This window comes from Cetorhinus maximus, chromosome 24, assembly GCF_964194155.1.
Source record: "Cetorhinus maximus chromosome 24, sCetMax3.hap1.1, whole genome shotgun sequence".
Taxonomy (NCBI): Eukaryota; Metazoa; Chordata; class Chondrichthyes; order Lamniformes; family Cetorhinidae; genus Cetorhinus; species Cetorhinus maximus.
In genome coordinates, this window is record NC_135902.1 from 1,313,947 (window position 1) to 1,458,125 (window position 144,179).

A 144,179-nucleotide genomic window follows, 5' to 3' on the forward strand; every position below is an offset into this window, starting at 1 on the left:
GTTTTCACATGTACACCGAGGACACCCAGCTCTACCTCGCCACTACCTCCCTCGACTCCTCCATTGTTGCTAAATTATCAGACTGCTTATCCGATATCCAGTACTGGATGGGCAGAAATTTCCTCCAGTTAAATGGTGGGAAGACAGACGTCATTGTTTTCTGTTCCCGCACCAAACTTCTGTCCCTAGCTACTGACTCCATCACTCTCTCTTAACAGTCTGAGATTAAGCCAGTCTGTTCACATTTGATCCTGAGATGAGCTTCTGACCTCATATTCATGTCATCACAAAGACTGCCTATTTTCACCTCCATAACATCGCCCGGCTTCACCCATGTCTCAGTTAATTGAGCTGTTTCGATACTGTGTTGGGGCGGAACCTGATTGGAGGGATTGAAACATGGTGCTCTGGCAGAGATGGGAATGGATTTGGGAGGTGACAACATATTCAAGGAGTTTGGAGAGGAAAGGAAAGTTGGAGATGGGATGGTAATTTGCAATACAGTGGGATGAAAGATTGGTTTTCTGAGAGGGATGATGACAGCAGATTTAAAGGAGAGAAGGACAATACCTGAAGATAAAAATAACATTTACAATACTAGCTAACATGTGGCCCAAAAGGGGAAGGTGGGTGATCAGCAGTTTAGTGGGAATGAAACCACCATTCGTGCCTTCATTGCCTCCAGACTCGACTATTCTAATGCGCTCTCGGATGGTCTCCCACATTTTACCCTCCGTAAACTTGAGGACATCCAAAACTCTGTTGCATGTGTCTTAACTCGCAGCAAGTCCTGTTCCCCGATCGCCCCTGTGCTCGCTGACCTATATGGCTCCTGGTCAAGCAACATCTTGATTTTAAAATTCTCATCCTTATTTTCAAATCACTCCATGGCCTCGCCCCTCCCTATCTCTGTAATCTCTTCCAGCCCAATAATTCTCAGACACATCTTTGCTCCTCTAATTCTAGCCTCTGCCGCATCCCCAATTATAATTGCTCCATCATTGGAGTCCATGCCTTCAGCTGCCTGGGCCCTAAGCTCTTGAATACCTTCCCTACACCCCTTCACTTTCTAACTCGCTTCCCTACTTTAAGATGCTCCTTAAAACCCACCTCTTTGACTGAGCTTCTGGTCATCTGGTCTAATATCTCCTTATGTGGCTCGGTGTCATACTTTGTTTTATAATGCTCCTGTGAAGCACTTTGGGGCATTTTATTACATTAAAGGTTCTTTAGAAATAGAACTTGTTGTAATGGGAACAGCTTTTCTTTGTCTACCTTATTTTAACCTGTCATAATACCTCTATCAAATCTCCCCTCAATCTCCTTTGCTCCAAGGAGAACAACCCCAGCTTTTCCAAACTAGCCTTGCTAATAAAACCCCCCCCATTACTGGAACCATTCTGGTAAATCTCCTCCACACCCTCTCTAGGATCCTCACATCCATCCTAAAGTGTGGTGACCAGAACTGGATGGAGTGCTCTTATTCTGGCCTAACCAGAGCTTTAACTCTTAGAGGTGGTCATTGCCTGGCACTTGTTTGGCGTGAGTGTTACTTGCCCCTTATTAGCCCAAGCCTGAGTGTTGCTCAGCTCCTACTATATGTGAGCAGAGACTGCATCACTATCTAGTAGCAATGAATGGGATGGAACACTGTGTGGTCATCAATGAACTTCCCCACTTCTGACCTTATGATGGTGGAAGGTCACTGATGAAGCAGCTGAAGATGGTTGGGCCTAGGACACTACCCTGAGGAGCTCCTGCAGTGATGTCCTGGAATTGAGATAATTGGCCTCCAACAACCACAACCATCTTCCTTTGCGCTAGGTATGACTCCAACCAGTGGAGAGTTTTCTCCCTGATTCCCATTGACTCCAGTTTTGCTAGGGCTCCTTGATGCCACACTCGGTCAAATGCTGCCTTGATGTCAAAGGCAGTCATTCTCACCTCCCCTCTTGAGTTCAGCTCTCTTATCCATGTTTGGGTCAAGGCTATAATGAAATCAGGAGCTGAGTGACTCTCGTGGAACCCAACCTGAGGTGTAAGTGAGCAGGTTATTGCTGTTTAAGTGCTCCTCGATAGCACTGTTGACGATCCCTTCCATCCATTTGCTGATGAGTAGACTGATGGGGTGGTAATATTGGTCGGGTTGGATTTGTCCTGCCTTTTGAGGATAGGACATACCTGGGCAATTCTCCACATTGTTGGGTAGATACCTGAGTTGTAGCAGTGCTGAAACAGCTTGGCTAAGGAAGCAGGCAGTTCTGGAGCACAAGGCTTCAATACTATTGCTGCAATATTGTCAAAGCCAATATCCTACACAGTATCCAGTGCCTTAGCTATTTCTTCATATCGCTTGAAGTGAATCGAATCACTATCAAAGCTGGATGTCATGCTGGATTGGGTAAGGTCATGGACCCTCTTCCCTGCACCGTCCAATACCTCGTCAACACTCACTCACCAGACCAATGGTGAATAATGGGTTGTTGGGAGAAGCACCAGAGAGTGCCCAGAGTCAAGAAGCCAAAGCCCAGTGAGAGTCAGCAGACAAGAATCTCCAATGAGCTGTTCCCAAAACTCTCCCAAGGAGCAGCAGAAATTCCTGGCCAAGGTTTTCAGGAGAGGAGAGGAGAGAACCGGGGATGGAAAGAAATAGAAATAGTTAAATCTTCCATCAGATTAAAAGCAAACCTTCATACAGAATTATGACTAGACTCTGATCCAAATAACACTCATGATAAATTTATAGCCACGTCAAAATGTTATTAATAAATAATGTTCTGCAGAAAGGGATCCTGTGGCGACTAAAGAAATTATATAAATGATCAAATAGTGAGCAAAGAATAGTCCACAGATTTACCAGTCTATTCGGAGAATATAGGGAGCAGCTGCGGAGAGAGGGGGACAAGGGGATAGCCCCTGCTGATGGGAATCCATTCTGTCATGTCATCATCTGGGAGCTGAGCTGATGTTGACTGGAGCCAGAGATACTGATGAGGAGAATAACCCTCACTGCAACCATGACTAGGCACTGAGATTAAAACATGAAAGTGACAGTTATAAATACTCCAGTTTGGATTGGCACTGGAATTTATACACTACATAACTGGAGAGAAAACAGAAAGAATCATGAAAGAAAATGTACCTGTCCTGGGAGTGTTTGACGGAGACAGTGTAGAGGGAGCTTTACGCTGTATCTAACCCCGTGCTGTACCTGTCCTGGGAGTGTTTGATGGGGACAGTGTAGAGGGAGATTTACTCTGTATCTAACCCTGTGCTGTACCTGTCCTGGGAGAGTTTGATGGGGACGGTGTAGAGGGAGCTTTACTCTGTATCTAACCCCGTGCTGTACCTGCCCTGGGAGTGTTTGATGGGGACAGTGTAGAGGGAGCTTTACTCTGTATCTAACCCCGTGCTGTACCTGCCCTGGGAGTGTTTGATGGGGACAGTGTAGAGGGAGCTTTACTCTGTATCTAACCCCGTGCTGTACCTGTCCTGGGAGTGTTTGATGGGGACAGTGTAGAGGGAGCTTTACTCTGTATCTAACCCCGTGCTGTACCTGTCCTGGGAGTGTTTGATGGGGACAGTGTAGAGGGAGCTTTACTCTGTATCTAACCCCATGCTGTACCTGTCCTGGGAGTGTTTGATGGGACAGTGTCGAGAGAGTTTTACTCTGTATCTAACTCCGTGCTGTACCTGCCCTGGGAGTGTTTGATGGGACAGTGTCGAGAGAGTTTTACTCTGTATCTAACTCCGTGCTGTACCTGCCCTGGGAGTGTTACTTATGTGAGCAAACTGAATTCAACTGTTGACCAACAAATGCATACAGGGCAGCTATAAGTGTACATATAAAGAAAAGCCATGTTTAAACATTGCCTGGTATTCTGTAACTAGAAGCATAAGCTTTGAACGGAGAACTTGACCCAGGGTCTATAAGCTTATCCCTTGGAAACAGCAGGTTGTCCCTATTCCATTAGATCCAGCCTGTGACAGACAAGGCCTGTCCTGAGTGATGTGTGGGGTGCAGTTTAATAAGACTGCAGCAAACGCAGTTCACACAGCCTCAGTCTCGTGGGACTGCATTTTACAGGGCGCTGCAGTCCCACCACCCCCTACCCCCTGCTAAAAAGCCAGGGGGAGTCCAACCACGATTCTAATGGCTGCCCCACAGCAAGTTAACGGTGGGAGCAGCAGCAAGACTCCTGCCCCTATCCAGGGAGGAAGTCTGCCTTAGAGAGCTGCTGGTCAATCCAATTGGCCGGCAGTTCTGCAGTCCCACTAGCACTAGGCGGAGCAGTAACCACTGCTGGGGCTATAGATAGTCCCACCACACAGAGGAGCCAAGGTAACTTTGAGGTCAGGGTGTCAGCGAGGTGGATTGGGCGGGGGGTGGCGGGGTGATGGGTGTGAGGGCAGAGGTCAGGGGGAGGATTAATGGGGGGGGGCTGACCTTTTGTTGCCTTCAATGACCCCAACTGACTCATAAAGGAGGTTCCCCCCACTCCCTCCCAACTTACCTTCCTTCAATAGCACCTTCCAAACCTGTGGCCTCTACCATCTAGAAGGACAAGGGCAGCAAAGAGATGGGAACACCCCACCTGGAAGTTCCCCTCCAAGTCACTCATCATCCTGACTTGGAAATATATCACCGTTCCTTCACTGTCACTGGGTCAAAATCCTGGAACTCCCTCCCTAACAGCACTGTGGGTGTACCTACACCACAGGGACTGCAGCGGTTCAAGAAGGCAGCTCACCACCACCTTCTCAAGGGCAACTAGGGACGGGCAATAAATGCTGGCCCAGCCAGCGACACTCATGTCCTGCAAACAAATATAAAAAAAATCCATCTACTCCTTATCTGCCCATTCTGCTAGCCTATGTCCTGTTGCAGTTGATTGGTATCATCCTGTGTTTGCCACACCTCCAAATTTGGTATGATCAGCAAATTTTGAAATTTTACTCTGTATTCCAATATCCAAGTCAAAAGCAGCTGTCCTAGCACTGACCCTTGGGGAACAGCAGTGTCTATCACCCTCTGTCTAACAAACAACCATTCGCCATGACTTGCTCTTTACTGTCCTTAGGTCAACTTTTTTTAACCAAGCAACACTGACCCTCCGATTGCATAAGCCTCAATTTTGTTAACCGGCCTTTTATGTGGTGCTTTGTCAAAACATTTCTTAAAATGCACATAGAGAGGGTGGGATTTTCTGCCCCCCTCCTGCTGCCAGGATCGTCTGGTCTTGCTGAAAGTCAATGAACCATCGGCTAGGCCACTGAATCTCCTGCAGTGGGTCCCACCACAACAGGCCTGGAAAATCCCAGCCAATATCTATTGCATTCCCATCATCAACCTACGCTGTCACTTAATCTAAAAATTCAATGAGATTAGTCAAACACGATTTACCTTTTACAAACTGTGCTGACTATCCCTAATTAACTCAAAACATTCCAAGTGTCTGTTAATTCTTTCCCCCGATTATTGTTTCTAAAACCTTACCCACCACTGATGTTAAACTGACCAGCCTGTAGTTGCTCGGACTGTCATTACACCTGTCAGGGAAAGCCGATTACTGCCACAAATTACTTATGGGCATATTGAACTTTTTAAGGAAAACATACTCTGAGGCCAGATATTCAAATCCCACAATGATAGCTGGTGGAATTTAAATACAATTAATTAATAAAAATCTGCAATTGAAAATTAGTGTCAGTAATGATGACCATGAAACTATCACTTGAATGTTGTAAAAGCTCATCATGTTCACTAATGCCATCCTTACCTCGTCTGGCCTACAAGTTGACTCCAGACCCACAGCAATGTGGTTGACTCTTAACTGCCCTCTGAAATAGCCAAGCAAGGTGGTATCAAATATCGCTGCAGTGGTATAAGAAAGCGGCTCACCGCCATCTTCTCAAGGGCAATTGGGGATAAGCAACAAATGCTGGTCCAGTCAGCATTGCCCACGCCCCATGAAAGAATTTTAAAAATCCATTTTTTTTTACACTACCTGTATTTGGTTCCACCCAATCCAGATTCAGCTGGGTGGAAACTTCTGGTTAGTGTAAGAAATAGTTTCAACTTGATTGTAGGCAGTTATTGGACATTGAACTTTGTTTTGGAAATTAAATATTGTTCGTGCACTGAGACTTCAGAGTTCCTCTCTGTGGATGCTCATAACTTCCAGATTTGCATCTGTCAAGAAGCAACACTTTAAACTATCACCAGGTGGCAGCAAAACTCAAGTTGTGCGTTCTGTGCTCTTGGGCTGGCAAGAGAATCCCTGCTCCTGGTCACAATCGTTTTGAAAATGCCTGCATGTTAGTTGAGGCCAAGATCTTACTTAGGCATCAACATTCCTGGTTAAATTTCTTCTGATAATTCAGACTTGATTTCCTTTCCCACCTCTATTGTAGCTGGACATCCAATCTGACAAAGGCCCAGTAACCTAGATAGTTGGCCTTTATCTATGACCAATCTCCATCCCCTACCGGGATGGTCTGAGGGCTCTCCGCCTCTTCCTCGAACAGAGGCCCGAGCAATCCCCATCCACCACCACTCTCCTCCGTCTGGCTGAACTTGTTCTCACACTGAACAATTTCTCCTTAAACTCCTCTCACTTCCTCCAAATAAAAGGTGTGGCTATGGGTACCCGCATGGGCCCCAGCTATGCCTGTCTCTTTATGGGGTATGTGGAACATTCCTTGTTCCAGTCCTACTCCGGCCCCCTCCCACAACTCTTTCTCCGGTACATCGATGATTACTTCGGTGCTGCTTCATGCTCTCGTCGGGACCTGGAAAAATTTATTAATTTTGCTTCCAATTTCCACCCCTCCATCATTTTCACATGGTCCATCTCTGACACTTCCCTTCCCTTCCTTGACCTCTCTGTCTCAATTTCTGATGATAGACTGTCCATCAATATTCATTACAAGCCTACCGACTCCCACAGCTACCTCGACTATAGCTCCTCACACCCCACTTGTCGCTTGCCATTTCAACACTCCACCCTCTCTTGCCCACATGTCTGTCCTTGGCTTGCTGCATTGTTCCAGTGAAGCTCAACGCAAACTGGAGGAACAGCACCTCATCTTCCGACTAGGCACTTTACAGCCTTCCGGGCTGAATATTGAGTTCAACAATTTCAGATCATGAACTCTCTCCTCCATCCCCACCCCCTTTCCGATCCCTCTCCTTTTTTTCCCCAATAATTTAAATAGATTTTTCTTTTCCCACCTATTTCCATTATTTTTAAATGTATTTCCATCCATTGTTTTATCTCTACCTTTTAGCCTATTTCGATCCCTTCCCCCCACCCCACCCGCACTAGGGCTATCTGTACCTTGCTTGTCCTGCTTTCTACCCTTAATTAGCACATTCCTTAGATATTATCACCACTGTCAACACCTCTTTGCCCTTTTGTCTATGACATCTTTTGGTTATCTCCACCTATCACTGGCCCCCTATCCAGCTCTACCTGTCCCACCCCCCCACCCCTTAAACCAGCTTATATTTCACCTCTTTTCTATTTTCACTTAGTTCTGTTGAAGAGTCATACGGACTCGAAACGTTAACTGTGTTCCTCTCCACAGATGCTGCCAGACCTGCTGAGTTTTTCCAGGTATTTTTATTTTGGAATTCCAGCATCCGCAGTTTTTTGCTTTTACCTATGGCTGATGGGTTTCTAACACCTTTGTTTATTTGTTATCAAAATGCTTGAGTTGGAAAAGAAGAGAATGTTTGGCTGACAGTCAACTGGGTAATGAAGAGACTGTTTTTAATTGGTGTAGTAAGATATTGCCTTGTGATAATAGCCATGTTGGTGACTAATGGGGGAAGCATTGGAGGACAGAGACCATCCACCTGGCCTTGGTGAGTAGGGAGCTCAGTGGTGACCCAGGGGATAATCCAGAGTATTCCAGAAGCACTGGAGCATTGGAGGAGGATGGGAGGCCAGGCTTTAGTGGTAGAAAGGCCCTAACGATTGTAGCTCATCTTCAATCGATGGGCTCAGCCAAAGATTTGGGGCCTTCCTGCTGGTCCATGAGTGGCAATAAGAGTGGAGCACAGGAAGGAAATGGACTGGGGACTTGGGTCCCCTGTCTCTTCACTGTAATTGCTATGTGTCTGCCACTGAAGTGGTGCCCAGCAGTGGTCCCAGCGGAAACAGAAGCAGGGTATGGTCAGTGGGTGCTGGTAGGTGATGTTACCTGAGGTCTCTTGCCATTCCTCCCAATTTGTAGTGGTCCCTTTAGAACATTTTTATATTAGGGTTGGAATTTTCCAGCCCTCCCACCATAATGGGCTCCCTTGTTGCGGGGCTGGTGAGCCATTGAAATCTCCGTTCACATCGGTGGGACTGGAAGATCCCACTGGTGTGAGGGGCTGGAAAATTCCGGCCTCGGATTGAGGATAGCCACCTTAGTTCATCTATCCAGAATGGCCTTACTATGGAAAGATTAAGTGATGCTAGTTGAGGGATAAATATTAGTCTAGACATTGGAATGATTGGAGGGCAGCAGAAAGAGGGTGCAGCCTGGGTGTAGTTGGATGGCGGGTGTCACAGAGCGGTTCCAGTCGAGCTACAGTGGATGTGTGAAGATGGCACAAGGCAGGCGATTGTGGCATACCATGAAGCAGATCTCCTGGTAGCAGGAGCCATAAGACATGGCAAAGCATTGGAATGAACTAAGCTTTTCCTCTTTGTAATAGTGCCATGGTATCTTTTACATTCACCTGAGGGCAAACAGGATTCAGTTTAATTCTCATCTGAATGACAGATTCATAAAAACATATTAAAACAGTGCTAAATCTACTTATTACTCGTTTGAATCTGAAGCTCTTTGTGCTGCTCTGCCATTCTGTGGACAGTCTTGTATAGCTCGACTGGATCACCAGTGCTAGCACCTGAAGGGATGGGTTCACCTGCTGCATAATGTCAGCGTTCCCATGTGACCTCAATGCTAATCCATTCAATTTTCCAAAGAAGAGCTTCAGTAAGTATGCAGGGCAGAGTGGCAGTGGTAAAATCATTGGGAGGGAAGGCGATTGACCTCTGCAGAGGCGTTTAAAGTAGTGCATGGAACAGCCAAAAAGAGCAACAATAACTGAGGAAGGAGCTGCATGGACAATGAGAGAAGGTCTCCCAGGTTTTCTGTTATATCTTTGGATTTGTTAGCATGGAAAGTAGAGCCAGGCTGCATGTTGTTGAGTTAGCTGTTATATTTAAATAAAAGTATCTGTTGTATTTGAGCCTAAGTTTTGCTCTAATTGAGTATATGTTCAGTCTGACTTTTGAAGATTTGCGTGGTGGTATGATAGAACCCTTATTCTGCTACTGGATTGTATGTTAAAGTCTCTATGCCTTGATATTGTTTACTGAGATAGATGACAAAGGGGCACACTCTAGATTGTAAGGGACAGGAGGCCCACAAATAGGAGGAGCAGGTAACTAATGAACCCAATAAAATATCTAATGCACAAACACAAAATATTGCAAAATAAGGAATGATCATTTGAATGAGGTGCTTGGGATGTGGTGGTTAGCAGTGTCTTTGGGTATTAGCAAGTGTCAGTGGCCTCACAAGAGAGAAAATTGGGGTCAAAAGTGCCTTTTAAAAAAATTTAATATAATTTCCACAAAAAAATGAAATCTAACATAATAACAAGGGCAACTCCATGCTACAGCTACATTCACACTCAAACACATTTATCCAGAGGCTCAGTGTCCTGTCCCTTCAGCTCCTCAAAGAGATAAGAAACGTCATTCATCATGGATTCTATCAGTCCATAGACCTGTCGGGGGAGAAGCAGAGGTTGCATGAACATTGAGCGACATTCATCTCAGTGAGAAGCTGAGTTATCAGCCAGCAGTGAGTGGTGGGTCAACTTGGGCAGTGAGTTGTAGCAGCTAGGTCCCACAGACAGGAGAACATCAATGCCTAGTTAATCCATTTTGTCAAATATGATTTCCCTTTTATAAATTTGTGTTGACTCTGTCCAATCATATCATTTTCTAAGTGCCCTTTTATTGTGTCTCTAACAACAGATCCAAGCATTCTCCCTACCACTAATGCCTTGCTGAGATCACACCAGAGTATTGTGAACAGTTTTGGTCTCCTTACCTGAAGGAGGACATACTTGCCTTATAGAGGGAATACAATTAAAGTTCATTAGACATTTCCTGGGATGGGGAGATTGTCCTAGGAGGGGAAATTGAGTAGACGAGGCCTGTATTACCTGAAGTTTTGACAAATGAGAGGTGATCTCATTGAAACATAGAATTATTAAGGGATTTGATAGGGTAGATGCTAGGAGGCTCTTTCCCCTGGCTGGGGAGTTACAGTCTTAGAATAGGAGGTCAGCCATTTAGGACTGAGATGAGGAGAAACTTCCATATTCAAAAGGTTATGAACCTATGGAATTCTATACTGCTACCTGAGGTGGTGTAGAGGATATCACAGCACTTTTAGAAGAACTATATTTAAAACATCACTAAAAACAGGTTAGCTGGCTATTTTTGTCTTCCTATCTTTTGGGCCTTGTTGTTCCAACAACAACTTTTATTTATAAAGCAACTTAATCTATTAAATATTTCACGGAGCTCCACAGGACCATTATCAAACAAAGTTTGGTACTGAGCCAGATAATCAGCCGTTAAGACAGATGAATAAAAGCTTGGTCAAAGAAGTGGGTTTTAAGAAGTACCTGAAGAAGGAAAGAGATGTAGAGAGGTGGAGATGTTTAGGGCAGAAATTCCAGAGCTTAGGGCCCTTGAGCATAGTCACCAATGGTGGAATGACTTAAATTGGGGATGCTAAGGAGGCCAGAATTAGAGAAGCACTGATATCTCAGAGAGTTGTGGGGTTCGAGAAGATTACAGAGATGGGGAGAAGTGAGACCATGGAGGGATTTAAAAACAAGGATGAGAATTTTTAAATTGAGGCATTGCTTAACCAGGAACCAATGTAAGTCAATGAGCACAGGGGTGATGGGTGAACAAGTCTTGGTGTGAATGAGGACATGAGCAGTAGAGTTTTGGATGACCTCAAATTTATGGAGTGTACAAAATAGGAGACTAGCTGGGAGGCATTGGAATAGTCAAGTTTAGAGGTTACAGAAGTATGGATGAGGGTTGTGCTGTCAAGGATGCTAACTACAGTGTACTCAGTACAAGCAGAGCCAACACCTGTGCAGGTAGGAATAAATAACTCAACTTTCACACGTTAGGTAATCTAGCTTTCCCATTGGCAGAAGGTCTGATGTCTGAAGCATGGAATTATTTACTGGATTAATATCATTAGAAAGCACCCAACATGAAAAAACACATTAGGAGTTCAGAAGGAGATACTTCCTTATCTCAGCTGCTGAATTTCCAACCTCTGATACCTGTGCTCCTGATAAAATGAGGCTTTAGAAACCATTCCAGGCTTTAAATCCCCCTTTTCCCTAATCCACAGCTCTCATCCTACCACAGCCATTGGACCTCATTCCATTCAGCTCTCATATCCTTCCCCATCTCTGAACGTACTCCCTCTGGCTCCCTTCATACTCCCTACTCCTCACTTTCCTCAGTCCTTCCACTCTTATTCGCAATCTCAACAGACCCTGAACATCAGACCACTCCCCCCATCAGACAGCTCCACAATCCCTCAGATGGCATCACCACCCCTCAGACAGTTTCCCCAACCCTCAGACAGTTTCTCTGTCCCTCAGACAGTTTCTTCCTCCCTCAGACACTTTCTCCGTCCCTCAGACAGTTTCTCTGTCCCTCAGACAGTTTCTCCGTCCTTCAGACAGTTTCTCTGTCCCTCAGACAGTTTCCCCGTCCCTCAGACAGTTTCTCTGTCCCTCAGACTGTTCCCCGTCCCTCAGACAGTTTCCCCGTCCCTCAGACAGTTTCCCCGTCCCTCAGACAGTTTCTCTGTCCCTCAGACAGTTTCCCCGTCCCTCAGACAGTTTCCCCGTCCCTTAGACAGTTTCTCCGTCCCTCAGACAGTTTCTCTGTCCCTCAGACAGTTTCTCCGTCCCTCAGACAGTTTCTCTGTCCCTTACACAGTTTCTCTGACCCTCAGACAGTTTCTTTGTCCCTCAGACAGTTTCTCTGTCCCTTAGACAGTTTCCCCGTCCCTTAGACAGTTTCTCTGTCCCTCAGACAATTTCTCCGTCCCTCAGACAGTTTCTCTGTCTCTCAGACAGTTTCTCCGTCCCTCAGACAGTTTCTTTGTCCCTCAGACAGTTTCTCTGTCCCTTAGACAGTTTCCCCATCCCTTAGACAGTTTCTCTGTCCCTCAGACAATTTCTCCGTCCCTCAGACAGTTTCTCTGTCCCTCAGACAGTTTCTCCGTCCCTCAGACAGTTTCTCTGTCCCTCAGTCAGTTTCTCTGTCCCTCAGACAGTTTCTCCGTCCCTCAGACAGTTTCTCCGTCCCTCAGACAGTTTCTCCGTCCCTCAGACAGTTTCTCTGTCCCTTAGACAGTTTCTCTAACCTTTAGACAGTTTCTCCGTCCCTCAGACAGTTTCTCCGTCCCTCAGACAGTTTCTCCGTCCCTCAGACAGTTTCTCCATCCCTCAGACAGTTTCTCCGTCCCTCAGATAGCTCCACCGTCCCTCAGACAGATCCACCGTCCCTCAGACAGATCCATCGTCCCTCAGACAGTTTCTCCGTCCCTCAGATAGCTCCATCGTCCCTCAGACAGTTTCCTCAACCCTCAGACAATTTCTCCATCCCTCAGGCAGTTTCCCAGTTCCTCAGACAGATCCATCGTCTCTCAGACAGTTTCTCCGTCCCTCAGACAGTTTCTCCGTCCCTCAGACAGTTTCTCCGTCCCTCAGACAGTTTATCTGTCCCTTAGACAGTTTCTCTAACCTTTAGACAATTTCTCCGTCCCTTAGACAGTTTCTCCGTCCCTCAGACAGTTTCTCTGTCCCTTAGACAGTTTCTCTAACCTTTAGACAATTTCTCTGTCCCTTAGACAGTTTCTCCGTCCCTCAGACAATTTCTCCGTCCCTTAGACAGTTTCTCCGTCCCTCAGACAGTTTCCCCGTCCCTAAGACAGTTTCATCGTCCCTCAGATAGCTGCACTGTCCCTCAGACAGATCCAGCATCCCTAAGACAGTTTCCTCAACCCTCAGACAGCTTTCCCGTCCCTCAGATAGCTCCACTGTCCCTCAGACAGATACATTGTCCCTCAGACAGTTTCCCCATCCCTCAGACCGTTTCTCTTTCCCTCAGACAGATCCATCGTCCCTCAGACAGTTTCCCCGTCCCTCAGACCGTTTCTCCTTCCCTCAGGCAGATCCATCGTTACTCAGACAGTTTCCTCAACCCTCAGGCAGTTTCCGGGTCCCTCAGACAGGTCCATCGTCCCTCAGACAGCTCCACCGTCCCTCAGACAGATCCATCGTCCCTCAGACAGTTTCTCCGTCCCTCAGATAGCTCCATCGTCCCTCAGACAGTTTCCTCAACCCTCAGACAATTTCTCCATCCCTCAGGCAGTTTCCCAGTTCCTCAGACAGATCCATTGTCCCTCAGACAGTTTCCCCGTTCCTCAGACAGTTTCCTTAACCCTCAGACGGTTTCTCCGTCCCTCAGACGGTTTCCCCGTCCCTCAGACGGTTTCCCCGTCCCTCAGACGGTTTCCCCGTCCCTCAGACGGTTTCTCCGTCCCTCAGGCAGTTTCTTTGTCCCTCAGACAGTTTCTCGGCCTCTCAGACATTTTCCCCATCCCTCAGGCAGTATCTCTGTCCCTCAGATACCTCCACTGTCCCTCAGACAGATCCATCGTCCATCAGTTTCCTCAACCCTCAGACAGTTTCCCCGTCCCTCAGGCCGTTTCCCTGTTCCTCAGACAGATCCATCATCCCTCAGACAGTTTCCCCGTCCCTCAGACAGATTCATCATCCCTCAGACAGTTTCCCTGTCCCTCAGACAGATCCACTGTCCCTCAGACAAATCCATTGTCCCTCAGACAAATCCATTGTCCCTCAGGCAGTTTCCTCAACCCTCAGAAAGTTTCGCCATCCCTCAGACAGATCCATCATCCCTCTGACAGATCCATCGTCCCTCAGACAGATCCATCGTCCCTCAGACAGATCCATCGTCCCTCAGACAGATCCATCGTCCCTCAGACAGATCCATCGTCCCTCAGACAGTTTCCCCGTTCCTCAGAAAGTTTCTTGATCACTCAGATAGATCCATCCTTACTCAGACAGTTTCTCCGTCCCTCACACAGTTTCCCCGTCCCTCAGACAGATCCATCGTCCCTCAGAGAGCTTCCCCGTCCCTCAGATAGCTTCTCCGTCCCTCAGATAGCTTCCTCCCTCAGATAGCTGTACTGTCCCATTCCTTGGTAAGTTTCTTGGTCCCATGGTTAGCTCTCCCCTTCCTCAGACAGTTCTGCCATCCCTTGTAAAATGCCCTAATTCTTTGAGAAAATTCCCCTCCCTTTGTCAGTACCACCCTCCCTCCCTCGGTCATCCCTCCCTCCCTCAGTAGTCATTCACTCCTCTATCACTATCTATCGAACAACTGGCTTCCTATTAATGTTGAGCACTGAGTAACAGAATATATTTTATTTTCTGATGCTGGAACTATAAAGGGATTGAGAGTCTGCACACACCAAGATGCTGGAACTATAAAGGAATTGAGAGTCTGCACACACCAAGCAGCCATTAGGCAGTTGCAATTCAGACCAGGTGAGCAAGAGCAAACCCAAACCTAGCTCGCTTCACAGTCGCTTCTGCAATCAGCCTGTGCTGCCTGTATTTAAATGACCTGTGTCCCCATGGTTTTACGCTGGGTAAGTAATGCTACTCCTACCCAGAATATATTACTAACAAACTGTAAAGAGCTGCAGCTTCAATAAGGTGAAGATACACAACCAGACAGCCCCAAAAGTGGAAGCTGTTTTCTAATTTTGTGTCCTCTTTATTTCTTGGAAGGTGTTGATGACATGTATTAGTAGTGCCTTGGTACTTTGTCCATGTATGAGCCCAGTTGAGTGAGTATTCTGGGTAGGTGGTCAGTGCTCTTGGAATTGCAGCAGCAGCTGGCACTAATGTTGCCTCTAAACTGTGCGGCTATGCAGCAACCCAGAATTCCCACACAGACCCAGCACAATTTGGCCTTTTACATTATTGTGCATGTGCGGCTGCACAAAAGAATTTAAAGGACCCACACACTTAAATGAATAGGTCTTGTACAACAACAACAAAAAAGAGGGAACATTGGTCAACACCTGAAGGAGAAGGGGAAACTCAAAACCAGAAGCACCGATCTTCACAGTCAGAGTGCACCATCAACATATCTGTATGGTTCTGAAACAATTTATGGTTCTAAGTGAACACAAACCATTTTCTGCCCTCTAGATCTGTAGATGCTGCCTTCTGTTCAAGTACAGCTCTGCAGGCACCTGAAGCCTGTTTGAAACCAACCTCTGGTCCCTTGGTCCAGTTTGAGCCCAGACAGTGAGTGTCCGCAGACTTTTTGACTGACCATGACGTGGCCATCACAGCTGCGCCTGAGCCTGTCCTTACACAAAGTTCGTACGCCCAAACCTCCTGACAGAATTTCAATGGACATCGACCAAGAGTGGGACTCCTTGCCTGATTGTTTTCCCTTTTTTGCCTTGGAAGCACGAAAACCATTCAATCACTCTTAGTACACTAGAATCACTGAACTAGCTCAGCACTGACTGGAAGTCCAATCTGTAAGGTCCTGGCCAGCCTCACACCAGACCAAAGGATCAAATAAAAGTGTAATTCTGCTCCCAACAGCAAGAAAGATGGATTGTTGCTTAAATTTCTGCTTTAAAACACAAAACTTCCTTTTCTTACCTTTCCTCTGCTACCACCACACAAGTAACAGTGTTTTAAAGAAATGTTTCCTCTCCTTTGCTGTGTTAGTTATCATATAACAGTGAAATTGATAACTCCATGAGACTCTTACCTCTGTGTATAATTTCTCTCTGTACATCTGCTGTACGCTGGGGTCTTCCTGATTCTGATCTGGTTCAGGGCTTTCCCTGGATGTCGGTGCCTGCTTGCTGGCCCTGGATGATGAGGGACTGACAATTTTTTTATCATCCTTACCCTTTACCTTTTTGGCAGACAGGCGTTTCTACAAGAAAAACAGCAACAATAATAGTAATGCTTCTGTACAGAGAATTAAGGCTCTCCATTCATCACCCAACAACAAGCACACTCTTGTCACAGACGATACTAAAATAAGAGGCACAGTAAATAACACTGAGGACCAAAGGAAGCTGCAGACGGATAAGATGGTAGAACAGGGAAAAAGGTAGAAGGTAGAATTCAAGTGAATGTGAGATGGGGCATCTCATTTTTTAATGGTGGAAACTGGAGTGATATAGCAAAGTAGAAAGATTTGGGGCTTTAGGTTCACCAGACATTGAAAGGAGCAATGTGGATCAAGTGGATAAAGCCATAAAAAAACTAACAGAATCCTAGGTTTTACAGCAATAGCTATAGCATACAAAAATCAAGATATAATGGTGAACTTATATAAAAATTGGAGTACCGTGTATGGTTTGGACTTTAAACTATAGGAAGAATATTGCAGCATAGAGAGGGTACAGATTCACTAAGATGTTGTCTGGTATAAGGAAATATAAATAAAAATGAACAAACACTTGTAAAAATTGGGTCTGTTAATGCTTACAAATTACTGAACAATTTGCTAGAAGTGTTTAAAATGATTAAGGATAGGACAGAGTAGATAGAAACAGATTGGCTGGAATTTTACACTGTACCAAGGCCCCCACCCCCCTGGCGTAAATGTCAGGGGAGGGGTAGGGGGTGAGTCTGGCCCTGTTCTGCTGACCTGCAGTCGTTGAGCAGCTGGAGGAAATTCCATCTCTGAAAGCTGCTGATCAATCAGATGGGGGCAAGTAGGTAGGTGCTGGGAATGGCGCCATGGCACTGCGGCCAATTTTATATCTCTCTCCGCAACCCCCCCCTCTCCGGGTGTAAAATTCAGCCCATTGTGGTTTGGGGATCTTGAACAAAGGGGATATAGATACAAGACTGAATGTGAAGATTTAAAATAGACATCAGGAGAAGCTTCTTTCCGCAGAGAATTTTCAGACTGTGAAACTCATGGTCAGAGTTAGTGTCAACATTTAAGAATTAGCTAGGTAAGTGTTGAAGGGATAAAGAAAGAGGTCAGATATATGGAATGATGATGCTGCTCCAGGGAAGGATAAAACCCACACGGACTGGTCAGATCGAATGCTCTGATTCCTTGTTGCATTTTCTATGTAGTGCTTTGTAACCATGAATCAAATGTCTATTTATGGTTGGTTTAAGTGGCACACTGTAATTGACTTTGTTCTGTCATCTTGAAACCTAATTTATACCTATGGGATAAATGTCTCATCTGCTGGTTACAATGGTCCCATGTGGCAAGGGTTTGGACAATTACAATTCAGTTCTTAGAAGGCATGGACATATAAAAATACCCTTGCTTTGGCAAAGTGTCTCAGAGTTGGGACAATGGATAACCAGGAAAGCTATTCTGAGGATGGGAATGAGGCACAGTACTGGGATGGAACAGACTGAGTTTTGCTCTACATCTATTACAAGTGTCCTGGGATTGCCTGATATTAAAGGTAAAGTGCAACGTTTTATTGGTCAGACGTCTTTAATGATAGGATGACTTGCATTTTTATGGTGCCTTTCATAACCTCAGGATGTTGCAGAGCACCTTATAGCCAATGAAGGCTCTTGAAGGGAGTTTAGTTCCTGTTCTAATGTAGGAAGCGTGACAACCAATTTGCACAGGGCAAGACCCCACAAACGACAATGACCAGATAATCTGGGATTTTTTTTTAGGTGTTGGATGAGAGAGAAATACTGACCCGGACATTGGTGGCAATTCCCCTGGTGGCAATTCCCCTGCTCTTCTTCAAAATTGTGTCATGGGATCTTTTACATCCACCTTAGAAAGCAGGCAGTGTCTAGGTTTAATGATTCATTTGGAAGACAACACTTCCAACAATGTAGCATTTCTTCAGTACTGCATTGATATGTCAGCCTACATTTTGATTCAGAAGTGTGAGTGGTACCAACTGAGCCATGCCTGAGGCCTTGGACTGAGTATATGACATTTCTCATGGCTTCCCACTAATCTGAATGCATAATTTGGTCAAGGCCAAGAATGTGGGATACCATCAAGGATGAAAAGAGTGAAGGGGAAGATGAGTCAAATCAGAAATGGCATCAAGCTTAGGATTCAGGAACTTGTTGACTGTAGAAAGCAGAGAAAACTGCAGAAAGTGAGAAATTCCATAGTTTTGAGGGTTTATATGAAAAAAGTTGAATTAGGAGATGTATGATATGCCTTGATTCCAACACAATATAAAGGAGGAAGCGTGTATCAAGCAGGTTACCTGGATCTTAAAACAGATTAGATTGGGTACAGACTACTCGTAACACTGTCTACCACATTTATGGTCCTAAAATCAATGTCAAATTAACAGGATACCAAAGAAAAAAGCAAAGCTAACAACTTAACAGGGTAGGAAGAGAGAATTCTAACAAGCATCAATTATACCTCCTTCTCATCCTCTTTTGCAGCGGATTTGACTCCTTTCTTTCCTCTTCTGTCCTTTTTACCTTGTTTTTTTGATTCTGATTGGCGAAGGTGCCGGGGCAGCCGAAATTTATAGGAAGGAATTTTAATGGGCAGGAAAGAAACAGAGAAACATTTTAAGTGAGTGGCATTGAGTGACCGTATGTCCAGAGGCTTTGACCTGGACATTCCAGGTTTCAGGAATGTCTGCTTGGTAAATCCATGTTTTTAAACAAGACTGTGTGTCAATGCAGGACACAGCCATTTTTAATGCTGCACCCTTGGCATGACAGGCACATGTAACCCCAAAAATAGCAGCATCACTTTAAATATATATTGGAGATTGCACTTAATATAAACTTTGAATTTTAGAACTCTTTAACTTCACTAAGTCCCACTGAACATCATTGCCATATTCCTTTTCCTACTCTGTTTGGTTCCTCATCTATTAAATGTAAATTCCCCCATTGCTTCATCCTACCATGTCTCTGCAACCTCCTCTGGCAATGTATCCCCTCCGCACCATTCTGTCCTGACTGATTCAGTCCATCTCCTTCACCCTGCCATTGGTAGTAAAGCCTTCAGTCACTTCAGCCCCACTCTTTTAAACTCATCACCTTTAAAAATCTTCTCCAAACCCATCCTTTTGATCAAGTTCAGTAGTTCCTCCAAACACTCCTCCCTTGGCTCAGTATCTGTTCCTTTATTCCTTTCATCTTTTCGTTTTTTTCACATACCCTCCACCCACCCCAAGCCACTGAAAAACACTGTGGGATATTTTCTATGTTAAAGGTGCTAGCGAGCAGTGCTCAGTGACTCCAGTGGCTAAATGGGTACTGGGCTATGCAGACCAGGGATGATTCAGGTTTGATTTACACTCTGTGCAGAGTAATTGGTCACAGGAGGGAAGGCACTGAGGGTGCTACAGCTGGTCTCTATGGTCCTGGCCTGGAAGAGAAAAACTATGCCAAGATTCCTATTCCTGATTGGAATCCAGTAACTTTTGTTGGGAATTTGTACAAAGAGTGAAGACAGGATTTGGCTCAGTTGTAATTACCTTCCATCCACAATCAAATATTATGCTGATTCATAGAATCTGGAGTCTCAGTTCATGAGTGACCATGTGATTGAGATACTGGAGAGTGTCTAATGCCCAAAAACACAAACTTCAAACACTTTAAGGAAGAGGGGAGCACGCAAGCTTGGATATGTACATTTTAGATCTTTACCAAACATTATACTTGATGTAGTGGCTTTCCACAGATAAGGACTCACCCTAATGTTGCCACCTTTAGCTCTTCATTTCCTTAAGGCATTGATTTGTATTAAACGCAGTTTGATATGTGGCAGCAACTGGATAGCTGCCAAAGAGTCAGTGGGTGGGTGCTAGTAACTGGATGGGTGGCAGCTGTTGGATTGGTGCCAGCAAGTTTTGGATTGTGGAAGTCCTCACTTAACCCACGTGGACATGGGATTTCCATTAGGAGTCAACGTGTGATGATTAGAGGCAGAAACCCTGACTGATTTTTCCCGACCATAACTTTAATGCTGCCTCAGCTGAGATCAGCTAATTCAGTGCAGGATGGGGATGGAACCCAAGATCTTGTGGCTTTTGTTGCTGGAATGGCCAGTGTCTGTACACATGTGCCTATGGGAAGTGCACAGAAAGGGCACTTACACCACACTCAGCTGTCAGTTTACAATCCCCTTGCAGTTCTGATGGCTTAAATAAGTGTCTCCGGCTATTAAATGCCATTGTAATACTTTATGAAGACTGATATTAAAACAAATTGTAAAACCCCACAGATAATTTTACTCACTCCCGCTTGAGTAACCAATTTTCAACTGGATATTTTAGTTTAGTGGCTGCTTTATGGGGAGGCGATGGTGTAGCGGTAATGTCACTGCACTAGTAATCCAAAAACCCAGGTAATGCTCTGGGGACCTGGGTTCAAATCCCACCATAGCAGATGGTGGAATTTGAATTCAATAAAAATCTGGAATTAAAAGTCTAATGATGACCATGAAACCATTGTTGATTGCTTTAAAAACCAATCTGGTTCACTAATGCCCTTTAGGGAAGGAAATCTGCCGTCCTTACCTAGTCTGGCCTACACGTGACTCCAGACTCACACCGATGTGGTTGACTCTTAAATGCCCCCTGAAAATGGGCAATAAATGCTGGCCCAGCCACTGATGCCCACATCCAATTTTTTAAAAGTGCTGTATTTACAGAAGGTTTTGGTCTGGACAAGAGGTAACTAAGCAAAAACACCAAACTGTTAGGCAGCACTCCCTCAGTGCTGCACTGAGGTGTCAGCTTAGAGTGAACCCTGGGTTAAGGTAGCATAGTAGTTTAGTTACTGTACTAATAATCTTAGAGACCTGGATTAATGATCTGTAGAGTTCAACCATGAGTTCAAATCTTATTGCAGCAGGTGGGCAATTTAAATTCAATTAATTAAATAAACCTGGAATTAAAAAAGCGAGCATCTGTAATGGTGATCATGCAGGGATCATGTTGGGATTGTTGTAAGAACTTACCTAGTTTGCTAATGTCCTTTAGGGAAGGAAAGCTGTTGTTCACACCCAGTCTAGTTTATACATGATTCCAGGTGCACAGCAATGTTGCTGACCCTTAACTGCCCTCTGAAATGAACTAGCCATTCAGTTGTTTCTCAAGGGGAAGTAGGAATGCGCAATAAACCCTGGCCCTGCCAGTGATGCCCTCATTTGTGAGTGAATTTTTAAAAATCCTACAACCTTCGGACTCAGAGATAAGGGCCATGATGATATTTGTCAAGAAAAAGGAAAGAAATATCATTCTTTGGTGTTGTCGACCCTAATTCCAGAATAACCAAAGAGTCCAGTTTTGCTGATTTTATAGAAGTTTGTTTTTTTGTGGTTGCGTTAAAAAAGATGTCTAAAGCAGGCAACTGTTAATCATGGATCCGAAACATTCAACAAGCTTATGGTGATCTCTTGAAAATGCTTCTTTGTGGGTTAAAGACATTGAAGCAACGTGATAAAATGAAATTCTCTAATCCAATCTGTTCATCAAGTTGATGGTTATACTGTTCATTTTGGAGGTAAAGCTGCGACTCGATGGCTCATTTCTGCATTTATATAGAATTACACAACACTCTTAACTCTCAGGGAAAAAAATTCTTTGGTGAGCGCTCCCTCCTGGAGCTACCATTTATTTGCCACTGTTTGCCACAACAGTGCGGTTGGCACAGTTTCCATATTGTTATGGACAGGAGGGGGATTAATTTAAACAACATTAATTTCTCCTCTTACCACCCGTCTGTAAACAGAAAGGTGTTTGATCTGTTTCCCTCTTTATAAGCAGTGGCATATTTCCCAAACCTTTGGTTTTGTGTGATCCAATTTTCTATTAATAGCCCCACAGCAAACTCGAGTTAGGATGAACTAAAAAAAAACCGCGAAAGGAAGGTCGCAACGTTGCCTCCACACTCAGACAGTAAAGAGAGGGATAAAGAAAAGAGTGTTTTACAGTGCACAGACCACAGAGAAACTAGATATAGGTTCATGTGAGTTCCAGAGTCCAGAATCAAAGCCCAATGAGGTACTCCTTCACAGAGTTTGGTGGGCTGAAAACCAACGTCGTAGAAATAATTTTTTCAGTGGTGTTGAATTCACACGATGAGGTTGGCATGCAGGGATGAATCAATCTTGTAGGCAATGGTACAGAATTCCCAGCAGGAACAGTGTAGATGGGCCTAGGTTTTCAACCTGCGCAGAGCTCGGTCTTTCTGTGAAGCTGCTAGTCAGATGGTGAACAGCAAACTGAGCTATGCAGTTCAGCAAGGCAATATTACTTGTTCCACAAGCTAGAGACCCATCTCACATCACTCCCACCTCCCCACCATTTCTGAAAAAGGATGTGTTTCCATCGTCTGGATGCCAAAGACTGGTAAATGTCCCAGCCATTAGGAATTGAAAGGAAGGTTGTGGGGTCTTTGTCTTAGCAGACAATCCAGCTCCTTCCAGCCAGCCTGGGTTATTAACTGCAGATGGCATTTGTACAGCTCTCTTTGAAGTTGGGCTGTACAGTCCAGAGAGGGTCAGTAGAGGTAATGAGGTGTGGGTTTTCCTAAAATTGCCAAGTGGTTTCTTTTGTTCTGGGGTATGTAAAGGTGGTCACAGACAGGCACAACTTCAGCCATTTTAAAGATCTTTGTTCTGTGTTAAAAATTTTAGAAATAGCGATGAGCATATCTAGAGATATTTTATAAAAATATACAGTGTGATGTCTTAGTCCCTCACAATATCTTCACATTTGGAGATCAGTGGGAGGATTCACAGGCCAACTATTTTCCTTTCCTTATGCTCTTCCCTTAGAGAACAATGTGAAGCAGTGGGAGAATTTTGGTTGATTAACCATCTGACAGGCTGATATAGGAACACTCCATAACCATGTTTATACCAGCAGATAGAGTAGTTAGTCCCATAGGGAAGGAGGGTTTTTATGGACTCTCAAAGCCCATATGATGAGGCTGGGGCCATCCACACCCGCCAGGTGAGAGTATCCTGCTGGATGTTAACTCAGACAGAAAGTCAGAGAGCAGATCTCCATTCTCCAACATTGTCTGAAGCAGCATTCAAACCCTGAACATTCTGAGGCAGGAATTCTACCACTGAGTCAAAGGTTGGCACCATTCGCACTGGATGAAGCAGGAATACTGCAAGCGACTGATGAGTGGTAAAGTAAGAAAGAATGAACAACGTAGTATGCATTAAACAGGAGTTGTTGAGGAAACCATGAGAAATCAAACCACTCTAAAACCTTTAGCCAGAGTGCTACAGCACATGCAGCAGTGTGAGATGGGGCAGTCTACCACTGCACAGACAAGCCCAACATATAATGATTATACTGCTTGTTGAATGATGAGTTCTATTTTGTTGGTGACAATTTCATGCTAGTTCCTTGCAAAAAGATTGGGTCAGTTGATCAAAGAAAGTTGTGAGGAATACTGGTTTTTCACATGGCTCCCCACAATTAAATACACCTTTACATACCACACTAAGGCCTCCTCTCTCTGATGGCTGTAACACTTCCTGAAGAAAACATGTCCATAGCACTATTTACTTAAAACTTAGTGATAAATGTACATTTTTTAAAAAGCATTATTAGGGAATTCATTGTGGCACAGATTGTGCAAAATGGAAACAGTTCAAGTGATAGAATTTTGTTTGATAACACTCTGCAAAGTACCTTGGATTATTTTACTACATTAAAGGTGCTATATGAATACAAATAATTGTTGTTGTTGAACATGCATTTCATTTACCCTGTGCTCTGTCCAGCCTATTGTTAGCTGATCTTACTGTAAAGTATAAACAAGTTGATTTTGTTTCACATTAACATGTTTCCTTCGCATGCAAGGACATAATCTTCAAGTCTATTCGTTTTTTTTGCCATAAAACTTTCTAAACATAAGGGGTGCATATTATATGTGACACTAAAATGAATACAAAATAGTAATATTTTTCTTTGAATGTGTGTCCCAATTGGGGGGATGTATACTACACACAGAGGGCACATTAGACTTAAAGATTTCCAGTATTCTACATTAATATTGTTGATAGTAGAAATGCAACGTTCACATCTAGAGAAAGAATGAAAAACTTCCATCTTTTAGCGCCATTAATTTTTTGTTATTCTTTCATGGGATAAGAGTTTTGCTGGCAAGGCCAGCATTGCTGAGAGCCCTGATCAACTTGAGAGAGTGATGGTGAGCTGCCTTCTTGAACTGCTGCAGTCCATGATGCATAGATATACCCACAATGTTGGTAGGAAGGGAGTTCCCAGTTTGTTACCTAGCGAAGGAATGACGATATATTTCCAAACCAGGATAACGTGTGGCTTGGAGGGGAACTTGGAGGTCATGGTGTTCCCATGCATCTGTTGCCTTTGTCCTTCTGGGTAGTAGAGGTCACAGGTTTGGAAGGTGCTGTTGAAGAAGCTTTGGTGAGATGCTGCAATACATCTTGTAGCTGGTACACACACTGCTGCCATTGTGTGCTGCTGGTGGAGGGAGTGAATGTTTAAGCTGATAGATGGGGTGCCAATCAAGCAGTTATTTTGTTCTGGATGATGTCAAGCTTCTTGAGTGTTGCTGCATCCATCCAAGCAAGTGGAAAGTATTTCATCAGATACCTGACTTGTGCCTTGTAGATGGTGGACAGGCTTTGAGGAGTCAGGAAGTGAGTTACTCACCACAGAATTCCTAGCCTGTGAACTGCTCTTATAGCCACAGTATTTATATGGCTGGTGAAGTTCAGTTTCTGGTCAATGGTAACCCCAGGATGTTGATGGTGGGACTTTTGGAAATAGTAATACTGTTAAACGTTGTCCAGCACTTGATGCAAGTGGCACGAACTGCTTCAGTATCTAAGGAGTTGCGAATGGTACTGAACACTGTGCATTCATCAGTAAACATCCCCACTTCTGACTCTATGTTGGAGAGAAGGGTATTGATGAAGCAGCTGAACATGGATGGGCCTAGGACACTACCCTGAGGAACTCCAGCAATGATGTCTTGGACCTTAAACAACCACAACCATCTTCCGTTGAACTAGGTATGAGTCCCAATTTCCACTGACTTCAATTTTTCTAGGGCCCCTTGATGCCACATTTACAGTCAATGATCTCAGGGCATCCCAAAATGCTTTGCATCTTATGTATAAGTAGTTATGATTGTGTCAATAATTATACTTGTGACAATACTCTTGATAGTAAAGTGATAATACAATACCAGAACAGATTGGTTATACCTATCAGGAAAGATTGAAAAGTGTAGGGCTCTCTCCTCTTGGAAAGAGAAGACTGAGGAACGACCTGATAGAAAGCTTTATGATGTTGAAAGGGTTTGATAAAGTAAATGTAGAGAAGACATTTCTATTTGTGTGTGAAACAAGAATTATAGGGTCATAAATAAAATAAATTCAACAGAGAATTCAGGAGAAATTTCTTTGTCCAGAGATGATCAGAAGTGGAACTCATTACCACAATGAGCAGTTGAGGTGAATAGCATAGATGCATTTAAAGGAAAGTTAGATGAACACGAAGGAAAAAGCTGATGGGGTTAGATGAAGAAGGGTGGGAAGAGGCTCATATGTAGCATTAACATTGGTATGGACTTGCTGCGCTGACTGGCCTGTTTCTGTGCTGTAAATACTATGTAAAGCTGTGTGATACGGTCCTTGAAAAGTCACTGTTGTAACTTCTTCTGCTGATGTGATTCTGGTTCTTTGATACTGTTGTTGAATTCATTTTGTAATTGAAGCTAATTGAGATCCAATTCCATCCATCTATCCCAGTGGATTCCTACTTTAATCTTAACACTAGCCTATACTAACTTAAGATATTCTGACATTTCTACAACTTCCTACCTTTGTTTCTGTTTCTACTTACCAACTGTTTTAGAAGTACCATCTTCTGTCTCAATACTAGTTGGAACTGCGTTATTACAAGAACATTAGTAAAAGGATAATGGAAAAGCAGATGACATAGTTTGGTCAAGTATGCATTAATTGGGAAAATACTAAGAAAATCCTAAAAAAAACTAAATGCAGCATATTGTGGAAAGGAAAATAAGTCATCTGGGCCACGTAACACACAACATGTGCAATCTGCCCTACTAGGAATGCATTCCACTCATTCACATTTTTGCTCTGGGCTACTGAATGTTTCCCTAACCTCCCCAATATTATCTATGCATACCTATGCCTTTATCATTCAAACCCAGCAGCTTTCTTTCAAAAATGGCACTAGCATAGGAAGTACATACTTTGGACCCTCACTGCACACTGGGGAAAAAGATTTTCTCTAGCCTTGTTTAAACCTTGATAATCTTGTGCTCCTGTATTCTGTATCAAATTGAGATTAAATAATCTACATCACAGAATTTTAAATAACAGCATAATGACCCCAATTTTGTTTTTTTCTACTTGAAACAAAGTCAGCTCTGTCAGTCAGTCCAGAGCCTGAGGTTTTGTAATCACCTTGGATGCTGTTCTCTGAACTCAATGGCAAAGCATTTCTCTTTGAAGGTAAGGGCTAAAACTGCACAAACAACAAATCAGCTTCACCACTGATCTATTTCATGAATGAAAGAATTTGTTTTTGATGTAAATTGGAGGCCCATTAAGAGTTTGCAAAGCAACTTTATTTTTATGAGACCTTTGCAGTGAGTTCAGTCAAATAGAAAATGGGGAACCGTAGCAGAGAAGAATTTCTTCCAATGCTGGGTCTAAGGCACATTACTAGAATGGTGTAGCTGGGGTTTTACCTCAGTGACTGATGCTAACACCAGTGTTCTAAAGTGAGAAGTGTACCGTTGTCAGCCCCAACATCCCTCACCCTGATTAGTGCACAATTCACAGAGAAACAAAATGTTTACACCCAAATCTCTTTCTTTCTCTAATTTAGCTAATGGACACTCGTCCCTATGTGCCCACCAGTCCCTGAGTCCCTTCCATGATCCATGAGCATCTTGTGGAATTTTTGCCCTGGTTTCCTCTCCCCTCACCCCAAGTTTCCCATTTTGATATTTTGGTCAATTTTATTTCAGTGTTGAGTTGGCTGATCCTATCTGGAATGTTTGTGGTGTTGCCCCTTTAAGGGTTAATACTTGAGTGTGTCCCTGTGGGGTTAGACTTGCCCGGTACTGATTTCACACAGCCTCTTGAATGTGTGAATAATCTAACATTTATCTAGGCTAGTTTCAATCTCTACAAATGCTACTTTACACTTGTCCTAAACCACATAGCGTGGTGTCAGCAGGAAAGTTTGTCATCTTGCAAAATGCATGGTGCAATGAGACTGCAGTTTTAGGCATCCTACCTTCAAAAGGATGGTGATGCACAGGAGTGAGTTCAGAGATATGTGACAGAATAATCCCAGGACTCAGTGCTCTAAATTATGAAGGAAAAATATGCTCCATATTTTTAGGAAGCTGAGAGGAGCATATATTGTTATTCCCCTTGTCCCTGGCACAGGGTTTGAGGAAGGTGGATCAGACAGCCAGCAAAAAGTCAATACCCTTAAAAAGAGTTAATAACCGTGAGGATCAGGACTGAGGTGGAAAAAAGTGGAAACCCATAAATACCACGAGAACAGAAAACTCACTAACTGAGGCCATGAAAAGGTTGCATCAAGATGTAACGGTGTGTGCAAATTTTAAAACTTTGTTTGAAGGAACATTTCTTACAATCAAATGAATTGGTGCATATGCATCATAAAGTAGATTTTGTATGGGCTACATTGGCTAAATGGGTGGATAGAGTCCATGATAGGCTGGCTGTGAAGCAGTATGACTGACAGACTTCATGGCTTTTTCTTCCTTCACATTTTATGTTCTTAACATCGAGTTCACTTTACCCAACCTGCCCAAAGATTTCCTGAGAGAAATAATCCTTATTTAATAACCTTAGTTAATAACCATCATTAACTGACCCAGAAAGACAGGGGTAACAGTTTCTAAACCACACTGAATTTATGTGAAGAAACTCATTATGAGAAACATATAAAGGGCTGTTCTAAATGTTGGTACCCAATCAATTACATTATCAGAAGGTATGAGGCCATCATAGTTTCCTTGTTAACACAGTTCATGTCCTTAAACTTAGGGAAACCAGGACCAGTTGTGTCTTCCTCCTAATCCAGGTGTACACATTGACCGCCACTCACACGTTGACCGCCACTCACACGTTGACCGCCACTCACACGTTGACCGCCACTCACACGTTGACCGCCACTCAAGCGATTTAGGGACCAACTCGTAAACCTGCAGCTGTGAGTTAGCTGTGCAGAGGTATGTTGCCAAGTCTTGAAGATGCCACTTCTTCCAATTTGTCTCCTTCTGTAATGAAGTACACCATTCAGGACTTTCTCCAACAGCAAGCATGGCATCACCTTCCCTGAATTTATTTATTTATCACACCTTTTCGCCCACTATATGATAGGTAGCAAATCCTGAGCTATGGTCTTGGACTTTCACCTAAATTTCTAAATAATAAAGAAAAGCTAATGGCCTTGAATGAACTGATGCCTCAACATTGCAGGATGCTCTGCACAAGGACTCCTCCAGGCATGGACCCACATCTTTGTATATACAGTGTTCAACAAGCCAACATAGGCCTAGAATAACATTGGACAAAGAGTTTATAAGCTATCACTGAGTTCCACAACAAAATTTCCTACTTTCTCAGACATGATGATGAAATATTCTGAGGAGGACAGATGCTGAGCACACACATCTAATGCTGTCTGGAAGTTGCTGATAGGCAGTGCTCCAAATGGCCCTCCCCTCTCATATTGTATCACTCGACAGGTTTGCTTACCTGTTTCCAGCTAAAGCTAAAATGACTCTTGCTACCCCGTGGGGATGGGTCAGTAGGATTAATGTCTGGGGAGAATACATTTTATTTGAAAATGAAGAGTACGTTATAACAACTTGCATTTGTATAGTGCCTTTCACCACTATTTCAATGCTCTCTTAGCTAGCCTTTCATCTTTCACACTCCACAAACATGAGCTTATCCAAAATCCTGCTGTTGATATCTGACTTAAACAAAGTCCTGTTCCCCATTCAAAAATGTACTCGCTGAACTGCATTGGCTCCCGGTCTAATAACACCTCAATTTCAAAATTCTCATCCATGTGTTCAAATTGCTTCAGGGTCCCATGACTCCCCATCTCTGTAAAGTCCTCCAGCCCTACAACTCTCGCTATCTTTCCCCCACAACCCTCCAAGGTCTCGGCAATCCTTCAGTTCTTTCTTCCTGAACATCCCTGATTTCCTTTGCCCTACCATTGGTGCCATGCCTGAGGCAGCCAAGTTATAAGCTCTAGAATTCCCTACATAAAGTCTTCGAGGTGCCATTGCTGGGTGTGTTTCCAGTGAGGGTTGGCGGGGGAGGAGGGAGGGGGTTGTGGTGCTGGTGGTGGTAGGGAGGGAGGGGGAGAGGGTAGGGCACATAAAATAGGGCAGGTGCTCACCCCACCACCACCCACCCCCAAGCTCACCCCCATAACGTGGGGTTGGACTCCAAAATCAGCAGCCCATCCACAAAATTCAAATAGATAATCAAGGGTCAACTAGATTTGTTCCCAAACCAATTGACTCTGATAATCTGCTGCCCAATGTCATAAAACGTTTGTTGTGGGCAGCCAGGTGGGAGCGAGCAACTTAATTTTTCAACTACCTTCTTCAAAGGGCGGGAAGGAAGAGGGGTGGGGATTGGATCTTTGGGGGCTGCCCTTTGCAGATCAGGGGATGGTGCTCCCTAAGATTGAACCCACACTTCTTCCTAGTCTGCCAGTCTTAAACCCAACCCCCCACCACCCTCCCACCCTCTCCCTGGCAACAGCTTTAAATTAAGCCAGTCAGTTTGAAACCTTGGTGTCACATTTGATCCCGAGATGAGCTTCCGACCTCTCGTTCGTGCCATAACTAATACTACCTTCTGCCACTGCCATAACATCACCCGATTTTGCCCTTGTTTTAGCTCATCTGCTGCTGAAACCCTCATTCGAGCCTTTGTTACCTCTAGACTCGACTATTCCAGTACACTCCTGGCTGGTCTCCCACATTCTACCTTCCGTAACCTTGGTCATCTAAAACTCTGCTGCCCATGTCTTAACTCACAGAAAGTCCTGTTCTCATATCACCCCTGTGCACGCTAACTACTTTGGCTCCTTGTCTTGATTATCATCCTTGTTTTCAAATCCCTCCATGGTCTCACTCCTCCCTATATCTGCAATCTCCTCCAGCTCTACAACCCTCTGAGGTATCTACACTCCTCTAATCCTGGGGTTTTGTGCATTCCCAGTCATAATTGCTCCACCATTGGTGGCTGCGCCATCAGCTGCTTGGGCCGCAATATCTGGAAGACCCTCTCTACCCTGCTCCACCTCGGTATCTCGTTTATCCCCTTTAAGGCCTACCTCTTTGACCAAGCTTTTGGTCATCTGACCTAATATCTTCTTATCTGGTTGGTGTCATACTTTGTTTTATAATGACTCTGTAAACACTTTGGGATGTTTCATTACATTAAAGGTCTATATAAATGTAAGTTGTTGTTGTTAAATGCAAGACTTTGTTTCTCAGGAACTTACTATTCAGACTACTTCCTCACAAAGAGTGCTTCTGCAGCTATCTGAAAGGGGCAGGCCAGATTAAACAAGTCCACTGTAGCAGCTAAAAACCATACACCCAGACAACCTATGAGAAACACCATTGAACATCAGCTGATATTACCTAACTAACTTTTCTTTAATGAGCTTGTGCTGAAAGGACAAGCTGTCATGACATTTTCTGGAGGTTTCTTGACTGTAGCCAACACTTGAATAAGAACGAGAACTATTTGACTCTTCAAACTTGCTCCACCATTCAATAGGACCACGGCTAATCTTCTACCTCAAATGCACCTTCCTGCACTTTACCCTTTATTCCCTCAGTCTCGAAAAATCTATCGATCACTGCCTTGAATATACTCAATGACTGAGCATCCACAGATCTTTGCGATGGAGAATTCCAAAGACTCACAAACTTTTAATCTCCTGGGAAACTTGCAAAACCGGGTGTGCAGGATAAATTAATAGAATGCTTGATGCTCTGAGGTTTGGCACATCAAACTTACTCCTGTTGACAGCTGAGAGACATTGCCCAAACTTTGGACAATAAAAGACACAAACCATAAAGAATGTTTAGCTTCATGTCACACAGCAATGGGAGGAGTATATGGTTTGGACTACCAATAGGCAACATCAGGCCAATGTTCAGCGGGAACTGCCCAGAAACTATTGCGTTTGGTCAGTGGTTCTCGAACATTTTTGATTGCAGGAATTCTTTTCTGATGGATTAGTGATCATGGACCACCCCTCTAAATGAGGAAAAATGAGACCCTGGGCAAACTTGTGTATTGTCAGCTCCTGAGTTTAAGTATATGGTTCTTAAATATTAAAAGAAAACTCTCCTCTCTTGTACAAGGCTAAACTCACCTGTAGCCCACCACCAGCTTTGGTAACCGTGGGTCTATTTGTTGATCTGTGTGTTGTTTTCAGCACTCTTCCATTTGCGCTCCCCTCCTAGGTGAGACAGCCAGCCGACTGTGTTGGTTGCACTGCATGCCAATCTCCTCTCTTGTACCAATCCTACCTCTGGCCACTGTTCATTCACTAACTCTTCACCAAGGTGCCCCCTTGACCATTGCACCCTGGGGAGTCACCTAAGGCAGGTTCTGCTCGGTAAGCACTTTCAGATCATTTGATGGACCCCCTGGAAAGTCTCCACAGACCCCCTAGGGGACCACAGATCCTAGTTTGAGAAACAGTGCACTAGGCAACACTCCTGCAGCTTGCAGAAGATGCAGACTGACAATGGATGTTATTGCGTGTTACATCAGAAAACACCTAAAATGACTTTACCTGCTGTATGTGAGTTAACAAATCACAGAGTCCACAGTAAAGCAGCTTTTCCCTGTAACTTACGGGTTTCTTCCACAGTGACACTGCCTTCAGTTTCCTTTTCAGGCAGGCCCATTATTTCCCTGAGCTGCATCGAACAACTAACAAGCTCATCCATTGCTTCTTGCCAAAGCTGATAGCTGTAGCAAAAGAAATATGGAGAAGCAGTTCATTTGTATAAGGGTGCTGTCAGACAATACACCTGCTATATCCATGAGCGATTCAATATTACTGTCTCCAGTGAGCACTTTATGCTTCAGTTACATGGAACACTGGTCAGACATAGTGAAGAGAACTATATTCAGCTCTGGACACTGAACTTTTGGAAGGGTCTTGGAGGGGGTGCAGTGCACACTGGCCAGGATGACATTGGGTTTAAAGGATTAAATTGCATTATCTTGGTTTATATTCCATTGGGATTAGAAAGTTGAGGGGAGCTCAAATGTTTAAAATGATAAAAGGAACTGATCATGTGAACACAGAGAAACTCTACTACTTGGTAGGGGCGATACAGAACTAGGGGGCATATCCTCAAACTGAAAGCTAGGTCGTTCAGGGGTGAAATCAGGAAGCACTTTTTCTACACAATGGGTAGTGGAAGTCTGGAACTCTATCCACCTAAAGGTTGTGGATGCTGACTCAATAATAGTCAGAAGGGAATTGGGTAAATTTTTGAAGAGGAAAAATCTGCAGGGCTATGGTGAAAGGGAAGGGAAGTGGGACTTAATGGATAGCTCTTTCAAAGAGCCAGCATAGGGGTGATGGACCAAATGGTCTCCATCTGTGCTGTATCATTCTATGATTCTATTCTGATGGCAAAGCTCCTACATGTAATAAGTTGGGTGATCTCAACCTAATCGAAAGTGGCATGTACCTAAAACACAAAACTACATTTTGCCAACTTAACTTTGAACTTCCATGTTACAACTAACCAGGTACCAGATGATAAAAGTATCTGATCATGTGAATACTGTTCCATTCACTGTTTTGATTAACACATATTTTATCAGAAGTTTACCATTTAAAAAAAGAGGATAACAGAATAAATCATGAGGTTAAAGAGTCCCACTTACAGCACTTTGTAGAAAATGTCCTCTTGCATATTGATTTGTACTGTGGAGAGTTCGAGCATCTTCAGGTTGAGCTGTTCCAAGGCCATCGCCTTCTGTTCCTCATTCTCCAGCAACATTAGCACATCCTGATGCAGGAACATGTTTTAGACAAACACAGGGTCTCATCATAAACTCGAAAACAAAATAATCTCTACCTCTCTTTCATTAACACACAACTTCCAGTTCAAGTGCTTCCATAATTATGCCAGTTCCATTTTTTGCCAAATCTACCCAATTTAAAGATCAGGGAACTGGCAGCCACAAGGTCTGCACATAAACCATTAATTGGAGAGACATGAACACAACTTTAAGGCAACTGCGTGTAAGTATTTTTTTTATATTCATTCATGGGACGTGGGCATCACTGGCTAGGCCAGCATTTATCACCCATCCCCAACTGCCCTGAGGTGGTGGTGGTGAGCTGCCTTCTTGAGCTGCTGCAGTCCATGTGGTGTAGGTACACCCACAGCGCTGTTAGGGAGTTCCAGGATTTTGACCCAGCAACAATGAAGGAACAGTGATATATTTCCAAGTCAGGATGGTCAGTGGCTTGGAGGGGAACTTCCAGGTGGTGGTGTTCCCATGTATCTGCTGCCGTTGTCCTTCTAGATGCTAGTAGTCGTGGGTTTGGAAGGTGCTGTCTAAGGATGCTTGGTGAGTTCCTCCAGTGCATCTTGTAGATGGTACACACTGCTGCCTGCAGAGGAGGGAGTGAATGTTTGTAGATGGAGTGCCAATCAAGTCGGCTGCTTTGTCCTGGATGGTGTCGAGCTTCTTGGGTGTTATTGAAGCTGCACACATCCAGGCAAGTGGAAAATGTTCTACCACACTCCTGACTTGTGCTTTGTAGATGGTGGACAGGCTTTTGGGAGTCAGGGGGTGAGTTACTCATGGCAGGATTCCTAGCTTCCGACCTGCTCTTGTAGCCACAGTATTTACACGGCTAGTCCAGTTCAGTTTCTGGTCAATGGTAACCCCCAGGATGTTGATAATGGGGGTTCAGTAATGGTTATACCATTGAATGTGAAGGGGTGATGGTTGGATTCTCTCCTGTTGGAGAATCTTGAATAGAATAAGTTTGGTTTACTCAAAGTTGCATAGTTCACTTTGTGATCTGCTTGGGATTTTTCTTGATGCTGTTTGATTAATGTGTGCAAACAGCAATGGAAAAAGCACCAGGTTAACTCGGACAGGTGGACTGAGGGCTCTATAAAACATGCTTGGTCAAGGGAAACAGCCAAAAGCGGGAAGTTTCAGTGACCCCGATGGAAAAGATGTGGTGCCCTTTGTACCATGGAGAACTTGGAACAACACTACTTTTGCTGTCTGAATCATACAACACAGAGGAGACTCTTTGGCCCATTGTGCCTATGCTGGCTCTTTGAAAGAGCTAAACAATTAGTCATATTGCTCTGCACTCTCCCCATAGAACTGGAAATATTTCCTCTTGATACCAAATCTGCCTTTTAGGTGCAGTTTCCCTGGTCTTTAAATCGGGAAGATCTTACATCAGGTTTGAGGCTGTTCTGGGAGCAAAGAGGGATTAATGTGCCACTTTCAGGAAGTATAAAGTCTGAAAGCTCAACATCAACAACAACAGGATCACGTCAGTTCCCCTGCCGCACAAGAGCACAGCACAAGGGAACATCACCTAACAATAAAAAATGATCCAAGCACAGCCGCTGAGTGTAATCTTGTCTTCATCCACTGCTTGTCTGTCCCTGGTGAAAGATATTTATTTGAACTAAGCAGTTAGGAGAGGAAGAGTTGGGTTTGACTCTCAAATAGAGTCAACGTAATTTGAGCAAGGCCTGCAGCAAGACCTGGACAGTAACCAGGCTTGAGCTGACACATGGCGAATAACATTCGTGCCAAGCAAGTGCCAGGCAATGATCTTCTCCAACAAGAGAGAATCTAACCATCGCCCCTTAACATTCAATGACATTACCCTCACTGAATCCCCCACTATCAACATCCTGGGGGTTACCATTGACCAGAAACTGAACTGGACTAGCCATATAAATACTGTGGCTACAAGAGCAGGTCAGAAGTTGGGAATTCTGCAGAGAGTAACTCACCTCCTGACTCCTCGTCTGTCCATCATCTACAAGGCACAAGTAAGGAGTGTGATGGAATACTCTCTACTTGCTTGGATGAGTGCAGCTCCAACAACACTCAAGAAGCTCGACACCATCCATTCAAAATTCATTTAAAGTAAATAGATTTACAAGAATATTGCCAGGGCTTGAAAATTGCACCAATGAGGAAAGATTGGATAGGCTAAGGTTGTTTACCTTAAAACAGAGGAGGCTAAGGGGTGACCTAGTTGAGGTGTATGAAATTATGAGGGGCCTATATAGACAGGAAAAACTTGTTTCCTCTAGCTGAGGGGTCAATTACCAGGGGGCATAGATTTAAGGTGATTGGTAGAAGGATTAGAGGGGACATGAGGAAAATCTTTTTCACCCAGAGGGTGGTGGGCATCTGGAATTCACTGCCTAAGTTGGTGGTTGAGGATGAAATGCTCAACACAGTTAAAAGGTACCTGGGTATGCATCTGAAGTGCTGTAAATTGGGATTAAAATGAGCGGCTAGTTTCTTATTTCTCTTTTTGGTCGGCGCAAACACAATGGGCTGAATGGCCTCTTTCTGTACCATAACTTTTCTATGGTTCTATCCAGGACAAAGCAGCCCACTTGATTGGAACCCCATCCACCACCTTCAACATTCACTCCCTCCACCACCAACGCAGCAGTGTGTATCATCTACAGGGTGCACTGCAGCAACTCACTCAGGCTCCTTTGACAGCACCTTCCAAACCCACGGCCTCTACCATCTAGTAGGACAAGGGTAGCAGATGCATGGGAACACCATCATTTGCAAGTTCCCCGCCATATCACACGCCACCCTGAATTGGAACCAAATTGCCGTTCCTTCACTGCTGCTGGGTCAAAATCTTCTAACTCCATTCCTAACAACAGTGTGGGAGTTCCTACACATGGCTTGAAGCAGTTCAAGAAGACAGCTCACCAACACCTTCTCAAGGGCAATTAGAAATGGGCAGCAAATGCTGGCCTAGCCAGTGATGCCCACATCCCATGAGCGAATAGAAAAAACATTCAGGGTCTGACAAAGATCCTGCACAGCACTAGGCCTTTCTGTTAATAAGAGGGCAAAATCCTGGGACTCCCTTCCTAACAGCACTGAGGGTGTACTTACACCACATGGACTGCAGCGGATCAAGAAGGCAGCTCACTGCCACCTTCTCAAGGGCAATTAGGGATGGGCAGCAAATGCTGGCCTAGCCAGCAATGCCCACATTCCGTGAGTTAATTTTAAAAAATCATTTAAAGTTTCTTGCTGTTCCACATGCACTGTTCTTAATCCGCAAAAAGTACAAAGGCTGTGTATTTTAGCCAGGATCTGCCAGAAATAGGCCACATTCAGCATTAGGAGGAGTTAAGAGACAATGGGCATTGGGCAAGTCATATAGAGTAGAGTGAGAAAGTACTTTTTAAAATTGCGGTTCATTCCAAAAAGGCGGTGCGTGACTGAAACATTGATCCTAGTTTTAATTCTTTGCCACGGGCCTAATAAGCCTTGCATGCAGGCCTATCAGACTAGTATTTGGGCACAGTGGGTACATTCTCTGGGGCACAGGGGCCCTGATACTCTGAAGTATCATTGATCCCTCAGTGCTTGGGCTCACATGGAAGAATGGTTCCAGTAACAATCACACCTTGAAGACAGGTGGTCTGAAAACTAGGGCAAAACCATTATAAAACTACAGAAAATGTGAGAGAGAAATACATCCAGAGTTTGGGAACCTGGTAGTTATTGCATTGCATTAGCAACTTGTGGGCAGCATCAAAAAAGTGACCATGAATGGTGCTGGATTGTCATAAAATCCCAGCAAGTGGACCAGTGTCCTTCAGGAAAAGGAAGCTGCCTCACCCGCCCTTTCTGGTCTGACCTGCACTACGTGTTGACTAATGTCTTCAGAGCAAGCAAACTCGGGCAACAGGTAACTCCCACATCCACAGGGAAAATTAAAAAGAACACATGGATTTCATCAAAGTTCTTGAACTCAGTAAAGGAAATATATATTGTATTTACAAGAAATAGCAGCAAAGAAAACTGCACCTGTCTGAAAGAATCGATGGACAGGTCCCATTCAGGTTCTGATTCATCAAGTGGTTGAGCTTTGTTGGTTGGTATTGCTTCCTTGGGGGGTTTCACAATCTTACTTTGTTCCACATGGAGGACAGACCTCTTGCTGTGGGAACGGGTCTTCTCCTTGCTTTGCTTTTGCTCAGATTGATGAGAAGTCGCCTTGCCATGGGTATGAGTCCTTTGTTTGGAATGCTCCTCTGCTTCATCAGCTGCTGGAGATTTGTTGGTTGATGCACCCTTATCAGGGTACTTCGTGTTCTCTGAAAGTTCCACACGGTGAGAAATCGCCTTGTTATAAGAACGAGTCCTTTGCTTGGTTTGCTCCTCTGCTTCGTCAACTGATTGGCCTTTAGTCGGCATGCCCTTAAGCTTTGTGTTGTCCAGTTGCTCCAGATGCTTGGTGGAGGATTGGTTCTTGTCCGTGGGCTTGTTCACACCTCCAGGTTGTTTTTCACCTCCTGCTTCTTCTGCATCTTTACTGTGCACAAAGCACTGTTTCCATAATTCCTTAAGGCTTTGCACTATATTATACTTGTAGTGCAACTGCAGAGGAGAAGGACAGAAATTCCGGTTAGCTGAATTCCCCAGCAACTGCTCCAGTGCGATACTATCAGAATGAGTTCTACAATGGGAGGGTCTTTTTCATATCTTATTTTCTTTACCATCATCTCCTCCTTACTGACTTGGACACTTATCCCCAAGGGAACTGAGGCTGTCAGTGTTGGCAATAAACTACTTGACAGTAGACAAAATCAAAATACTTTGAATGCTGGAAATATGAATAAAGACAGAATGCTTGTCTGGCAGCATCAATGGAGAGAGAGAGAGTGAGACAGCGTTAATGTCTAAAGGTCAATGATCCTTCCTGTCTCTCCCTCCATCTTTTGATATCAATTTCTCTATTTTGATTTAAAAAGCACGCTAGACTACGGTTTTAAGTGAATGTATTATATAAAAGGTGCTATGTCAGTCCCCAACATCATAGTCATTACTGTAGAATAAAAACAAAAGATGCTGGAAATATTCAGCAGATCAGACAACATCTGTGCAGAGAGAAGCTGAGTTAACCATCCAGGTCGATGGCCTTTGAGTAGAACTTGCCTTTATCATAGGTTCATTGTCTCATTGATGACACATTATATGTATTAATTTAGTTGTCAGCTATGCATCAGAATATACTGTACTTATGGCTGGGCAGCTTCTGTTTTTTAAAGCTTTGCAAAGAACCTTCAACCCTTCCATCCTGAAAATACAGCCTGTGATTCCCACCATCTTGAGTTACCAAATGTTTACCTTGGGGTTCTTCATCTCAAAGACCTCTTCCTCAATGAATGGAACTTCGATAGGAGATGGGGTTTGCTGTGGGGTGCGCACTCCACCTATCACCTCATTCAGGATCTGTTCAATTATGGCCATCTTTTCCTTCTCTTCAAGTTCTTCCTGAAATGGAGAAAACACACCAGATAGCAAATGGATAGACAACAATTCCGAAAGACGGGGAGATTCACCATCCTGAGTTCTCTAACAGGCCTGACGTCAAGATTCAGGAGTTGCTGAAACATAATTGGAAATGCCAGCGAATGTGACAATGTATTTATTCTTCAAAAAGGAACACACCAACATTTTTGAAAATGTAAGTCAGACAGCAAGTACTTCCCAACTCTGAGACAATCGGGAGATCGAAAACAGCACAAGTAGTGAGGTAGTCAGGAAATTGAAAACAGTGTAAGTGCAGAGGCAGTCATGAGATTGAAAACAGCGTGGGAGGAGAGACAGTCGGGAGTGGGAAAACAGCGCGAACCCTAAAACACATACCTGGGTAATGAAGAAACAGATAAGTTTAGTTGTATTTGTGGGTGGTACTAGCATTTAATAAGAACAGTAAATTGTAGTATACTTAGGAATTATTCTAAATTAATTAAGAAAATGTTTAAAATAAATTAGTAAATAAACACTGTGGTAAACGTTTTATATAAAGTTAAGGTATGTATGTCAGTGTAGTTCGGACATGTGGAATGTGCATTCCGCAGGGTATGGGAAGCTGTGCAAGCACAAAGTGCCCTTGATGACTACACCTGCAGGAAGTGTCACCAGCTGCAGAAACTTGAGCTTCGAGTTGCGGAGCTCGAGCGGCAGCTGGAGTTACTGTGTTTCATTTGCAAGACTGAGGATTACATGGATAGCACATTTAGGGAGGCGGCTCACCACAGCTAAGAAATACACAGGCAGGGAAGGAATGGGTGACTGCCAGAGTATCTAAGAGAAACAGGCAGGTAGTGTAGGAATCCCCTGAGGCTATTTTGCTCTCTAACGGCTTTTCCATTTTGGATATGGGTGAGTGAGATGGTTCCTCAGAGGACTGTAGTAAGAGCCAAGCCCATGGCACCATAGGTGGCTCAGCTGCACAGGAGGGAAGGAGGAAGAGTGGAAGTGCTATAGTAGCAGGCGATTCTTAAGTTAGGGGAGCAGACAGGTGTTTCTGTAGCCACAGGTGTGACTCCAGGATGGTATGTTGCCTCCCTGGTGCCAGGGTCAAGAATATCACAGAGCGGCTGCGGGACATTCATCTGGGGCAGGGTGAGCAGCCAGAGGTCATGGTTCACATTGGGACCAATGACATAGATAGGAAATGGGATGAGGTCCTGAAAGCAGAATTCAGGGAGTTAGGAAGGGAATTAAAAAGCAGAGCCTCAAGAGCAGTAATCTCAGGATTATTCCCAGTGCCACGTGCTAGTGAGCATAAGAATAGGAAAATTGAACAGTTGAACACGTGGCTGGAGAAATAGAGTAGGAGGGAGGGCTTTAGATTTCTGATGCATTGGGACCGGTTCTAGGGCAGTTGGGACCTGTACAAGAAGGACGAGTTACACCTTAACAGGACTGGGACTAGTGTCCTCATGGTGGGGGGGGGGTGGCAGTTTGCTAGTGCTGTTGGGGAGGGTTTAAACAAGAGTGGCAGTGGGATGGGAACCTGATGGGATATTCAGAGTGGAAAGGAGAAAAACTGGCAGTGAGAAGTAGAGAAGTATCAACTGATAACGAGGGCATATCAGAGAACAGTATCAAGGTAGATGGAATACTTGGAGAGTTTGATAGAATTAGGGTAGGCAATATTAAGTCATTAGATGGGGTCAGAATAAGGGGAAAGTAAAAAAGCCTAAATTAGGGCTAATGTGCATGTGTGTGAATGCATGAGTGTGGTTAATATGATTGGTGAACTATAGGCATAATGATATTATTGCTATTACAGAGACCTGGCTCAAAAAAGGGCAGGACTGGGTATTAAATATTCCTGGGTACAAGGCGTTTTGGAGAGACGGGGAAGGAAGAAATGGCGGGTAGGGGTGACAATATAGATTAAAGATTACAGTACTGGAGAGAGAGGATGTTCCAGAGGGGTCAAGGACAGAATCTCTCTGGCTAGAGGTAAGGAATGAAAAAGGTGCAATAACATTGGTTGGTGTGGTATATAGACCACCATCTAGTGGAAGGGATGTGGAGAAATAAATTTGCAAAGAAATTAGTGACAGGTGAAAGAATTGTACAGTAATCATAATGGGCGACTTCAATTATCCAAATATAGACTGGGATAGGAATAGTGCAAAGGGACAAGAGGGGCGAGAATTCCTGGAGTATGTTCAAGATAATTTTCTACAGCAGTATGTTTCCAGTACAAAATGAGGACCTGGTTCCTGGGAATGAGTTGGCCCAAGTGGATCAAATATCAGTGGGAAAGCCTCTAGGGGACAGTGATCATTGTATCATAAGGTTTAGGTTGGTCATGGAAAAGTTCAGGGCACAATCCAGAGCAAGGATAATTAATTGGGGGAAAGCCAACTTCGATGGGATGGGAATGCATCTGAGTCAAGTGAGTTGGAATCAAATGTTGGCAGAAAAGACGGTGGCTGAACAACAGGCCACCTTCAAAGAAAAGGTATTTTCTAAGTGACTGTTGATTTTATCCCAAACTATAGTTTTCAGAAGTTTCCCTACCACTGAAGTTAAACTGACTGGCCTGTAGTTGCCGGCTTTGTCCTTGCATCCCTTTTTGAACAAAGGTGTAACATTCACAGTTCTCAAGTCCACTGGCACCTTCCCTGTGTCTAAGGAAGACTGGAAAATTATCACTAGTGTCTCTGCAATTTCCACTCTCACTTCCCTCAGTACCCTTGGATGCATCTCATCTGGTCCTGGTAGCTTATCTATTTTAACTAAAAATAGCAACGTCAAGGTATATTTCCTTGAAGGAGAAAGTTGAACAAATAAATCCAGAGCGCCCTGGATGACAAGAGAGATAGAGGTGAATATGAAAAGGAAAAAGTGTGCGTACAACAGATGGAAGGTAGGAAATATAAGGGAGAATCAGACTGAATATGGAAGTGAAGGGTAAGTGAAAAAACTAATAAGAAAAGCAAGGAGAGAGCATGAAAAGAGGCTGGCAGTGAACATAAAAGGGAATCCCAAGGTCTTCTATAAGCATGTAAATAACAAAAGTGTGGTAAAAGAAAGAGGAAGGCCAGTTAGGGACAAAAAAGGAGGCTTGCATGTGGAGGTTGGAGGAATAGCGGAGGAATTGAACGAGTACTTTACATCTGTCTTACAAAAGAAGATGCTACCCAGGCCAAAGTGAGAGAGGAGGTAGGTAACTGGTACACTAGAAGAATTTATAGTTGAGAAGGAGGACGTGTTAGAAAGGCTACTTTTAGTTAAAATAGATAGGTTACCAGGAACAGATGAGATGCATCCAAGGGTACTGAGGGAAGTGAGTGTGGAAATTGCAGAGACACTAGTGATAATTTTCCAGTCTTCCTTAGACACAGGGAAGGTGCCAGGGGGCTGGAGAACTGCAAATGTTACACCCTTGTTCAAAAAGGGATGCAAGGATAAAGCTGGCAACTACAGACCAGTCAGTTTGACTTCAATGGCAGGGAAACTTCTGGAAACTCTAGTATGGGATAAAATCAACAGTCACTTAGACAAGTGCAGGATAATTAAGGAAAGCCAGCATGGATTCATTAAGGGAAAATCATGTATAACTAACTTGCTGGAGGTAACAGAGAAAGTTGATAAAGGAAACGCTGTTGATGTGGTGTATATGGATTTTCAAAAGGTATTTGATACAGTGCCACACAAAAGACTTGTGAGCAAAATTCTAGATCATGGAATAAAAGGGAAAGTAGGCACTTGGATAAGAAATTGGCTGAGTTACAGGAAACAGAGAATAGTGATAAATGGTTGTTTTCCAGATTGGAGGAAGGTTTGTAGTAGAGTTCCCCAGGGGTCAGTGTTGGGACCCTTGCTCTTCCTGATATATATTAATGACCTAGACTATGGTATTCAGGGCATGATTTCAAAATTTGTAGATGATACTGAAGTTTGGAAATGTTGTCAACTGTGATTGGGAAAGTCTCAGAAGTGGACCTCATCTGCACTGAATGTGACAACTGCATATTTCATCTAACACATTTTTTGGTTCACTAGCTGATTCTTAGATTCAACTGCTATCACCCCTAAATTATGTGCAAATTTGATCATTTTCCTCGAATACAAGTTATGAATGTAAATTAGTCCATGACTATTCCCTGCCACACACCACCCAAACCCACTCCACTTCACCCCATTCAGTGTTTCCTTCGCCAAGGCAATTGCTTATCCACGCTTTCAGTTTCGGAAGTATTTTTTCATGAGGAACTTTCTCAATGGCCTTCAGCAAATGAAAGCACATCACTTAGGTTCCACAGCCCTTGCGACAGCTATTCACCAGGTTAACTTCATACAGGCAATGCTCAAATGTAAGCATAGAGTTACACAATCATACGGCACAGAGGAGACTGAGGGTCATCGACTCCATGCTAGCTCTCCCTAGAGCAATCAGTCAGTCCCATTCTCCCACTCTTTTCCCATAGCCCTGAAAATTCCCTCAAGTGTCCATCCAATTTCCTTTGAAATATTTGATCGTCTCTCGTTTCTTCTACCCTCCCAGGCTGCAAGTTCCAGGTCATTCATACTACATAAAAAAAGTTCTGCCTCACATTCCCCCTCCATCCCTTGCTCAAAACCTTAAATCCTAGCCCTTGTACATGGACAAGGAAATCTTCTGCTGATTACCACCTACTGCTCTTCCTCAACTGATGAATAATATGCTGTAAACCACTTGGCAGATCAAAGTTATAGAATGTGTTACAGAACGTACTCTCGGTGAGGAACTTCAATGTCCATCAGCAGTGTAGAAAAGCGTGCTAGGTGCAGCACCAGCCGTATGTGAAAATTGAGGTACCAACCTGGTGAAGCTTAAACACATGTCTACATGCATTCTAAAGAGCGGAAGCAGCATGCTAGAGTCAGAGCTAATGGATCCCGTAATCAATGGATCGGATCACAATTATAAAGTCAAGCAACCTACAGTTGTGACTGATCATCGTTATTAGCTGTCCCCCGATTTGAGGATGACATCTACTCAGGAGTGCGAGTTTCTGTCATGGGTCATCATGTAACTGAACAGGCTGATTGTCAACCACAGATCTTTGGGCACATTGGGCAGGACTTCTCATGAGGTAGTGGGATCCAGGGTGAAGAATTTGCTTCCTTTTCTTCCCTTCTTTTCCATCATTCCACCTCATTCGTTAAGAAGTTGGTACTCAAAAGCGTGATGCAGCTTGATGGGCAAGTTGTTGCCATTTTGAATATTGGTAGCAAGCTCCTCCCAGTCATTAAGGTCAATGCTGCGGTGCTTCAAGGAGAGTTTCAGAGTATCTTTGAAACATTTTCTTTGTTCTCCCCTAGAATGTTGGCCATTTGAGAGTTGATAGAACAGGGCCTGGCGGAGGAGACAGTTTTTGGTAGTGTCCAGTTTATCAGTTAATTTTGCAGGAGTTTGGCCTGAATGCTGTGGAGCTGGTTTCAAGGTCACTAGCATTTGTTTGATGGTCCTCTAATTGGATCTGGAGGATGCAGCGGAGACATTGCTAATGGAATTTCTCTAGTGCTCTTATATGTTGTTGATACACAGTTAAGGTCTCAATGTAGTACAAGAGTGTGAAGAGTGTGGCGATGATGACTGGTCCGTAATATTAGAGTCATTTATTGCAAGACTGAATTTTTCTTTTACAAATGGAAGGACATGGCATAATCCGGACATTTGGGCGTTCGCCTGGGATTTTTTTCAAAAGGTCATAAGTTCACCTTGAACTGTCAGCAAACAGACGTCTTCTAAGAAATTACCTGAGTTTTATAGTATTTGAGGGAGATCTGGTTGTTTGTTTTGAACTGCAATCACTTTAATTGATGGAGAAAAAACTGAAAAGGAAGGTTGGTAACTTGCTGAAAATCACATGGGTGAGAGAGAAAAAACTGAAGTTGTGAACCTGCTGGTTTCTGAAGGCAGTCTTGTTGGGGAACAAGCTGAGGAAGGAAGGCTACCTTAATTGGCTCTCTCTCTCTCTACCTTGCCTATCCTACCTAAAATTGTGTGTGGCTATATTCCTGCAGTCAGAGAATCCTCATCTGAGTGTAACTAGTCTGCATTTGGACCTGCAAAGCTGACACCAGTTGGTGAGAACTTCCAGACATCCACCTGGGCCACATGAGGGAACTCCAGGTCGACAGTGTCGAGACCCTGTGGACTATATCCTTTACTTTATAACGCCCATCCTCCAAAGCTCATCTCTGCAGAGAGACTTTATCTGTCTGTAACAAAAACAGAATTACCTGGAAAAACTTAGCAGGTCTGGCAGCATCGGTGGAGAAGAAAAGAGTCGACGTTTCGGGTCCACACAACCCTTCAACAGAACTGAAGTATAGTTAGGAGAGGGGTAAAATATAAGCTGGTTTAAGGTGGGGGGCAGGGGGAGAGAAGTTGAGGGTGGGGTGGTTGTAGGGACAAGCAAGCAGTGATAGGAGCAGTGGGCGACCGCTTTGCAGAACACCTGCGGTCTGTCCGCAAGAAAGACCCAAACGTCCCTGTCGCTTGCCATTTTAACACTCCACCCTGCTCTCTTGCCCACATGTCTGTCCTTGGCTTGCTGCATTGTTCCAGTGAAGCCCAACGCAAACTGGAGGAACAGCACCTCATCTTCCGACTAGGCACTTTACAGCCTTCCGGGCTGAATATTGAATTCAACAACTTTAGATCTTAAACTCCCCCTCCCCCCATCCCCACCCCGTTTCCTCCCCCTCCCTTTTGTTTTTTTTTGTTTTCAATAATTTATATAGATTTTTCTTTTCCCACCTATTTCCATTACTTTAAAATCTACAACTAATACCTTGTCAATATTTCCACCCCATCCCCACTAGAGCTGTACCTTGAGTGTCCTGCCATCCATTCTTAATTAGCACATTTTCTTAGATAATATCACCACCTTCAACACCTCTTTGATCCTTTGTCTGTGACATCTTTTGATTATCTGCTCCTATCACTGCTTGCTTGTCCCCACAACCACCCCACCCTCAACTTCTCTCCCCCCGCCCCCCACCTTAAACCAGCTTATATTTCACCCCTCTCCTAACTATACTTCAGTTCTGTTGAAGGGTCGTGTGGACCCGAAACGTCGACTCTTTTCTTCTCCACCGATGCTGCCAGACCTGCTGAGTTTTTCCAGGTAATTCTGTTTTTGTTTTGGATTTCCAGCATCCGCAGTAGTTTTTTGTTTTTATCTCTATCTGTCTGTCCTTTGTTTGTCTGTGTGTGTGTGTGTGTGCGCACGTGCTGGGGGAATTCTTTAGGAAGAGATAGATAGTTACAATTGTGTGTTAACCACACTTTAAACTTCTTAAAAGAAGATTTGTTTTAAAATAAATTAATCATTGAGTTTTTGAAAGAAGCCTGGTCAGAGTCTCTTTTCTTCTGGGTACTAGAGGTATAGGTACACAATTGGCCATTCTGGTGAGAAAACTAAACATTGAAATTAATGGTATGGCCTGTGGAGTAGTGGGGCTCGATAATTCACACACTCCTCACATCCTGGTCATAACAGTACACTAGAACTTTTGTTGACTTGTGAAAATCTTAATTGTCAAAGACTCACTGCTGTAATTTTCAGAAGGCTGAACTGGCACAGTTGTTCTGGTTTTGGATCCCTTTGTCAATGGCTTTGTCTTTGTCTTTTTGAGAGAGGTGACTGCCAAGGTGGAACTAGTCAATATATTCCAAGAGTTTCTCCTTCAACATATATGGGAGTAGGAATATTTAGCTGACCAGGTGTAGATTGATATATCAGTTTTGTTTTGGCAACAGTCAAGGACAGGCCAAGTTTCTTGTATACAGAATTGAAGATACTAAGTGTGTAGGTCATGGGGAGATCATCTATGGAGGTCAGTTTAGTTTTGGCACGAAGACGACCAAAGAGTTTTCCATCTAGACAGTATTTAATACTGACGCCAGAGGGCAGTTGATCTTTGACGAAGTGAACAGGCATTGTCAGGTAGATCGTAAATAGTATGGGGGCTATCACACAGCCTTGCTTGACCCCAGTCTGGAATTTAAAGGCATCTGTTTCAGATCTCCCACTCACAACAGTTGCAGTCATATCTTGATGAAGCAATTGCAAGACTGTGGTGAAGTTTCTTGGACATCCAAATTGCGAATGTTGGTGAACAATTAAACAACTAACAGGAGGAGGAGGCTTCATGAATATTCCCATCCTCAGCAATGGTGGAGGCTGACACATGAATGCAAAGGACAAGGCTGAAGATGATGCCGTCATCTTCAGCCCGAAGTACCAAATCAATGATCCACCTTGACCTCCTCCTGAGGTCCTCAGCATCACTGAAAGAGTCTTTAGCCAAATTCATTCATGCCATCCAACATCAAAAACGGTTGAGCTCATTGGATACAGAAAAGGCTATGATCCCTGACAACATCCCGGCTGTAGTACTGAAGACTTAAGTTCCAGAAATAGCCGGGCCCTATCCAAGTTGTTCCAGTACAGCTACAACACTGGCATCCAAAAGACAAAAGTGGAAAATTTCCCAGGTATGTCCTCCCCTCAAAAAGCAGGACAAATCCAATCCAGCTGAATACTGCCCCATCAGCTGACTTAGCAAAGTGATAGAAAGAGTCGCCAACAATGCTTTCAAGTAGCACTTAGTCACCTGCTCACCGATGCACTTGGCTCCTGTCGTCGTTACAGATTTGATCTAAACACAGATAAAAGAGGTGAGGTAAGAGTAACTGCCCTTGATCGAGTGTAGCAGCAAAGAGCTGTAATAAATTTGAAGCCAATGGGAAGCAGGGGGAAATCTCTCTACTAGTTGGAGCACAAAGGAACATGGTTGTGGTTGTTGGTGACCAATCATCTCACCTCCAGGGCAATGCTGAAGGAGTTCCTCAGGATAGTGAGCTAGGCCAAGCCATCTTCAGCTGCTTCATCAATGACCTTCCTTTCATCATAAGGTCAGAAATGAGGATGTTTGCTGATGATTGCACGGTGTTCAGGTATATTTCTCAAGTAATGAGCAGTCCCTGCCCACATGCAGCAAGGACTGGACAACATTCAGATTTTGGATGATAAGTGGCAAGTAACATTAATTACACACAAGTGCCAGGCAATGATCATCTCCACTAGTGAGCTCTAACCAACTCCTCTGACATTCAATGGTGTTACCATTGCTGAATACCTCACTATCAACATCCTGGGGTTACCACTGACCAGAAACTGAACTGGATCATCCCTATAAATACTGCAGCCAGAAGAACAGGTTAGGCTCTGGGAATTCTGCAGCGAGTAACTCATTTGCTGACTCCCCAAAACCTGTTCACCATCTACAAGGCACAAGTCAGGAATATGATGGAATGCTCTCCACTTGCCTGGATGAATGCAGCTCCAACAACACTCACGAAGCTTGACACTATCCAGGATAAAGCAGCCCGCTTGATTGGCACCTCATCTACCAACTTAAACATTCACTCCCTCCACTACTGATGCATAGTGGCAGCAGTGTGTACCAGCTGCAAAGTGCACAGCAGCAACTCACCAAGGTTCGTCCAATAGCACCTTCCAAATCTGCAACCTCTACCACCTAAAATGTCAAGCGCAGCAGATGCAAGGGAACACCACTACCTGCAAGTTCCCTTCCAAGCTACTCACCATTCTGACTTGGTAATATATCGTTGTTCCTTCACTGTCGCTTGGTCAAAATCCTGGAACTCCCTTCCTAACAGCACTGTGGGTGCACCTACACCATCAACTTCTTGGAGGTAGTTAGGGATGGGCAACAAATGCTGGCCTTGCCATCGATGTTCACATCCCATGAAAGAATTAAAAAATTATATGCCCCTTTAGTCGGATCAACAACTTTAGTTCATCTAGAATTTCCATTGTAGTTGTTGATCCAGTTTAGAGTATCATCATGGATTATGTCTCTCTCTTGTCTAGTGGCATTATGTGGTATTGTCCTGGTCAATAGCATCCAACACAGTTATTCTGTACTTCAAATATTTAATTAAAAATGGTAGTAATTCTTATTCAGAAATATCTTATAAAATTCATTACATTGAGTAACAGTTCAAAAGAAATACAGATCAGAGAGATAAAGAAAAGCCTTGGAGGCCAATCAAGTAAGACAGTAAAAGCAAAGATCAAAAACACTTAGTCATACAGTCTCCCACATTGTTTTCTTGTTGACTTAGCAGGTTCCTTGTTTGTGGAACGACTCATTGATTCACAATAAACCTGTGGCTACAATTCAAAAATATTTCACCAGCAGCAAAGCTTTGGGACATTCTGAGGTCGTTAAAGACATTATGTAAATACACGTTCTTTCTTTCTTATTTATAGTACCATGGTGTTGTTTTTATCACACTGGCACCAGACTCGAGGAAATTCCCAGTGCATGTCACTGACCTGTAGCTGTTGTCTTGCACTTTCATTCTTGTCTTCAAACAGAGCTACCCCCCACAGTGCCACCTGCAGAGATGCCCCTCCTAACAACACTGGGTGAGTGCAAAACTCCCAGGACTCGGTGAAGATCCCAGCATTTGATGACTTAAAAGTGAATGGTAAATTAACAGTCTCTCCAGGAAGAATGACACCTAGGTAAAGGGGAGAAAACACAAAAATAATCAAGAGTTTGGATCTACAAGTTGCGACTCCTTTGACAAGATGAAATCCCATTTAAAAGACGCAAACTTCCCTATGGTCCATTCGAGATAGCAGAACCCAGTGTTGTGTTGAGCCAAATAAAATAAAATTGATAATTAGAAACTATTTATTACAACCTCCTTTTACCTCAGCTTTGAACCAAAGCTGATTCTGATCAATGAAGTTCTACTCAATGAAACTTCTGCAGGCATGCACCATTTTCTCAGTCCTTTCCAAGGTTGTCAGCGTCATTGGCTGTCCCTCAATTCAAGGATGATGTCTACTCAGGGTCATGAATTTCTGCCATGTGTCTTCATGTGACTGAACAAGCCAATTCTTGACCCGCAGATCTTTAGCACATGGGGCAAGGACGTCCCCCAGGGATAGTGGGACCAGGAGTGCATTATTTACTTCCTCTTCTCTTCTTCTCTACCGCTGCTCTATCTCATCACTAAGGTTTGCAAACATGCAAGTTTGTAATAATCTGCCCTGTATATGTGGGATGCAGTTAAAAGCTGACGACAGCCCAGCATTTGTAGCTATTGGGATTTCTTGTCAAACATCTTTGGGTTAAAATAAGTTTGAAAAGTTATGTATTTGTTTCTGTATAAACCTCAGTTATCAAAACAAAAAACAATTACTAAACTACGAATCCTTAATTAATCTGAGTTAGTGAGATTGAAGATAAACCTCACACATCTTTAAACATCTTTTACACATGATTAATTGCACAGAGGGCTAGAGAGAGAAAGCACATGCCCTGCTGCTTCACTTTTCTGGGCCCCTTATACTTCTATCCCTTTAACCCTCCCTCTCACATCCTTCAGGTTCCCAGAATTGAGAACCATTATCACGGTGGGTTGAACTGTTTCATATAGGTTTAGCAAAACTTCTTGGCTTTTGTACTCTATACCTCTACTTATAAAGTCCATCAGAAGCTCAGGTTTTAGTATGATACACTTTATAAACACAGCTTTGTCAGACAATTCCAGACAACTTAGTTGTTCATAATATGCAAGCAGCTATACTTCTTTGAAACACAGACAGACACAGAAATACCTGGAAAAACTCAGCAGGTCTGGCAGCATCGGCGGAGGAGAGCACAGTTGACGTTTCGAGTCCTCATAACCCTTCAACAGAACTAAGTAAAAATAGGAAAGGGGTGAAATATAAGCTGGTTTAAGGGGGGGCGGGGGGGGGGTTGTTGGAACAAGCAAGCAGTGATAGGAGGAGATAACCAAAAGATGTCACAGACAAAAGGACAAAGAGGTGTTGAAGGTGGTGATATTATCTAAAAGAATGTGCTAATTAAGAGTGGAGAGCAGGACAAGCAAGGTACAGATAGCTGTAGTGGGGGTGGGGTGAAATAAGACTAAAAGGGCATAAAAGGTATAGATAAACAATGGGTGGAAATACAATTAAAAATAATGGAAATAGGTGGGAAAAGAAAAATCTATATAAATTATTGGAAAAAACAAAAAGGAGGGGGAAGAATCGGAAAGTGGGTGGGGATAGAGGAGGGAGTTCAAGATCTAAAATTGTTGAACTCAATATTCAGTCCGGAAGGCTGTAAAGTGCCTAGTCGAAAGATGAGGTGCTGTTCCTCCAGTTTGCGCTGAGCTTCACTGGAACAATGCAGCAAGCCAAGGACAGACATGTGGGCAAGAGAGCAGGGTGGAGTGTTAAAATGGCAAACGACAGGGAGGTCTGGGTAATGCTTGCGGACAGACCGAAGGTGTCCTGCAAAGCGGTCACCCAGTCTGCGTTTGGTCTCTCCAATGTAGAGGAAACCGCATTGGGAGCAACGAATGCAGTAGACGAAGTTGAGGGAAGTGCAAGTGAAATGCTGCTTCACTTGAAAGGAGTGTTTGGGCCCTTGGACGATGAGGAGAGAGGAAGTGAAGGGGCAGGCGTTGCATATTCTGCGTTTGCATGGGGAGGTGCCGTAGGAGGGGGTTGAGGAGTAGGGGGTGATGGAGGAGTGGACCAGGGTGTCACGGAGGGAACGATCCCTACGGAATGCCGCCGGAGGGGTGAAGGGAAGATGTGTTTGGTGGTGGCATCATGATGGCAGCACTTCTAACACTATAGCTTAAACTCTACCCCCTTCTTACACACACACAAGACGCATAAGACACACAAAATATAGATTTTAAGGGTGGGACAAAACAGTTCAATAGCACCGATCTAGAGTACAGGATTCAATGGGTTGATTTTGATCGATGTCTTCCAAATTCCTTTCAGTTCTTTATTGATGACATGAGGTGGTCTTCCAGCACTTTCAGTATTTAGTTCACTGGTTGAGCACTTCATTTTCCCCATTGCCTCTTGACATGGGTTTTGAGAGAGAGAGAGAGAGAGAGAGAGCAGGTTATAAAGATATGAGGAAGAAAAAGCCAGCTAGCTATTATTATGGAATTATACTGGAATCTTGCACATACAGGAGAAAGAGGTTATAGGTCTTGTTTCTTTCAGGCTAGGAGCTATTCTGCTGCTCTGCCTTCACACAAAACACTGGTCACCTGGCCAGGAGCCAATTAAAGCATTGTTGCCAGGCAGCTCCCTTGGTCCAGGGCTCCTTTCTGGCACCATCCTGTCTTTCATGGCACACTCTGTTCCAGGACGGCAACATTGTATATATTCCTCATTCCTGTCTTTCAAACTGCAGCCATTGTAATTTTACTCCACAGTCCAACAGAAAATAAAAAGATATGTTCTTTGCAACAGCCCAACAGAAATGGAAAGATATGTTCCTTACACTATCCACACAAGTAGGCTTTGTTAACAGAAAAATTACACTTTGCATTGTGGAAAATATTTTCTCATTTTACATTGAAACTAACAGCACTTACACATGCTAAGCATGGAGCATGTAATAGGAGAGTGAAGTATTGCAGATGCTGGAATATCTGAAATATAAACAGAAAATGCTGAAAATATTCTGCAGGTCAGACAGCATCTGTGGAGCGAGGAACAGAGTCAACACTTCAGGTCCACAATCTGCACTAGTTCTCACAAAGAGTTTCTCTGCACAGATGCCGCCAGACGTGCTGAGCATTTCCAATACTTCCCATTTCTACTGGAGCAAGAATAACCCCCTTTTTCCAGCCCTCCAAAAAGCAATCGGGCTCTTGTGAGCCTCTCATTCCCCTTCAGCAAGAAACACAGCAGCAACTGCCTGAGATCTGGTTTGGCACAACATTAAACATGAATTCCAAAAAAAAAGGTATGAAGAAAATATAAACAAAATGCTGAGCGAAAAAAAAAAGTCAAAGCAATAAATTGATCATTTAAAAAAATAAGTAATAAAAATAATCATTAAAAATTGTCAAGTAGCAGGGCTAACTAAAGAGAGACAAACTAGGCCCCATGTGCTGGTCATCAAGGACCTAGGCTGAGCTAAGGTTGGGTTGAACTAACACCAACGTTGTGTTAGCCCAAGCTGGCCTCAGTGGAATTCATTTGAAAATGGGTTCAGAAATGGGATACCTTTTAGCCTGGGTTTTCCTGTTCTCCCGGCCCTGTGTATGGATAGGTTTTTGGTGTGGGAGAAAGGGGAAGGATGTGTATTTGTTGAGGATGTGTGTGTGTGTGTGTGTGTGTGTGTGTGTGTGCGTGCGTGCATGTGTCTGGCTAACTCCCAGTCTCAGAGTTCTCTCTCTCTCTCACACACATACTGACTCACTCTCACACTTCCACTCTTCCTCACTCTCAGTCCCTCACTCCCCCACCTCCCCAACTCCCAGGCCTAGGAGTTTAGAGATATTCTTGTTGAGGAGGAGTTCAGGATGGCTGCGAAGGTGGCAAGATGCGCTTCCTCACGGCCCCGTCTAAGACTCCAGCGGCCCTGGGTCTCACTGTTGCTGCAGCCACTGCTTCTCCTGGCCTCCCTAGCCTGCTTCGCCATCTTGATTCCTATAGTCCTTAAATGGGCTGATGCCTACACGCGAGAGCAAGAGGCGGTCAAGGGTGGACTACATCAACTAGAATGCACTCTGGCTGTCAAAACAAATGGCCGTACAGACTTGGGCTCTCGTTCTAATAACCCCTTTATACTACAGAGCTTTGTCCTGGAGTGGAGCACCCATCACGTGCTTGTTTGCCAGCACGTTGAGGCATAAGGGGGCCACTTGAGAGTGGGGCGGTGGTGCCCAAAACCCCAGACCGCCCCAAGGCATGGGCCCCGGTGACTAGCGACATTAACGACCCTCTGAAAGAAGAAATTCCTCCTCATATCCATCTTAAATTGGAGACCCCTTATCTTGAAACTGTGCCCCCTAGTTCTAGATTCCTCCACAAGGGGAAACATCCTCTCAGCAACTACCCTGTCAAGCCCTCTCAGAATTGTAAACGTTTCAATAAGATTACCTCTCATTCTTCTAAACTCCAATGAAATTGGAGCTCAACATTTCCTCATAAGACAAACCCCTCATCTCAGGAATCAGCCTAGTGAACTTTCTCTGAGCTGCCTCCAATGCATGCATGTCCCTCTGTAAGTAAGGTGATCAAACTGTACACAGTACTCTTGATGTGGTCTCACTGATGTCCTGTACTGTGGCAGAAAGACTTCCATACTTTTATACTCCATCCTCCTTGCAATAAAGGCCAACATTTGTTTGCCTTCCTAATTACTGTAGCTGCATGCTGACTTCTTGTGATTCAAATACAAGGACACCCAGGTCTCTCTTTACCGCAGCATTCTGCAGTCTCCCTTTATTTAAATAATACTCTGCCTTTCTATTCTTCCTGTCAAAGTGGACAAGTTCACATTTCCCACATTATACTTCATCTGCCAAATTTTTAACCCATTCACTTAACCTGTCTATGTCCCTTTGCAGGCCCTTTGTATTCTCCTTACAACTTTGCTTTCCTACCTATCTTCATATCATCAGCAAATTTGGCTACAATACAGTCACAGTCCCTTCATCTAACTCATTAATACAGATCATAAACAGTTGAGGGCCCAGCACTGATTCCCATGGCACTCCACTAGTTACAGTTTGCCAACCTGAAAATGACCTATTTATCCCGACTCTGTTTCTTCTTAGTTAGCCAATCCTCTATCCATGCTAATATATAACCCCAACATCATGGGCTCTTATCTTGTGCAATAACCTTTTATGGAGCACTTTATCGAATGCCTTTTGGAAATCCAAATACACTACATCTACTGGTTCCCCTTTAGCCACCCTGCTTGTTACACCCTCAAAGTACTCTAAAAAAAATTGTCTAGCATTCCCTTTCCCAAGGCCAAGTTTGACTCTGCCTGATTGTATAATGATTTTCTAAATGTTCTGCCACTACTTCTGCAACAATGGATTCTAGCATTTTCACAATTGCCGATGTTAGGCTAACTGGCTATAGTTTCCTGTTTTCCGTCTCCCTCCTTTCACGAACAGAGGTGTTACATTTGCAGTGTTACAATCCATTGGGACCGTTCTAGAATCTTGGGAATTTTGGAAGATTACAACTAACGCATTCACTGTCTCCGCAGCCGCTTCTTCTTCGACCCTAGGATGCCGGCCATCAGGTCCAGGGGACATGTCAGCCTTTAATCCCAATAGTTTTCCCATTACTTTTTCTCCAGAGATCGTGATTGTTTTAAGTTCCTCCCTCCCTTTTGCTTCATGATTTTCAACTATTCTTGGGATGCTTTTTTCACCTTCCACTGTGAAGACAGATACAAAATACTTGCTTCACGCCTCTGCCATTTCCTTGTTTCCCATTATTAATTTCCCAGTCTCACCTTCTAAGGGACAAATGCTCACTTTAGCTACTCTTCCTTTTTTTTATTCTTGTAGAAACTTTTTCCATTTTTATATTTCTTGCTAGCTTTCTGTCACACTCCAATTTCTCCCTCTTTATTATTATTTTTCATCATCCTTTGCTGGTTTTTAAAACTTTCTCAATCTTCTGGCCTACCACTAATCTTCGCAGCACTGTGTGCTTTTTCTTTCAATTTGATATCATTCTTCACTTCCTTAGCCATGGATGCTGCATCCTTCTAGAGCCTTTATCTCCTTCAATGGAATATATCTTTGTTGAGAGTTACAAAATTCCTCCTGAAATGTCAGCCACTGCTTCTGCACCATCTCATCTTTTAACTTATTTACCCAGTCCATTTTAGCCAATTCTGTAGTTGCCTTTATTTAAGTTTAAGACATGAGTTATGGGCTCTCATTTCTCACTCTCAAACTGAAAGTAAAATTCTATCATGTTATGATCAATCTTGCCTAGAGGATCACTTACTATGAGGTCTTTAATTAAGCCTGTCTCATTACATATTACCAGGTCCAAAATAGTCTGGTCCCCAGTGGGATCTAGAGCATATTGTTCCAAGAAACTATCCCAAAAACACACCACTCATCCGCCAGGCTACCATTGCCAATTTGATTTGTTCAATTGACATGAAGATTAAAGTCAACCACGATTATTACAAAATATTTCTTGCAAGCCTTCATTATTTCTTAATGTATATTCTATCATCCTGTATAGCTACTATTAGGGGGGGCCTATAAACTACTCCCACCAATGATAGATACCTGAGTTGGTGTTGAAGTAGAATCTTTGCATCCACGAGTCACTTGATTTTATTATACAGTGTTTCTGCTCAGGGAGACGTTTCCATTTGTAGTAGATGACTGTGGTTCCATCATTTATCACCTGTAGACAGGAGATGACCCTGTCACCTGCGATTGCTTCAAAGGTGAGCCGGACAATCATAGCAACCTCATTCTGGAGAAAATGACAGCAGAGCAGTGAGTGATATCAGTGTGCAAAATCTGCAAGGTACAATTAGGTCTCACAATCACTGATTCTTCGAGCATGCTTCCTTCATTGTGATCTCCTCTCTTTTCTTTCTCCCCTTCCTGTTCCTGAAAGTGCTGCCTGTTGCTAGGATAGCCTTCCAGAAATGCCAGATGCCTTCTAGTACTGGCACCTTACCGAATTAGTCATTGTTTATATGTGAGTCGAGATTATCAATAGGTTATACTACCAAGGGGGGAGACATTATGGTTGAATAAACACTGCCCTGAGCCAAAATTCACACATTGTATTTTCCACCAGGTGTAAATCAGTAGCAGGAAATGTGGATGATTTACCACTCTCCAAACATCTCAGGTTGACTCCCATGTCTGTGCCAAGTTAGCTATCTCACCTGAGGCAGTAGTAGGGCTCTCCAAATGATCGCTACCTCCTGAGCTAGAGGGGGAAAATATTAGATAAGATCCTTGTTGCTAATTGCTATTCAGAACTATATCCTGGAAAACCCTCCATAACAGCAGTCTGGGTGTACCTATACTAGGGACAGTGACATTCCACTATCTTCCCAAGGGCAATTAGGAATCGAATACAAATGCTGGTCTTGTCAGCTATGCTTATATTCTATTAATGAATGAAAAGAATGAACTTTCAAAACAAAATTGGATAAATACTTGAAAAGGAAAAATGTGTAGGGCTATGGGGAAAGAGCAGGGGAGTGGTATTAATTGGTTAGCTCTTTCAGAGAGCTGGCACAGGAATGATGGGCTAAATGACATCCTTCTGTGCTGCATGATTCAGTGACGATGTACCCAGCCATCACTGGACAGCAATGAAGGACATAATCTCTGGCTCATTCTTCTGTGTGGCCACACCAGCTCCAACTAATGAGCCAGGAATGCACCTCAATGCTACGGCAGGCAGTGCATTTACCTGATAAGCTATTGAAATGAACTTAGAGTATCTACGTTTACTGTGAAAGTCCACAAGGAAGCAAAGTTATGTATTTCATTTCAGGACATTCAAGAGTTTCTCAGACACACAACACTCCATTGGGACACAGTAACATCACATGGTTTCAAGGCAATGGTGACATGAGGAAGACTTCCTTATGCAGGCACGGGTTATAATGGTTAAATGGCTACTTTTTTTAGACCTTTAAACTCAAGGTAAGGGAAGTCACTGTTAGAAAATTGAACATTTTCCATTTCAGCCATTAGAGGTCCCCATCAAACACTCCCAGGACAGATACAGCACGGGGTTAGATACAGAGTAAAGCTCCCTCTACACCGTCCCCATCAAACACTCCCAGGACAGGTACAGCACGGGGTTAGAAACAGAGTAAAGCTCCCTCTACACCGTCCCCATCAAACACTCCCAGGACAGGTACAGCACGGGGTTAGAAACAGAGTAAAGCTCCCTCTACACCGTCCCCATCAAACACTCTCAGGACAGATACAGCACGGGGTTAGATACAGAATAAAGCTCCCTCTACACTGTCCCCGTCAAACACTCCCAGGACAGGTACAGCACGGGGTTAGATATAGAGTAAAACTCCCTCCACACCGTCCCCATCAAACACTCCCAGGACAGGTACAGCACGGGGTTAGATACAGAGTAAAGCTCCCTCTACACCGTCCCCATCAAACACTCCCAGGACAGGTACAGCACGGGGTTAGATACAGAGTAAAGCTTCCTCTACACTGTCTCCATCAAACACTCCCAGGACAGGTTCAGTACAGGTTAAATACAGAGTAAAGCTCCCTCTACACTGTCCCCATCAAACACTCCCAGGACAGGTTCAGTACAGGTTAAATACAGAGTAAAGCTCCCTCTACACTGTCCCCATCAAACACTCCCAGGACAGGTACAGCACGGGGTTAGATACAGAGTAAAGCTCCCTCTACACTGTCCCCATCAAACACTCCCAGGACAGGTACAGCACGGGGTTAGATACAGAGTAAAGCTCCCTCTACACCGTCCCCATCAAACACTCCCAGGACAGGTACAGCACGGGGTTAGATACAGAGTAAATCTCCCTCTACACCGTCCCCATCAAACACTCCCAGGACAGGTTCAGTACAGGTTAAATACAGAGTAAAGCGCTGTCTTCAGTTTCCTGTCAAACATGCCCAGGACGGGGACATCACAGGTTAGATATAGGATAAATGTCCCTCCAAATTGTTTCATCAACAGCTCTCAGCAGTGGTTCAGCATGGGTGAAATACAATGTAAAATTCTTTCCGCACCTTTCCTCAAAACATTCCAAGATCAGATATAGTCATGTTTAGACACAAAGTGAAGATCCTTTCCATCAAAAGCCGCCAGGGTGATAAAGCACAGGATAGTGAAACGTCCCCCCAACCCTACCCTGAATAGTGTACTGCAGCTTAATTTACAGCACCCACTATTAGTCCTACATTAGATGGGCAATTCCATTTCAAATATTGCACATTAATCCTATTAGCCTAGGCTGCATTTGAAAAATGGTGCAAGAGATAAAGAGAAACAATGCCTGAACCAGGGCACCAACAAGGATTCTTGTCCAGACATGTTCCACTTCACTGAATGTAATTGCTGTACCTTATGAGAGCAGGTGTCATTCAGCCAACGGGCGGGCTGTCCAGAGAACAGAATGGATGGACCGATGATTGGTTCCTCAATCACATCAGGATAATCCACCAGCAGGTCACTGTAAAAGGCCAAACAAAATTGACCAATTACTGTAACATAAATATTAACATATCGTATCATCACGACTGGTCACTCAATGCAATCTCAATCACCCACAGAACCCCCTCCTCAATCACACACAGAACCCCCTCCGCAATCACCCACAGATCCCTCACCTCAATCACCCACAGATCCCTCACCTCAATCACACACAGATCCCCCACCTCAATCACACACAGAACCCCCTCCGCAATCACCCACAGATCCCTCACCTCAATCACCCACAGATCCCTCACCTCAATCACACACAGATCCCCCACCTCGATCACACACAGAACCCCCTCCTCAATCACCCACAGATCCCTCACCTCAATCACACACACATCCCCCACCTCAATCACACACAGATCCCCCACCTCAATCACACACAGATCCCCCACCTCAATCACACACAGATCCCCCACCTCAATCACACACAGATCCCCCACCTCAATCACACACAGATCCCCCACCTCAATCACACACAGATCCCCCACCTCAATCACACACAGATCCTTCACCTCAATCACACACAGAACCCCCACCTCAATCACACACAGAACCCCCACCTCAATCACACACAGAACCCCCACCTCAATCACTCATCGATCTCTCACCTCAATCGCACACTGATCCGATCCCTCACCTCAATAACCCACCAATCCACTCCCTCAACTCAATAACCCGCCAATCCGATCCCTCTACCCAACAACCTACCGGTCTGATCCCTCACCTCAATAACCCACCGATCTGATCCCTGAACCCAATAACCCATCTATCTGGTCTCTCAACCCAATATCACACTGATCTGATCCCTCACCTCAATAACCCACTGATCCGATCCCTCAGCCCAATAACCCACCGATCCGATCCCTCATCTCAATAATGCACTGATCGGTATCTTATGAATGTAAGAACCTAAGAAACAGAAACAGGGGCAGGCCATTCAGCTGCTAGGGCCTTTTTTTGCCATTAAGATCATGGCTGATGTGATTGTGGATTTAACTCAGCTTTCCTGCCTGTCCCCCATAACCTTTAGCTCCTTTGTATTACAAAAATCTATCTCAGCCTTGATAGATTCAATGAGACAGCCTCCACTGCACTTTGGAAGAGAGAATTCCAAAGATTAATGGCTCTGAACCGTCATCCTCTCGGCACCCACCCCGTCACCCTCTCGGCACCCACCCTGTCATCCTCTCGGCACCCACCCCGTCACCCTCTCGGCACCCACCCTGTCATCCTAACATCACCCACCCCGTCACCCTCCCTGCACCCACCCCGTCACCCTCTCGGCACCCACCCCGTCATCCTCTCGGCACCCACCCCGTCATCCTCTCAGAATATAATATGTTTCAACAAGTACACTTCTCATCCTTCTAAACTCCACTATACTCATACCCATGTTGAGTATGGGCCCAACATGCTCAATTTTTCCTCATAAGACAACTCCTTCATCTCAGGTATCAGCCTAGTGAACCTTCTCTGAACTGCCTTCAATGCAAGTATATCCCTCCTTAAATAAGGAGACGAGTATACGCAGTACTCCAGGGGCTAAATTTTACAGCTTGTGGCCAGCCCACCACCTTCCACCCGTCCCCAATCTATCGCCCATATTACGGGGAGCGAGTAAGGTGTCAAGCGGCTGCCCACCCTTAAGCCTTTTGAGGCCCTCGGTGGTAAATTAATTGGCACTTAAGTAATCTGCCTCTGTCACAATTTTTTGGTCTGCAGGGGAAGATGGGGGCAAGGCGATCAGCCTGGCAGCTTTGACTATGTGGGCTGCTGTTGGGCGTTGGGGGCAGCGTGTACATCCATTGGAGGGGGTGGGGGGAGTGGGCTGTGCCCATTGGGGGACCCCACCCCCACCACAACAAGATTATACTCCCTCTATCCCTTCTCCCTTGAACTCTCTAACCTGAACCCCCACCCCTGCCGCCTCACTGGGGTCTCCCAGCTGTGCCTGCCCAAAATCCCTGGACTTACCTCCAGTCCCGGAAACATCTTCTCTTCTTTTTTAGGGCTGTTTGTAGTCCCAACAGTGCCGACTACACTCTTCTGGCGCTGCTGAGACTACAGAGCTGTCAGCCAATCAGGTTGACCAGCATCTCTCTCGGGTGTGACTTCCCCACTGGTGGGGACAGAAATCCCAATATGACCCGAAGCCTAATACCGCTGCAGCAGAGCCAGATTTCTGGTCGATGAGATGCCGACTGACTTTTAGGTCAGGGCGCTTGTAATCCGTTTCCCTGTAAAATCCACCTCCCAGGTACAGTCTCACCGAAGCCCTGTACAGTTGCAGCAAGACTTCCCTATATTTATACTTCATTTCCCTTGCCATGAAGGCCAACATTCCAGCTGCCTTCCAAATTACTTGTGTACCTGCAAGCTAACATTTTGTGATTCATGTACAAGGACATGACTAGATCCATCTGTACTGCAGCATTTTCTAATCACTCTCCATTTAAATAATATTCTTCCTGCCAAAGTGGACTACCTCACATTTTCCTACATTATATCCCATCTGCCAAATTTGCCCAGTCGTTTAACTGATCTATATTGATTTGCAGACTCTTTGCCTCTTCCTCACAACTTGCATTCCGACCTATTTTTTGCATTGTTACCAAATTTGGCCACAACATGCTCAGTTCCTTCATCCAAGTCATTAATATAGAATGTAAATATTTGAGACCCCAGTACTGATATCGCTGGGACTCCGCTAGTTACAGTTTACCAAACTGACAATGACCCATTTAATACAATGTCAATCACATAATCACACACCGATCAATCACATCGTCACTCGCTGATCAATCACACCGTCGCTCGCTGATCAATCACACCGTCACTCGCTGATCCATCACACCGTCACTCGCTGATCAATCACACCGTCACTCGCTGATCAATCACACCGTCACTCGCTGATCAATCACACCATCACTCACTGATCAATCACACCATCCCTCGCTGATCAATCACATCATCACTCACTGATCAATCACACCATCCCTCGCTGATCAATCACACCATCCCTCGCTGATCAATCACACCATCACTCGCTGATCAATCACACCATCACTCACTGATCAATCACACCATCACTCACTGATCAATCACACCGTCACTCACTGATCAATCACACCATCACTCACTGATCAATCACATCGTCCCTCGCTGATCAATCACACCGTCCCTCGCTGATCAATCACACCATCCCTCGCTGATCAATCACACCATCCCTCGCTGATCAATCACACCGTCACTCGCTGATCAATCACACCATCACTCACTGATCAATCACACCATCACTCACTGATCAATCACACCATCCCTCGCTGATCAATCAAACCATCACTCACTGATCAATCACATCGTCCCTCGCTGATCAATCACACCATCCCTCGCTGATCAATCACACCATCCCTCGCTGATCAATCACACCATCCCTCGCTGATCAATCACACCGTCACTCGCTGATCAATCACACCATCCCTCGCTGATCAATCACACCGTCACTCGCTGATCAATCACACCGTCACTCGCTGATCAATCACACCGTCACTCGCTGATCCATCACACCGTCACTCGCTGATCCATCACACCATCACTCACTGATCAATCACACCATCACTCACTGATCCATCACACCATCACTCGCTGATCAATCACACCATCACTCGCTGATCAATCACACCATCCCTCACTGATCAATCATACCATCACTCAGTGATCCATCACACCGTCACTCGCTGATCCATCACACCATCACTCGCTGATCCATCACACCATCACTCGCTGATCCATCACACCGTCACTCGCTGATCAATCACACCGTCACTCGCTGATCCATCACACCGTCACTCGCTGATCCATCACACCATCACTCACTGATCAATCACACCATCACTCACTGATCCATCACACCATCACTCGCTGATCAATCACACCATCACTCGCTGATCAATCACACCATCCCTCACTGATCAATCATACCATCACTCAGTGATCCATCACACCGTCACTCGCTGATCCATCACACCATCACTCGCTGATCCATCACACCATCACTCGCTGATCCATCACACCATCACTCAGTGATCCATCACACCATCCCTCGCTGATCAATCACACCATCCCTCGCTGATCAATCACACCATCCCTCGCTGATCAATCACACCATCCCTCGCTGATCAATCACACCATCCCTCGCTGATCAATCACACCATCCCTCGCTGATCAATCACACCATCCCTCGCTGATCAATCACACCATCACTCACTGATCAATCACACCGTCACTCACTGATCAATCACACCATCACTCGCTGATCAATCACACCATCACTCACTGATCAATCACACCATCACTCACTGATCAATCACACCGTCACTCACTGATCAATCACACCGTCACTCACTGATCAATCACACCATCACTCACTGATCAATCACACCTTCACTCACTGATCAATCACACCATCACTCGCTGATCAATCACACCGTCACTCGCTGATCAATCACACCGTCACTCACTGATCAATCACACCGTCACTCACTGATCAATCACACCGTCACTCGCTGATCAATCACATCATCACTCACTGATCAATCACACCATCACTCACTGATCAATCACACCGTCACTCACTGATCAATCACACCGTCACTCACTGATCAATCACACCGTCACTCACTGATCAATCACACCATCACTCACTGATCAATCACACCATCACTCACTGATCAATCACACCATCACTCACTGATCAATCACACCGTCACTCGCTGATCCATCACTTCACCCGCCGATTAATCTGATCACCATCAGGAAGAAAGAAACTTTGGAAAGAAAATTAAGTGAAAAGAAAATAACAAAGTAAACAAGGTGAATGAAGAAACTTTATAACTGAGACCCAGTTATTGGTTACATGGGTGTAAGAAAGGAAGGGGGAATAAAAAGACTGATGGAATAGAAGACAAAAAGGAGTGGAAGCAATGCCCATGGCTCGATTATGTTCGAGTAGGATATTTCACAACAGAGACACAAATTTTTAAAACAAAAAGTTGCTGTTTCAGGTAGTACAAATATGTCAGAATTAAAAGTGAGAGCAGTGAGAGAGACATGGAAGGGAGATTTAAAAAAATCATCATTTTCATTTTTTGTATGAGCAATACCTCAGATCACCAAATAGGAATTGATAACAGAAACTCAGCTATTTATGCAAAGGATATAATCTGCTTGCAGATCATTTCACTGTATGCAGCAATCCAACATATGGTGTGAAAGTCCCCTGATGCACAGTGTTGCTTACCTGTTCTCATTACTGTGTGTTGTAGGGTGCTTCTCCTCCAAAGGGAAATGTTCCACTGACATCGAGCTGAAGGGGTGCCCAGTTCCAATTACTTCTAGCTGATCAATGTCCTGTGTGTAAAACATATCCGATTAACCCGAGACACCAATGTCCTGGCAGCCAGCTGCTGAGACCTGGCAGTTTTATGCTGGTTGGGCTCGGTATTGATATAAGTAAGAGTAAACCCTGCTCCCAATAGCCTCCTGACCCTGATGTTTCTAGATTCTGAGTCCTACCATTGGAGCCAAAGCAAATTAGGTGCAGAAGTGGCTGGCGGCATTCTTACTGATGCAAGAAAGAAAGAGCAGTGCTCACAAACATCACTTCTCCCCTTTTTGAAAATGCAAAATCATTCAAAACCTCTGCAATCATCAACAATGTACAGAGCATAAAATGACAATAATTGACTCATACTATGGGCAGAACTGATGGATCCAGCAGGTTTGAGGTCAGGGTTGTAATAATGTTGGGCCACAGTGAGAGGCTGGGTGTGTTCCACAGGCTGGTTGGTTCCAGGAGACGGGGTAGTTCCGTGGGACGGGGCTGTTCCAGCGGGCGAGGCTGTTCCAGCGGGCGGGGCTGTTCCAGTGGGTGGGGTAGTTGCAGTGGACGGGTCAGTTCCATGGGACAGGGCAGTTCCAGCAGAAGGGGCAGTTCTGGGGACAGGGCAGTTCCAGCGGACAGGGTAGTTGCAGTGGACGGGTCAGTTCCATGGGACAGGGCAGTTCCAGCAGACGGGGCAGTTCTGGGGACGGGGCTGTTCCAGCGGGCGAGGCTGTTCCAGCGGGCGGGGCTGTTCCAGTGGGTGGGGTAGTTGCAGTGGACGGGTCAGTTCCATGGGACAGGGCAGTTCCAGCAGAAGGGGCAGTTCTGGGGACAGGGCAGTTCCAGCGGACAGGGTAGTTGCAGTGGACGGGTCAGTTCCATGGGACAGGGCAGTTCCAGCAGAAGGGGCAGTTCTGGGGACAGGGCAGTTCCAGCGGACAGGGTAGTTGCAGTGGACGGGTCAGTTCCATGGGACAGGGCAGTTCCAGCAGACGGGGCAGTTCTGGGGACGGGGCAGTTCCAGTGGACAGGGTAGTTGCAGTGGACGGGTCAGTTTCATGGGACAGGGTAGTTCGAGGCGATGGGCAGTTCCAGGGGATGGGGCAGGTCTGGGGACCGGGCAGTTCCGGGGAACAGGGTCGTTCGGGGAACAGGGTAGCTCCAAAGGAAGAGGCAGTTCTGGGGGACTGGGTAGTGCTGGGAGATGGGGTAGTTCCAGGAGACGCGGTAGTTCCAGGAACAGAGCAGTTCCCAGGGAATAAAAGCAAAAAACTGCGGATGCTGGAAATCCAAAACAAAAATAAACATAAAAATACCTGGAAAAACTCAGCAGGTCTGGCAGCATCTGTGGAGAGGAACACAGTTAACGTTTCGAGTCCGTATGACTCTTCAACAGAACTAAGGAAAAAATTGAAAAGAGGTAATATATAAGCTGGTTTAAGCCTCTCTTCTATAACACTGGGGCACAGTACTGGTGGGGATAGGTCTGTCACTGTATAACACTGGGGCACAGTACTGGTGGGGATAGGTCTGTCCCTGTATAACACTGTGGTACAGTACTGGCGGGGATAGGTCTGTCACTGTATAACACTGGGGTACAGTACTGTTGGGGACAGGTCTGTCACTGTATAACACTGGGGTACAGTACTGGCGGGGATAGGTCTGTCACTGTATAACACTGGGGTACAGTACTGGCGGGGATAGGTCTGTCACTGTATAACACTGGGGTACAGTACTGGTGGGGACAGGTCTGTCACTGTATAACACTGGGGTACAGTACTGGCGGGGATAGGTCTGTCACTGTATAACACTGGGGTACAGTACTGGCGGGGATAGGTCTGTCACTGTATAACACTGGGGTACAGTACTGGTGGGGACAGGTCTGTCACTGTATAACACTGGGGCACAGTACTGGCGGGGATAGGTCTGTCACTGTATAACACTGGGGTACAGTACTGGTGGGGACAGGTCTGTCACTGTATAACACTGGGGTACAGTACTGTTGGGGACAGGTCTGTCACTGTATAACACTGGGGTACAGTACTGGTGGGGACAGGTCTGTCACTGTATAACACTGGGGTACAGTACTGGTGGGGACAGGTCTGTCACTGTATAACACTGGGTTACAGTACTGGTGGGGACAGGTCTGTCACTGCCTAACACTGGGGTACAGTACTGGAGGGGCCAGGTCTGTCACTGTATAACACTGGGGTACAGTACTGGTGGGCGCAGGTCTCTTACTGAATAACACTGGGGTACAGTACTGGTGGGGACAGGTCTGTCACTGTATAACACTGGGGTACAGACCAGTGGGGAGAGGTCTGTCACTGTATAACACTGGGGTGTAGTACTAGTGGGGACAGGTCTGTCACTGTATAACACTGGGGTGTAGTACTAGTGGGGACAGGTCTGTCACTGTATAACACTGGGGTACAGTACTGGTGAGGATAAGTCTGTCACTGTATAACACTGGCGTACAGCACTGGTGGGTACAGATGTCACTGTATAACACTGGGGTACAGTACTGGTGGGGACAGGCCTGTCACTGTATAACAATGGGGTACAGTACTGGTGGGGACAGGCCTGTCACTGTATAACACTGGCATACAATACAGGTGGGGACATGTCTGTCATTGTATTACAGTGGGGTACAGTACTGGTGGGGACAGGTCTGTCACTCTATAACACTGGGGTACAGTGCTGGTGGATAAGGTCTGTCACTGTATAACACTGGGGTACAGTACTGGTGGGGACAGGTCTGCCACTGTATACCACTGGGCTACAGACCAGTGGGGACAGGTCTGTCATTGTATAACACTGGGGTACAGTACTGTTGGGGGCAGGTCTGTCACTGTATAACACTGGGGTACAGTACTGGTGGGCGCAGGTCTCTTACTGAATAACACTGGGGTACAGTGCTGGTGGGGACAGGTCTCTTACTGAATAACACTAGGGTACAGTACTGGTGGGGACAGGTCTGTCACTGCCTAACACTGGGGTACAGTACTGGTAGGGACAGGTCTGTCACTGTATAACACTGGGGTACAGACCAGTGGGGAGAGGTTTGTCACTGTATAACACTGGGGTGTAGTACTAGTGGGGACAGGTTTGTCACTGTATAACACTGGGGTACAGTACTGGTGGGGACAGGTCTGTCACTCCATAATACTGGGGTACGGTACTGGTGGGGACAGGTCTGTCACTGTATAACACTGGGGTACAGAACTGTTGGGGATAGGTCTGTCACTGCATAACACTGGGGTACAGTACTGGTGAGGATAAGTCTGTCACTGTATAACACTGGCGTACAGTACTGATGGAGACAGGCCTGTCACTGTATAACACTGGCGTACAGTACTGGTGGGTACAGATGTCACTGTATAACACTGGGGTACAGTACTGGTGGGGACAGGCCTGTCACTGTATAACAATGGGGTACAGTACTGGTGGGGACAGGCCTGTCACTGTATAACACTGGCATACAATACAGGTGGGGACATGTCTGTCATTGTATTACAGTGGGGTACTGTACTCGTGGGGACAGGCCTGTCACTGTATAACACTGGGGTACAGTACTGGTGGGTACAGGTCTATCCCTGTATAACACTGGAGTACAGTACTGGTGGGGATAATTCTGTCACTCTATAACACTGGGGTGCTGTACTGGTCGGGACAGATCTGTCACTGGGATACAGTACTGGTAGGGACAAGTCTGTCACTGTATAACACTGGGGTACTGCAATGGGGGGGGCAGGGCTGTCACTGTATAACACTGGGGTACAGACCAGTGGGGAGAGGTCTGTCACTGTATAACACTTGGGTACAGACCAGTGGGGACAGGTCTGTCACTGTGTAACACTGGGGTACTGCACTGGGGGTCAAGGCTGTCACTGTGTAACACTGGGGTACAGAACAGTGGGGACAGATTTGTTAATTGCATGACCATTGCTGCAAGAAATTGCGGGTGATGATCTAGGGTATATATTACTGTCTGGTGTGCCTTGGTTTAAGGTGTTTTCACTGCAAAGTATTAGCACTGTATCAGCTCGGTGACATTCTTGAATGTGTTCTGATAAACATACTGGTTGTCTGAAGTCCAAATGTTTTAGAACAGTCTTCATCTCTTCCAATCGCTGTTTCAGATACAAACTTTCTGATCTGGACTTCCTGTGATTATTTTTGTCCTGAGGGAAGTTAGTACCTAAAGTAAATGAGGACACAGAATTCAAACCAAAGCAAAATACTGCAGATGCTGGAAATCTGAATAAAAACAGAAAATACTGGAAATATTCAGCAGGTCAGACAGCATCTGTGGAGAGAAACAGAGTTAATGTTTTCGTTTGATGATCCTTCATGAGAATTGAGGGAAGATAGAAGTGTTATAGGTTTTGAGCAAGGAGGGAGATGGTGGAAGGAAGAACAAATGGGAAGGTCCGTGATTGTGTGGAGGGCAGGAGGGACTGAATAACAAAACGTGTCATGATACAAAAGCCAAAGGAAGTGGTAATGGGACAGGTAAAGAAACAAAAGATTTTTCTGGATGAGATCTGAATGCCTGGATAGCAGCCGTCTGAATACAAAGTGAAGGAATAAAGAAAAAAAAAGGAGAAAATTGAACCAGCCAAAAAAAACCCAACAAAATGAAACAAAGAGGCACAGGTTATGATCTAAAATTGTTGAACTGAAAGTGGATCCCAGAAGGCTGTGGAAAATTGAATGATGAGGTGCTGTTCCATGAGCTAACATTGGATTTAAAATTGGAACACTGTCTGAACATACGAACAAGGAGCAGGAGTAGGACTAGGCCATTCGGCCCCTCGAGCCTGTTTTGCCATTTCATAAGATCATAGCTGATCTCATAGTAACCTCAAATCTACAGCCCATCTATCCTGATAACCCATCACCCCATTGCTTACCAAGAACCTACCCACCTCTGCCTTAAAAATATTCCAGGACTCTGCTTCCATCGCCGTTTCAGGAAGAGGCCAAGGGCAGAAAGGTCAGAGCAAATGTGATGGGAGCGATCATATGATGGGAATGGAGTAAGAGGTGGCTGAAGACAGCTCCCATGATTTCTGTGGTTTATCCCAGTGGAAATTGCTGATGTTGGGTTGAAAGGTTCAGCTATTAGACAGTCAGTGTTTTGGGGTTTGCTCTGACGCTCGGTGTACATTTAAAATGTCTAAACCCAGGAGGCAAACTCAGTCAGAGTGAAACCGGGCCTGCTTTATCGACTGCGGTGTCTAATATTACAGCTGGTAACAACATGGTGGTTTCCCGCGCTGAATTTAATTCTGTCAGCACCCTTGCTGACTTACAGACCACTATTCTCGCTGAATTTGCTGGATTCCATTCGGAACTCCGCTCCTCTGTTGCTACTCTATACACCTGTCACCTCCTTCAATCAAAGGCTGCGAGATGTTAAACAATCAGCGACTGACTCGAGCAACAGATTGGTGGCTCTGGGGACCTGCTGCACCCAGCTGGAAGCCCAAAATACTAAATTATTGATGAGGTGGGTGACCTGGGGAATCTCAGCCAAAGACAAAATTTAAGGATTCTCTCCGTGCCTGAGGGTGCGGAACAGGGAAACCCAACAACTTTTACCAAGGCACTTCTTTTGGAGGTTTTTCGCAAGGAGAGTTTCGATTCACTGCCTGTCGTGGCGAGTGAGCCTATCGCTCTTTGGCATTGTGCTCACAGCATAGCAAGCTCCCAAGGCCATTACTACTAAGACTGCATCACTATAGAGTGAAAGAGCAAGTTATGCACGTGTCGAGAGAAGAGGGTCAACTATACTTTTGTGGAAGTAAGATATTCATCTACCCCGATCTCAGCGTGGATGTAGCCCAGTGTCGTGGAGAATATAAATTTGTTAAAGCCCAACTTTGTGAAGACGGACTTAAACATGGCTTTCTCCACCCTGCTCATCGGTGTGTAATTGTCAACGGAGCGAATAAGATTTTCAACACACTGCAAGAAGCTTCAGCCTTTCTCAAGGACACAATTGTACCTTCTGTTAGTAAGCCACATCGTGACTTCACCCAGGACAAAACGGTACTCAATGCTTAATTAGGTAGCTATGCGTGATGGTTCTATTACACTATAGGTTTTGTTGGTTATACCAATCTCTTTGTATTTTATGTCCAAATTGCACGAATCGCGGGAAATTTTACATAAACCCTATGGGTGTTCATTTTTTTCTTTTCCCACATGTGCAGTTGAATTCTTTGAGAGTTAATCTCTCTTTATATTCTCCCTCTCTTGTTGAGCACTGTGTTACAAAACTGTTGCTTTGGACAGACCCTGCATCTTGTTTAACATATGCTGAGCTTTACAAAGTTTTGTTTGGGATATTTGATTGTATATTACTTTAATGTGGCTGTCTTTTTAAGACACACTGGTAAGATAGATATGAATAGTACACTCATTGTGAGGGGTAGAATTCACCTCATTTGGGGAGGTGATGTAAGCTTTTCTTTCCTTCTTCCCCTTCTATTTTTTCTCCCTTCTCTTCTCTCTTCTTCTTTCTCTTTTTCTTGTTCTTTTCCAAATATACAGATGTACTTTCCTTTTCATCAGTTTTTAACATTCTTTAGGTGGATAAGCTCTGGTTTGAAAAATATTTAATCCTTTATTTGCATTGGTTAACCTATGGGGGCCATATGCTTTGATACGCTTTTATTATAATGTCCACTGATGTTAAGGCCTCACTGGGTGGTTGTCCAATCCATTTGATCACCTGGGATGTGAAAGGTCTAAATCACCCAGTTAAAAGAACTGAAGTTCTCTCATTTACATCATTTGAAGGTGGGCATTGCCTTCCTGCAGGAAACTCACTTACGTACGTCTGACCAATTGCAAATGTGGATGGGTTGGGCTGGGCAGATGTTTCATTCTAATTTTCATTGTAAAGCGAGAGATGGGGCAATTTTAATCCATAAAGGCATTCCTTTTGTTCACTCTCAGGTTATAGCTGACCCGCTATGTTATAGTACAAGGCAACTTTTTAACTGTCCATTGATCCTAGCTAATGGATATGCACCCAACTGGGATGATCACTGTTTCATTTCAAACTTCTTATTTTCCATACCTGATTTAGACCCATCTCACTTACTTCTTGGATAGACTTTAGCAGTGTTCTAAACCCAAATTTAGATTGCTCGTCCACAAAATCTGTTCCAATATCAAAATCAGGCTCAGCCATCAGTTCTTTTCTGGATACACACAGATTGGTAGACTCATGGTGTTTTTTATACCCATCAGCAAGGCAATACTCCTTTTTCTCTCCTGTTCACCACACCTACTTGCGTATTGACTACTTTTTCCTTGACAAGAGGCTTCTCCCATTAATTCAATCTTGCGCATACAATAGTTTTGTGATCTCTGATCATGCCCCCTTAGTTTTAACAATAAGATTCCATGACCAGCCTGTTTCTTGTCCACCGCGGCGTCTTCATTCTCTTCTTCTGGCAGACCCAGATTTTATGAAATTCATTTCCTCGCAAATAGATACTTTTATAGCACTTAACGCTACTCCAGATATTTCCTTTACTATTGTCTGAGGGACTATGAAGGCTTATCTATGTGGACAGATGATTTTATATACTGCTCAACTTAACCACAATACCTCAAAATTGTCCCAATTGATTGACCAAATTCTCTTTGTGGGCCAGCAGTATGCTACTGCACCTACCCCAGTATTATACAAACAGCGTCTGGTTCTACAGACTGAATTTGATCTTGTTTCCATTAAACTAACAGAGAAGCTTATACTTTGATCATGTGGTACATTTTATGAGCGTGGTGAAAGAAGCGGTAAGTTCCTGGCTCACCAGCTTCACCCGTCTGCTTCCTCCCAGCTTATTACTGAAATCACCACTCCAACAGGGTCAATCATCACCGAGCATCAGGAGATCAATGATCAATTCAAACTTTTTTATTTCACTCTTTATACCTCAGACTCCCTTTCAGATCCTGGTTTTTTTCACAATTTTTTTGATAATATGGACATCCCATCTCTAACGTCTGAATCTATGAATGTGTTAGAAGTACCCCCTTTCCCAAGATGAAAAACTAAAGGCAATTAAACTCATGCAAAGTAAGAAGTAAACTCATGCAAAGGGCTGATGGATTTTCTCTCCCTGAAGTTCTTATAACTATGGATGCAGAGACAGATGCAGAGACAGCTTTTGATAGAGTGGAATGGGACTACCTTTTCTTCACTCTTCAAAAATTTGGATTTGTACCCATTTTTATAAAATGGATAAAACTATTGGGAATAGTTTTCTGTATTCCTTCAGTACGTACAAATAATAGCCACTCTAAACTTTTTGACCTCCATCGAAGTGCTAGACAGGGCTATCCTGTTTCCCCCCCTACTTTTCACTATTGCTATTGAGTCCCTGGCAGTTTCACTGCGGACCTGTGTTATACGGACTGGAGTTGAGCAGAAACACTCCCTGTACGCTGATGACCTGCTTCTTTATATATCTGATCCGGCCTCATCTCTCCCACATATTTTCTCTATTCTTGAGCGATTTGGTCATATTTCAGGTTTTAAAGTTAATTTGCAAAAGAGTGAAATTTTTCCTATTAACTCTATTGCCAAGAGTTACCTTCTTTTTTCCCTCCCCTTCAGGGTCTCAGTAAACAGTTTTAAATATTTAGGAATTTTAGTTACTCAATCCCTTGGAGACCTTTTTAAGCTCAACTTTGACTCTTTGTTGGAAAGTACAAAGCAGGACTTAACACGTTGATCTAGCTTACCCCTTTCTTTAGTTGGTCGTATAAATTCTGTAAAGGTGAATATTTTGCCAAAAGTTCTATACTTTCTTCAGGCATTCCATTGTTTATTCCCAAGCGGTTTTTTGTTGCAATAGACCAATTAATTTCTTCCTTTATTTGGAATAAGAAAACACCCAGAATTCGTAAAGTTTTTCTACAAAGTCGTAAGCATTTAGGTGGTTTGGCACTGCCAAATTTTCAGTTTTATTATTGGTCTGCTAATATCCGTAATATTTCTTTTTGGCTTCATTTGGACTCGGTTAGTTTAGTGTGGGTGCAATTGGACAATTGACTCCTGTCAATCCACCTCTCTGCCTGCTCTGTTGTGCTCCTCCATTCCTTTCTTAACCAGTCACTTTTCTTCAAACCCTATTGTTAGACAGTCACTTAAGATTTGGACCCAGTTCAGAACACACTTTGGGATGCAATCTCTTTCTTTATACAGCCCTTTTAATGCAAACCATTTATTTCCGCCTTCATTAGGAGATTCTGCCTTTCAAGTCTGGCACACGAGAGGCATCAAAACCCTTGCTAACTTATACATTGATGAGATGTTTGCTTCTTTTAACTCTCTTTTTCAGAAATACCATCTGCCCCCACACACACTTCTTTTGCTATTTACAAATCAGAGATTTTGCGTGCAAAAAGATTTCCTTTATTGCTCCTAAATCACTGATAGATATTATGTTAGAATTAAATCCTTTTTTTAGGGGTTCATTCCAAATTGTATTCTCTAGTTTTTTCACTACACTGCCCTTCGCTTTCTACCTTAAGTCTTTGGGAGCAAGATTTTGACTCAGACTTATCAGAAGATAACTGGAAAGTCTATTCTTTCATGTACATTCCTCATCTGTATGTGCAAAACATGGGCTGCTACAATTTAAAATCTTACATTGTATCCCATTATCCAAGGTGAAATTATGTAAGATTTATCCAAATTTTGATGCAGCCTGTGATAAATATCATTCTGCCCCAGCCTCCCTAATTCATATGTTCTGGTCGTGTCTTAAATTGGCTTTGTTTTGGACAAAAGATTTTAGATCACTTTCATATTTTTAGTAGCAACATTGAACCTTCTCCTATTATAGCACTCTTTGGAGTGGAACCAAATGGCATCCCTCTAACCAAAATTCAAACTGATGCACTTGCCTTTTTAACATTATTGGCTAGACACGTTATTCTATTAAACTGGAAACAGTCTGCCCCACCCTCTTTTACTAGTTGGATACGTGATCTTATGCAGAATCTTAAACTTGAGAAAATAAAGTACACTATAAGAGGCTCCACTGTTGGCATTTAAATAGCTTTTATGTAGCCTTTCTTAGATTACTTTGAGGAACTACAGCTCTCTACTTTCATATAGCTGACCTTAATTAGGTTGTATATTTTATATCAGGTGAAACTTTATCTGACCTATGACTGTTGTTGATTTTATTATTTATTTTCTGGGGGTTTGGGGAGGGGATTTTTTTCTCTTTCCTTTTTCTTCTTCCTCCTACCTGTCTTTTCCTTTCTTTCTCAATAAAACAAAAAAAAAGAAAAAAATAGAAAAAAAAACAGGAAAAAAAAGAAAGGTCAGAGCAGGAAGGAAGGTGCAGAATTCAAATAACACATGACAGGACGCTCAGGGCTGTGCTTGTGGACTGAATGGAGGCCTTCTGCAAAGTGGTCGCTCAGTCTGCATTTGGTCTCCCCAGTGTGAAAGAGACCACACCATGAGTAGCGAATACAGTATACCACATTGAAAGCAGGTGACGTAAATCATTGTTTCACATTTTCCCATTGTTTGGGGTTATGGACGCTGAGAAAGGAAGAGGTAAAAGGCTCAGTTAAGGAAAAAGGAAGATGTTGTATCTCTTGTGCTTGCATTGAAAGGTGCCATAGGAAAGGGAGGGGGTGTTGGGCGTGACTGAGGAGTAGGGCAGGGGGTCACGGAGGAAACATTTCCTTTGGAATGTTGAAAGGGGAGAGCAGGGGAAGATGCGTTTGATGGTGGCAAAATGCTGGAGCTGGCAGAAATGTTGGGGGATGATCCGTTGAAAATGGAAGCTAGTGGGTGGAAGGTGAGGACAAGGGGAGCCCTATCATTTTTCTGGGCGGGAGGGAAGGGGTGAAGAACAGAAGAGTGTGAAGTGGATCAGACATGGTGGAGAGCCCTGTCAACTAAGCTGGGTGGGAATCCTCGGTTAAGGAAAAAGGAAGACACATAGGAGGCACTGGTGTGGAACATTGAATCATCTGAATAGATGTGAATGAGACAGAGAAACTTGGAGAATGAAATGGAATCCTTACAGGAGGCGGGGTGTGAGGAAGTGTAGTCAAGGTGGTTGTGAGAGTCCATGGGCTTGCAGAGAATATTAGTTGATAGCCTTTCCCAGAAATGGAGACAGTGAAGTCAAGGAACAAAAGAGTCAGAGATGGACCAGATGAAAGTGAAACTAGGGTGGAAATTGGAAGCAAATTCAATGAAACAGAATTCAAACACTGACAGCGTTAACATAATCTATTAAACATGACTGAGGTAAAGGCGGCGGTTGCTGTGTCAAATATTGCATATCGTGCCATCTGCACATTTCCTTTTCTATTTGAGAAATCGGGGGGAGGACAGTACCCACCATGCAGGACAGCAATCAATTTCCTATAGCCTCCTTCAGTATCCCAGTTCAGAGAAAAAGTTAAGTATCACCTCATAAGAAGGTATAAGTGCTTGTTCAAAAATGACAAGAAACAAAGGCAGCAACGGGTGTTGTATCTTTCCCATGTACAGCTGTGGCCACAAGACAATCTGATCTCATTAAAACAAACTGGAATCCAAAACCTCCCTTCTTTTCCTATGGTAAATGGGGCTCTGGGATAGACATACACCTCACTTTGGTGATGCTCCTGCAGTGCATAAATGTCACTGACGGAATGTGCATATATTGGGTCCTGACATTCACCGTGTAAGACCAGAGAGAATTCGGGTTTGACAAGACCAGGATAGGGTTAGTGTTTACTGGCCCACCAACACAAAAAAACCTGGGAATGTTTGTGGGGAAACTGAGACTGAGTTGCAGCCATTTATATCAGACTGTTAATGCCCTTCATAATGCTGCAAACTTCATTTTTCTAACCTCAATCATCTCTACTTTTCTAAGGAAATCAAACCAAACCTACTGAACCTTTTCTTCATCAGTTAAGTTCCTGAAACTTGGAAGTTAAGTTTCCCAATCACAGCAAACACACTTCTGTTCAGGAAAGTTGTGGAAGTACCTGTCTCCTGTTTGATTGTCTGAGGTTTCCCGCTGTGAACAATGGGTGGTGGGAATCCGCGTTCTGTCTGTGTTAGTGTTGACGCCACTCCACTTAATTCATCTCCAATCATTGATGGTAGGGCCCAAAACTCACTCCCTACGTGGAAACCCTGAAATAATCAAAAGGGAACAAGGTAGCATCTTTCTGTCCATTTGAGTCACAGCACATAATAACCTGGGTCAACAACTTTCTGCAATCCAGCCATGGAGCTTGAGCCCATCACAGGAGGGAGTGAACTCCCAGAGGCAGGAACAGGAGGAAGTGAACCCCCAGAGCCAAGAGCCAGGAGGGAGTGAACCCCCAGAGCCCATCACAGGAGGGAGGGAACTCCCAGAGGCAGGAACAGGAGGAAGTGAACCCCTAGAGCCAGGAGCCAGGAGGGAGTGAACATCCAGAGCCAAGAGCCAGGAGGGAGTGAACCCCCAGAGCCCATCACAGGAGGGAGGAAACTCCCATAGCCAAGAACAGGAGGGAGTGAATCCCCAGAGCCTGTTACAGGAGACAGTTAACCCCCAGAGCTAAGAACAGGAAGAAGTGAAACCCCAGAGCCAGGAACAGGAGGGGATGAACCTTCATAGCCAAGAACAGGAGGGAGTGAACCACTAGAGTGAGGCACAGGAGGGAGTAAACCCCTATAACTAGGTACAGAATATTTGGAATGAAAGGGAGGGGAACCTTTGCTGACCTTCCCAGGACCCAGAGCTGCCATGGTCTGATCGATGAGGTTAGCCTGCTGTCTTGCCTGTCCAATATTCTCACATTGATTCATCACCAGGTCTTCAACTGGCTTGTCCAGGAGATCTAAACAGAGAATAACCAAGTTCTAAGATTATTCAGAAGGTTTTTTTGGCAAGGAGAAAGAGTAAAAATGTAAACAGTTGTTTGGTAGTAAAGAACTTGAGTATTGCTGAAAAAAAAACATATGTTGTCAAAGCTTTTCATCCTGTGCGCTTCAGGACAATTCACAAGAATACCAAATTGTAAAGGGAACAACAATTTATACCGCTTGAGAAGAGAGTGTTGATTGGTTGGCAAGAAGACTGATTGGCAGAGGCGTTGACATGAAGAATGCCCCAGTAAACTGATAACTGACAGTTAACTGCCAAGCTTTAAATTCAAACCAGTTTAATTTTGATTAGCCAAGGCATTGACCTGGGAATGAACCAGGCAATGATTGTTGCCTATTTTGTTTAGTTGAAAAAGACGCAATGTGTGTATATGTTTTTTCTGTCTGCAAAGGGCAGGGCCCTGTGTATTAACATATGCAGATTCTAGCATGTATAAGTGAGCCACACTGCCAGCCTGACTGATAATCTTAAATTGGTTGTCAATTCTTAGCACACTTAGGATTGTTTAGCAAATGTTGACCAATCGTGGAATCACATCTAATGTCGGACAGTATGGCTGGAATTTTCCGTGCCCGCTGGCATCAGGCGCTTTCGGTGGCGTGAGCGGACAATATAGCGAGAAGGCCAAAAATCGGTTTCACGACATCGTGAAACCAGTTTGCAATCATCCGCTCAACCCGTCGATGGCAGGCTGTGTTCCCTGCAATCGGATGTCAGGAACCTCATTGTAATAAATCAGCATATCATTATAAGCCCAGCCCGCCGGACACATTGTCACCCTGCTGGATCGTCCGCCCACGTTGGCAGAAAAACATGCCGACATGTTTCACAACAGCATATATAAGGCATGCACTTGGTGGGCTGCACTTCACTCAGGACTTCAAGGCTTGTTTGTCTACCTTGCTTCAGTCAGCACTCGCAGTCATCAGTGCCAGGCTTCACAGGCAGCACCACATCACTTTTAAGGGGGCTCATGGGCAGGTCTCTACCTACCAGATTAGCTATATATGGGTGGCTTTTCAACGGTTGCAGGGCAAGGGCTGTACTGGGGAAGGAGGGTATCCCAGGGTATGTGCGGGGGCACATGTTGATCTGTGCAAGTGGCCTCAAGATGGTGAAGGCTGAGGAGGCAGTCTCCAGAGGAGATGAAGCCAGATGGACATGTGAGGGTATGTGTGTGAGAATGGGTGGTGATGTCCCTTGAGCTGGCAGTGAGTGAGATGCCAGTGAATGTGTGATGGGCTTAAGCGTGTGATTTTAGAGTGATGAGATAGTTGCCTTACCCTGGCTGCACAGATGAGATCATTCATCCTCTTTCTGCATTGGATAGCCAACCTCTTCTATGCAGCATTGGCGCTGATCACCACTGCCACCGCCTACCAAGCCAGAGTGGTAATGTTGCTGCCCCTCCTGCGGCCAGAGCAGGGGTAAAGGACACATAGTGGGGATGTCCACGGTGTCCAAAAGGCACCTGAGGGCTGCAATCTTCTTGCCTTTCGGGGCCATGTCTTCTTTGCTGCTGTCCTGGGCTGGAAGTACTGAGCAACGACTGTACTTATGTGGTGCCTGGCGTGATCAATCAGCAAGGTGATGGTGTGGCAGGCGAATCGGAGTCTGTCTGCCATCGAAACGCCGTGTATCCTGGGAATGCACAATTAATGCGGCGGGTTTAGGACAATACGGCGTGAAAAGCTGCCATTGCGGCTGACGGGTAAAACGTCATTTTTCCTGCCTGCTACTGCACTTCATGCTAATCTGGGATGATTCCACCCTATGTTTTGAGTTTTGCAAGCATGGGCTGATGGGTATGGTCTGTGCTTCAGTATCTGAGGAGTTGCAAATGGAGCTGAACCTTGTGTAATCATCAGCAAACATCCCCACTTCTAATGGAAGGAAGATCATTGATCAAGCAGCTGAAGATGTTTGGGCCTAGGACAGTACCCTGAGGAACTCCTGCAGCGGTGTCCCAGGAGATGATTGACCACCAACAACCACAACCATCTTCAATTGTGCTAGGTATGACTCCAATCAGTGGAGAGTTTTCTCACTGATTCCCATTAACCTCAGTTTTGCTAAGGCTCCTTGGTGCCACACTCAGTCATATGCTGTCTTGATGCCAAGGGCCATCACTCTCACCCCATCCCTTGAGTTCGGCTCTTATGTCCATGTTTGGATCAAGGCTGTAATGAGGTCAGGGGCTGAGTGGTTCTGGCGGAACCCAAACTGGGCATCAGTGAGCAGGTTATTGCTAAGCAAGTGCCGCTTGATAGCACTGTTGATGACACCTTCCATCACTTTACTGATGATCAAGAGTAGACTGATGGGGTGGTAATTGGCCAGGTTGCTGTTGCCGTGGCCTTTGTGGACAGGACATACTTGGGCAATTTTCCACATAGCCGGTAGTTGCCAGTGTTGTAGCTGTACTGGAACAGCTTGGCTAGGGGTGCAGCTAGTTCTGGAGCACAAATCTGCAGTACTATTGCTGGAATATTGTCAGGGCCCGTAGCCTTTGCAGTTTCTAGTGCCTTCAGCTGTTTCTTGATATCACGTGGAGTGAATCAAATTGGCTGAAGACTGGCATCTGTGAAGCTGGGGACCTCCGGGGGAGGCCATGATAGATCATCCACTCGGCACTTCTGGCTGAAGATTGTTGCAAATGCTTCAGCTATGTTTTTTACACTAATGTGCTGGGCTCCCCCATCGTTGAGGATGGGGATATTTGTGGAACCTCCTTCTCCGATTAATTGTTTAATTGTCCACCACGATTCAGAACTGGATGAGGTAGGATAGCAGAGCTTAGATCAGATCAGATGGTTGTGAGATCGCTTAGCTCTGTCTGTTGCATTCTGCTTCTGCTGTTTGGTGCACAAGTAGTCCTGTGTTGTAACTTCACCAGATTGACACCTCAGTTTTAGATATGTCTGGTGCTGCTCCTGACATGCCCTCCTGTACTCTTCATTTAGCCAGGGTTGATCCCCCAGTTTAATGGTAATGCTAGAGTGGGGGATATGCCACTCCATGAGGTTACAGAATATGGTTGAATACCATTCTGCTGCTGATGATGGCCCACAGTGCCTCATGGATGTCCAAATTGAGTTGCCAGATCTGGTCAAAATCTATCCTATTTAGCATAGTGCCACACAACATGATGGAGGGTATCTTCAAAATGAAGACAGAACTTTGTCTCCACAAGGACTATGCCGTGGTCACTCCTACCAATACTGTCATGGACAGGTGCACCTGCAACTGGCAGATTGGTGAGGACGAGGTCAAATATGTTTTTCCCGCTTGTCGGTTCCCTCATCACCATGGCTGGCTCAAGGCCTGACTAATAGGGTGCTCGCCCGGGACGCAATGTGCTGAGGGGTGCCAAAAAATGGAAAAAGAGGAACAAAAAATGAATTTAAAAAAATGAATAAATGTAAAATGGAATTATTTAAGGTACATGATACTGCATTACAATCTTAATTAGTATTACTTAACTTCATATTTGCCAATAATACACTTAAGGTCACCTTAACCTGTCATGTGACTTGGTGTAGGTGAGTGTGGGGAAGTGCGAGCTGTCCCCATGCAACTCAGTTGTAGGTGACTGCCAGTATGTAACACAACAACGTTCGGCTGGCTGGCGGCAGGCACATTCACAGTTTTGCTGACTGCCTGCTGTTCCACCTCTCTAACCACCACCAACAGCACATCTGGTGCTTGTGAAGAACAATTATCTACAATATTTATATAAGGTAAGAGGAATTTGTATATAGTTAGTATTGTTGCTGCTGGCCACAAAATGCTAAAGCTAGTGGTGTTAGTGGTTATGCAGGCCAGGTAGCTATTTTCACAATCTATATTTTATGATAAACCACCATTTTTTTCTTTACTATACAAGGATTCTATTCTTACAAATAGTAAATGCCTATCCTTTATTGCACAGTAAAACTGGCTGAAAAAATGCTCTGCTGTGGGTAGCATTTTCATTGTTTTTCTCTCCTGTTTTTGCCAGTTCAGAAATGCCTGTAAAAAAATGATCAAGCTTGTACAAGGCAATAACTTAAGTTCTCTTTTTCCTTTCTTCGAGTTTATCAGGAAAAAATTTTTTTAAATTGTAAAGATCTTAAAGTTTCAGTAAGGATAACGTACATATTTGAATGTCTGTTGCATTTTAAAAAATTTATCTGTAATAAATCATTTATTGCTATATATGTAGCTTTTTTGTAACTATGAAAATGGCAAAAAGTCTTCAGGACGTTGAAATTCAATTTTCTTGGGGCACTAACAAACCTCAAGCTGGCCATTCTCGCCTCCTGCTGCAGACCCAGTCTAATAGTTATGTCCTTTACAACTCGGTCAGCCTGGTCAGTAGTGGTGCTATCAAACCACTTCTGGTGATTGTCCTTGAAGTCCCCCACCCAGACTACATTCTGTGCCCTTGCCACCCTCAGTGCTTCTTCCTACTGATGTGGCCCCGGACGTTTCCTTTGCCTAAACCTCTCCATTGCACTCTCCTCCTTTATGACTCTCTTTAAACTTTGACCAAACTTTTAGTCACCCTCCTAACATCTTCTTTGACTTGGCATCAATTTTTGGCTGATCACACCTCTATGAAATGCTTTGGATCATTTCCTCCATTAATGGTGCTATATGATTACAAATTGTTGTTGTCATTCTTATCAAACTCCTTTGACATAACCTCAAAGAAAACCAGTAGGTTAGATTGACAAGACCTCCTTTTCGTGAACCCATATCGATTAATTTTTAGAACTTAATTTATATCCACATCTTATCTTTAATGACTGTTCCCATAACTTTTCCCAAAATAAATGTCAAACTCACTGGAACACTTCTTCTATCTTTTAAGAAAAATAGGAGTAACATCTGAATTCTCCAGCTCCTTGGTACCTCTCCAATATTCACTCAGTGCCAGAGTTCCTGCAATTTTCTCCTTTATTTCCTCAAGAATCCTTGGATGGATCATAATCAATGCTTGAGATTTATTTCCCATGGGCTTATGCAGCTGCTGAGGTGGTAGTAAGTGTCACAACTCACTTCTGATCTTTAGTTTTTACAACTTCAGAGGATATTAAGAATCACGTCCAGTCCAGACAGCTCAGAGTGACAGGTTCACTTCATCAAAGGACATTAATGGACCAATTTTATGACAACCCACAAAATTATTCTGACACAAATTACAAGTGTTACTGAATCAATTTCATAACTGGTCTCAGAGACTGGAGGATTTCAAACATTACAAACCTATTCAAAAAAGGGACAGGGATAAACCCAGGAACTACAGGTCAGCAACCAAACATCATTAGTGGAAAAATTACTAGAGGTCACTGTCAAGAACAAAATGATCTTCACTTGGGGAAGCATAGGTTAATAAGGGATAGGCAGCACAGATTTCAGCAAATCATGCCTGAATAACCTGACTGAGTTGAAGTAACAGATTGGGTTGATGAAGGTAGTGCAGTAGATGTTGTGTACATGGATTTTCAAAAGGCATTTGGTAAAGTATCACATAACGGATTTATTTGGGAAATAGGAGCACGTGGGATTAAATGAACAACGATAATTTGGGTATGAAATTGGCTAAAACATAGGAGGTAGAGGGTAGTGATGATCAGCAAAGGGCTGCATATTCACAAATCTTTTAAGGTGTTAGGGTAAGTTGTTAAGGTGGTTAAGAAAATATATGGGATTACTTGGCTTCGCAAATAGGGGCACTGAATACAAAACAAGGAAGTCATGCTATATCATAACAAATTACTTATTAGGGCTCAGCCAGAGTATTGCGTACAATTCTGGGCAGCAGATGTCAAGGCCTTGGAGAGGGTGCAGAGAAAAGGTTGAAAATGTGTATTTCTTAGCTTGTAAAGCAGGACATCGATCTCTGTAATTAGCTTTATTAAGTCCCACTCACTTGAGATCAGTTGCTGTGCTCTCTTCCTCTCTGCCATGTGCCACTGCCAGTTCACCAAGGCATGATCCTGATTTTGTGATTTGGCATAAATAATGCCTTCGGGCTTTTTTTCATATACCTGCAACTCCTGGGTCCTGGCTTCAGTAGGATGGTGTTCGAATATTGCATTGGCCATCTGAATAACATAGGAAATAGTAAGTTAAGTGGATACAGGCAATTAGGGATGGGCGATAAAACCTGGTTGTCGTACAGGCATATTGTTTTGACAAGGTACATGGAGTTTTACTTTGCATCTGACCTGTCTAATGTCTGCCCTGGGAGTATTTGATGGGCAGTGTAGAGGGAACTTTATTCTGTATTTAACCATGCTGTACCTGTCCTGTGAGTGTTTGATGCGACTGTGTAGAGGGAGCTTTATTCTGTGTTTAGCCTGTCCTGTACCTGCCCTGAGAGTGTTTGGGGACAGTGCAGTGGGTGCTTCACTCAGTGTCTAAACTGTGCCATACCTGACTCAGGGGTACTTAATGCGAATACAAATTGCTTCAATTGGAAATGTGTCCATTCTTGTGCTTTAATAATGCAGGGTACAGAGGGTTCTGGGTGAATAACAAAAAGATTGCAGGTACAGCAAGTAATTGGGGAGGCATGGAGTTGAAGTTTATGCCTAACTTTTAGAACTGCCTCACTCATCAGGGGCCTCGAGATCTATCAAATGAGCCAATTTGGGGAATATAAACAATATTCCACATTTCCTATTCTGTCCTCCATGTCTCAGCTGATATCAGGAGGTTTATTATATGCTTGTACTCTACCTCAGAAAGTCCATTTGCAAGTAATTCCTGCTTAAAATCTGCCAAGCTTCCAAGGATGCTGTGGGGCAGAACTCTCCCCTTTGTGTCGAAGCGAGGGCCCCCAGGACCTGTAGGGTTAAGACATGGTTACAAACGTCACTACTAACAGTTGAGTGTTGGTAGTTATTATCTGGAGGAAAGCTCTGGAGTCCAATGTAAATTGTACAGTATTTAATATGCTCACACCCTGAGGTACCATTCACCATCACATTGCCAGACATTGTGTAAAGGGCTACTTTCCTACAAGGGAAATAAGAGGGCTAAACAAGCTCTGTTACTTTTATTTGCTTGCCAATTTTTTTCCACGTTGGAATACTTTTCCATCAGCATCAAGAATTATATGTGTGCTAACAGTGAATTTTGACAAACGGTTCACCCACATGAAGCTTCACAGCCCCACCCAATCGTATCCTGACCTGACACCCTGCAGCACTCAGTGGACAAGAATCAGGAGTTCAGGCCTGGATAATCTTCCGTGGCCTAGCCCTGGGGTGCCCCAAACTGGCAGAATGAGCTCAGGTAGGAAACTGAAGCTGGGTCTTTCCAGATGGCAGTCAATAACCTTGCTGGTTTCAGAGTGGCACATGCAAAGGCCCAGGAGTGGGTCATCAGCCTGCCACTCGCTGGAGATGGGGAGTGACAAACAGACAGTCATTAACTTGTGTTGTTAAAGATGTTGCATGGTTGGGTCATTTGTGAGAAGAAAGAAATAAGAAATATAATTGTTCAGCACTTTCCATGTTCTCAAGCTTTGCAAAGCACTTCACAGCAAATCTATTACCTTTTTGAAGTGTAGTCTCTGGTGTAATTTGGCAAAGGGTAGCAGCCAATTTCTGAACCAGTAGGTCCCACAGACACAATGAGATACATGACCAATTAATCTCCTCCTCCAAGTCCCACAATGAAAGTATACCATTTTAAAAAAAAGTGTACTTCTTTCAATTTAGTATACTGTATTCGCTTCTTTCAATGCGGTGTGGTCTACACTGGGGAGACCAAACACAGGTTGGGTGACCGCTTTGTGGAACATCTCAGTTCAGTCCGCAAGCGTGACTCTAAGCTTCCAGTCCGTCATTTTAATTCCCTACCTGGCTCGCACTCTGCTCTTTCTGAGTTCAGCATGCTGCAGTGTTCCAACAAAGCTCAACATAAGTTTGAGAAATGGAGCCTCATCTTTTGACTGGGCACAACATTGAATTCAACAATTTCAGACCGTAACCTCCGGCCCCATTTTGTTTTCTTCTTCTTTGCAAGTTTCAGGTTTAATCTTGTTCTTGCCTTTTTATTGCTTTCAGATGGCAGTTATTCAACATTCTGCCATTCACACTTCCTGCAGACTCAGCTTTTGTTTCTGTACTTGTTCCATTCCCACTCCCTTTGGCCACCCACCACCAATTTTTTTTTCATTTAAATGCTCCTGTCTTCCAGCCTATCACAGACCTTTAATGTTTCTCTTTGTCCCTCCAACTATTAAATTTCTAAATTTTCTCAGTTTGGATGAAACGTCAATGGCCTGAAACATTAACTGTTTCTCTTGCTGCCGTTGCTGCTTATTTCCAGCATTTTCTGTTTTTACTTTCAATTTCCAGTATCTGCTGTATTTTGCTTTTGAAATTGTATCTGTTTTTACCTTTGTCTCATTGGCTTGTTCACTGAATTGGATTGATGGAAAGTTCACTATTACTCCCTGCTCAGGCCGCCAAGTACAAATTGCAACCAGGTCTCAATTTGTCATTGGGACTCGACATACATGAGAGGGACTTTGCTGACTTTTGCTAGGTTCCCCTGCTGTCTGCTCAATCCTGGCAGGTGGGCTACCTAAAGCTCCAGGGCAGGGGAGTGATCTGGACAATTTCTGCACTTCCACTACAGTCACTGCTTAAGTTGATAAAGTGCCTGGGAGGTAAAGAATAAAAATGAAAGAACCTGGTTACCTTATATGGAAAGTGTTTCATTTCTCAGTGCTAGTATTGTTTTTATTCGTTCACAGGATGCGTGCACCACTGGCAAGGTCAGCATTTATTGCCCATCCCTAGTTACCCTTGAGAAGGTGATGGTGATCTGTCTTCTTGAACTTCTCCAGTCCATGTGGTGTAGGTACACCCACAGTACTGTTAGGGAGGGAGTTCCAGGGTTTTGACCCAGTGACAGTGAAGGAACGGTGATATATTTCCAAGTCAGGATGGTGTGTGGCTTGAAGGGGAACTTGCAGGTGGTGGTGTTCCCATGCATTTCCTGCCCTTGTCCTTCCAGGTAGTAGAAGTCGTGGGTTTGGAAGGTGCTGTCGAAGAAGCCATGGTGAGTTGCTGTAGTGCATCTTGTAGTTGGTACACACTGCCGCCACTGTGCATCGGTGGTGGAAGGAGTGAATGTTGAAGGTGGTGCCAATCAGGTGGGCTTGCTTTGTCCTGGATGGTGTCAAGCTTCTTGAGCGTTGTTGGAACATAGGAAATTAGAGCAGAGTAGGCCATTCAACCTGTCGAGGCTGCTCCATCATTCAATACAATCATGGCTGATCATCCACTTAAATGCACTATCCCCATATCTGTATACATCATTGTTATTTAGAAATCTGTCAATCTGTACTTTAAACACTCTCAATGACTCAGCTTCCATGGCCCTCTGGGATAGAGAATTCCAAAGGTTCACAACTCTGAGTAAAAAAAAATTCTCCTCATCTCGGTCCTAAGTGGCTTCCCCCTTATTTTTAAATTGTGTTTCCTGGTTCTAGACTCCCCAACCAGGGAAACATCTTACCCGCATCTACCCTGTCTATCCCTTTAAGTATTTTGTAGGTTTCAATTATATCATCTCTCATTCTTCGCAACTCTAGAGAATACAGGCCCAGTTTCCCCAATCTCTCTTCATAGGACAGTCCCGCCATCCCAGGAACAAGTCTGGTGAACCTTCGTTGCAATCCCTCTATGGCAATATTATCCTTTCTGAGGTAAGGGGACCAAAACTGCACACAGTACTCCAGGTGTGATCTAACCAAGCGTCTATACAATTGAAGCAAGACTTCGCTGCTCCTGTACTCAAACCCTCTTGTGATAAAGGCCAACATTCTATTAGTCTTCCTAATTGCCTGCTGCACCTGCATGTTAGCCTTCAGTGACTTATGGACAAAGACATCTAGGTCCCTTTGTACACCTACACTTTTCTAATCCCTTTTCATTTAAGAAATAATCTGCACATCTGTTCCTTCTACCAAAGTAGACAACTCCACATTTTTCCACATTATTTTCCATCCGCCCTCTCACTAAGTCTGTCCAAATCCTCCTGAAGCTGCTTTACATTTTCCTCACAACACACATTCCCGCCAACTTTGTGTCATCCATGAACTTGGAAATATTATATTTGGTCCCCACATCCAAATCATTGATATATATTGTGAACAGCTGGGGACCCGAGTACTGATCCCTATGGTACCCCACTAGTCACAGTCTGCCAACGCGAGAATGACCCATTTATTCCTACTCTCTGTTTTCTGCCTGTTAGCCAATCCTTAATCCACGCCAGTACATTACCTCCTATCCTATATGCTTTAATTTTGCTAACCAACCTCCTGTGGGGGATTTTATCAAAAGCCTTCTGAAAATCCAAGTATACTACATCCACCGACTCCCCCTTATCAATTGTGTTAGTGACATCCTCAAAAATCTCCAACAGGTTCATCAAACATGATTTCCCATTCATAAATCCATGTTGACTATACCCAATCAGATCATTATTATTCAAGTGTCCATTTATCACATCCTTTATAATAGATTCTATCATTTTCCCTCCTATTGATGTAAGGCTAACAGGTCTGTGGTTCCCCGTTTTCTCTCTCCCTCCCTTCTTAAATAGTGGGGTGACATTTGCCACCTTCCAATCTGTAGGAGCCATTCCAGAATCTACAGAATTTTGGAAGATAATCACCAACAGAGCCACTATCTTCACAGTTAGCTCTTTCAACACTCTGGGGTGTAGAATATTAGGTCCTGGGGACTTATCAGCCTTCAGTTCCATTCATTTCTCCAATACAATATTCTTACTAATACTAATATCCTTCAATTCCTCATTCTTCCTAGTCCCTTGGATCTCTAATTCTGGGAGATTTCTTGTATCTTCCTCAGTGAAGACAGACAAAATAATCATTTAGCATCTCTGCCATTTCTCTATTCCCCATTATAAATTCCCCAGACTCTCTCTGTAATGGACCCACATTTGTCTTAGCCAAATGTTTCCTTTTTATGTACCTACAGAACCTTTTACAGCCCGTTTTTTATGTTTTTTGCTACTTTACATTCATATCCTATTCTCCCTTTCTTCATCAGTTTCTTGGTCCTCCTTTGCTGTATTCTAAAAACCTCCCAATCCTCAGTTTTACTACCATTCCTGGCAACTTTATCGGCCTTTTCTTTTAATCTCATACAATCCTTAACTTCCTTGTTAGCCACGGTTGACTGACTTTTCTTTTTGATTTTTTGTGCCTTGGAGGAATGTTTCATTGCTGTAAACTATGCAATAATTATTTAAAGACTATCCTTTGCCTTTGCACCGTCATACCTTTTAATGTATTTTCCCAATCCAACTCAGCCAATTTGATGCACATGATGCATCCATGGCTTCCCACATACCGCAGGATGTACATTGCACTCAGCCGAGCTGACCTGCCATAATGTAACTTTATAAACTTTTTATTACAAATAGAATAACCTATCAGTTACTCACTAATCAGCTTTTTCCCCCTGTACCATAGTAAAAATCTACTAATGGAGGCTAAAAATGGTGGTAAAAGAAAGGAGCTCCTCCTTCCACTAATTCCCTCACTCACTAAACTCCCACTTTACACTCTGTGCACACAAAGCAGCACTCTCGGGTGCAGATGAGCTGCACTCATCCAGGCAAGTGGAGAGTATTCCATCACACTCCTGACTTCTGCCTTGTAGATGGTTTACAATCTTTGGGGAGTTAGGAAGTGAGTTACTCGCCGTAGCATTCCCAGCCTCTGACCTGCTCTTGTTACTGCAGTATTTATTTGGCTGCTCTGGACCAATTTGGATTCTGTCAAAATAAGAGTAATTGATTCTTCTGGGAGATTTTAATGTCAGAGTTGGACACAACTGCACTGTCTGGAAGGGCATCATCAGGAAAGGAAGAGTGGGAAATCAAATGCCACCTCACCAAGTGCACCGAACATGGGTTCACCATCACAAACGCACACTTTCATCCAACCCTCCTGAACTGCTTCCTACCCATCAGCAAAGACATCCTTCCAGAGACCCAATGTGGTTTCCAGCCATCCAGGGAAACCGCAGACATTATCTTTGTCGCTTGATGAGTCCAAGAAAAGTGTCTAGAAAAATGCAATGTTGTGGCCCACACTGTGACTTCTTGTCCACTAACCAATCCTCAAACCATGCTAATCTATCACCCAACTCCATGAGTCTATATCTTGTTTATTAACCTTTTTGTATTCCCCTATCAAATGCCTTCTGAAAATCCAAATATACATTACCGGTTTCCCTTTAACTACCCTACTAGTTACATCATCAAAAAACTCTAATAAAATTGTCAAGCATAATTTCCCTTTCATAAAACCATGTTGATATTGTCTGATCATACTATAATTTTTTAATGCATTGCAAAGACTTCCTTAATAATAGATTCACGCACTTTCCTGATGACTGACATCAGGCTAGTTGGCCTGTAGCTCCCTGATTTCTCTTTCCCTCCTTTCTAGAATAACTGTATTACATTTGCTAAGTTCCAATCTACTCAGACCGTTATAAAATCTAGGGAGTTTTGGAAAATCATAACCAGCACATCCATAATTTCTGCAGTTATCTCTTCTAGAATCCTAGATGTAGACCATCAGATCTTGGAAATTTGTCAGATTTTACATACGAATTAGGAGCAGGAGTAGGCTACTTGGCCCCTAGAGCCTGCTCAGCCATTCAATAAGACCTTGGCTGATTTGATTGTAACCTCAACTCCACATTCCCACCCACGCCTGATAACACTTCATTCCCTCGCTTATCAACAATCCATTTAGCTCTGCCTTAAAAATATTCAAAGACTCTGCTTCCACTGCCTTTTGAGGAAGAGAGTTTCAGGGCTCACTAGCCCTAAGAGAAAAAACATTCTCCTCATCTTTTAGTCCCTTAAGTTTCTCCAGTACTTTTTCTCTGCTGATACTAATTATCTTATGTTCTTCACTATTAGCCCCTGAGTTACTCTCCATTTCTGGTACGTAACCTGTGTCTCCCTACTGTGAAGACAGATACAAAATACTTATTCAGTGTCTCTTTTATTTTCTCATTCCCCATGGTAATTTCCCCTATCTCTGCCTCTAAGGGACTGAAGTTTATTTTGGCTACTCTCCTTTTTATATAACTGTAAAAGCTTTTACAATCTCTTATATTCCTGGTAGTTTACTCTTATTCTATTTTTTCCCCCCGTTTACCAATTTTTGGTGGTCCTTTGCTGGTTTCTAAAACATCCCAATCCTCAGACTTGTTACTATGCTTTGCAACAATATAAGCCTCTTTTTTTTGATCTAATACTATCCTTAACCTCCTTATTAAGCCACGGATGTATCTTACTTCCTGAGTTTTTGTTCTTCAATTAAATGTATTTTATTGAACATTTTGAATTGTTTCTTTAAATGTTTCCCAATGTTTATTTACTGCCATGCCTTTTAGTCTATTTTCCCAAACAACCGTTAGTTCCACCAAAAAAGCTGTCATGAAAGCATTCTACAACTCATCTTCCAGATCACCTTTGCAAATTTGATTGGTTCAGTCTATATGAAGGTTAAAGTCTCCCAGGATTATTACATCGCCTTTGTTACAAGCTCCAATAATTTCTTGTTTAATGCTCTGTCCAATGGTATAACTACTGTTAGGGGGCCTATAAACTACTCCCAGCAGCATTTTCTAACCCTTGCTATTCCTAATCTGCACCCAAACTTATTCTATTTCCTAATCTTCTGAGACAAGATCCTTCATTATTACTGTCCTTATGTCATTCCTTACTTTCAGGGCAATCCCTCCTCCTTTTCCATTCTGCCTGTCTTTTTGAAATGTGTATTTATTATTTCCCAGCCTTAGTCATCTTGTAACCATGTATTTGTAATAGTGATTATATTTAAACCATTTATCTCTACTTGTGCCATTAGTTCATCCATCCCATTGTGGATGCTTCCTGCATCCAGATAAAGAGTCTTTAATTTTAATTTATTACTGCAATTTTCTGCTTGGACCTTATTTACTGATGCACTATTACCGTTAAACCCTCTGTTCCTTCCTCTACATTATTCTTGTCTTTACTCACCTTGCTGCATTGTTCTATTGTCTCAACTTTTCTCTTTGGATTTCTAAATCTCCCTTCATCCGGAGCCTCTGCCTGCCCCCAATTTAGTTTAAATTATAGTTATACTTAGTTATACTGATTTGTCAGGGCACTGGTCACTGCCCGGTTAAGGTGGAGCCCAATCCAAAGGAACAGCTCCCTCTTCCCTGAGTACTGGTACATGGTGCCCCATGAATTGAAATGCCTTTTCCCTACACTGCTTTTTGAGCCACATGTTTCATTCTCTAATTTGCTTGACTCTGCCAATTAGCATGTGGCTCAGGCAACAATCCACAGATGATTACCTTTGAGGTACTGCATTTTAATTTGGACCCTACACTCCCCTCACAAACAATAATATACACACTCTCCCCACACGTACAGATATACACACCCTCCCCCACACTCAAACAGATACACACACGTACAAATACACTCATTTGCCAGACATAGATACATACTCCCCACATGCACAGATGTATACACTCCCCACATACAGATACACACACACATGCAAACAGATAAACACACACTCCCCGCTCCCCCGCCACCCCCCCCAAACAGATACATACAGTAACATACACACCAGATATCACCTCTAACAAACTAAATCAATTCACCATTACAATGTCTTTGAATAAGGAGTAGGGATCCTATCGAGAAAGAGCAGGAGATCTTACTTTGTGCAGTTTTATGAATGATTACTAACCTGAATAGTCCACAGTTTTCAGTTCATCCACAGGTGGAGCAGGTTTAGCTATAAGCCTTTTCACTATCACTTCTTTCTTTTTTGGCTTTCGAATCACCATTCTACTAGTGACAGGAGTTACCTTTAAAGGCATCCGGGAAGCATGAAGCTACCAGGGACACAAAGAGGAAACAAATTTAATTAATTGACTGCTGCAGTTAGTCAACTGGATGGATTTCCATCTTTTATGGGCTGGCAATTCAGTCTTTTGCTAACTTCAACTTAACAGGTATGGTGTTTTTTTTTCACTACTCTCTCCTTCACCTTCTTCAGTTTTGTACCATAACTGCCCAATCCCCACAGCTAACCCAAGTAGGTTTCTTCATATATCAATCTGAACCAATAGTGTTAACAAGCTGTTTGCCTCAGTTCTGTCCTATTCATTATGGATGGGACACAGTTGCACTTTTTAGCCAGGCTCTCTTGCTAGTTATGAGGTGTGGATGCTCTGGCTGATTTTGTCTCTCTCTACTTACCTGCCTGAGGACAGCATGGGATGGGGGGGAGGGTTATGACATGGGAGTGGGATGGGGGTAAATGGCATGAGAGGGAGGAAAGGCATGGCGGGTGGGGAATGAAATGGGGGCTGGAACGGCATGGGAGGTATGGAATAGGGTAAGGGATGAGATAGAAAGAAATGACAGGATGGGCATAGGGTGAGAAGGATGAAAGGAATGGGATGGGTATGGCGTGAGAGAGATGGCATAGGAAGGATGGGGATTGAAGAAAGTATTGTTGCAAAAAAGATACTAATGCACTGCAAATGTTTTGTGGGTTTCTGCTATTTATATAATAGTCTCTGCCTCATTAACCACCCAATAAAACAAAATATCTAGGTCCAAAGCGAACAGAAAGTCAATCTTATTCCTAGCATTTCAAGTTTTAATAACCCTGTGTGTGAAAACAACAACAACTTGTATTTTTATAGCATCTTAAATGTAGTAAAACATTTCAAGATGTTATCAAATATAATTTGACACTGAACCACATAAGGTGACCAAAAGAGATCAGATGTAGGTTTTAAGGCACATCTTAAAAGAGGGGAGAAAAGCAGAGAGCTGGAGAGGTCAGGGAGGGAATTCCAGAATCTCGGGCCCAGACCAGCTGAAAGTATGGGCTTGCCAATGGTGCTGCAGCCAATGAGAATATGCAGCAAGATATCAATGGACTGGTCAGGAGGGCAGAAAAATACTAGGTGGAATTCAATCCAGAGAAGTGCGAGGTAATGCATTTGGAGAGGACTAACAAGGCAAGGAATACAAAATAAATGGTAGGATACTGAGCAGTGTAGAAGGCCTTGGAGTGTATGTCTACAGATCCCTGAAAGTAGCAAGATAGGCAGAGAAGGTGATCAAGAAGGCATATGAGATGCTTTTCTTTATTGGCTGAGACCTGAACTATAAGAACAGGGAGGCTGTGCAGAACTGTTAAAACATCAGTTAGGCCACAGTGGAATGAGGCTGGACAGCTCTTTTTCAGTAAGCATGGACATGATGGATCAAATGGCCTCATTCAGTGCTGTAAATTTTGCTATGTTTTTAACTGTTTCTCTCTTCACAAATGCTGCCAGACTTGCTCAGTGTTTCCTCATTTTCTGTCTTTATAATAACAACTAGCCATTCATGTAGTAAAACATCCCAAGGTGCTTCACAGGAATGTTATCCAACCAAACTTTGACATCGAGCCACATCGGGAGATAGCTTGGTCAAAGGGGTAGTTTTAAGGAGCATCTTAAAGGAGGAGAGAGGTAGAGAGAGCAAAAGTTCAACGGAGGTTATCCCAGATCTTGGGCTCTAGTCAGCCGAAGGCACAGCCACCAGCAGTGATTAAAATCAGGAGACTCAAGAGAGCAGAATTAAAGGGGCACAGATATATCGGTGGGTTCTTGGGTTGGAGGAGATTACAGAGATAGGGAGAGGTGGGGCCATGGAGGGTTTTGAAAACAAGATGAGAATTTCAAAACTGAATGGGGGACTTCAGTGAGTGCAGAGCGATGGCTGAACAGGATTTGGTGTGAGTGGGACATGGGCAGCAGAGTTTTGAAAGAAGATAAGTTTATGGATGATGCAAGGGGGAGGTGAGTCAGGGGTTGTTGGAATAGTCGTGTTCTGAGGAAGAGAAAAGCAGCAGATGGGCTGGGTGGGGGGTCATTCTGACAATGTTAAGGAGGTGGAAAAAGGTGGTCTTACCTATCACATGGATATGTAGTTGGAAGCTCATCATAGGGTCAAAAACACCACCAAGGTTGCAAATATTGTGGTTTAGCCTCAGAAATTTTCCAGGGAAAAAGATGGCTAAGGGGACAAAGTTTGTGGGGAGGCCCAAAGACAATGGGCCAAACTAAGTATGTGTGGCATTGGTCTCGGCTGCAGCCCCAGAAGTGGATGCCATCCTCACATGGGAGAAACACAGCCGACTGACTGCAATCATGTGGCAGCCAGTCAATTAATGACCTGGAGGCATGGGGCCTGTCCATGAGGCTTCGATCTCAGTATCACCTGATGTGGAGTCAGGTGCTGGCACCTTTTTTAAAGGTCTGCCAGACCTTCATTCAGTCCTGACTAGTGCTAAATCCAGGAAACCCAAGGGCTGACCAGTGTTCAATTCAGCAGCCTCTGTGGCTGACCAGATCTGAATCCAATGCAAGGGTTGCAGTTCAACCGGGCAGTCATATAGATGATCAGGAGGGTAAGGAGGGACGACACTGGGTGACCCCACCCCAGTGATGTCTCCCTGCAGGTTTTTCTCCAGCCTGCAAGGGAAAGGTGGGAGCTTCTCTTCCCAAGGGACAGCAATAGGAGACCCTCCTGCCTGACCAAGGAAGCCGGGACGGAGATAGCAGCGGTGGTCAGCAGCAGAGGAGTCAATCCCCAATTTTGGGTGCAGTGCTACAAACGTGTAAATGATCTCCTCCAGTCCTCCAGGGCAAGTGCTATATCCCACTCTCTTTGTTGGGGCTTGCATGTGAAAACACAGGATGGGATGCCACATGGGGAGGGAATGAGCGACCAGGTGCTGGCAGAGGAAGTGCAGCACCAGCTGCAGTGTGATGCATGGCTGCATCTGGACAACTGAGATGTATCTTTGCTAACCTCCTTCACATCCTTCATGAGCAGATGTTTGGAGGAGGGATTTGGGAGTCAAGGGGTGCCACCAATCTATGTGCTGTTGTAGTCTTTGTGTGGAAATTCACAATGTCCTTCCTTCTGTCTGCAGGAGAAACAGGCCCACAACAATAAAGAGAGGTCCAAGACCAGTGCAGGCGTCTCTGATATCAGGTCACTGATGCAGGTAGAGGAGGAAGCCCTGGAACTGTCTGGGCTGCAGGGCGGTTGGGCAATCGTGGATGGCGAGACTGGACTAGCAACCTAAGAGAGTAAGGAGGCTTTGAGCTCATGTGTCCACCACTGGACAAATGGAGATCCACAGCAGGCATAGATGGGAGGAGATGTGAAGGCCTAACTCTGAACCCTTATGCACAATGCTGCAGAATGAGCTGTGATCCATGAGCCTCGACAAACACCCAATGCCCATGGCATAACTGTGGAACTCAAATTTTCCAAGAATCCACTGAAATCGGACGCTTGGACATCTGCAGGTACTTGAGGTGAGTCCAGTACACTCTTGGCCATGGATAGGCCCTGCTTGGCATGGCCACCTGCTGCCCTGTATGTCCTTCTGTGGCTTGCACTGCCAGAGGCTGGCCCTCTTGCTGCTGCTGCAGTGGGGTCTCCAGTGTCTGGTCCTCCATCCCTCCGCACTGCTTCTTCTCCAAAAGGGAGTCCTGAGAGTCCACCAGCAGACTAATGTCCTCCTCTTCGAAGCCTGCCACCACAGTCAGGCAATGCCCTTTTCTCCCCTTTTTTTCCGCGTAAGGACAAAGATGAATGAAGAAACCCACAATCTCACTGTGGCTGACTTCCAGACATCGAATTGAGGCCTTGCCTTAGTGCCTCCAACTTTAACCAGTCAGGGATTTGATGGCCCATAATCCCCATGCACCACTTGTTAAATCCCAAATTCTGCATAAAATTGCTGACTGCTGTACATAAATGAGTTTAAAGTACCTGTTTGATAAGCTTGATTGCCTTCCCGCAGTGTTACAGCAGCAATGCCGCCTCGGAACTTTCCGACCCTCAGGTAGAATGGTTCCAGTCCAGCAGGTCCCTTCACAAGTCCTCGGGCTCACTGCCTCCCTTCCCATTCTCAAGGGCCCCATAAAATTCAGATCACCTTTCCATCTTCCCAAAATTTAGGAGGAAATTTCTGCTCATCCAGCTCTGGATGTTGAACAAATATTGTGACAATCAGAGAGAGCGGAGGGGAGGGGTGCATTGCGGTCATGGTGAGGTACAGCTGGGTTGCATTTGAATGGGTGTAGCCGAGGGGCAGCATGCACTGTTAAACTCCGGACAGCCAGTTGAAGTAGGAGACCAGAAGCCAATCTTTCCTCAATTTTAGATTTATTCTCAGAGTGAAACTTTACAAGTGTATAGCTCTTAACTCTACTCCCACACCATTGTCAATAAGTGTCTCTTTCTATGTGCTCAAGTGATCATCTAATTAGTGCTCTCCCCTATATATACTTAACTTTAAATTATACAATTAACATGTAGATGAGAAACAGGAGGGGAACAAGGAGAGATTGCTGGAGGAAACCAGAGATAACAGTGCAGGATGAGGAAGAGAAGCTTTGCAAGGGATTCTCTGGCTGCAATGGTATAGATAAGAATGGAACCAGGTGAGTGCAGTCCTACAGGCTGGATGTTAGAGTACAGGTGTTGGAGAAGGATGCTGTGGGCAACCTTGTCAAAGGCTGCAAACGGGTTGAGAAGGGAAAATGTATTTTTGTCACATTCACACAGGGTGTCATTTGTGACTTTGGTAAGGACCTTTTTGATACTGTGACAGGAGCAGAAACCTGATTGGAAGGATTAAACCATGGAGTACTGGGAAAGATGTGAAGGCCGGGAACAGATCTGGGTGCTGACAGCATGTTCATGGATCTTGAAAAGGAGAGAGAGGTTGCAGATGGGGCGGAGGGGTAAAGGGTGAGTTATTTGAGGAGACGTGTGATGATGAAATTTGAAGGAGACGAAAACAGTACTTGAGGAAAGGAAACTATTAACAATATCAGCTAACATATGGGTCAGGAAAGGGAGTTGGATCATCTGATGGATCAGCTGTTTAGTGGGAATAGCACCTAGGGAACAGGGGGTGGGTCTTCTGGACAAGATGAGCTCGGAGAGGGGATGTGGAAAAGCAAGAAAGGTACTAAAGAAAAATATGAGTTCAGGCAGAGGGCAGGGGAGGGCTCAGTGGAAATTTTGCTGGGTATCCTGGGCATGGGAGAGAAGGAGCAGAGGCAGCTGAATGGTCTAAATCTTTGTTACAAAGAAGTCCACAAGATCCTTGAACTCGTTGTTGGAGGTGAGGGTGGAAAAGACAGGTAGGAGGGGTTTAAGAAGGTGACTTATGGTGGAGAACAGAAGCCATGGGTCATCTTTGCATTCTATAATCATCTGGAATAGTGAGCTGTTTTGGCAGAGGATAGTGGAATTCAATAGTACTTTACATTGTCCAGCCAGAACTGCAGTTGAATGGTTAAGTCAGTAATCTGCCATAGATATTCAAGTTTGTGCTCTAGGAGCTCAGGGAGCAGTGATGAGGGCCATGTCAGGGAACAACCAGGGTGAGAAAGAGTAATGGTTTTAATGGGGACAAGGGCATTAAAGATGGAGGTGAAGGTATTATCAAGGAGATTGGTAGCTGCTGAAATGTTGCAGTGAATGGAGAGCTAAAGATTAAGCAGTTGAGAATGTAAAACATTTATTCTAAGTTCCTCTTACATTATTTTAAGGATAATCCTCAGTTTACCCTGGTTGGCTGAGCAGTGGAAATAATCCACCTGGCCAATATTTATCATTCAACCAACATCTCTGAAACAGATTATTCAGTCATGTATCTCATTGCTGTTCGTGGATTCTATTTTTTCATTCACTTATGGAATGTGATGTTGCTGGCAAGGCCACTATTTATTGTCCATCACTAATAGCCCTCGAGAAGGTGGTGGGTGATTCACCTTCTTGAACCTCTGCAGAAGGTGTGGTGAAGATACACTTGCAATGATTTATGGAGCAAAATCCAGGACTTTGATCCGGCAACAGTGAAGGAATGGCAATTTAGTTCTAAGTCAGGATGGTGTTTGGCTTGGTGGGGAGAGCTTGCAGGTGGTGGTGTTCCCATCCATCTGCTGCCCTTGACATTCTAGGTGGTAGAGGTTGTGGGTTTGAGGGAAGTAAACTTGGTCGGTTGCTGCAGTGCATCTTTTAGATGATACACACTGCTGCAATTGTGCATGTGTGGTGGTGGAGGGAGTGAATGTTTAAGGTGGTAGATAGGGTGCTGTTCAAGAAGGCTGCTTTGCCCTGGATGGTGTTGAGTTCTTGAGTATTTTTGGAGCTGTGCTTATCCAGGCAAGAGGAGAGTGTTCCATCACACTTGTGCCTTGTGCCTTGTAGATGGTCGACAGGCTGTGGGGAGTGAAGTCACTTGCTGCAGAATTCTGCAGCCTCTGACTTACTCTTGTAGCCACTGTATTTATATGGCTGGTCCATTAAGTTTCTGGTCAATGGTAACTCCAGAATGTTGATATTGGGGGATTCAGCAATGTTAATGCCATTGCACTTAAAGCGCAAATAGTTAGATTCTCTCTTGTTGGATATGGTTATTGCCCAGCACTTGTGTGGCACAAATATTACTCGGCACAAGCCTAACTGTTTTCCAATTCATGCTTCGTTATCTGAGGAGTTGCGAATGGTACTGAACACTGCAAAATGGCGAGGCTTGCATCAAATCAGCGTTACACTGTGTCTGATGTCACAACTTGTCTTCACTGCACACTTCTGGCTTACACTCCCTGCACAAGCTAGTGTCCTCACCAAAATGGTGTTCAGTAGAGCATGTACCAGAAGTGTGTGCACATGTAATGGATGCCATTTTGTAGCCAGAACAGTACTCGCAACACCAAAAAAAGGGCAGTAAGGAGCCAGATTTTGCAGCCATAAATGGCAGTGTGAGCTAATGATCTAGGATGATGAGAGTCCTAAAGGGTATAAGGTCTCTACATGGTCAGCACCTTGGAGAACTGCAACTTCTGACTCATAGGAGATGGAAGATCGATTCTTCAAGAACAGTAAACTCACAGCTAGAGGGAAAGGCTGACTAAAGTGCCTTCAGTTAAATCACATTGGTGGCAGTACATTGCGAGATACTTGTGCTGACGCACCTTCTTTCTACAACCTACAGCCTTTTAAACCACAAGCTTGAACCAAATGTAATCTGTAATTGTTGATTTGCTTCATCATGCCTTCTATTATTTTAATCTCAAAGGAAGGATTTGCATTTATAAAACACTTTCCAGGACCTCAGGCTATCCCAAAGAGCTTCACAACCAATGAAGTACTTTTGAAAGTAGTCATTGTGACAATATAGCAAAAAATATGGCAGCTAATTTGAGCACAGCAAGATCCCACAAATAGGCAGTGGAATAAATGAGCAGATTTGTTATTAGTGATGTTGGTTGAGGGATAATTGTTGGCCAGGGCACTGAGGAGAGCTCCCCTGTTTGAAATACCTCAGAGGACAGGGGGGCCTCAGTTTAATGTCCCACGTGAGTGATGACACTGCCGACAGTGCAGCACTCCTTCAGTAGTGCAGAGTGTGTCAGCTGAATTTTGAGCTCAAGTCTCTGCTGGAGGGTTTGAACTCAACTTTCTGATTCAGAAGCAAGAGTGCTCCCACTCAGCCATGGTTGATACCTAACCCTGACGGAGTCATGCTCAGTGGTCCAAGGCCCGTCACCTGGGTTTCTCCATAAAACTGATTTCCACATTTCAACCACGCATAACTAAAACGGCACAAATAAAATGTCTCACTGTACCGTTTGCAGATCCTCTGGTTTTATTGCCAGAGCCATGATGTCCTCTCCCTTCAACACATCTTCCTTCACTGGCTCCTCCTTAATTGGGATAAACTCCTCAACTTCCTTTTTGTTTTCCTTCTTCTTTTCTATTAAACATAAGTCATTCACAGCACATTCCGCTATAAAGATTCATTAAAAGATTCTGCAAATGCACTTTTAGCCCAGCTGTGTGGAGCAAATCAAAACACAACAACTTACATTTATAGAGTGCCCCATATATAACATAACGAAATATCCCAAGGTGCTTCACAGGAGCACTGTAAAACAAAGTACAATACCGAACCACTTAAGGAGATATTTGGTCAGATATTGACCTGAAGCTTGGTCAAAGGGGCAGATTTTAAGGGAGTGTCTTAAAGGAGGAAAGTAAGGGAGAGAGAAGTATCGAGAAAGAATTCCAGAGATTGGGGCATAGGCAGCTGAAGGCACCTACACCAATGGAGAAGCAAATAAAACTGGGATGAACAATAGGCCAGAATTAGAGAAGCAGGGATATCTCAGAGTTGTGCAGTTGAGTGTTGCGTAGGTTACAGAGATAAGGGCGAGGCCATGGTGGGATTTACAAACAATGATGGAGGCTTTTAGCAACAAGATTAATTTGGAAAAGTTGGGGTTATTCTCTTTGGAGCAAAGGAGATTAAGGTGAGATTGATATAGTTGTAAATGTTTATGATGGGTTTAGATAAGGTAGACAAAGAAAAGTTGTTCCCAGTAGGCGATGATATAAGGACCAGGAGACACAGATTTAATGTTTTGGGCAAGAGACGCAGGGGTGAATGAGAAGGAGAACTTTTTTATGCAGCGAGTGGTAATGTCCTGAAACTCACTGCCTAGGAAGGTGCTGGCAGTGGAGGTCAATGATTTCAAAAGAAAATTGCGCAGGAACTTGGGAGAAAACTTGGGAGTGGTTATGGGGATACAGCTGGGGAATGGGGCTGACTGGATTACTTTACAGAGAGCTAGCATGGACTCAATGGGCTTAATGGCCTACTTCCGTGCCATTATGACTCTGTTTAACGTGATGCCATGAGACTTCATGGGCCCCAAAGTCAATGTAGCGGATTCCCCAGGTCACTCCCTCTGAACTGTATAGCTTGACTAGTCTGTGGGGCAATTCTCCTAATTTTGGTACAACTCCCCTAGTTGCTCTTGAGAAGGTGGTGGTGAGCTGCCTTCTTGAACCTCAGCAGTCCATGTGGTGTAGATACACCCACAGTGCTGTTGGAGAATTCCAGGAATTTGACCCAGCGGCAGTGAAGGGATAGCAATATAGTTCCAAGTACGGATGGTGTGTGGCTTGGAGGGGAACTTTAACGTGGTGGTGTTCCCATGCATCTACTGCCCTTGTGCTTCTAGATGGTAGCGGTTTTGGGTTTGGCAGGTGCTGTCTTTGTTGTTTCCGGTGTCTAGGTCAATGCCAGATGGTCTGTCCGATTTTATTCTTTTTTGTCTTTTCTGTAGATTTTTGATAAAACTAGATCACTTCCTAGGCCATTTCAGATGGCAGTTAAGAGTCAACCTCATTGCTGTGAGTCTGGAACCACATGCAGGCCAGACTAGGTAAGGACGGCAGATTTCCTTCCCTGAAGGACATGAATGAACCAGATGGGTTTTTACGACAATCGATAGTTTCACCATTATTGAGAGTATTATTCCAGATTTATTCGTTAGTTGAATTTAAATTCCACTAGCTGCTATGGTGGGATTTGGACTTGTGTTTCCAGGAGTATTAAACAGGGCTGAGCATAATGAGTTGAGATGGAAGTTGAAATTACTCGGTCGTTCAGTGCACAGGCTGAGTGAGGTAAGGGCAGCAGATTTCCTTTCCTAAAGGGCATTAGTGAACTAGGTGGGTTTTTATGACAATCCAGTAATTTCATTATCATCATTACGGAGGCCAGCATTTACATAGAAAGATAGAAAATAGGAAAAGGAGTAGATCATAAAGCCCTTTGAGCCTGCGCCGACATTCAACATAATCATGGCTGATCCTCCATTTCAATGGCATATTACCGCTCTCTCCCAACACCCCTTTATGCCTTTAGTGTTTAGGAATCTATTTATTTCCCTCATAACTATATTCAGTGACTTGTGGTAGAGAATTCCATAGGTTGACCACCCTCTAAGTGAAGAAATTTCTCCTCATCTCAGACCTGAATGGCCTACCCCATATCCTGAGACTGTGACTCCTTGTTCCAGACCCCCCCCAGCCAGAGGAAACATCATCCCAGCATCCAGTCTGTCCAGCCCTGTCAGAATTTTATATGTTTCAATGAGATCTCCTCTCATTCTTCTAAACACCTGTGAATACAGGCCCAGTCAACTTAATTCTCTCAGCTGCCGTGGTGGGATTTGATCTCATGTCTCCGGGGCATTAGGCTGACCCTATGGGTTATTAATTCACTGAAATTACCACTATGCTGCCGTTCTCTTAAATCTGCCATCTTCATCCTTTTCCTCAAATAAAACTATTGACTGCACCATCCTTGCAAACTACACCATCTCTAACCACCCTTTCCTCTCAAACTTTTTGAACGTGTTGTTGCCTCCAAAATCCGACCCCATCTGTCCCAGAACTCCGTGTTTGAAACTCTCCAGTCAAATTTCCGCCCTGCCACGGTAACGAAACAGCTTTTATCAAAGTCACAAATGATATTCTGAATGACTGTGACAAAAATTCCATCTTCATCCTTCTTCGTCTGTCTGCAGCCTTTGACATGGCTGACCACACCATCCTTCAACGTCTCTCCACTGTCGTCCAGCTGGAAGGGACTGCTCTCATGTGGTTCCTTTCCTATCTATCTAATCAGAGCCAGAGAATCTCTTGCAATGGTTTCACTTCCTGCTCCCGTACTGTTACCTCTGGTGTCTCACAGGACCTATCCTTGGCCCCCTCCTTTGTCTCATCTACCCCTTGGTGACATTAGCCGAAGGTATAGTGTTAGTTTTCACATGTATGCCGAGAACGCCCAGCTCTACCTCACCATCACATCTCTTGACTCCTCCTGTTGCTAAATTATCTAACTGCTTATCTGCCATCCAATGATAAATGTCAAAAATTTTCTCCAACTAATTATTGGGAAGGCCGAAGCCATTGCTTTTGATCCCCATTCCATGCGTCTGCCTGGCAACAGTCTGAGATTAAGCCAGTCTGTTTGCACCCTCTAGTGTCACATTTAGCAAAGAGATGAGATTCCGACCTCATATTGTCGCCATCATTAAGACCGCCTATTTCCACCCCTGTAACATTGCCTGAATTTGCCTAACTCAACTCATCTGCTGCTGAAGCCCCCAACCAAGCCTTCGTCACCTCTAGACTTGACTATTCCAATGCACTCCTGGCTGGTCTCCCAATTCTACCTTCCGTAACCTTGAGGTGATCCAAATCACTGCTGCCAGTATCCTAACTCACAGCAGTCATAATAACTCCTTCTGTAGCTCAGTATCCAAGTTTGTTCGATAAAGTTCCTGTGAGGCTCTTTTGTGATGTTTATCAAAGATTGTTTGATGGACAGGTGGAGCTTTCCCCTGTGTCTGACCCACTCTGCCTGCCCCCCTAAGCCGGGATGAGTTCCTGCCGAAGGGTAAGCCGTATCCTTCACACACCAGGAAGTAGATTCTGTCCTGGCCCCTGTTCCTCACACCCCTTGGGGAGGCCCTATCCGTATCCTGAGGGGAACCTATCACTCATCCCCTGGGGAGAGGAATCCCTGTCCTGGGGGGTGGGGATTGGTTGGGGGTCAATCGCACACCCCCTGGGCAGATCCCTGCCCTGGAGAGTGGGTGGGGGTCTATCCCACACCCCCTGGGGAGATCCATCTCTGGAATGGGGGGGAGTTATCCGTCACACATTGATTGGGGGGGCGGGGGGGAAAGAGAGAGAAATCCCTGTTCTCAGGGGTGGGGCCCTATCCTTCACCCCCCGGGGAGATCCCTGTCCGGGTTGGGAGGTGGGTCCCTGGCACTCATTCCCCGGGGAGATCCCTGTCCATGTCCCGGTCCCTGTCCGGGTTGGGAGGGGGGCCCCTGGCACTCATTCCCCGGGGAGATCCCTGTCCCTGTCCCTGTCCCGGTTGGGAGGTGGGTCCCTGGCACTCATTCCCCGGGGAGATCCCTGTCCATGTCCCTGTCCCGGTTGGGAGGTGGGTCCCTGGCACTCATTCTCCGGGGAGATCCCTGTCCCTGTCCCGGTTGGGAGGTGGGTCCCTGGCACTCATTCCCCGGGGAGATCCCTGTCCCTGTCCCTGTCCCGGTTGGGAGGGGGGGCCCTGGCACTCATTCCCCGGGGAGATCCCTGTTCCTGTCCCGGTTGGGAGGTGGGTCCCTGGCAGTCATTCCCCGGGGAGATCCCTGTCCCTGTCCCAGTCCCTGTCCGGGTTGGGAGGGGGGGCCCTGGCACTCATTCCCCGGGGAGATCCCTGTCCCTGTCCCGGTCCCTGTCCGGGTTGGGAGGGGGGGCCCTGGCACTCATTCCCCGGGGAGATCCCTGTCCCTGTCCCGGTCCCGGTTGGGAGGTGGGTCCCTGGCACTCATTCCCCGGGGAGATCCCTGTCCCTGTCCCGGTCCCTGTCCGGGTTGGGAGGGGGGGCCCTGGCACTCATTCCCCGGGGGAGATCCCTGTCCCTGTCCCGGTCCCTGTCCCTGTCCGGGTTGGGAGGGGGGTCCCTGGCACTCATTCCCTGGGGAGATCCCTATCCCTGTCCCGGTCCCTGTCCGGGTTGGGAGGGGGGGCCCTGGCACTCATTCCCCGGGGAGATCCCTGTCCCTGTCCAGGTTGGGAGGGGGCTCCCTGGCACTCATTCCCCGGGGGAGATCCCTGTCCCTGTCCGGGTTGGGAGGGGGGTCCCTGGCACTCATTCCCCGGGGGAGATTCCTGTCCCTGTCCCGGTCTGGGTTGGGGGGAGGGGGGTCCCTGGCACTCATTCCCCGGGGAGATCCCTGTCCCTGTCCCGGTCCCGGTCCGGGTTGGGAGGGGGGTCCCTGGCACTCATTCCCCGGGGAGATCCCTGTCCCTGTCCCGGTCCCGGTCCGGGTTGGGAGGGGGGTCCCTGGCACTCATTCCCCGGGGAGATCCCTGTCCCTGTCCCTGTCCGGGTTGGGGGGGGGGTCCCTGGCACTCATTCCCCGGGGAGATCCCTGTCCCTGTCCCTGTCCGGGTAGGGGGGAGGGTCCCTGGCACTCATTCCCCGGGGAGATCCCTGTCCCTGTCCCTGTCCTGGTTGGGAGGTGGGTCCCTGGCACTCATTCCCCGGGGAGATCCCTGTCCCTGTCCCTGTCCCGGTTGGGAGGTGGGTCCCTGGCACTCATTCCCCGGGGAGATCCCTGTCCCTGTCCCAGTCCCTGTCCGGGTTGGGAGGGGGGGCCCTGGCACTCATTCCCCGGGGAGATCCCTGTCCCTGTCCCGGTCCCTGTCCGGGTTGGGAGGGGGGTCCCTGGCACTCATTCCCCGGGGAGATCCCTGTCCCGGTCCCTGTCCGGGTTGGGAGGTGGGTCCCTGGCACTCATTCCCCGGGGGAGATCCCTGTCCCTGTCCCTGTCCGGGTTGGGAGGGGGGTCCCTGGCACTCATTCCCCGGGGGAGATCCCGGTCCCTGTCCGGGTTGGGAGGGGGGTCCCTGGCACTCATTCCCTGGGGGAGATCCCTGTCCCTGTCCGGGTTGGGAGGGGAGGTCCCTGGCACTCATTCCCCGGGGGAGATCCCTGTCCATGTCCGGGTTGGGAGGGGGGGCCCTGGCACTCATTCCCCGGGGGAGATCCCTGTCCCTGTCCGGGTTGGGAGGGGAGTCCCTGGCACTCATTCCCCGGGGAGATCCCTGTCCCTGTCCGGGTTGGGAGGGGGCTCCCTGGCACTCATTCCCCGGGGGAGATTCCTGTCCCTGTCCGGGTTGGGAGGGGGGTCCCTGGCACTCATTCCCCGGGGGAGATCCCTGTCCCTGTCCCGGTCCGGGCTGGGGGCTCCCTGGCACTCATTCCCCGGGGAGATCCCTGTCCCTGTCCCGGTCCGGGTTGGGGGCTCCCTGGCACTCATTCCCCGGGGAGATCCCTGTCCCTGTCCCGGTCCGGGTTGGGGGCTCCCTGACACTCATTCCCCGGGGAGATCCCTGTCCCTGTCCCGGTCCCGGTCCGGGTTGGGAGGGGGGGGTCCCTGGCACTCATTCCCCGGGGAGGTCCCTGTCCGGGTTGGGAGGGGGGGCCCTGGCACTCATTCCCCGGGGAGATCCCTGTCCCTGTCCCGGTCCCTGTCCGGGTTGGGAGGGGGTCCCTGGCACTCATTCCCCGGGGAGATCCCTGTACCTGTCCCGGTCCCTGTCCGGGTTGGGAGGGGGGGCCCTGGCACTCATTCCCCGGGGAGATCCCTGTCCCGGTCCCGGTTGGGAGGTGGGTCCCTGGCACTCATTCCCCGGGGAGATCCCTGTCCCTGTCCCGGTCCCTGTCCGGGTTGGGAGGGGGGGCCCTGGCACTCATTCCCCGGGGGAGATCCCTGTCCCTGTCCCGGTCCCTGTCCCTGTCCGGGTTGGGAGGGGGGTCCCTGGCACTCATTCCCTGGGGAGATCCCTGTCCCTGTCCGGGTTGGGAGGGGGGGCCCTGGCACTCATTCCCCGGGGAGATCCCTGTCCCTGTCCAGGTTGGGAGGGGGCTCCCTGGCACTCATTCCCCGGGGGAGATCCCTGTCCCTGTCCGGGTTGGGAGGGGGGTCCCTGGCACTCATTCCCCGGGGGAGATCCCTGTCCCTGTCCCGGTCTGGGTTGGGGGGAGGGGGGTCCCTGGCACTCATTCCCCGGGGAGATCCCTCTCCCTGTCCCGGTCCCGGTCCGGGTTGGGAGGGGGGTCCCTGGCACTCATTCCCCGGGGAGATCCCTGTCCCTGTCCTGTTCCCTGTCCGGGTTGGGAGGGGGGGCCCTGGCACTCATTCCCCGGGGAGATGCCTGTCCCTGTCCCGGTCCCTGTCCGGGTTGGGAGGGGGGGCCCTGGCACTCATTCCCCGGGGAGATCCCTGTCCCTGTCCCGGTCCCTGTCCGGGTTGGGAGGTGGGTCCCTGGCACTCATTCCCCGGGGGAGATCCCTGTCCCTGTCCCTGTCCGGGTTGGGAGGGGGGCTCCCTGGCACTCATTCCCCGGGGAGATCCCTGTCCCTGTCCCGGTCCCTCTCCGGGTTGGGAGGGGGCTCCCTGGCACTCATTCCCCGGGGAGATCCCTGTCCCTGTCCCGGTCCGGGTTGGGGGGAGGGGGGTCCCTGGCACTCATTCCCCAGGGAGATCCCTGTCCCTGTCCCGGAGCCGGTCCGGGTTGGGGGGAGGGGGGTCCCTGGCACTCATTCCCCGGGGAGATCCCTGTCCCTGTCCCGGTCCCTGTCCGGGTTGGGAGGGGGGGCCCTGGCACTCATTCCCCGGGGAGATCCCTGTCCCGGTCCCTGTCCGGGTTGGGAGGGGGGTCCCTGGCACTCATTCCCCGGGGAGATCCCTGTCCCTGTCCGGGTTGGGGGGGCCCTGGCACTCATTCCCCGGGGGAGATCCCTGTCCCTGTCCCGGTCCCTGTCCGGGTTGGGAGGTGGGTCCCTGGCACTCATTCCCCGGGGGAGATCCCTGTCCCTGTCCCGGTCCCTGTCCGGGTTGGGAGGTGGGTCCCTGGCACTCATTCCCCGGGGGAGATCCCTGTCCCTGTCCCGGTCCCTGTCCGGGTTGGGGGGGCCCTGGCACTCATTCCCCGGGGGAGATCCCTGTCCCTGTCCCGGTCCCTGTCCGGGTTGGGAGGTGGGTCCCTGGCACTCATTCCCCGGGGAGATCCCTGTCCCCGTCCCTGTCCGGGTTGGGAGGGGGGTCCCTGGCACTCATTCCCCGGGGGAGATCCCTGTCCCGGTCCCTGTCCGGGTTGGGAGGGGGGTCCCTGGTACTCATTCCCCGGGGAGATCCCTGTCCCTGTCCCGGTCCGGGTTGGGGGGAGGGGGGTCCCTGGCACTCATTCCCCGGGGAGATCCCTGTCCCTGTCCCGGTCCCTCTCCGGGTTGGGAGGGGGGTCCCTGGCACTCATTCCCCGGGGGAGATCCCTGTCCCTGTCCCGGTCCGGGTTGGGGGGAGGGGGGTCCCTGGCACTCATTCCCCGGGGAGATCCCTGTCCCTGTCCCGGTCCCGGTCCGGGTTGGGAGGGGGGTCCCTGGCACTCATTCCCCGGGGAGATCCCTGTCCCTGTCCCGGTCCCGGTCCGGGTTGGGAGGGGGGTCCCTGGCACTCATTCCCCGGGGAGATCCCTGTCCCTGTCCCTGTCCGGGTTGGGAGGGGGGTCCCTGGCACTCATTCCCCGGGGAGATCCCTGTCCCTGTCCCTGTCCGGGTTGGGAGGGGGGTCCCTGGCACTCATTCTCCGGGGAGATCCCTGTCCCTGTCCCGGTTGGGAGGTGGGTCCCTGGCACTCATTCCCCGGGGAGATCCCTGTCCCCGTCCCTGTCCGGGTTGGGAGGGGGGTCCCTGGCACTCATTCCCCGGGGGAGATCCCTGTCCCGGTCCCTGTCCGGGTTGGGAGGGGGGTCCCTGGCACTCATTCCCCGGGGAGATCCCTGTCCCTGTCCCGGTCCGGGTTGGGGGGAGGGGGGTCCCTGGCACTCATTCTCCGGGGAGATCCCTGTCCCTGTCCCGGTTGGGAGGTGGGTCCCTGGCACTCATTCCCCGGGGAGATCCCTGTCCCCGTCCCTGTCCGGGTTGGGAGGGGGGTCCCTGGCACTCATTCCCCGGGGGAGATCCCTGTCCCGGTCCCTGTCCGGGTTGGGAGGGGGGTCCCTGGCACTCATTCCCCGGGGAGATCCCTGTCCCTGTCCCGGTCCGGGTTGGGGGGAGGGGGGTCCCTGGCACTCATTCTCCGGGGAGATCCCTGTCCCTGTCCCGGTTGGGAGGTGGGTCCCTGGCACTCATTCCCCGGGGAGATCCCTGTCCCTGTCCCGGTCCCGGTCCGGGTTGGGAGGTGGGTCCCTGGCACTCATTCCCCGGGGAGATCCCTGTCCCTGTCCCGGTCCCTGTCCGGGTTGGGAGGGGGGTCCCTGGCACTCATTCCCCGGGGAGATCCCTGTCCCTGTCCCTGTCCCTGTCCGGGTTGGGAGGGGGGTCCCTGGCACTCATTCCCCGGGGGAGATCCCTGTCCCTGTCCGGGTTGGGAGGGGGGTCCCTGGCACTCATTCCCCGGGGGAGATCCCTGTCCCTGTCCCGGTCTGGGTTGGGGGGAGGGGGGTCCCTGGCACTCATTCCCCGGGGAGATCCCTGTCCCGGTCCGGTTCCGGGATCTCTCCTACCAGGCGGAGTCCGCAGGCCGCCATCTCTCCGGGAGGGTTTAAACAGAGCCCGAGTCCCCATCCTCCGAGCTCAAAGCCGAGGCCTCAGAGCACAGCAAGGCCCGTCTCCCAGGCAACCGGCCCAGCACTTCCGCCGTTCCCATGGAGACCAGAAAGCGGGAAGATAACCGGAGAGAGAGAGGGTTAGACTGGGTTATGACAGAGAGAGAGGGTTAGACTGGGTTATTACAGAGAGAGAGAGGGTTAGACTGGGTTATTACAGAGAGAGAGGGTTAGACTGGGTTATTACAGAGAGAGAGGGTTAGACTGGGTTATTACAGAGAGAGAGAGGGTTAGACTGGGATATTACAGAGAGAGAGGGTTAGACTGGGTTATTACAGAGAGAGAGAGAGAGGGTTAGACTGGGTTATTACAGAGAGAGAGAGGGTTAGACTGGGTTATTACAGAGAGAGAGGGTTAGACTGGGTTATTACAGAGAGAGAGAGGGTTAGACTGGGATATTACAGAGAGAGAGAGAGAGGGTTAGACTGGGTTATTACAGAGAGAGAGAGGGTTAGACTGGGTTATTACAGAGAGAGAGAGGGTTAGACTGGGATATTACAGAGAGAGAGAGAGAGGGTTAGACTGGGTTATTACAGAGAGAGAGAGGGTTAGACTGGGTTATTACAGAGAGAGAGAGGGTTAGACTGGGTTATTACAGAGAGAGAGAGAGAGGGTTAGACTGGGTTATTACAGAGAGAGAGGGTTAGACTGGGTTATCACAGAGAGAGAGAGGGTTAGACTGGGATATTACAGAGAGAGAGAGAGAGGGTTAGACTGGGTTATTACAGAGAGAGAGAGGGTTAGACTGGGATATTACAGAGAGAGAGAGAGAGGGTTAGACTGGGTTATTACAGAGAGAGAGAGAGAGGGTTAGACTGGGTTATTACAGAGAGAGAGGGTTAGACTGGGTTATTACAGAGAGAGAGGGTTAGACTGGGATATTACAGAGAGAGAGAGAGAGGGTTAGACTGGGTTATTACAGAGAGAGAGAGGGTTAGACTGGGTTATTACAGAGAGAGAGGGTTAGACTGGGTTATTACAGAGAGAGAGAGGGTTAGACTGGGATATTACAGAGAGAGAGAGAGAGGGTTAGACTGGGTTATTACAGAGAGAGAGAGGGTTAGACTGGGTTATTACAGAGAGAGAGAGGGTTAGACTGGGATATTACAGAGAGAGAGAGAGAGGGTTAGACTGGGTTATTACAGAGAGAGAGAGGGTTAGACTGGGTTATTACAGAGAGAGAGAGGGTTAGACTGGGTTATTACAGAGAGAGAGAGAGAGGGTTAGACTGGGTTATTACAGAGAGAGAGGGTTAGACTGGGTTATCACAGAGAGAGAGAGGGTTAGACTGGGATATTACAGAGAGAGAGAGAGAGGGTTAGACTGGGTTATTACAGAGAGAGAGAGGGTTAGACTGGGATATTACAGAGAGAGAGAGAGAGGGTTAGACTGGGTTATTACAGAGAGAGAGAGAGAGGGTTAGACTGGGTTATTACAGAGAGAGAGGGTTAGACTGGGTTATTACAGAGAGAGAGGGTTAGACTGGGTTATTACAGAGAGAGAGGGTTAGACTGGGTTATTACAGAGAGAGAGGGTTAGACTGGGTTATTACAGAGAGAGAGGGTTAGACTGGGTTATTACAGAGAGAGAGGGTTAGACTGGGTTATTACAGAGAGAGAGGGTTAGACTGGGTTATTACAGAGAGAGAGGGTTAGACTGGGTTATTACAGAGAGAGAGGGTTAGACTGGGTTATTACAGAGAGAGAGGGTTAGACTGGGTTATTACAGAGAGAGAGGGTTAGACTGGGTTATTACAGAGAGAGAGGGTTAGACTGGGTTATTACAGAGAGAGAGAGGGTTAGACTGGGTTATTACAGAGAGAGAGGGTTAGACTGGGTTATTACAGAGAGAGAGGGTTAGACTGGGTTATTACAGAGAGAGAGGGTTAGACTGGGTTATTACAGAGAGAGAGGGTTAGACTGGGTTATTACAGAGAGAGAGGGTTAGACTGGGTTATTACAGAGAGAGAGGGTTAGACTGGGTTATTACAGAGAGAGAGAGGGTTAGACTGGGTTATTACAGAGAGAGAGGGTTAGACTGGGTTATTACAGAGAGAGAGGGTTAGACTGGGTTATTACAGAGAGAGAGGGTTAGACTGGGTTATTACAGAGAGAGAGAGGGTTAGACTGGGTTATTACAGAGAGAGAGGGTTAGACTGGGTTATTACAGAGAGAGAGGGTTAGACTGGGTTATTACAGAGAGAGAGGGTTAGACTGGGTTATTACAGAGAGAGAGGGTTAGACTGGGTTATTACAGAGAGAGAGGGTTAGAGTGGGTTATTACAGAGAGAGAGTTAGAGTGGGTTATTACAGAGAGAGAGAGGGTTAGACTGGGTTATTACAGAGAGAGAGGGTTAGACTGGGTTATTACAGAGAGAGAGGGTTAGACTGGGTTATTACAGAGAGAGAGGGTTAGACTGGGTTATTACAGAGAGAGAGGGTTAGACTGGGTTATTACAGAGAGAGAGGGTTAGACTGGGTTATTACAGAGAGAGAGGGTTAGACTGGGTTATTAGAGAGAGAGAGGGTTAGACTGGGTTATTACAGAGAGAGGGTGGGTTAGACTGGGTTATTAGAGAGAGAGAGAGGGTTAGACTGGGTTATTACAGAGAGAGAGAGAGGGTTAGACTGGGTTATTAGAGAGAGAGAGGGTTAGACTGGGTTATTAGAGAGAGAGAGGGTTAGACTGGGTTATTAGAGAGAGAGAGGGTTAGACTGGGTTATTAGAGAGAGAGAGGGTTAGACTGGGTTATTACAGAGAGAGAGGGTTAGACTGGGTTATTAGAGAGAGAGAGAGGGTTAGACTGGGTTATTACAGAGAGAGAGAGAGGGTTAGACTGGGTTATTACAAAGAGAGAGGGTTAGACTGGGTTATTAGAGAGAGAGAGAGGGTTAGACTGGGTTATTACAGAGAGAGAGAGGGTTAGACTGGGTTATTAGAGAGAGAGAGAGAGGGTTAGACTGGGTTATTACAGAGAGAGAGGGTTAGACTGGGTTATTACAGAGAGAGAGGGTTAGACTGGGTTATTACAGAGAGAGAGGGTTAGACTGGGTTATTACAGAGAGAGAGGGTTAGACTGGGTTATTACAGAGAGAGAGGGTTAGACTGGGTTATTACAGAGAGAGAGGGTTAGACTGGGTTATTACAGAGAGAGAGGGTTAGACTGGGTTATTACAGAGAGAGAGGGTTAGACTGGGTTAGAGAGAGGGTTAGACTGGGTTATTACAGAGAGAGAGAGGGTTAGACTGGGTTATTACAGAGAGAGAGAGAGGGTTAGACTGGGTTATTACAGAGAGAGAGGGTTAGACTGGGTTATTACAGAGAGAGAGGGTTAGACTGGGTTATTACAGAGAGAGAGGGTTAGACTGGGTTATTACAGAGAGAGAGAGAGAGAGGGTTAGACTGGGTTATTACAGAGAGAGAGAGAGAGAGAGGGTTAGACTGGGTTATTACAGAGAGAGAGAGGGTTAGACTGGGTTATTACAGAGAGAGAGAGAGAGAGAGGGTTAGACTGGGTTATTACAGAGAGAGAGGGTTAGACTGGGTTATTACAGAGAGAGAGAGAGAGAGAGGGTTAGACTGGGTTATTACAGAGAGAGAGGGTTAGACTGGGTTATTACAGAGAGAGAGAGGGTTAGACTGGGTTATTACAGAGAGAGAGAGAGAGAGAGAGGGTTAGACTGGGTTATTACAGAGAGAGAGGGTTAGACTGGGTTATTACAGAGAGAGAGGGTTAGACTGGGTTATTACAGAGAGAGAGGGTTAGACTGGGTTATTACAGAGAGAGAGGGTTAGACTGGGTTATTACAGAGAGAGAGGGTTAGACTGGGTTATTACAGAGAGAGAGGGTTAGACTGGGTTATTACAGAGAGAGAGGGTTAGACTGGGTTATTACAGAGAGAGAGGGTTAGACTGGGTTAATACAGAGAGAGAGGGTTAGACTGGGTTAATACAGAGAGAGAGGGTTAGACTGGGTTATTACAGAGAGAGAGAGAGAGAGAGGGTTAGACTGGGTTATTACAGAGAGAGAGAGAGAGAGAGAGGGTTAGACTGGGTTATTAGAGAGAGAGAGGGTTAGACTGGGTTATTAGAGAGAGAGAGGGTTAGACTGGGTTATTAGAGAGAGAGAGGGTTAGACTGGGTTATTAGAGAGAGAGAGAGGGTTAGACTGGGTTATTTACAGAGGAAGAGAGAGAGAGGGTTAGACTGGGTTATTAGAGAGAGAGAGGGTTAGACTGGGTTATTAGAGAGAGAGAGGGTTAGACTGGGTTATTAGAGAGAGAGAGGGTTAGACTGGGTTATTAGAGAGAGAGGGTTAGACTGGGTTATTAGAGAGAGAGGGGGTTAGACTGGGTTATTAGAGAGAGAGGGGGTTAGACTGGGTTATTAGAGAGAGAGAGGGTTAGACTGGGTTATTAGAGAGAGAGAGGGTTAGACTGGGTTATTAGAGAGAGAGAGAGGGTTAGACTGGGTTATTAGAGAGAGAGAGGGTTAGACTGGGTTATTAGAGAGAGAGAGGGTTAGACTGGGTTATTAGAGAGAGAGGGGTTAGACTGGGTTATTAGAGAGAGAGAGGGTTAGACTGGGTTATTAGAGAGAGAGAGGGTTAGACTGGGTTATTAGAGAGAGAGAGGGTTAGACTGGGTTATTAGAGAGAGAGAGGGTTAGACTGGGTTATTAGAGAGAGAGAGGGTTAGACTGGGTTATTAGAGAGAGAGAGGGTTAGACTGGGTTATTAGAGAGAGAGAGGGTTAGACTGGGTTATTAGAGAGAGAGAGGGTTAGACTGGGTTATTAGAGAGAGAGAGGGTTAGACTGGGTTATTAGAGAGAGAGAGGGTTAGACTGGGTTATTAGAGAGAGAGAGGGTTAGACTGGGTTATTAGAGAGAGAGAGGGTTAGACTGGGTTATTACAGAGAGAGAGAGGTTTCGACTGGGTTATTACAGAGAGGGAGAGGGGGTTTATACTGGGTTATTACAGAGAGGGAGAGAGGGTTAGACTTGGTTATTACAGAGAGAGAGAGGGTTAGACTTGGTTAGTACAGAGAGAGAGGGTTAGACTTGGTTATTACAGAGAGAGAGAGGGTTAGACTTGGTTATTACAGAGAGAGAGAGGGTTAGACTTGGTTATTACAGAGAGAGAGAGGGTTAGACTTGGTTATTACAGAGAGAGAGCGGGTTAGACTTGGTTATTACAGAGAGAGAGAGGGTTAGACTGGGTTATTACAGAGAGAGAGAGGGTTAGACTGGGTTATTGCAGAGAGAGAGAGGGTTAGACTGGGTTGTTACAGAGAGAGAGAGGGTTAGACTGGGTTGTTACAGAGAGAGAGAGGGTTAGACTGGGTTATTACAGAGAGAGAGAGAGGGTTAGACTTGGTTATTACAGAGAGAGAGAGAGGGTTAGACTTGGTTATTACAGAGAGAGAGAGGGTTAGACTTGGTTTTTACAGAGAGAGAGAGGGTTAGACTTGGTTACTACAGAGAGAGAGAGGGTTAGACTGGGTTATTACAGAGAGAGAGAGAGGGTTAGACTGGGTTATTAGAGAGAGAGAGAGAGAGGGTTAGACTGGGTTATTAGAGAGAGAGAGAGAGAGGGTTAGACTGGGTTATTACAGAGAGAGAGAGGGTTAGACTGGGTTATTACAGAGAGAGAGAGGGTTAGACTGGATTATTAGAGAGAGAGAGAGGGTTAGACTGGGTTATTAGAGAGAGAGAGAGAGAGTTAGACTGGGTTATTAGAGAGAGAGAGAGGGTTAGACTGGGTTATTAGAGAGAGAGAGAGAGGGTTAGACTGGGTTATTAGAGAGAGAGAGAGAGGGTTAGACTGGGTTATTACAGAGAGAGAGAGGGTTAGACTGGGTTATTACAGAGAGAGAGAGGGTTAGACTGGGTTATTAGAGAGAGAGAGGGTTGGACTGGGTTATTAGAGAGAGAGAGGGTTAGACTGGGTTATTACAGAGACAGAGGTTTTGTCTGGGTTATTACAGAGACAGAGGTTTTGTCTGGGTTATTACAGAGACAGAGGTTTTGTCTGGGTTATTACAGAGACAGAGGTTTTGTCTGGGTTATTACAGAGACAGAGGTTTTGTCTGGGTTATTACAGAGACAGAGGTTTTGTCTGGGTTATTACAGAGACAGAGGTTTTGTCTGGGTTATTACAGAGACAGAGGTTTTGTCTGGGTTATTACAGAGACAGAGGTTTTGTCTGGGTTATTACAGAGACAGAGGTTTTGTCTGGGTTATTACAGAGACAGAGGTTTTGTCTGGGTTATTACAGAGACAGAGGTTTTGTCTGGGTTATTACAGAGACAGAGGTTTTGTCTGGGTTATTACAGAGACAGAGGTTTTGTCTGGGTTATTACAGAGACAGAGGTTTTGTCTGGGTTATTACAGAGACAGAGGTTTTGTCTGGGTTATTACAGAGACAGAGGTTTTGTCTGGGTTATTACAGAGACAGAGGTTTTGTCTGGGTTATTACAGAGACAGAGGTTTTGTCTGGGTTATTACAGAGACAGAGGTTTTGTCTGGGTTATTACAGAGACAGAGGTTTTGTCTGGGTTATTACAGAGACAGAGGTTTTGTCTGGGTTATTACAGAGACAGAGGTTTTGTCTGGGTTATTACAGAGACAGAGGTTTTGTCTGGGTTATTACAGAGACAGAGGTTTTGTCTGGGTTATTACAGAGACAGAGGTTTTGTCTGGGTTATTACAGAGACAGAGGTTTTGTCTGGGTTATTACAGAGACAGAGGTTTTGTCTGGGTTATTACAGAGACAGAGGTTTTGTCTGGGTTATTACAGAGACAGAGGTTTTGTCTGGGTTATTACAGAGACAGAGGTTTTGTCTGGGTTATTACAGAGACAGAGGTTTTGTCTGGGTTATTACAGAGACAGAGGTTTTGTCCGGGTTATTACAGAGACAGAGGTTTTGTCCGGGTTATTACAGAGACAGAGGTTTTGTCCGGGTTATTACAGAGACAGAGGTTTTGTCCGGGTTATTACAGAGACAGAGGTTTTGTCCGGGTTATTACAGAGACAGAGGTTTTGTCCGGGTTATTACAGAGACAGAGGTTTTGTCCGGGTTATTACAGAGACAGAGGTTTTGTCCGGGTTATTACAGAGACAGAGGTTTTGTCCGGGTTATTACAGAGACAGAGGTTTTGTCCGGGTTATTACAGAGACAGAGGTTTTGTCCGGGTTATTACAGAGACAGAGGTTTTGTCCGGGTTATTACAGAGACAGAGGTTTTGTCCGGGTTATTACAGAGACAGAGGTTTTGTCCGGGTTATTACAGAGACAGAGGTTTTGTCCGGGTTATTACAGAGACAGAGGTTTTGTCCGGGTTATTACAGAGACAGAGGTTTTGTCCGGGTTATTACAGAGACAGAGGTTTTGTCCGGGTTATTACAGAGACAGAGGTTTTGTCCGGGTTATTACAGAGACAGAGGTTTTGTCTGGGTTATTACAGAGACAGAGGTTTTGTCTGGGTTATTACAGAGACAGAGGTTTTGTCTGGGTTATTACAGAGACAGAGGTTTTGTCTGGGTTATTACAGAGACAGAGGTTTTGTCTGGGTTATTACAGAGACAGAGGTTTTGTCTGGGTTATTACAGAGACAGAGGTTTTGTCTGGGTTATTACAGAGACAGAGGGGGTTAGATTTGGTTATTACAGAGACAGAGGGGGTTAGATTTGGTTATTACAGAGACAGAGGGGGTTAGATTTGGTTATTACAGAGACAGAGAGGGTTAGATTGGGTTGTAACAGAGAGGGAGAGAGAGTTAGATTGGGTTGTAACAGAGAGGGAGAGAGGGTTAGACTGGGTTGTAACAGAGAGGGAGAGAGGGTTAGACTGGGTTGTAACAGAGAGGGAGAGAGGGTTAGACTGGGTTGTTACTGAGAGAGAGAGAGGGTTAGACTTGGTTATTCAGGCGAGAGAGAGGGTTAGACTTGGTTATTATAGAGAGAGAGAGCATTAGACTGGGTGATAACAGAGGGAGAGGGGGTTAGACTGGGTTATTACAGAGAGAGAGGTTTAGACTGTTTTATTAAAGAGAGGGAGAGGAGGGTTAGACTGGGTTATTACAGAGAGAGAGGGGTAGACTTGGTTATTACAGAGAGAGAGAGGGTTAGCCTGTTTTATTAGAGAGAGAGAGTGGTAAGACTGTTTTATTACAGAGAGAGAGTGGGTTAGACTGTTTTATTACAGAGAGAGTGGTTTAGACTGTTTTATTAAAGAGAGGGAGAGGAGGGTTAGACTGGGTTATTACAGAGAGAGAGAGGGTTAGACTGGGTTATTACAGAGAGAGAGAGGGTTAGACTGGGTTATTACAGAGAGAGAGGGTTAGACTGGGTTATTACAGAGAGAGAGGGTTAGACTGGGTTATTACAGAGAGAGAGGGTTAGAGTGGGTTATTACAGAGAGAGAGTTAGAGTGGGTTATTACAGAGAGAGAGAGGGTTAGACTGGGTTATTACAGAGAGAGAGGGTTAGACTGGGTTATTACAGAGAGAGAGGGTTAGACTGGGTTATTACAGAGAGAGAGGGTTAGACTGGGTTATTACAGAGAGAGAGAGAGGGTTAGACTGGGTTATTACAGAGAGAGAGAGAGGGTTAGACTGGGTTATTACAGAGAGAGAGAGAGGGTTAGACTGGGTTATTACAGAGAGAGAGAGAGGGTTAGACTGGGTTATTACAGAGAGAGAGAGAGGGTTAGACTGGGTTATTACAGAGAGAGAGGGTTAGACTGGGTTATTACAGAGAGAGAGTGTTAGACTGGGTTATTACAGAGAGAGAGGGTTAGACTGGGTTATTACAGAGAGAGAGAGAGAGAGAGGGTTAGACTGGGTTATTACAGAGAGAGAGGGTTAGACTGGGTTATTACAGAGAGAGAGAGGGTTAGACTGGGTTATTACAGAGAGAGAGAGAGAGAGAGGGTTAGACTGGGTTATTACAGAGAGAGAGGGTTAGACTGGGTTATTACAGAGAGAGAGGGTTAGACTGGGTTATTACAGAGAGAGAGAGAGAGAGAGGGTTAGACTGGGTTATTACAGAGAGAGAGGGTTAGACTGGGTTATTACAGAGAGAGAGAGGGTTAGACTGGGTTATTACAGAGAGAGAGAGAGAGAGAGAGAGAGAGAGGGTTAGACTGGGTTATTACAGAGAGAGAGGGTTAGACTTGGTTATTACAGAGAGAGAGGGTTAGACTGGGTTATTACAGAGAGAGAGGGTTAGACTGGGTTATTACAGAGAGAGAGGGTTAGACTGGGTTATTACAGAGAGAGAGGGTTAGACTGGGTTATTACAGAGAGAGAGGGTTAGACTGGGTTATTACAGAGAGAGAGGGTTAGACTTGCTTATTACAGAGAGACAGAGGGTTAGACTGGGTTATTACAGAGAGAGAGAGAGGTTTCGACTGGGTTATTACAGAGAGGGAGAGGGGGTTGATACTGGGTTATTACAGAGAGAGAGAGAGAGGGTTAGACTTGGTTATTACAGAGAGAGAGAGGGTTAGACTTGGTTAGTACAGAGAGAGAGGGTTAGACTTGGTTATTACAGAGAGAGAGAGGGTTAGACTGGGTTATTACAGAGAGAGAGAGGGTTAGACTTGGTTATTACAGAGAGAGAGCGGGTTAGACTTGGTTATTACAGAGAGAGAGAGGGTTAGACTGGGTTATTACAGAGAGAGAGAGGGTTAGACTGGGTTATTGCAGAGAGAGAGAGGGTTAGACTGGGTTATTACAGAGAGAGAGAGGGTTAGACTGGGTTGTTACAGAGAGAGAGAGGGTTAGACTGGGTTGTTACAGAGAGAGAGAGGGTTAGACTGGGTTATTACAGAGAGAGAGAGAGGGTTAGACTTGGTTATTACAGAGAGAGAGAGAGGGTTAGACTTGGTTATTACAGAGAGAGAGAGGGTTAGACTTGGTTTTTACAGAGAGAGAGAGGGTTAGACTTGGTTACTACAGAGAGAGAGAGGGTTAGACTGGGTTATTACAGAGACAGAGGTTTTGTCTGGGTTATTACAGAGACAGAGGTTTTGTCTGGGTTATTACAGAGACAGAGGTTTTGTCTGGGTTATTACAGAGACAGAGGTTTTGTCTGGGTTATTACAGAGACAGAGGTTTTGTCTGGGTTATTACAGAGACAGAGGTTTTGTCTGGGTTATTACAGAGACAGAGGTTTTGTCTGGGTTATTACAGAGACAGAGGTTTTGTCTGGGTTATTACAGAGACAGAGGTTTTGTCTGGGTTATTACAGAGACAGAGGTTTTGTCTGGGTTATTACAGAGACAGAGGTTTTGTCTGGGTTATTACAGAGACAGAGGTTTTGTCTGGGTTATTACAGAGACAGAGGTTTTGTCTGGGTTATTACAGAGACAGAGGTTTTGTCTGGGTTATTACAGAGACAGAGGTTTTGTCTGGGTTATTACAGAGACAGAGGTTTTGTCTGGGTTATTACAGAGACAGAGGTTTTGTCTGGGTTATTACAGAGACAGAGGTTTTGTCTGGGTTATTACAGAGACAGAGGTTTTGTCTGGGTTATTACAGAGACAGAGGTTTTGTCTGGGTTATTACAGAGACAGAGGTTTTGTCTGGGTTATTACAGAGACAGAGGTTTTGTCTGGGTTATTACAGAGACAGAGGTTTTGTCTGGGTTATTACAGAGACAGAGGTTTTGTCTGGGTTATTACAGAGACAGAGGTTTTGTCTGGGTTATTACAGAGACAGAGGTTTTGTCTGGGTTATTACAGAGAGAGAGGGTTAGACTGGGTTATTACAGAGAGAGAGGGTGAGACTGGGTTATTACAGAGAGTGAGGGGGTTAGACTGGGTTATTACAGAGAGAGAGGGGGTTAGACTGGGTTATTACAGAGAGGGAGGCTTAGACTGGGTTATGAAAGAGAGGGAGGGGGTTAGACTGGTTTGTTACTGAGAGAGAGGGTTAAATAGTGTTATTAAAGAGGGAGAGGGCATTAAATTGGGTTATTACAGACAGTGAGGGTGTTAGACTTGATTATTACGGAGAGAGAGAGAGAGGGATAGACTGGGTTAATACCAAGAGAGAGGGGGTTACACTGGGTTATTACAGAGCGAGAGAGGGTTAGAATCGGTTACAACATAGAGAGAGAGAGAGAGAGAGAGTGTTAGACTGGGTTATTGCAGATAGAGTGAGGGTTACTCTGGCCTATTTCAGAGGGAGTGGGTTAGATTTGGTTATGATAGAGAGAGCGAGGGTTAGACTGGGTTATTGCAGAGAGAGAGAGGGTTAGACTGGGTTATTGCAGAGAGAGAGAGGGTTAGACTGGGTTATTACAGAGAGAGAGAGGGTTAGACTGGGTTATTAGAGAGAGAGAGAGAGAGGGTTAGACTGGGTTATTACAGAGAGAGAGAGGGTTAGACTGGGTTATTACAGAGAGAGAGAGGGTTAGACTGGGTTATTACAGAGAGAGAGAGGGTTAGACTGGGTTATTACAGAGAGAGAGAGGGTTAGACTGGGTTATTACAGAGAGAGAGAGGGTTAGACTGGGTTATTACAGAGAGAGAGGGTTAGACTGGGTTATTACAGAGAGAGAGAGGGTTAGACTGGGTTATTACAGAGAGAGAGAGGGTTAGACTGGGTTATTACCGAGAGAGAGAGGGTTAGACTGGGTTATTAGAGAGAGAGAGTGGATTAGCCTGTTTTATTACAGAGAGAGAGTGGGTTAGCCTGTTTTATTACAGAGAGAGAGTGGGTTAGCATGTTTTATTACAGAGAGAGTGGGTTAGCCTGTTTTATTACAGAGTGGGTTAGACTGTTTTATTACAGGGAGAGAGTGGGTTAGACTGTTTTATTACAGAGAGAGAGTGGGTTAGCCTGTTTTATTACAGAGAGAGAGTGGGTTAGCCTGTTTTATTACAGAGAGAGAGTGGGTTAGCCTGTTTTATTACAGAGAGAGAGTGGGTTAGACTTGGTTATTACAGAGAGAGAGAGAGGGTTAGACTTGGTGACTACAGAGAGAGACAGGGTTAGACTTGGTGACTACAGAGAGAGAGAGGTTTAGACTTGCTTATTACAGAGAGACAGAGGGTTAGACTGGGTTATTACAGAGAGAGAGAGAGGTTTCGACTGGGTTATTACAGAGAGGGAGAGGGGGTTTATACTGGGTTATTACAGAGAGAGAGAGAGGGTTAGACTTGGTTATTACAGAGAGAGAGAGGGTTAGACTTGGTTAGTACAGAGAGAGAGAGGGTTAGACTTGGTTAGTACAGAGAGAGAGAGGGTTAGACTTGGTTATTACAGAGAGAGAGGGTTAGACTTGGTTATTACAGAGAGAGGGGGTTAGATTTGGTTATTACAGAGAGAGAGCGTTAGACTGGGTTATTACAAAGAGACAGAAAGAGAGCGAGGGTTAGACTGGGTTATTACAGAGAGACAGCAAGAGAGCGAGGGTTAGACTGGGTTATTCCAGAGAGGGAGGGTTAGACTGGGTTATTATGGAGAGAGAGACGGGGTTTGATTGGGTTATTACGCAGGGAGAGGTTAGACTGGGTTATTAATGAGAAAGAAAGGGTGAGACTGGGTTATTACAGAGAGAGAGGGGGTTAGACTGGGTTATTACAGAGAGAGAGGGTTAGACTGGGTGATAACAGGGAGAGGGGGTTAGACTGCGTTATTACAGAGAGAGAAAGGGTTAGACTGTGTTACTACAGAGAGAGAGAGAGAGAAAGAGAGGGTTAGACTGGGTTATTACATAGAGAGAGAGAGAGAGGTTTTGACTGGGCTATTAAAGAGAGCGAGGGTTAGATTGGGTTATTGCAGAGAGCGAGGGTTAGATTGGGTTATTGCAGAGAGCGAGGGTTAGATTGGGTTATTGCAGAGAGCGAGGGTTAGATTGGGTTATTACAGAGAGCGAGGGTTAGATTGAGTTATTACAGAGAGCGAGGGAGGGTTAGATTGGGTTATTACAGAGAGCGAGGGAGGGTTAGATTGGGTTATTACACAGAGGGAGAGAGGGTTAGATTGGGTTATTACACAGAGAGAGAGAGTGGATTAGCCTGTTTTATTACAGAGAGAGAGTGGGTTAGACTGTTTTATTACAGAGAGAGAGTGGGTTAGCCTGTTTTATTACAGAGTGTGGGTTAGACTGTTTTCTTACGGGGAGAGAGGGAGGGTTAGACTGTTTTCTTACGGGGAGAGAGGGAGGGTTAGACTGTTTTCTTACGGGGAGAGAGGGAGGGTTAGACTGTTTTCTTACGGGGAGAGAGGGAGGGTTAGACTGTTACGGGGAGAGAGGGAGGGTTAGACTGTTTTCTTACGGGGAGAGAGGGAGGGTTAGACTGTTTTCTTACGGGGAGAGGGAGGGTTAGACTGTTTTCATACGGGGAGAAAGGGAGGGTTAGAATGTTTTCTTACGGGGAGAGAGGGAGGGTTAGACTGTTTTCTTGCGGGGAGAGAGGGAGGGTTAGACTGGGTTATTAGAGAGTGAGGGAGGGTTAGACTTGGTCATTACAGAGAGAGAGAAGGTTAGACTTGGTCATTACGGAGAGAGAGAGAGGGTTAGACTTGGTCATTACGGAGAGAGAGAGGGTTAGACTTGGTCATTACAGGGAGACAGAAAGGGAGCGAGGGTTAGTCTGGGTTATTACAGAGAGACAAAGAGGGAGAGAGGTGTAGACTGGGTTATTACAGAGAGACAGAAAGAGGGAGAGAGGTGTAGACTGGATTATTACAGAGAGAGCGGGGGTTACACTGAGTTATTACAGAGGGAGAGGGGGTTAGACTGGGTTATTAAAGAGCGAGAGGGAGGGTTAGACTGGGTTATTACCGAGAGAGAGACGGGGTTTGATTGGGTTATTACACAGGGAGAGGAGGTTAGCCTTGGTTATTACAGAGAGAGAGAGGGTTAGACTTGGTTATTACAGAGAGAGAGAGGGTTAGACTTGGTTATTACAGAGAGAGAGAGCGTTAGACTGGGTTATTACAAAGAGACAGAAAGAGAGCGAGGTTTAGACTGGGTTATTACAGAGAGACAGAAAGAGGTGTAGACTGGGTGATTACAGAGAGGGAGGGTTAGACTGGGTTATTATGGAAAGAGAGACGGGATTTTATTGGGTTATTACACAGGGAGAGGAGGTTAGACTGGGTTATTAATGAGAAAGAAAGGGTGAAACTGGGTTATTAATGAGAAAGAAAGGGTGAGACTGGGTTATTACAGAGAGAGAGGGGGTGAGACTGGGTTATTACAGAGAGAGAGGGCGTTAGACTGTTATTACAGAGAGAGAGGATGTTAGACTGGGTCACTACAGAGAGGGAGGCTTAGACTGGGTTATTACAGAGAGGGAGGCTTAGACTGGGTTATTAAAGAGAGGGAGGGGGTTAGACTGGGTTGTTACTGAGAGAGGGTTAAATTGGGTTATTAAAGAGGGAGAGGGCATTAGGTTGGGTTATTACAGACAGTGAGGGTGTTAGACTGAGTTATTGATAGAGAGAGAGAGGGTTAGACTGGGTTATTAGAGAGAGAGGGTTTGACTGGGTTATTAGAGAGAGAGGGTTAGACTGGGTTATTAGAGAGAGAGAGGGTTAGACTGGGTTATTAGAGAGAGAGGGGGTTAGACTGGGTTACTAGAGAGAGAGAGAGAGAGAGAGAGAGGGTTAGACTGGGTTATTAGAGAGAGAGAGAGGGTTAGACTGGGTTATTAGAGAGAGAGAGAGAGGGTTAGACTGGGTTATTAGAGAGAGAGAGGGTTAGACTGGGTTATTAGAGAGAGAGAGGGCTAGATTGGGTTATTAGAGAGAGAGAGAGAGGGTTAGACTGGGTTATTAGAGAGAGAGAGAGAGGGTTAGACTGGGTTATTAGAGAGAGAGAGGGGGGTAGACTGGGTTATTACAGAGAGACAGGGGGGTAGACTGGGTTATTTCAGAGAGAGAGAGGGTTCGACTGGGTTATTTCAGAGAGAGAGGGTTCGACTGGGTTATTTCAGAGAGAGGGTTAGACTGGGTTATTTCAGAGAGAGAGGGTTAGACTGGGTTATTTCAGAGAGAGAGGGTTAGACTGGGTTATTTCAGAGAGAGAGGGTTAGACTGGGTTATTTCAGAGAGAGAGGGTTAGACTGGGTTATTTCAGAGAGAGAGCGTTAGACTGGGTTATTTCAGAGAGAGAGGGTTAGACTGGGTTATTTCAGAGAGAGAGGGTTAGACTTGGTCATTACAGAGAGAGAGAAGGTTAGACTTGGTCATTACAGAGAGAGAGAAGGTTAGACTTGGTCATTACAGAGAGAGAGAGGGTTAGACTTGGTCATTACAGAGAGAGAGAGGGTTAGACTTGGTCATTACAGAGAGAGAGAGGGTTAGACTTGGTCATTACAGAGAGACAGAAAGGGAGCGAGGGTTAGTCTGGGTTATTACAGAGAGACAGAAAGAGGGAGAGAGGTGTAGACTGGGTTATTACAGAGAGACAGAAAGAGGGAGAGAGTTGTAGGCTGGATTATTACAGAGAGAGCGGGGGTTACACTGAGTTATTACAGAGGGAGAGGGGGTTAGACTGGGTTATTAAAGAGCGAGAGGGAGGGTTAGACTGGGTTATTACCGAGAGAGAGACGGGGTTTGATTGGGTTATTACACAGGGAGAGGAGGTGAGCCTTGGTTATTACAGAGAGAGAGAGAGTTAGACTTGGTTATTACAGAGAGAGAGCGTTAGACTGGGTTATTACAAAGAGACAGAAAGAGAGCGAGGTTTAGACTGGATTATTACAGAGAGACAGAAAGAGGTGTAGACTGGGTGATTACAGAGAGGGAGGGTTAGACTGGGTTATTATGGAAAGAGAGACGGGATTTTATTGGGTTATTACACAGGGAGAGGAGGTTAGACTGGGTTATTAATTAGAAAGAAAGGGTGAGACTGTTATTACAGAGAGATAGGGCGTTAGACTGTGTTATTACAGAGAGAGGGCGTTAGACTGTGTTAGTACAGAGAGAGAGGGCGTTAGACTGTGTTAGTACAGAGAGAGAGGGCGTTAGACTGTGTTATTACAGAGAGAGAGGGCGTTAGACTGTGTTATTACAGAGAGAGAGGGTGTTAGGCTGTGTTATTACAGAGAGAGGGGGTTAGACTGGGTCACTACAGAGAGTGAGGCTTAGACTGGGTTATTACAGAGAGAGAGGATTACACTGGGTTATTACAGAGAGGGAGGGGGTTAGACTGGGTTGTTACTGAGAGAGGGTTAAATTGGGTTATTAAAGAGGGAGAGGGCATTAGATTGGGTTATTACAGACAGTGAGGGTGTTAGACTGGGTTATTAGAGAGAGAGAGGGTTAGACTGGGTTATTAGAGAGAGAGAGAGAGAGAGAGAGTTAGATTGGGTTATTAGAGAGAGAGAGGGTTAGACTGGGTTATTAGAGAGATAGAGAGAGGGTTAGACTGGGTTATTAGAGAGATAGAGAGAGGGTTAGACTGGGTTATTAGAGAGAGAGAGAGGGTTAGACTGGGTTATTAGAGAGAGAGAGGTTTAGACTGGGTTATTAGAGAGAGAGAGGGTTAGACTGGGTTATTAGAGAGAGAGAGAGGGTTAGACTGGGTTATTAGAGAGATAGAGAGAGGGTTAGACTGGGTTATTAGAGAGAGAGAGGGTTAGACTGGGTTATTAGAGAGATAGAGAGAGGGTTAGACTGGGTTATTAGAGAGAGAGAGGGTTAGACTGGGTTATTAGAGAGAGAGAGGGTTAGACTGGGTTATTAGAGAGAGAGAGAGGGTTAGACTGGGTTATTAGAGAGAGAGAGGGTTAGACTGGGTTATTAGAGAGAGAGAGGGTTAGACTGGGTTATTAGAGAGAGAGGGTTAGACTGGGTTATTAGAGAGAGAGAGGGTTAGACTGGGTTATTAGAGAGAGAGAGGGTTAGACTGGGTTATTAGAGAGAGAGGGTTAGACTGGGTTATTAGAGAGAGAGAGGGTTAGACTGGGTTATTAGAGAGAGAGAGAGAGGGTTAGACTGGGTTATTAGAGAGAGAGAGAGAGGGTTAGACTGGGTTATTAGAGAGAGAGAGAGAGAGAGAGGGTTAGACTGGGTTATTAGAGAGAGAGAGAGGGTTAGACTGGGTTATTAGAGAGAGGGTTAGACTGGGTTATTAGAGAGAGGGTTAGACTGGGTTATTAGAGAGAGAGAGAGGGTTAGACTGGGTTATTAGAGAGAGAGAGAGGGTTAGACTGGGTTATTAGAGAGAGAGAGAGGGTTAGACTGGGTTATTAGAGAGAGAGAGAGGGTTAGACTGGGTTATTAGAGAGAGAGAGAGGGTTAGACTGGGTTATTAGAGAGAGAGAGAGGGTTAGACTGGGTTATTAGAGAGAGAGAGAGGGTTAGACTGGGTTATTAGAGAGAGAGAGAGGGTTAGACTGGGTTATTAGAGAGAGAGAGAGGGTTAGACTGGGTTATTAGAGAGAGAGAGAGGGTTAGACTGGGTTATTAGAGAGAGAGAGAGGGTTAGACTGGGTTATTAGAGAGAGAGAGGGTTAGACTGTGTTATTACAGAGAGAGAGGGTTAGACTTGGTCATTACAGAGAGGGAGAGGGTTAGACTGGGTCATTACAGAGAGACAGAAAGGGAGCGAGGGTTAGTCTGGGTTATTACAGAGAGATAGATAGAGGGAGAGAGGTGTAGACTGGATTATTACAGAGAGAGCGGGGGTTACACTGAGTTATTACAGAGGGAGAGGGGGTTAGACTGGGTTATTAACGAGCGAGAGGGAGGGTTAGACTGGGTTATTACCGAGAGAGAGACGGGGTTTGATTGGGTTATGACACAGGGAGAGGAGGTTAGCCTTGGTTATTACAGAGAGGGAGAGGGTTAGACTTGGTTATTACATCGAGAGAGAGCGTTAGACTGGGTGATTACAGAGAGGGAGGGTTAGACTGGATTATTATGGAAAGTGACGGGATTTTATTGGGTTATTACACAGGGAGAGGAGGTTAGACTGTGTTATTACAGAGAGAGAGGGCGTTAGACTGTGTTATTACAGAGAGAGAGGGCGTTAGACTGTGTTATTACAGAGAGAGAGGGCGTTAGGCTGTGTAATTACAGAGAGAGGGGGTTAGACTGGGTCACTACAGAGAGTGAGGCTTAGACTGGGTTATTACAGAGAGAGAGGCTTACACTGGGTTATTACAGAGAGGGAGGCTTAGAATGGGTTATTAAAGAGAGGGAGGGGGTTAGACTGGCTTGTTACTGAGAGAGGGTTAAATTGGGTTATTAAAGAGGGAGAGGGCATTAGATTGGGTTATTACAGACAGTGAGGGTGTTAGACTGGGTTATTAGAGAGAGAGAGGGTTAGACTGGGTTATTAAAGAGAGAGAGAGTGAGGGTTAGACTGGGTTATTAGAGAGAGAGAGAGAGAGAGAGGGTTAGACTGGGTTATTAGAGAGAGAGAGAGGGTTAGACTGGGTCATTAGAGAGAGAGAGAGGGTTAGACTGGGTTATGAGAGAGAGAGAGGGTTAGACTGGGTTATTAGAGAGAGAGAGAGAGAGGGTTAGACTGGGTTATTTGAGAGAGAGAGGGTAAGACTGGGTTATTAGAGAGAGAGAGGGATAGACTGGGTTATTAGAGAGAGAGAGAGAGAGAGAGAGAGAGAGGGTTAGACTGGGTTATTAGAGAGAGGGTTAGACTGGGTTATTAGAGAGAGGGTTAGACTGGGTTATTAGAGAGAGGGTTAGACTGGGTTATTAGAGAGAGAGAGGGTTAGACTGGGTTATTAGAGAGAGAGAGGGTTAGACTGGGTTATTAGAGAGAGAGAGGGTTAGACTGGGTTATTAGAGAGAGAGAGGGTTAGACTGGGTTATTAGAGAGAGAGAGGGTTAGACTGGGTTATTAGAGAGAAAGGGGGTTAGACTGGGTTATTAGAGAGAGAGAGGGTTTGACTGGGTTATTAGAGAGAGAGGGGGATAGACTGGGTTATTAGAGAGAGAGGGGGATAGACTGGGTTATTAGAGAGAGAGACAGGGTTAGGCTAGGTTATTAGAGAGAGAGAGAGGGTTAGACTGGGTTATTAGAGAGAGACAGGGTTAGACTGGGTTATTAGAGAGAGACAGGGTTAGACTGGGTTATTAGAGAGAGACAGGGTTAGACTGGGTTATTAGAGAGAGAGGGTTAGACTGGGTTATTAGAGAGAGGGGGTTAGACTGAGTTATTAGAGAGAGAGACAGGGTTAGACTGGGTTATTAGAGAGAGAGAGGGTTAGATTGGGTTATTAGAGAGAGAGAGAGGGTTAGACTGGGTTATTAGAGAGAGAGAGGGTTAGACTGGGTTATTAGAGAGAGAGAGAGCGTTAGACTGGGTTATTAGAGAGAGAGAGGGTTAGACTGGGTTATTAGAGAGAGAGAGGGTTAGACTGGGTTATTAGAGAGAGAGAGGGTTAGACTGGGTTATTAGAGAGAGAGAGCGTTAGACTGGGTTATTAGAGAGAGAGAGGGTTAGACTGGGTTATTAGAGAGAGAGAGGGTTAGACTGGGTTATTAGAGAGAGAGAGGGTTAGACTGGGTTATTAGAGAGAGAGGGTTAGACTGGGTTATTAGAGAGAGAGTGAGTTAGACTGGGTTATTAGAGAGAGAGAGAGAGGGTTAGACTGGGTTATTAGAGAGAGAGAGGGTTAGACTGGGTTATTAGAGAGAGAGAGGTTTAGACTGGGTTATTAGAGAGAGAGAGGGTTAGACTGGGTTATTACAGAGAGAGAGGGTTAGACTTGGTCATTACAGAGAGAAAGAGGGTTAGACTTGGTCATTACAGAGAGACAGAAAGGGAGCGAGGGTTAGTCTGGGTTATTACAGAGCGATAGAAAGGGAGCGAGGGTTATTCTGGGTTATTACAGAGAGATAGAAAGAGGGAGAGAGGTGTAGACTGGGTTATTACAGAGAGACAGAAAGAGAGCGAGGTTTAGACTGGGTTATTACAGAGAGACAGAAAGAGGTGTAGACTGGGTGATTACAGAGAGGGAGGGTTAGACTGGGTTATTATGGAAAGTGACGGGATTTTATTGGGTTATTACACAGGGAGAGGAGGTTAGACTGGGTTATTAATGAGAAAGAAAGGGTGAGACTGTGTTATTACAGAGAGAGAGGGCGTTAGACTGTGTTATTACAGAGAAAGAGGGCGTTAGACTGTGTTATTACAGAGAGAGAGGGCGTTAGACTGTGTTATTACAGAGAGAGAGGGCGTTAGACTGTGTTATTACAGAGAGGGAGGATTAGACTGGGCTATTAAAGAGAGGGAGGGGGTTAGACTGGCTTGTTACTGAGAGAGGGTTAAATTGGGTTATTAAAGAGGGAGAGGGCATTAGATTGGGTTATTACAGACAGTGAGGGTGTTAGACTGGGTTATTAGAGAGAGAGAGGGTTAGACTGGGTTATTAGAGAGAGAGAGAGTGAGGGTTAGACTGGGTTATTAGAGAGAGTGTTAGACTGGGTTATTAGAGAGAGAGAGAGGGTTAGACTGGGTTATTAGAGAGAGAGAGAGGGTTAGACTGGGTTATTAGAGAGAGAGAGAGAGGGTTAGACTGGGTTATTAGAGAGAGAGAGAGGGTTAGACTGGGTTATTAGAGAGAGAGAGAGGGTTAGACTGGGTTATTAGAGAGAGAGAGAGAGGGTTAGACTGGGTTATTAGAGAGAGAGAGGGTTAGACTGGGTTATTAGAGAGAGAGAGAGGGTTAGACTGGGTTATTAGAGAGAGAGAGAGAGAGGGTTAGACTGGGTTATTAGAGAGAGAGAGAGAGGGTTAGACTGGGTTATTAGAGAGAGAGAGAGGGTTAGACTGGGTTATTAGAGAGAGAGAGAGAGGGTTAGACTGGGTTATTAGAGAGAGAGAGAGGGTTAGACTGGGTTATTAGAGAGAGAGAGAGGGTTAGACTGGGTTATTAAAGAGAGAGAGAGGGTTAGACTGGGTTATTAGAGAGAGAGAGAGGGTTAGACTGGGTTATTAGAGAGATAGAGCGGGTTAGACTGGGTTATTAGAGAGAGAGAGAGAGGGTTAGACTAGGTTATTCGAGAGAGAGAGGGTTAGACTAGGTTATTAAAGAGAGGGAGGGGGTTAGACTGGGTTGTTACTGAGAGAGGGTTAAATTGGGTTATTAAAGAGGGAGAGGGCATTAGATTGGGTTATTACAGACAGTGAGGGTGTTAGACTGGGTTATTAGAGAGAGAGAGAGGGTTAGACTGGGTTATTAGAGAGAGAGAGGGTTAGACTGGGTTATTAGAGAGAGAGAGGGTTAGACTGGGTTATTAGAGAGAGAGAGGGTTAGATTGGGTTATTAGAGAGAGAGAGAGAGAGAGAGAGAGGGTTAGACTGGGTTATTAGAGAGAGAGAGGGTTAGACTGGGTTATTCGAGAGAGAGAGGGTTAGACTGGGGTATTACAGAGAGAGAGGCTTACACTGGGTTATTACAGAGAGGGAGGCTTAGACTGGGTTATTAAAGAGAGGGAGGGGGTTAGACTGGGTTGTTACTGAGAGAGGGTTAAATTGGGTTATTAAAGAGGGAGAGGGCATTAGATTGGGTTATTACAGACAGTGAGGGTGTTAGACTGGGTTATTAGAGAGAGAGAGGGTTAGACTGGGTTATTAGAGAGAGAGAGGGTTAGACTGGGTTATTAGAGAGAGAGAGAGAGGGTTAGACTGGGTTATTAGAGAGAGAGAGAGAGAGGGTTAGACTGGGTTATTAGAGAGAGAGAGAGAGGGTTAGACTGGGTTATTAGAGAGAGAGAGAGAGAGGGTTAGACTGGGTTATTAGAGAGAGAGAGGGTTAGACTGGGTTATTAGAGAGAGAGAGAGGGTTAGACTGGGTTATTAGAGAGAGAGAGGGTTAGACTGGGTTATTACAGAGAGAGAGGGTGAGACTGGGCTATTACAGAGAGAGAGAGAGAGGGTGAGACTGGGCTATTACAGAGAGAGAGGGTTAGACTGGGCTATTAGAGAGAGAGAGTTAGACTGGGTTATTACAGAGACAGGGGGTTGAACTGGGTTATTACAGAGAGAGAGGGTTAGACTGGGTTATTACAGAGAGACAGAAAGAGGTGTAGACTAGGTGATTACAGAGAGGGATGGTTAGACTGGGTTATTATGGAAAGTGACGGGATTTTATTGGGTTATTACACAGGGAGAGGAGGTTAGACTGGGTTATTAATGAGAAAGAAAGGGTGAGACTGTGTTATTACAGAGAGAGAGGGCGTTAGACTGTGTTATTACAGAGAGAGAGGGCGTTAGACTGTGTTATTACAGAGAGAGGGGGTTAGACTGGGTAACTACAGAGAGTGAGGCTTACACTGGGTTATTACAGAGAGGGAGGATTAGACTGGGCTATTAAAGAGAGGGAGGGGGTTAGACTGGGTTGTTACTGAGAGGGTTAAATTGGGTTATTAAAGAGGGAGAGGGCATTAGATTGGGTTATTACAGACAGTGAGGGTGTTAGACTGGGTTATTAGAGAGAGAGAGGGTTAGACTGGGTTATTAGAGAGAGAGAGAGAGTGAGGGTTAGACTGGGTTATTAGAGAGAGAGAGAGGGTTAGACTGGGTTATTACAGAGAGAGAGGGTTAGACTGGGTTATTAGAGAGAGAGAGAGAGGGTTAGACTGGGTTATTAGAGAGAGAGAGAGGCTTAGACTGGGTTATTAGAGAGAGAGAGAGAGGGTTAGACTGGGTTATTAGAGACAGAGAGAGGGTTAGACTGAGTTATTAGAGAGAGAGAGAGAGAGAGGGTTAGACTGGGTTATTAGTGAGAGAGAGCGGGTTAGACTGGGTTATTAGAGAGAGAGAGAGAGAGGGTTAGACTGGGTTATTCGAGAGAGGGAGGGTTAGACTGGGTTATTCGAGAGAGAGAGGGTTAGACTGGGTTATTCGAGAGAGAGAGGGTTAGACTGGGTTATTCGAGAGAGAGAGGGTTAGACTGGGTTATTCGAGAGAGAGAGGGTTAGACTGGGTTATTCGAGAGAGAGAGGGTTAGACTGGGTTATTCGAGAGAGAGAGGGTTAGACTGGGTTATTCGAGAGAGAGAGTGTTAGACTGGGTTATTCGAGAGAGAGAGTGTTAGACTGGGTTATTAGCGAGAGTGGGAGGGTAAGACTGGGTTATTAGCGAGAGAGAGGGATAGACTGGGTTATTAGAGAGAGAGAGAGAGAGGGTTAGACTGCGTTATTAGAGAGAGAGAGGGTTAGACTGGCTTATTAGAGAGAGAGAGGGTTAGACTGGGTTATTAGAGAGAGAGGGTTAGACTGGGTTATTCGAGAGAGAGGTCTAGACTGGGTTATTAGAGAGAGAGAGGGCTAGACTGGGTTATTAGAGAGAGAGAGAGAGAGGGCTAGACTGGGTTATTAGAGAGAGAGAGAGAGAGAGATGGCTAGACTGGGTTATTAGAGAGAGAGAGGGCTAGACTGGGTTATTAGAGAGAGAGAGGGTTAGACTGGGTTATTAGAGAGAGAGGGTTAGACTGGGTTATTAGAGAGAGAGAGGGTTAGACTGGGTTATTAGACAGAGGGAGGGTTAGACTGGCTTATTAAAGAGAGAGAGGTTTAGACTGGGTTATTAGAGAGAGAGAGGGTTAGACTGGGTTATTAGAGAGAGAGAGAGAGAGAGGGTTCGACTGGGTTATTAGAGAGATAGAAGGTTAGACTGGGTTGTTAGAGAGAGACAGGTTTAGACTGGGTTATTAGAGAGAGAGAGGGTTAGACTGGGTTATTAGAGAGAGAGGGTTAGACTCGGTTATTAGAGAGAGAGAGGGGGTTAGACTGGGTTATTAGAGAGAGAGGGTTAGACTGAGTTATTAGAGAGAGAGAGACAGGGTTAGACTGGGTTATTAGAGAGAGAGAGAGAGAGAGAGAGAGGGCTAGACTGGGTTATTAGAGAGAGAGAGGGCTAGACTGGGTTATTAGAGAGAGAGAGGGCTAGACTGGGTTATTAGAGAGAGAGAGAGGGCTAGACTGGGTTATTAGAGAGAGAGAGGGCTAGACTGGGTTATTAGAGAGAGAGAGAGGGCTAGACTGGGTTATTAGAGAGAGAGAGGGCTAGACTGGGTTATTAGAGAGATAGAGAGAGAGGGTTAGACTGGGTTATTAGAGAGAGAGAGGGTTAGACTGGGTTATTAGAGAGAGAGGGGGTTAGACTGGGTTATTAGAGAGGGAGGGTTAGACTGAGTTATTAGAGAGAGAGACAGGGTTAGACTGGGTTATTAGGGAGAGAGAGAGAGAGGGTTAGACTGGGTTATTAGGGAGAGAGAGAGAGAGGGTTAGACTGGGTTATTAGAGAGAGAGAGGGACTGGGTTATTAGGGAGAGAGAGAGAGAGGGTTAGACTGGGTTATTAGAGAGAGAGAGGGTTAGATTGGGTTATTAGAGAGAGAGAGGGTTAGACTGGGTTATTAGAGAGAGAGAGAGGGTTAGACTGGGTTATTAGAGAGAGAGAGAGGGTTAGACTGGGTTATTAGAGAGAGAGAGGGTTAGACTGGGTTATTAGAGAGAGAGAGAGGGTTAGACTGGGTTATTAGAGAGAGAGAGAGGGTTAGACTGGGTTATTAGAGAGAGAGAGAGGGTTAGACTGGGTTATTAGAGAGAGAGAGGGTTAGACTGGGTTATTAGAGAGAGAGAGGGTTAGACTGGGTTATTAGAGAGAGAGAGGGTTAGACTGGGTTATTAGAGAGAGAGGGTTAGACTGGGTTATTAGAGAGAGAGAGGGTTAGACTGGGTTATTAGAGAGAGAGAGGGTTAGACTGGGTTATTAGAGAGAGAGAGGGTTAGACTGGGTTATTAGAGAGAGAGAGGGTTAGACTGGGTTATTAGAGAGAGAGAGGGTTAGACTGGGTTATTAGAGAGAGAGGGTTAGACTGGGTTATTAGAGAGAGAGAGGGTTAGACTGGGTTATTAGAGAGAGAGAGGGTTAGACTGGGTTATTAGAGAGAGAGTGAGTTAGACTGGGTTATTAGAGAGAGAGTGAGTTAGACTGGGTTATTAGAGAGAGAGAGGGTTAGACTGGGTTATTAGAGAGAGAGAGGGTTAGACTGTGTTATTAGAGAGAGAGAGGGTTAGACTGGGTTATTACAGAGAGAGAGGGTTGGACTTGGTCATTACAGAGAGAGAGAGGGTTAGACTTTGTCATTACAGAGTGACAGAAAGGGAGCGAGGGTTAGTCTGGGTTATTACAGAGAGATAGAAAGAGGGAGAGAGGTGTAGTCTGGGTTATTACAGAGAGATAGAAAGAGGGAGAGAGGTGGAGACTGGGTTATTACAGAGAGACAGAAAGAGGTGTAGACTGGGTGATTACAGAGAGGGAGGGTTAGACTGGGTTATTATGGAAAGTGACGGGATTTTATTGGGTTATTACACAGGGAGAGGAGGTTAGACTGGGTTATTAATGAGAAAGAAAGGGTGAGACTGTGTTATTACAGAGAGAGAGGGCGTTAGACTGTGTTATTACAGAGAGAGAGGGCGTTAGACTGTGTTATTACAGAGAAAGAGGGTGTTAGGCTGTGTTATTACAGAGAGAGGGGGTTAGACTGGGTCACTACAGCGAGTGAGGCTTAGTCTGGGTTATTACAGAGAGAGGCTTACACTGGGTTATTACAGAGAGGGAGGATTAGACTGGGCTATTAAAGAGAGGGAGGGGGTTAGACTGGCTTGTTACTGAGAGAGGGTTAAATTGGGTTATTAAAGAGGGAGAGGGCATTAGATTGCGTTATTACAGACAGTGAGGGTGTTAGACTGGGTTATTAGAGAGAGAGAGAGGGTTAGACTGGGTTATTAGAGAGAGAGAGAGTGAGGGTTAGACTGGGTTATTAGAGAGAGAGAGAGGGTTAGACTGGGTTATTAGAGAGAGAGAGAGGGTTAGACTGGGTTATTAGAGAGAGAGAGAGGGTTAGACTGGGTTATTAGAGAGAGAGAGAGTGAGGGTTAGACTGGGTTATTAGAGAGAGAGAGAGGGTTAGACTGGGTTATTAGAGAGAGAGAGAGGGTTAGACTGGGTTATTAGAGAGAGAGAGGGTTAGACTGGGTTATTAGAGAGAGAGAGGGTTAGACTGGGTTATTAGAGAGAGAGAGAGGGTTAGACTGGGTTATTAGAGAGAGAGAGAGGGTTAGACTGGGTTATTAGAGAGAGAGAGAGGGTTAGACTGGGTTATTAGAGAGAGAGAGAGAGAGGGTTAGACTGGGTTATTAGAGAGAGAGAGCGGGTTAGACTGGGTTATTAGAGAGAGAGAGGGTTAGACTGGGTTATTCGAGAGAGAGAGGGTTAGACTGGGTTATTCGAGAGAGAGAGGGTTAGACTGGGTTATTCGAGAGAGAGAGGGTTAGACTGGGTTATTCGAGAGAGAGAGGGTTAGACTGGGTTATTCGAGAGAGAGAGGGTTAGACTGGGTTATTCGAGAGAGAGAGGGTTAGACTGGGTTATTCGAGAGAGAGAGGGTTAGACTGGGTTATTCGAGAGAGAGAGGGTTAGACTGGGTTATTCGAGAGAGAGAGGGTTAGACTGGGTTATTCGAGAGAGAGAGTGTTAGACTGGGTTATTAGCGAGAGAGGGAGGGTAAGACTGGGTTATTAGAGAGAGAGAGGGTTAGACTGGGTTATTAGAGAGAGAGAGGGATAGACTGGGTTATTAGAGAGAGAGAGAGAGAGAGAGGGTTAGACTGCGTTATTAGAGAGAGAGAGGGTTAGACTGGGTTATTAGAGAGAGAGAGAGGGTTAGACTGGGTTATTAGAGAGAGAGAGGGTTAGACTGGGTTATTAGAGAGAGAGAGGGTTAGACTGGGTTATTAGAGAGAGAGAGAGGGTTAGACTGGGTTATTAGAGAGAGAGAGGGTTAGACTGGGTTATTAGAGAGAGAGAGGGTTAGACTGGGTTATTAGAGAGAGAGAGGGTTAGACTGGGTTATTAGAGAGAGAGAGAGAGAGGGTTAGACTGGGTTATTAGAGAGAGAGAGAGAGAGGGTTAGACTGGGTTATTAGAGAGAGAGAGAGAGAGGGTTAGACTGGGTTATTAGAGAGAGAGAGAGGGTTAGACTGGGTTATTAGAGAGAGAGGGGGTTAGACTGGGTTATTAGAGAGAGAGAGGGTTAGACTGGGTTATTAGAGAGAGAGAGGGTTAGACTGGGTTATTAGAGAGAGAGAGGGTTAGACTGGGTTATTAGAGAGAGAGAGAGGGTTTGACTGGGTTATTAGAGAGAGAGAGAGGGTTAGACTGGGTTATTAGAGAGAGAGAGGGTTTGACTGGGTTATGAGGGAGAGAGAGGGTTTGACTGGGTTATGAGGGAGAGAGAGGGTTAGACTGGGTTATGAGAGAGAGAGAGAGGGTAAGACTGCGTTATGAGAGAGAGAGAGAGGGTTAGACTGGGGTTTTAGAGAGAGAGAGATGGTTAGACTGGGTTATTAGAGAGAGAGAGAGGGTTAGACTGGGTTATTAGAGAGATAGAGAGAGAGGGTTAGACTGGGTTATTAGAGAGAGAGAGAGGGTTAGACTGGGTTATTAGAGAGAGAGAGAGGGTTAGACTGTGTTATTAGAGAGAGAGGTGTAGACTGGGTTATTACAGAGAGACAGAAAGAGGGAGAGAGGTGTAGACTGGATTATTACAGAGAGCGGGGGTTACACTGATTTATTACAGAATGAGAGTGGGTTAGACTGGGTTATTAAAGAGCGAGAGGGAGGGTTAGACTGGGTTATTACCGAGAGAGAGACGGGGTTTGATTGGGTTATTACACAGGGAGAGGAGGTTAGCCTTGGTTATTACTGAGAGAGAGAGGGTTAGACTTGGTTATTACAGAGAGAGAGCGTTAGACTGGGTTATTACAAAGAGACAGAAAGAGAGCGAGGTTTAGACTGGGTTATTACAGAGAGACAGAAAGAGGGTGATTACAGTGAGGGAGGGTTAGACTGGGTTATTATGGAAAGAGAGACGGGATTTTATTGGGTTATTACACAGGGAGAGGAGGTTAGACTGGGTTATTAATGAGAAAGAAAGGGTGAGACTGGGTTATTAATGAGAAAGAAATGGTGAGACTGTGTTATTACAGAGAGAGAGGGCGTTAGACTGTTATTACAGAGAGAGAGGGCGTTAGACTGGGTCACTACAGAGAGAGAGGCTTAGACTGGGTTATTACAGAGAGAGAGGCTTACACTGGGTTATTACAGAGAGGGAGGCTTAGACTGGGTTATTAAAGAGAGGGAGGGGGTTAGACTGGGTTGTTACTGAGAGAGGGTTAAATTGGGTTATTAAAGAGGGAGAGGGCATTAGATTGGGTTATTACAGACAGTGAGGGTGTTAGACTGGGTTATTAGAGAGAGAGAGGGTTAGACTGGGTTATTAGAGAGAGAGAGTGAGGGTTAGACTGGGTTATTAGAGAGAGAGAGAGGGTTAGACTGGGTTATTACAGAGAGAGAGAGGGTTAGACTGGGTTATTAGAGAGAGAGAGAGGGTTAGACTGGGTTATTAGAGAGAGAGAGAGAGGGTTAGACTGGGTTATTAGAGAGAGAGAGAGGGTTAGATTGGGTTATTAGAGAGAGAGAGAGGGTTAGACTGGGTTATTACAGAGAGAGAGGGTTAGACTGGGTTATTAGGGAGAGAGAGAGGGTTAGACTGGGTTATTAGAGAGAGAGAGAGGGTTAGACTGGGTTATTAGAGAGAGAGAGAGGGTTAGACTGGGTTATTAGAGAGAGAGAGGGTTAGACTGGGTTATTAGAGAGAGAGAGAGGGTTCGACTGGGTTATTAGAGAGAGAGAGGGTTAGACTGGGTTATTACAGAGAGAGGGTGAGACTGGGCTATTACAGAGAGAGAGAGAGGGTGAGACTGGGCTATTACAGAGAGAGAGGGTTAGACTGGGTTATTACAGAGAGAGATGGGGTTAGACTGGATTTTACAGAGAGAGAGGGTTAGACTGGGTTATTACAGAGAGGGTTAGACTGGGTTATTACAGAGAGGGTTAGTCTGGGTTATTACAGAGAGAGAGAGGGTTAGACTGGGTTATTACAGAGAGAGAGAGGGTTAGACTGGGTTATTACAGAGAGAGAGGGGTAGACTGTGTTATTACAGAGAGAGATGGGGTTAGACTGGGTTATTACAGAGAGAGAGGGTTAGACTGGGTTATTACAGAGAGACAGAAAGAGGTGTAGACTAGGTGATTACAGAGAGGGATGGTTAGACTGGGTTATTATGGAAAGTGACGGGATTTTATTGGGTTATTACACAGGGAGAGGAGGTTAGACTGGGTTATTAATGAGAAAGAAAGGGTGAGACTGTGTTATTACAGAGAGAGAGGGCGTTAGACTGTGTTATTACAGAGAGAGAGGGCGTTAGACTGTGTTATTACAGAGAGAGGGGGTTAGACTGGGTAACTACAGAGAGTGAGGCTTACACTGGGTTATTACAGAGAGGGAGGATTAGACTGGGCTATTAAAGAGAGGGAGGGGGTTAGACTGGGTTGTTACTGAGAGGGTTAAATTGGGTTATTAAAGAGGGAGAGGGCATTAGATTGGGTTATTACAGACAGTGAGGGTGTTAGACTGGGTTATTAGAGAGAGAGAGGGTTAGACTGGGTTATTAGAGAGAGAGAGAGAGTGAGGGTTAGACTGGGTTATTAGAGAGAGAGAGAGGGTTAGACTGGGTTATTACAGAGAGAGAGGGTTAGACTGGGTTATTAGAGAGAGAGAGAGGGTTAGACTGGGTTATTAGAGAGAGAGAGGCTTAGACTGGGTTATTAGAGAGAGAGAGAGAGGGTTAGACTGGGTTATTAGAGACAGAGAGAGGGTTAGACTGAGTTATTAGAGAGAGAGAGAGAGAGAGAGGGTTAGACTGGGTTATTAGTGAGAGAGAGCGGGTTAGACTGGGTTATTAGAGAGAGAGAGAGAGAGGGTTAGACTGGGTTATTCGAGAGAGGGAGGGTTAGACTGGGTTATTCGAGTGAGAGAGGGTTAGACTGGGTTATTCGAGAGAGAGAGGGTTAGACTGGGTTATTCGAGAGAGAGAGGGTTAGACTGGGTTATTCGAGAGAGAGAGGGTTAGACTGGGTTATTCGAGAGAGAGAGGGTTAGACTGGGTTATTCGAGAGAGAGAGGGTTAGACTGGGTTATTCGAGAGAGAGAGTGTTAGACTGGGTTATTCGAGAGAGAGAGTGTTAGACTGGGTTATTAGCGAGAGTGGGAGGGTAAGACTGGGTTATTAGCGAGAGAGAGGGATAGACTGGGTTATTAGAGAGAGAGAGAGAGAGGGTTAGACTGCGTTATTAGAGAGAGAGAGGGTTAGACTGGCTTATTAGAGAGAGAGAGGGTTAGACTGGGTTATTAGAGAGAGAGGGTTAGACTGGGTTATTCGAGAGAGAGGTCTAGACTGGGTTATTAGAGAGAGAGAGGGCTAGACTGGGTTATTAGAGAGAGAGAGAGAGAGAGATGGCTAGACTGGGTTATTAGAGAGAGAGAGGGCTAGACTGGGTTATTAGAGAGAGAGAGGGTTAGACTGGGTTATTAGAGAGAGAGGGTTAGACTGGGTTATTAGAGAGAGAGAGGGTTAGACTGGGTTATTAGACAGAGGGAGGGTTAGACTGGCTTATTAAAGAGAGAGAGGTTTAGACTGGGTTATTAGAGAGAGAGAGGGTTAGACTGGGTTATTAGAGAGAGAGAGAGAGAGAGAGGGTTCGACTGGGTTATTAGAGAGATAGAAGGTTAGACTGGGTTGTTAGAGCGAGACAGGTTTAGACTGGGTTATTAGAGAGAGAGAGGGTTAGACTGGGTTATTAGAGAGAGAGGGTTAGACTCGGTTATTAGAGAGAGAGAGGGGGTTAGACTGGGTTATTAGAGAGAGAGGGTTAGACTGAGTTATTAGAGAGAGAGAGACAGGGTTAGACTGGGTTATTAGAGAGAGAGAGAGAGAGAGAGAGGGCTAGACTGGGTTATTAGAGAGAGAGAGGGCTAGACTGGGTTATTAGAGAGAGAGAGGGTTAGACTGGGTTATTAGAGAGAGAGAGGCTTAGACTGGGTTATTAGAGAGAGAGAGAGAGGGTTAGACTGGGTTATTAGAGACAGAGAGAGGGTTAGACTGAGTTATTAGAGAGAGAGAGAGAGAGAGAGGGTTAGACTGGGTTATTAGTGAGAGAGAGCGGGTTAGACTGGGTTATTAGAGAGAGAGAGAGAGAGGGTTAGACTGGGTTATTCGAGAGAGGGAGGGTTAGACTGGGTTATTCGAGTGAGAGAGGGTTAGACTGGGTTATTCGAGAGAGAGAGGGTTAGACTGGGTTATTCGAGAGAGAGAGGGTTAGACTGGGTTATTCGAGAGAGAGAGAGGGTTAGACTGGGTTATTCGAGAGAGAGAGGGTTAGACTGGGTTATTCGAGAGAGAGAGGGTTAGACTGGGTTATTCGAGAGAGAGAGTGTTAGACTGGGTTATTCGAGAGAGAGAGTGTTAGACTGGGTTATTAGCGAGAGTGGGAGGGTAAGACTGGGTTATTAGCGAGAGAGAGGGATAGACTGGGTTATTAGAGAGAGAGAGAGAGAGGGTTAGACTGCGTTATTAGAGAGAGAGAGGGTTAGACTGGCTTATTAGAGAGAGAGAGGGTTAGACTGGGTTATTAGAGAGAGAGGGTTAGACTGGGTTATTCGAGAGAGAGGTCTAGACTGGGTTATTAGAGAGAGAGAGGGCTAGACTGGGTTATTAGAGAGAGAGAGAGAGAGAGATGGCTAGACTGGGTTATTAGAGAGAGAGAGGGCTAGACTGGGTTATTAGAGAGAGAGAGGGTTAGACTGGGTTATTAGAGAGAGAGGGTTAGACTGGGTTATTAGAGAGAGAGAGGGTTAGACTGGGTTATTAGACAGAGGGAGGGTTAGACTGGCTTATTAAAGAGAGAGAGGTTTAGACTGGGTTATTAGAGAGAGAGAGGGTTAGACTGGGTTATTAGAGAGAGAGAGAGAGAGAGAGGGTTCGACTGGGTTATTAGAGAGATAGAAGGTTAGACTGGGTTGTTAGAGCGAGACAGGTTTAGACTGGGTTATTAGAGAGAGAGAGGGTTAGACTGGGTTATTAGAGAGAGAGGGTTAGACTCGGTTATTAGAGAGAGAGAGGGGGTTAGACTGGGTTATTAGAGAGAGAGGGTTAGACTGAGTTATTAGAGAGAGAGAGACAGGGTTAGACTGGGTTATTAGAGAGAGAGAGAGAGAGAGAGAGGGCTAGACTGGGTTATTAGAGAGAGAGAGGGCTAGACTGGGTTATTAGAGAGAGAGAGGGCTAGACTGGGTTATTAGAGAGAGAGAGAGGGCTAGACTGGGTTATTAGAGAGAGAGAGAGGGCTAGACTGGGTTATTAGAGAGAGAGAGGGCTAGACTGGGTTATTAGAGAGAGAGAGAGGGCTAGACTGGGTTATTAGAGAGAGAGAGGGCTAGACTGGGTTATTAGAGAGAGAGAGGGCTAGACTGGGTTATTAGAGAGATAGAGAGAGAGGGTTAGACTGGGTTATTAGAGAGAGACAGGGTTAGACTGGGTTATTAGAGAGAGACAGGGTTAGACTGGGTTATTAGAGAGAGACAGGGTTAGACTGGGTTATTAGAGAGAGAGGGGGTTAGACTGGGTTATTAGAGAGAGAGGGTTAGACTGAGTTATTAGAGAGAGAGACAGGGTTAGACTGGGTTATTAGGGAGAGAGAGAGAGAGGGTTAGACTGGGTTATTTGAGAGAGAGAGAGGGTTAGACTGGGTTATTAGAGAGAGAGAGGGTTAGATTGGGTTATTAGAGAGAGAGAGGGTTAGACTGGGTTATTAGAGAGAGAGAGAGAGAGGGTTAGACTGGGTTATTCGAGAGAGGGAGGGTTAGACTGGGTTATTCGAGAGAGAGAGGGTTAGACTGGGTTATTCGAGAGAGAGAGGGTTAGACTGGGTTATTCGAGAGAGAGAGGGTTAGACTGGGTTATTCGAGAGAGAGAGGGTTAGACTGGGTTATTCGAGAGAGAGAGGGTTAGACTGGGTTATTCGAGAGAGAGAGGGTTAGACTGGGTTATTCGAGAGAGAGAGTGTTAGACTGGGTTATTCGAGAGAGAGAGTGTTAGACTGGGTTATTAGCGAGAGTGGGAGGGTAAGACTGGGTTATTAGCGAGAGAGAGGGATAGACTGGGTTATTAGAGAGAGAGAGAGAGAGGGTTAGACTGCGTTATTAGAGAGAGAGAGGGTTAGACTGGCTTATTAGAGAGAGAGAGGGTTAGACTGGGTTATTAGAGAGAGAGGGTTAGACTGGGTTATTCGAGAGAGAGGTCTAGACTGGGTTATTAGAGAGAGAGAGGGCTAGACTGGGTTATTAGAGAGAGAGAGAGAGAGGGCTAGACTGGGTTATTAGAGAGAGAGAGAGAGAGAGATGGCTAGACTGGGTTATTAGAGAGAGAGAGGGCTAGACTGGGTTATTAGAGAGAGAGAGGGTTAGACTGGGTTATTAGAGAGAGAGGGTTAGACTGGGTTATTAGAGAGAGAGAGGGTTAGACTGGGTTATTAGACAGAGGGAGGGTTAGACTGGCTTATTAAAGAGAGAGAGGTTTAGACTGGGTTATTAGAGAGAGAGAGGGTTAGACTGGGTTATTAGAGAGAGAGAGAGAGAGAGGGTTCGACTGGGTTATTAGAGAGATAGAAGGTTAGACTGGGTTGTTAGAGAGAGACAGGTTTAGACTGGGTTATTAGAGAGAGAGAGGGTTAGACTGGGTTATTAGAGAGAGAGGGTTAGACTCGGTTATTAGAGAGAGAGAGGGGGTTAGACTGGGTTATTAGAGAGAGAGGGTTAGACTGAGTTATTAGAGAGAGAGAGACAGGGTTAGACTGGGTTATTAGAGAGAGAGAGAGAGAGAGAGAGGGCTAGACTGGGTTATTAGAGAGAGAGAGGGCTAGACTGGGTTATTAGAGAGAGAGAGGGCTAGACTGGGTTATTAGAGAGAGAGAGAGAGGGCTAGACTGGGTTATTAGAGAGAGAGAGGGCTAGACTGGGTTATTAGAGAGAGAGAGAGGGCTAGACTGGGTTATTAGAGAGAGAGAGGGCTAGACTGGGTTATTAGAGAGATAGAGAGAGAGGGTTAGACTGGGTTATTAGAGAGAGAGAGGGTTAGACTGGGTTATTAGAGAGAGAGGGGGTTAGACTGGGTTATTAGAGAGGGAGGGTTAGACTGAGTTATTAGAGAGAGAGACAGGGTTAGACTGGGTTATTAGGGAGAGAGAGAGAGAGGGTTAGACTGGGTTATTAGGGAGAGAGAGAGAGAGGGTTAGACTGGGTTATTAGAGAGAGAGAGGGTTAGATTGGGTTATTAGAGAGAGAGAGGGTTAGACTGGGTTATTAGAGAGAGAGAGAGGGTTAGACTGGGTTATTAGAGAGAGAGAGAGGGTTAGACTGGGTTATTAGAGAGAGAGAGGGTTAGACTGGGTTATTAGAGAGAGAGAGAGGGTTAGACTGGGTTATTAGAGAGAGAGAGAGGGTTAGACTGGGTTATTAGAGAGAGAGAGAGGGTTAGACTGGGTTATTAGAGAGAGAGAGGGTTAGACTGGGTTATTAGAGAGAGAGAGGGTTAGACTGGGTTATTAGAGAGAGAGAGGGTTAGACTGGGTTATTAGAGAGAGAGGGTTAGACTGGGTTATTAGAGAGAGAGAGGGTTAGACTGGGTTATTAGAGAGAGAGAGGGTTAGACTGGGTTATTAGAGAGAGAGAGGGTTAGACTGGGTTATTAGAGAGAGAGAGGGTTAGACTGGGTTATTAGAGAGAGAGAGGGTTAGACTGGGTTATTAGAGAGAGAGA

The 144,179-nt window shown here is 45.5% G+C and overlaps 1 protein-coding gene across 2 annotated transcripts; it reads right to left on the reverse strand.

Annotated features, from left to right (window-relative positions):
* Positions 1-9,607: 9,607 nt before the first annotated feature.
* Positions 9,608-109,463, reverse strand: mycbpap (mycbp associated protein). Of its 2 annotated transcripts, XM_078570594.1 has the most exons (19): positions 109,358-109,463; positions 100,042-100,169; positions 92,061-92,208; positions 83,975-84,081; positions 83,163-83,337; positions 77,083-77,198; positions 76,356-76,506; positions 68,399-68,517; positions 64,233-64,342; positions 58,796-58,904; positions 55,993-56,185; positions 49,214-49,401; positions 38,667-38,813; positions 37,344-37,916; positions 33,162-33,286; positions 32,113-32,228; positions 18,573-18,649; positions 15,948-16,118; positions 9,608-9,793 (listed from the first exon to the last, which is right to left on the reverse strand). In XM_078570594.1, the coding sequence occupies exons 1-19, from the start codon at positions 109,416-109,418 to the stop codon at positions 9,698-9,700; spliced, it is 2,910 nt and encodes a 969-aa protein (XP_078426720.1). In that variant the 5' UTR covers positions 109,419-109,463; the 3' UTR covers positions 9,608-9,697. The 2 variants fall into 2 exon arrangements, 1 of the variants encoding a protein (XP_078426720.1); XR_013580556.1 differs by lacking the exon at positions 18,573-18,649.
* Between the last annotated feature and the right edge of the window lie 34,716 nt (positions 109,464-144,179).

What these genes read in the sequence shown, in the direction of transcription:
- mycbpap (XM_078570594.1), bottom strand. Translation starts at nt 109,418, where the DNA reads ATGGGGACTCGGGCTCTGTTTAAACCCTCCCGGAGAGATGGCGGCCTG. An exon ending in GACAATCAAACAGGAGACAG is followed by an intron (nt 68,518 to 76,355) that starts GTACTTCCACAA and finishes CATTTACTTTAG; the next exon opens with GTACTAACTTCCCTCAGGAC. An exon ending in CAAAAGAGGATGAGAAGGAG is followed by an intron (nt 16,119 to 18,572) that starts GTATAATTGATG and finishes TTTTTCTTGTAG; the next exon opens with AAACGCCTGTCTGCCAAAAA.